Genomic DNA, 144,179 nt, shown 5'->3' with positions numbered 1-144,179 from the left:
TGTGTGTGAGAAAAATATGAAGCTCATCAGCACTGCTCTATAACAAAAGCAGTCTACATCAGGTTTAAACTAGACTGGTGTGCACTCATTGCTAGCACAGGTGTCAAAATGCTCCTGGTAACAAAACAAATACATGCAACTTCAACTTGAAAAGGAAAAATAGATGCCAAATATTTGAGTTTCATGGCATGCCTAGTCCAGATCACATGAACTTCTTTTTATTATTGTTATTATTTATTTTAGTTCATTGTTCACCTGCAATTTGGACAGCTTCAGCTTCCTTGTGCAGGTGTTGGTTGAGGGACACATCTGGGCCAGCCGAGCACGTGCACAGCCACGCCCTCGTGTGACTCTAGCAAAAATGCTGCTAGGGCAAAAATGATGGAAGCAAGAAGACAGTCCGGTCTCAGTTTAGATGCTGAGCTGGAAAATCAAATTAAAAATGAGTCTTCAGAAGTCAGGGCCATCACAGGAAAGTCCAGTGGAGCATCCCCTGACCCAGCTTTTGTGGCTGTGCAGGGAAGCGGAAGCCCATACCCGCATGGAGCACTGTGTGTGCCCATGAGATGGCTCTGCTCCACAGACTTTGTGAGCTGCCCCTCGCTGCTTGGGGCAAAGATCACGTTCTGGCATTTGTGCACTGGCTGACAAAATATGATAATATGAGTGATAAGAGGACAATGTGAGAGTTTTGTTGAGCCACGAGAGCTGGCGAATTTGAGTGGCATTGGTGGGTGCTGGGAAGATGCACTGAGGAACAGGGGTGATGCAGGCTGGTGCTGGACAATGGGAGAAGTGTTTCAGAAAGTGGGCAAGGCATTTGCAGTGATTCTCTTTCTGCTCTAGAAGGGCTGTGAATTTTTTATTTACTTCACAAAATAAGCCTATATGTATTTCATTTTGCTGTATAACAAATGCCACAAAAATGACCTACAAGTAGATAAGTATTGTAGCTCAGGTTAACGTGAACTTTTATGTTATTACACTTTTATTTGCTCCCATTTCTCTTCTTCAAACATGTAAGTGATATCAAGTTCTGTAAACCAAGCTGCTGGAATAAACTAGAAAATGGCATAGACCAAGCAGGAGAAGTAGGGTGGGAGGGACTTGGCTACAGGTTATCAACTATTAATTATTCATTTTGTAAACAATGAGGGTGTGTAAAAGCAGTCAGGGCAGGTAGGGAGACGATTATGTTGTAAGATAACAGAGATAGGGGAAAATAAGGAAAAAATCCTGAGCAAACAAAACTGAATGTTATTCATAACTGTCGCAAGCCTTCCTATACCATAAAAGAAAATACCGGTGAATTATTAATCGCTTCTATTAACGTAATTGTGCCAGTGTTTGAAGACAGGGTAGGATCTGATGGATATGACTTAAAAAGACAGTTTTAATGAAGTAGTTGGAAGCATTTTTTTTAATCTGAAGTTTGAGTAAAAACATGTCACAAATCTCAGAGGAGGTTAAGACAAAAAATGCTTTTTCTTTTCTCCTTTTTAATGTCTGAGTTTGGCAAAAGGAGGAAGCAGTGAGTTGAAAGACAGATGTGGTCTTATGAGTTTCTACTTGTATTTTCCCTCCAAGTGTGTTTGAGACTACTTACACATTGTCAGTAGCTTGTGTGCACAGCAGTCTTTTGTGGCATCCTATCATTGAGTACTCATGTAGAAATTATGATGTTGGAGTTTTCTTTAAAAAAAGGAATTAGAAAAGAAAGAAACACTATAAAGAAATTACATTATATCTGCACAAGCTGCTCTTAGCCTAAAACCTCTTATGTAAACTCTCCAAGCAAACATGCAATTACACCTTAATCCAGGTGCTCTTGGTGAAATTAATTGCTGTAAATACCATGGTGTAACGCTTGTTGCCTGTATGCACTACAAGTGAGGTGCTTTCCAGGAATCTGCTTTGTCGTGCACAATTTAGCACATTAGGGAGGTTACATTTGGGGGTGTCTTTCAGGGCTATGTGTTGCATGTGGTCTCCAGGCTTGGCTGAGGCAGTTCCAAGGGCTGTCCTGCCTGACAGTGCTGCTGCCTGCCTGGAAGGCAGGAGAATTCTCAGGCTCCAGCCCCAGCTGGGCACCCTCATTTGCTTCCCAGGAAAAAGATATAGGGCAAGGGAGTCAATACTGCTTGTCCTGCTGTGAAGTTGGGGTATGCTGCATGCGGCATGCCCAGGTTCTGTGTTTCATATAGTTTCTGAAATCCACTGATTGCTGTGTGCCCAGTCCTCTTTCCTGTGAATTCTCCTTCCTCCAGGCATCATGCAATTGCAAATGCTTTCTTCTGGGTCCCTCCTATCTGCTATGTCAGCCTCTGCAAGGAACTAGTGTGGAAAGAATGGTGGAAGTGTCCCTTCCACCCTGGCTCCCACCATCCCACAGAAAAGGCTCTGCTCAGCATCTGTACTGATGGCAAATGTGAGGTTTTGTCACAGCAGGAGCCAGCACATAAAATGCCTTGAAGACTTACCTTGCTCTCCAGGAGGGCTTGGCTTTCTGGGCTGCAAGCACACGCTGCTGGGTCATGTCCAGCCTCTCATCCAGCAGCATCCCAATTCCTTCTGGGCAGGGCTGCTCTTGAGCTGTTCATCCCTCAGCCTATGCTGATATCTGGGGTTGCCCTGACCCAGGTGCAGCACCTTGATCTTGGTCTTGTTAAACCTCATGATAGTCCCAGGGACCTACTTTGTGAGCTAGACCAGGTCCCTCTGGAAGTGTGGCAACTGCATCACCTGGCTTGGAGTCATCTGGAAATTAGCTGAGGGTGCACTGGATCCCTCTTTCTATGTCATTTATGAAGATATTAAATAACAGTGGTCCCAGTATGGACCCCTAAAAGACGCCACTTGTCCATTAGGGTCCTGAGCCATTGACCACTGCCCTCTGGATGAAACTGTCCAACCAACTTCTTACCCATCTAACAATGCACTCATTAACCCCATCACTCTCCAGTTTAGAGAAGGATGTTGTGGGGGACCCTGTCAAAGGCTTTACAGAATTCCAGATAAATGGCATCTTCACCTCTTCCCTTATCTGCTGATGCAGTCACTCTATCATAGAAGGCCATGGGGTTGGTCAGGCAAGACTTGCCCTCGCTGAAGCTGTGCTGGCTGTCCCAAATCACCTCCCTGTTTTCCACATGCCTCAGCGTACTTCTAGGAGGATCTCTTCCATGATATCCCCCAGGCACAGAAGTGAGGCTGGCAGGGTAGTAGCTCCCAGGCTCTCTCTATCTTTCTATCCTGCTTTAAGATGGGTACAATGTTTCTCTTTTCCCAGTTACCAGTGATTTCACCTGACTGTCACAACTTTCCACATATGAGGAGAGTGGGTTAGCAAGCCCACGAGCCAAACCCTCAGGGCTCTGGGATGTATCCCATCGAGTCCTGCAGATGTATGTACGTTCAGGTTCCTCAAAAGTGCTCATGAACCTGGTCTTTACATACACAGGGAGAGACTCTTTTCCCCATATCCCCATCCTTCTGTCCATCCACTCAAGAGGTGTGGGAAGAGAAGTTGTCATTGAGGGCAGGCAAAAAAGATTGTTGAATATCTCTGCCTTCCCCTCATCCATTGTTACCAGTTTTCCAGCATTGCATATCAGGGGGATTCTTTAATTTTCCTTTTCTGGTTAAATCTGGTTACATCCCTACACAGCCTCTCTCTGCTGGATCCACATCACTCTCATATATCCTTTTTCACACAAATCTTCAAGTACAGAGTGGAAGGCTGCTCCCCACTTCCCTGAGCCCACAGTCTCTTAATGAACTGAGCCATGCGCTGGTTTTTTATTGCTTCCATGGCCCTTCTCCAGGGTTTTGGGTGTTGGAAAGCAGGGACAAGCTTGCACACCGACCCTCAGTAACTGCTGTGAGTGTGTGTCCTCTCACACCTGAGGGGCAAAAGCATGTAGAGGAAGGTTGGGCCAAATGACAATGCTGATTTCTACCAGGCCATTCTGCTTTCCATCATTTTGCATGATCTCTTAAAGCAAATAACACATTTTTTTTTCTTTTAATTGGCATCAAATATACCTCTGAAATAGTTTTACAAGTAAAGTGGCATGCTACCACTCATAAATGACATCTAATGTGAGACTACAGGGATTTAACTACTGAGAAAGGCACAAATTACTTCCATGCCCCAATCTCTTTAGCAGCTCAGCAGTTTTCAGTGTCTGCTTTTGTTATGTTTGTCTATAAATCAATTTTCTGTGTTCTTTTATTACTCTTTAATTTTCACACAATATTAGTTTTACTACTAAAATTAAAGGTGGAAAGAGGACTGAGTTTAATGTTTCTTTTGCATCTGTATCCCTGCACAAGTTTGTTACAGGCATATTTTCTACCTCTCAGTGGTGGTAGCTCAGCACTAGCAAAAAGGGAGGGTGGATAATGTGACACGCATTTTACTTTCAGCAAGCTTGTTATACCAGCTCTGAATTTTTCATGAAGGCTTCAGTAACCTGTAGCTGAAGCTCGGGGGGTTTCCACCACAAAGAGGTGGATCGGCTTAGCTCTCACTTCCCATCTGGCACAGGGTGACAGGGACAGTCGGGGGCTGAAGGAAACCTGAAGAAGAAAAAAAGTTCATGTGGGACATCCATTGTGATGCATGAAAAGCTAAACATGTGCCTCTTGTAGGGACGCAGCTTTGAAACACTTACTTATCTCTGGCTTCAGATTATGTTTAGTCAGGGTGTTTTACTTCGGTCACCAGCACAGCTGTTCTGTCTGTAAATAATACTACAGATACATTCCCTCAAACCCTTATTTTGCCAAGGCTGCACTTCCAGCATCTCTCAACAGCTTGTGCCACAAATTCTGTGTTTGCTGCCTAGCTAAAGTGAGGTTTGAGTCAGTGACACAAAAGAATTGTTTGTCCATTTATTGTCTTGGATTTTTCTTAAATAATAAAATGTAAAACCTATTCCAGTGGATATGATCTGTTAGTTTTTATTTTTTTTTTTAAGTAAAAGCAACCCCGAAGGGGTCTCCTTAGATATAAACTGTAGTCTATAAACATTCAGAAAAAACCCCAAACAACTCTGCAGTTCTGCAGTCTTCTAGCAGTTGGCTCCAAGAAGCAATATAACTCCCATATGTATGGGAGCTGAGCTGGTGTGTCCCTCTGAAGGGCATGTACACTTATGTACAAAAAACTAACCATCTATGAAATATTTTATAAACCATGTAAAAGGTAAAAAGACAAAGATTTCAGAAGTTACAGGGTATCAGATCAACTTTTGTCATGAAAACACACTTCCTGAGATTTTACTGTTTTTAAATGCTTGAGGGTTTTTTGTTTGTTTTTTTTATTACATGACCATAGAGTACAATTCTTCTGCACAAAATGCTATTATTAGTTAATTAGTTCAATTTCTGTGTAACTGCAATGTATGTGGTTTATATTTTTACTCTGTACACAAAGCAGTTATTTAATTTGTGGGTTTTTTTCCTACAATGCAATTTTTTTTCCTCCCCCCACTATCTCAGGTGCTTCCCAGATACCAGTTCAGCTCCAAGACTGCTCTTTGTGATAAGGTAGTGGGCTATGTGTGGAATTGGTTTTTTTTGTTTTCTTTTTGTTTTGTTTTTTGAGGGGGGGAGGTGGAGGCTGTAAGCGAAATAATGAGGTATTCCTAAAGTCTGGACTGATTTGGAGTGTTCAGTCCAAGATATTTATGCTCCTGTAGCTGGCACATACAGGCATCTGCCACTACTTCAGCTCCAGCAGTTGGCACTGAGCTTTTCAGAAGCAGGATTTTCCAGGAGAGAAAGAAATGGCATCTCAACTTGTGAATAATTTGGCCATGTTTCTTGCCCATGAGTGTTAGGCACAGATTTAAAAGGGGATGAATTGTTTACGGTCCAGGAACAAAATTATGTGATGCATAACACTAAACCAGACACTAGGTGAAATCCTTATAATTTTTTTCATTTATAACACAAGGAGAAAGATCTATCCAAAGACATTAAATAGGTCAGTTTTTATTAGTTTCAGTCATGCAATTTATTTAACTGTTGACTGTCATTGCGGATACTTCAATTCTTTAGTGAAATTAGTTTGCTTAATGTTGGATTTACTTTCTGCTTGTGTTTTTGAGAGAGCAATAGCAAGTATATTGACCAGCCCTTCTGTCTGTCAGCTTCATGTGGTGATGTGCACAAACCTCTGGCAGGAATGTGGGTAAAGACATCTTTGGTCGGACCTGGAACAGCCTCACCTGTGGTAGATGTTGGGCAGCCAGGCCCTTCCCAGGAAGCATCCATCCTTCCTTCCAATGTTTGGGTTTGGTTAAACAGAGAGCTGCTCTCCTGCAGGTCTGATTCTTGCTGCATGGTGGGAGAGCAGCTTCCTGGGGAGCCTCTCTGAGCTGGGAGAGCAGGGGCAGCCCCAGGCACACTGGGGAGCTGATGGCATGGCCAGAGTGTGAGTACTGTGCTGGTTTTCCTGCAAGGCAAAGGTTCCCAGGGCCAGAAGACAGCCATGCTTCTAACACATTTATGGTGTGAGAGTGTATGTACACACCAACAAGGTGTTACTGAATATCAGGGGCAAACAACTCCCTGCCAGATAACAGCCCTTATTAAAATTATCAGTCAATCTTCAGATGTCAAGGCATGGGCTTCCCAAGACCCCTTACCTGGCAGATAAATGTGTTTGTACTCAGATTGCAAGCTGCTTGAGGCTGTTTAGGTGGAAGGTTTAAGATAGGTGCTTAATGTGGAAACTCAAAGTTGCTAGAGGGAAAGGGTCTTTTACCCCCAAATAGATTTTTCTACTTGCCTCACACTGTCTCCTCTTTCTTTTCCACTTGCCAAACTGTGCTGTCAAAGCCACGACAAGCATTACACTCATTTCATGTGACTGAAAGTTTTGTGAACCTTACATTTGTGATAAGGAAAATGCCTTTTTTTTTTTTTTCTTCTCCAGCATTGTGTGTATTTGTTCATGGGAACTAACACAACAGGCATCACAAAAAAAACCCAAAAAACAAAACGTCCACAGTTTTAAAGTCCAACCCAAACCTGAAAGCCCAGAGTTAAAAATGCCCAGAGTTAAATAATTTGGGTTATTTTCGTTTTGTTTTTGTTTTGAGCTGCTTTCGTCTAAGTAAGATATTAAATAATCAGTGTCAGGTTCAGCTTTTGTCTCCAGGGGTCAGTGGATGTAACCTGCTCCCCGTAAATTCACAGTTTATGAGGCAGCGGCGATCTCTGCACAAGTGGGAGATGACTTTTGAACTCACGCAGCCTCAGATGGGAGGAACATTACACTTTATGAGCATGTTTAGGGGCTGTTAAGGCTGTTTAGGGGATGAAAAGTCTTCCCTCATAAATAATGGAGATGTCTTAAGGGAGACAACTCTGTTTATCTTTATACAAACAAACCCACCTTGCAAACCCACCCCCTGTATCTATTACTTCTAGAGAAAAATAACAAGGGCCATCATAAATGTTATTTCCTTTGCCCTTTTCATTAGGGAATTCAGGCAGTACTGGTGAGGAAAATGACAGCAATCTGCACTAATGTTTTTCCCTTCTGTGTTGCTCTGTAGTCCTAAATGAGAAATAACCCATAAAGGGGACAGGAAATGCAAAGTGCTTGAGATCGGAGAGTTTGCAGTTCACCAATGCTGTGTGCGTTTCTTCCTGTAAGACGGGAGATTTCCTTCCCCCAAGGACTGTGAGGAGCTGGTGTGCACAGAGGATGCCCTGTGCTAAACTGCTTCTCTTGACCCTTTTCCAATCCAGCACAGGTCCAGGCAGCCCAAGACATCTCTTGCAAAAAAGCAAAGTATGGGGTTCTTGTTGGCTGGAGGAGAAGACAGCTTGGGTCAGTAAAATCAGTGCTGTTTTTCCCTTGCCATTCTACAACAGCAGCTCACCTGTCTTGTCTGCTCTGGTTCTTACCTGTATTTCATCTGCTGTTCAAGAGTCTCACAGCATGGGGAAGGCTATATCAGGTTAGATGAAAGCAGGAAAAGCAGACTCACGGCTTCTTTGTCTCCTTCCAAATGCAGAGAGGCGCAGAAGAGTAAAGATTCTGCATCTGTTTTGCATTATTTGGGGAGGTGAGGGGGAAGGTTGCAATATGTCCATTGGCGTTTTCCATGTAACAGTGACTGCTGCAGGAAAAGAGAGTTAAAAATCAGATTTCAATTCTGACTGACTTACAGCATCCTCCCTTCCCATTTTCTTGAGTCTGTGCTTGAGCCTGGCTGTCAGGAGTGGGCTCTGAGAGAGCAATTGTAACATCATTTAAGCCCAAATGTGTGCTATGTGGTAGCTCTCTGAACAGCTGGTTTTTTAACTTTGACCTTTCTTCCCTAATTATTTACAGACAGCCATGTTTATACTAAGGGTATTTTGGACTCTGTCTGTTAAAGCAAGCTGAGCTTTGAATCCTGTGGTTTGCATTTGCTGATTGGAAAATGAAATGACACAAAAATGAACGGTTCTTCCCTCGGCTCAAAACCAGCAGCTAGGTACAGGGTGAAGGAGTTCAAGTGGGATTACTACAACTACCACCACCACCAAAGCCAGCTGAACAGGCAGCCTTACATAACCATAGTTAAGTTACTCTTTCTCTACGCTGTTGTTAGCAGTCATATACATATTTAATGGGTTTTCATTATATCCTATAAATGCTGGCACTAGAATATTTTCCCCAGGGTATTCTCTGAATAAAAGAAAGGAGAAAATGACGAATGCATTTAGCACATGCACCCACAACTTCATGATAAAAGCCAGCATTTCCCCATACAACACCTGTTGTTGTAGCTGGGTTAATTACTTTTCATTGTAATCAACTGCCTGAAATATTTATCATGGTGCCTGTAATTTCCCAAATCTGAAAGCAACACCCATAAAAACAACACAACTTTGACTGTAATATTTCAGGTATGACATTCAGTAGGTTCATCTTTTTTTCCCCTTTGGATTCTTTGCAGTGTATAGTTCTTAATTCTCATCTTCCATTAATTCAGACTTTCACTAAATTTTTGTTTAGTAAAAGTGACTCTTCTCTGATGTTACGTCAAAATACTGCTGCTTACAGTAGTGTGTCTACAGCATTATAGTTACTGAATGTAGATTAACATAATGCTCTCTTCTTTCTCAATTCCATCTTCAGTGCCCTCTCTGTTCACTGCCTGCTCCTAAATAATTACAGGATCCATCAACCATGCGGACCTGTGATGTGGTCCTGATGAATAATGATCATGCGAACTCTATTTTGTCTGAGATATGAGGCTTTTGTTTTTTTTCTTTGAAAGAGTTTTGTAGACAGGGAAGAGGTGTACAGGTGTGACTAGAGGAGCCCTGTGGCTAAGCTTTTGGGGCAGGTATGTGAAAACCTGTCCTGCAAGCCACCTGGCTCTGTCTGATTCTGCTTCTGTTGTAGGTGATGGAACATGAGTTTTGTTGCCTTACACAGAAGCAGAAAGGTCTGGTAATGTCAAAGAGCACGCAGAACTTTTAGTACAGCAAAAGCTAAACTAACATAACAATTATTGTCCCCAAATCCAGTTTCTTAGCAGTTTCGAAAAGTCATCTCAAAGTGTGTATTGAGTCAAAACTTGAGAGAATACCCAATCATTGTCCTCCAGATTTTGTCCAAGGGCAGTGATGTCCTTGTACTCAGCAAGATCTGCAGTGCAGGGAGGTGGATGGTCTAACTTCAGCCTTTCCCTAAACCCAAATCCTTTATTCTTTGGAGAGCCCAAGGACATTTCAATACAAAGCTGAAGAATGTTGTCTTTGCCCTCTACCTAGAGAAGTCGCATTAACACAGAAATAACCACCTTTCCAAAGCTCTCAGAAGTGGGAGGAAAGCAAATCAGCAAGCCACGTTCTGCTATCCCAAGCTTTCCCTTTCCGTGGCTTTGAAGCACAGGCTGCAATTAGAGCTGAGGGAGTATGTGTGAGAGAGACAATGCAAGAACAGGAGGGAAAGCTACCCTGTGGCCTCTCAGGAGATAATCCACTTCCTATTCCCAGTGCACCTGAAGGAAATCCTCAGCGCTTCAAAGGAAGCTGTGAGGTTAAATGGCCTTGGCACACGTAAATTATATTGATGTGAGGGTCTGATAGGTCACTTTAATAAATGCTACTGCATCATTCAGCTTCTGACACATTAGGTCTTTTCCTCCATAGTGTGTCTTTTGAGAATTATTCTCCTTGGAATCCTGTTGGCCAGAGCATGAGTTAAACCGAGTGGGGCTAAAACCTCCTATAGGTGCCAGCAGCAAGGTGTTCTGCCCACCTCTGATGTTTAGTGCTCTTCCCCAAAGCCCTTTCAGTGCACTAAATGGCAGCAATAGCCTTCTCTCTGCTGCTACATTTGCCGGTCTAGTGCATGGGAGAGGGCAGGATCTTTTGGCTGGGCAGGAGCAGCCAGGAGCTGGGTGACTTTTGGGGAACTGTGCTGTGAACAGGTTCTGCTGCAGAGACTCCTGTCATTCTGCACTTCTACAAGGCTTTGCTTTTCTCGAGCTTCTAAAGGAAGCTGATAAGCCTGAATGATTGCTGGCTAGTTCTCTCAACCTTTTCTAGTTAGAATGAGCACATGAATGGTATAGACAGAAACAGGTAAGCTTTTTCAATGCCCTTCTGGTAGCAGAATGAACAAAATAGCACAAAATGTACTCTGTTTGAAAGCTAGGATGATTGCCTTGAACAAGCATATCCTCTCTAATTTATCCTGATGAACGAATCTTTCCCCCCACCTTCTATCATAGTAATTTCTGGTGTTCCTATTTGATAAAAGGTAGGAGTGGCAGAGTTGTTTGGAAGTCATACTCCACGGAAGTACTGTAGTACTTGAGATAATTTTCAACCAAAATGAGTAGGTTTTCAATACCTGATTGGATAAATAACCTGGTCTGATCTCCTAGCCAACCCTGATCTAATTAGGAGGTTGGATTAGACACCTTTTGCTCTCTCTTTCAACCCAAATTACCCTGCGACCTGAAGTCAACACGTTTGTCTGTAACCATGCACTCAGCTGTTGGGTAGTAAAAATGCAGTGTGAAACAATGGTGTTAGCTCCTTACTACCACTTTTGTGACAAAGAAAGTGTGATGTCTCCTACAGAGTCACTGCACCAAGCTGGTGGGAGTTGCAGTGGCTCCCAAATGACTCTGATTTTTGTCACTGACTCAATTGGTTTAGAAATGAGCTATTTTTTAATCTGTGTTTTACTGTTTGTTTCATCCCCCCAACTGGTAGCTGCTAAAAATCATGTGCTGAAAAATCTCCCAATTTAAATATCAGCCCCCTTAGGGAGGGGGAGGGGAAGCTCTACCAAATAATCTGCTGCTTTCTTGCATATTTTCTGTTTCCCCTACTTTTCAGGTGCAGCCTCAGACGTTTACAACTCTTTAACTTGCTTGTTTGCTTTGGGAAAATTAGAGTCTGTGTAGTTATTAATAGTATTTTTTTTTCAAGTATAGCCACCAGGTTAGAGGGAAGTGTGGTTGGTTGGCTGTTCAAGGCTTTAAACTCTGGGCAGTTTAAAGAGAGAGTCGTGGCAGATGAGCTGTCCATCAACGAGATTGTTATTCGCAGGTCTAATGTCATATCCATGTATAACAAGATAGTGATTGACAGGAAAGTTTGTTTTGGAAGGAGCAAAGGTCAAGGTTTTGCTGACAGCTTAACAATGGAAATATTGCATCACCAGGATGTTTTATGGAGTTATACATACATCTACATAAATGTAACATGTGATGGTGGAACACTGGTGCAAGATGAAGCTCTCAGCTAGGATGAAGTTTTAGAACACTTATAAAAATAAGTTATCTGTGCTTTACTCATCTTTTTGAGGAATAAACTCAAAGTATCTGTGGGCATGGATCATGCAACAAATTTCACCTACATCATGTGGAAGAGCCTTCGCTGCAGAGCACTGTGGTTGAGTGGGCAAGATGTTAATTGACTTTGTCAGTGACTTCCTTGGGGGACCCTGAACAAATGATTGCACCTGTGCATCACTTTCCCCTCCATTTAAAGGGGAGAAAGCACTTCCTCTGTCCTGAGTTTTAGGTATGAAAACTCCCAGAGCCATCTTGGCTGTAAAAGAATTTGTTTAAAAACCTTAAAGATAGATAAAAGAGAGCAAATGAAAAGACAGACGTTCAGAATAGTTATTCTTCTGGAAGACCTTTCCCAATTAATCTCTTCTGGTTTTTTCCCCTCTTTGATTTATTTTTTTTAATTTCTCTGCTCTACTTCGTTTAGTGAGCTCACTTCCTCTTGTACCAGCCTGATTCTCAAATAATCATCTTTTCTTGACTTTACCTATGAGAATTATTTCTGCATTTGATGGACATGAATATAAAGACTAAGAGAGGGGTGGGTTTTTTTGTTGTCATGGTTGAAATTTAAACTACTTTTTTCTGCTTTCTCCTTTTCCATAGTATTCAAGACTACCTTTCCCTAGTCTCTGCTCCAAAATAGGAATTTTTTTTACTTTCTCTTTCTGCACGGCACCCTGTCAGTAGTGATCTTCACTAGTGCCTGTGCTATAAACCCAAAGAGACAAAAACAAATAAACTGGCAAAATAAAGATTCAAAGCAGCACCCCAAATACCTTCCTCAAATACACAGCCTAAGTGTTTAGTTAACGTTTGAATTAGGCACTGAAGGCCAACAAATTCCAGGCCCTGCTGGAACAAGTGGGTCACTGGGAGCTGTGGCTGAGAGGTCTCCCTGCTGCTCCATCCCTTTGTTCCCAGGTAAGGATCTCACAAAAGGCGTTGTCTCCTCTGCATCAGGTTTCTTTTCCTGGCTTCTCCACCATGGTTACCCATGCTTTACAACCACTCGTATCCATAATCTTCATCCCCAGTGATAAGAGTCTCTTCCATGATGGATGGTAATCCTTGTCTTCTCCCATACCTGGAAAACTCCAGACCATGGATAACCAAAAGTGCCTCATTTCCTTAAGCCATAAAACGGCCGGAGAAGTCATGGTTATAAAAGAGAAACAATGATCATGCAATGAAGTAGCTTCCAGGCAGATTAGTCATCAAAGTAATTAATTACTTGAATAATGGATGAATTTTAATTTTTAAAACCTTAAACTCAGTACCAATACTTGTTTTTTAACCTTAAAAAATAACCTAATTTAGTTAAAATTAAAAAATTATTACATTGCTAGCAGGAATGACGATTTTTGTATGGAGCAATTCAGCATTGTAAGATATTAATCTTTTACTAGCAGCTCTTTATTTCTCACTGTACATGCAAGTACTAGCACTTTTGTTCCATGTAAGCAGAAAAAGAAGGAAAAAAGCAGACAAGTTGTGCCATTCATGCCTGATGGATACCAATGCAAGCAAAGTTGGGCACAAATCTTATTCTCTTCCTCTTGGAAAGAAATGCTAATGATTTAGTTTTTTTAAGGTCTCATGTCTTGATTAATACTTCCCATAATATTTTTTATGACATTCTGTGAAATTAAACTCTAAACCCACAATATCTGCCTCCAAACCAGAACATCCTGCTGCACTGTAGTGCCTGGGGTACTTCAGTTTGGGGTCCTGTTGGAAATTTCCCTTGTGGTGGAGCTACCCCATCCCAAGCATGCTGACCTGCAAATGCTGCCCAGCGAGGGCAGAGGGCTGCTCTGGGCTTTTGTGAGAACAGCTCTCTCTCTCTGCAGAAATGCGCTTGAGGAAGGAGAAGAAACACAAAACCTATCTCCATGTTAGGAGTGAGGACTCATATTGGAATTCTTAGCAAGTGCACCTCCCAGGAGGCTCTGCATGACTCAGTAAAGCATTCTTTGCCACCTTGAGCTAACCAACAGCATCTACCACATACAGCTCTTCCATCTCTACAAAGCAACGTATTTTGTTTGGATTGTATAAACCATATAAATAAGTAGTAGCAGGAATCTTATCTAATTCAAACCTTTTATGGGTGAACAAGGGGCAAACAAGGCCAATAAGGTTCCTTTCCACCTGATTCACCTGAACAGACCTTTGAGATGACTGCATTTACCCACTGTAATTTCGTGTTCTCCTCTGCCTGGCTTCATAAGGCAGCAGCACTTCCTGTCTGAGGAGGAGTATGATCTTTGTAGGCTGTGCTGTTCAGGGCACACTTGAGGACACAGACTGATTCTAGTGACCAGCTTGTTCCCAAAACCCCTCTGTTGCAGAGCTGTCACAGGTGCACTGTATGCCCACTGAGGTACTGGGCAGTGATGTCACATTCCAGCAGACTTCCAGCCTCCTGCACAACACTCAGGATTTGCCTGTTGGTTTGGCAGGCCAGCAACAGGCTGCCTTCTCAGCAGTTCTCTACAATTTAGGCAGTGTTTGTTGATTAATGTGTCCATCTCTGGCCTTTAATCCAAGAGGGTATGTGCTGGGGGAGTCTATTTTGACAGCAGAGATCCAGCAACTTTCAGGTGTGAGAGTGGTCAGCAGAGGGATTGTCTTGCAGCTTCCTTCAGTTGTCTCAGAGCATGCTGGGGCACAAATGCTTCCCTTTGCTTCCTTTATCCAAGTCCCAGCACTGTTCTTATAACCAGCATTCAGCTGAAGCTGGAGCTGCCATGGTGGGCTGGGGAGCAGCCAGGTGGGATGTTGGGTGCAGGCATTGTTATAACCAGGTTTTGAGCAACATAACTCTGTTGCTTTTAAAGATGTTTTTCTTAAACCCTGTAGAATTTGTTTTGATTTGTTCTGTTGTTTGGTTTTGGGTTTTTTTACGTTGTTCTACTCCAGTGCGGTTTTGCTATACAGTCCTTTGTATAGGTGCTGATTTATCCCTACAAATATTCTTTATTCACCCTCCACTGTAAGAGCAGGAAGAGCTGGGTGAGCACAGGGCGAGTGCCGTTGTTAGGCTGCTCAGCTGCACCGGGGAGAGGGCAGCCCCACATCTGTCGTGTGCCAGGGGGATGCGCTGCCAGAAACCAGAGTTCAGCTCTCTGCCAAGAGGAGCAGGGCCAGCACGCCGTGAGCCCAGGCTATTCTGTGAGCTCACACAGGCAGAGAAAGCTGACAGGCAGCTCTAATCCACTCTGCTGGTACCCGTAGATGACAGAGTGTCAGTGCAGGAAGGAAGAAAACCCTAATAACTGAAGTCACAGAGCACACGGTGGGGTTGGTTCCTGAGAAAATGACAGGAAGGGCTCAGTCAGGATCACCTGAGTGTGTTCCTGTCAGCTCAGTGGTAGAAGATGTTGCCTGTATTTATATTTGTGTTATCTTCCCTCTGCAGAGGGAGATGATATGCCCCAAAATGGTGAATGTTACAGACACACTGTAGGGAGACACAGAATCCACACCAGGGATGTAATATAAACATGTTTGGTGTGGGTTCTCTTTAATTTTGTCATATAGGAGTAGGAATGAGCCTCAGATCTATGTTTCTTAAGTGTTTATGTGGGATTCACTATCAGGAACTTTCTTAGATTAAATTTATAAGACAGTACTACATCACCATGACGCTGGTGTCACTGCAGACATTTTTTGGTGACAAGCGAGGGGACACAGTGGAAGGAATACAAAGGTCAAATGTAAGTGCTCTGGCTAAGTGACTGCTACTTACTACATGTCTGCATTATCCCAGGCACTGTAGGCCCTGACCCAGCTGGCTTCAGCTATTAAACCATAATATTTAATAAAAATCACTGCAGTCTGAGGCTTGCTATTGCAGTGCCCACTGTCTGCTGAGCTTTGAAGGATCGCAAGGGAAGGCTTTCTATCAAACACACTCACACCCAAGTTCAAATTTACCATTTTTATCTTCAAAGCCCAACCCAAAGTAGGCAAGGGACTGCCTCACGCCTGGGAGATCATGACCTCCCATGACAGCTACATGCTTCCAAAACAATGGATCTGTCAGCCACAACAGAGAGACTTGGAAGTATGGGAGACAAAGATCTCTAGGCAACTTGGCCCACGATTATGGAATGCCTGGAGGAGATCAAAACCACCACAAAACTTGCCACCTTCAAATCAAATTTAAAGACCATGGCTTTTTATTTGTGCTTGCCCCCAGCACACCATCCCCTCAGAGAAAAGAAGAAAGTCGGTGTAAAAACACGTGCTTGTAGGGGTGGGGAAGCAGGAGGTAAGATGGAAATGTGGATCTCTTTAGCTGTTTACTTGCACAGGAGATGCTTGGAGTCAGTGAGGAAGAGTCTGATATAAATATTCAGACACCTGAGCATAGCTGGAAGCATGATTGGGACTTATTGCAGTGATATTTATAGAGAGGTTTGCTTTACAATGTTCTTTACAGAGCCCTGTATCCAGATCCTTATGAAACTACCTTAGGGGACAGACTCTAAGTGTAAGTTGAGACTGAAAATGGAGTCAGTTCTGACATACATGCCTGGAAAAAGATGACAATCAGGAGCATACCCCTAACTCAGTTTCAAGTCTCTGCTTCTAAGGGTGTATGTGCTTAAATAGGAGCAGGCGTGGGCCTTGAATCTACATTTCTGAATGCTTCCCAGGAGGCCCACTCTCATGGACACTTGACATTTCTCCTACATAAATTAAATTGAAGTGATGTCTATGCAATTTAGGATTAGAGGCACCTCCCAGTGTCTCTCAATAAAAGGTCTGGCATTTTGTTGACATTAGTATTTCTGATATGACATAGTGAGAAGAGCAAAATTGTATATACAAGAAATAATATTTTATGCATAGATGTTCTAGGAAATTAATTGTTTTTTCCCCCTCTGTAGTAGAAGAATAAATAGAGAACTGTGATATACTTCAGCAATTGAATATCTTGCTGGTCCATCCAGTCCTCAACTTCTTATACAATCTCTCTCCATAGTTAAAATGTGTATCCTTCTTCAATATGTTTTGAGTGACTTATTTATGTTTCACAGGGCTTATTGGTTTTTCTTTGACATTACCCAGAGACTTTATTTTGCTTGCATATTTAATGTATTCTGAAAATAGGTCCTGAGAGCCATCAGAACTATTTCACTTTATTTTTGTTTGCACTTTTTGATTAAACATTTTACTCACAGAATCATAGAAAGGAGTCATAGGATTATTTAGTCTGGAGAAGACCCTTGCGATAACAGATTCCAAATGTAAACACATTAAACAGTAAACGGGCATTCAGAGACAGCTTATTGTTTGATTATGAACTACTTATTTACACTCATAGCAAGAATTAGCCATGTATATAACATCTGAGAGTAACACCAGTAGTTCACATTTTATCCCAAACATCAGCAGCCACCATGTCCACTTTCCTAGAAAATTCTTCGGTCTCAATCCTTTGTTTGACAGTGCATCTGTTATTTTGCTCTGAGCCCCAACCCCTTTAAGTAACCCTTTTCCCAAAAACTTGGTAGATGCATGAAAGTGGATGGGGGATGTGCTGAAGTCTGAGAATGAAGAGAGCATTTTGTAGGGGTGTGAATCAAAACACAGGCGTGTCTTTGAGTAAACGACATTGACTGAAGATGGGTGTTCTATACAGAACATCTATAGGGAACATCCTCCTCTGTTAGGAGGATGGTGTTGCAGGAATAGAGAAGATTAGTGGAGAGAAAGGAAATCACCTTGTCTAAGAGACCTTTGGATCCCTCCCCTGGACCATCAATATCCACCTCCTGACTGCTCCAGGCAACTTGTTCTGGCCCGTTCTCCAGTGCTGCTGAGATGTCTTGAGTCATCCAGCTTGACCTGAACCATCAGCTGCTTACATCTCCAAGTAAAAACATTTTCTCATCTCAGTACAGCAGTTTGTTTGCTCATAGGAAATAAAAGGTGCTCAAGACAGAGTACTAAACTAAAATACCAAACTAATACAGACCCACAGATGTATCAAGGGGACAGCTTCATTTGCTTACACATTTGCACGTTCTTGGAGTTCCTATAACACACTACCAGCTAGCAGCAATTTAATCTAATTTAACTCTTCTTCAGGACTCTGCCCTTTGGTGAGATCTGAAACAATCTTTTCTACTGCAAAGTGTAGTAACATCATTGTATACAGTTCCATTTCAGAGAACTTGGTAGTAAATGCAGGAAAGGCACTGCAGAATGGGAGTAGCTTTTCCCACAATTGCTTGAATTTCTAGCAAGACAATCATGCTTGAAGACACAGGAGGCAGAGGTGACTTGCTACATATCACTTCTACACTGATCCATGGAGATATCCCTTTCTATCTTTCTGATAATTATTTTCCTTTTTCTTAGACTGCAGCTAAATTAGTATTTTCCTCAAAAAGTATTCTTAGATATTGATAAAACTTTTTTTTTTTTTTAAGCTGTGAATAGAAAATAACAGTGAATGTCTGTCACACAGGTAAACTGTTCACAGTTTTCCTCGGCCACCACACTGTTTACCCCTCTCTTACCAGCAGTCTTCAGGGTGCTTTGCTGTACTACAGACAAATCTCAGGACTTTCAGCAATGTAGAAAGAGCTAAACCACAAAAATCTGCTTTTAGTCAGTGCTTCACCTGGCAGACCTCTTTAATTAAAGGTTTAACAGTGTGCAGATATCAAGCTTGTGAAACCTTTGCCTATAAAAAGACACCAGATGTTTCCAACCTGTTCCTGATCTTTGTATTCTTGTGGGTGATTCTGGATGGAGTTCACCAGCTGGGCTTTCATATTTCTATATCTGAATGATGGCATTTCTCTGTATAGGGGTGGCAGAAGCAGGTCTCCCTCTGCACACAAACAGCAATCCTTCCCTGTTAATCCTCTCCATGTGGCTAATCCCTCTCCAGGTGTAGGTGGTGACCAGGCACCACAGTTGGTAGAGCACTGGCAGATTATTTCTGCTTGTTTGCCTGTTTTTGCTGCCTGGTATTTTCTTCTTCCAGAGGCAAATAAATTCCTATCAGGTCTGGAATGCCTGCTTTATACGATGACAGCCTTCTTTCCTTTTTATCTCTGAACAGTCGAGAGCGAGGGAATTGTTTGGATGTACAAAGCATTTCTTTTACAGAAGAGAAATGCTTTTACTTGTAGACTGTGATGCAATTCAGTTTTCTGCAGTATTAGTTTCCACTCCTTTTGTTTTTCACTGTCAGCAAGTGTTACTGTGTATACTACACCACATTTTCCTGTCTGTGACTAAGGATTTCTGTATTGGCCAAGGATGGAAATAATAGTAAAAAGGTCGTGGTGGCCATGGGTCTTGTTCTTTTCAAAAAGCCCACTCCCATGGCAACAAGGCCTATTAGAAGGTAGCAGTCTTGTCACCACAACTTTAAGTCCTAATAATTCAACCAAAAAGATAAAACGAAATGTGGCAACTTTATCTTGCTCAATCTCTTACATAAAGTCATTTCTCAGAAACTTGATCAGTGGTAGAGACAGCAAGCATTTAAAGGGGAGAGGCATTGAGAGGAGAAAAATCCATTCACATCCGAGTTTTGAAAGATGAGTGAAAGATGGAAGAAAACATGATATTACAGCAATCTTTTTGCTTCTCTTGCACAGTGAACAATTGACCCAAAGTTTAGGATTTTGAGATTTTTATGATTAATAGGCCAGCTGGAGATTTGAAATTTTCCTCCTATGCGAAGTAACATTTGCTTTATAAAATAATTATTGATTGCAAACACTTCTGCCAACAAAGAAAGAAAGAAAATAGAGGAAAAAAAGTAGAAATACTTTTGATTAAAGCAGTTATCTTTTTCACGGATCATTATTAAAAGTGGCTTATACTTAAAACGTACATTGGTTCCTATGGACCAGCAACAGGATTTCCTGTGTCTGTTACCTGTCCTGGCTTCAGAATAATTGCATGAATGCAATCAACAGAGTGGGTTGGCTTCAGGAGTTGAGGAAAAATTTATCTATTAACTAAAAGTGGCTCTTGCCTAAATATTTGTATGTAGTTAAGAAATGCCAGTTTCTCCACCTGTCACAATGAAAGTCCGGGTGTTATCATGGTTCAAGGTGGCTTGAGCTGAATGAAAGTTGGAATGGGGCACTGCTTCCATACAAGATATAATGGAATTTAATTTTTGATGTGAAACCTGTCACAGACGGCCTATAAAGTTGTTAGGAGTCAAGTGTGGGGGGTTGAACTCAGGGTGTTTTGGGAATGAGGGCGGGACTTGCTTGTCCCAGAGAAGGTGGGGAACTGCACTGCCAGCAGGGACTCATCTGTGAGAGGCTGGCAGAGCCACTGGTACCCCAGAGCTGCCTGGTACCCAATTTAAATTGCCATGAATGGGAAGGCTGCAGATCTTGTAGGCTGCTCGGTGTACTGCAGTCACCCTGCAGAGCATAAGACAGGCTTGTGAAGCAAGAGTTGGGAGACCAAGCAGAATAAACCACACAGAGGAATGAAATGGCAAGCACAGAGGCAGAGGTGTTTCACAAGGCTCTGTGCTTTCCTCCCCAAGCAGGTTGCAATGCAGCATTGCTTTCAGTGCAGTCTGGAGCTCTCACACTCTCTCTTTTGGAGTTTGGTTGATAAAACAAGGGACAAACCCGAGTAGGAATCCCACAGGAGGGCTGCGGCTTATCTTTCAAAATGGCTGAGAGGTGCACACAAAATGAGCTATGTTTTGCACTGTCTTAAAAAAGGAAAGAAATTGTGATCACTGAGGTCAAAGAATGCTAACTGTGTGCCTGATATGGAAAAGAATGTAGCAAGTAATAGAAATAATCACAAAGCAAAAAAGTTTTCCCTTTTTACTCTGAAGCTCTTCTTTTTGGTACTGGGCACATCCTTGCATGAGGCCAAGTTATTCTAGGACTGGATCTCCTTTCAGAGATAAGGGCAGAGTAATTTGTTTCCCTTTGATGGGAACATGGGTTTAAAACATTCTTTGCAAGTACTTAGCTGTTCCTTTGTTCTTTTGTTGCTATAATCAGAAAAAGGACTAAAAGACCTTTTAGTCAATAATAAGAAACTGCCAGCTTCTGAAGTTCAGTTTCTTTTCATCTGTGAGGGTAATATCATGACAGTATTTTGTGCTTTACTAGGCACATATATATCAGTGCCCTCATGCAATGTGAGCCTAGATTAAGTCTTTTCCTAAATGAGCAGGTAACTTCAAACTTGGCTGTTCTAGTGACATGGATAAACTTTGTTTTCACCAGTTATTTCTGATCATTTATTCTGGGTATTAATTACTGTATACCAAACTTCCATAAACCTGTTAATATCTGATTTTCAGTAAATTTGTGTCAGGTACCAGATTTTATATCCACAACCTCTTACTCTAGTGACTCAGGTGAAAACCTCAGAGTAGCCTTTAGAAGAAAAATCAGATTAAATTTTGCACAGGGAATGAATTGCTTCAAACCTAAGCAATGTTGATGCTAGCATGACTTTAGAGGTTGTGTTCCTGAGTCAGCGACTTGTGTGCCTGCAGAGAAACTTCTAACACTTTTTGATATATGGCATAGGGCTGTTTTTTAACTTTTCATACTTTGCTGCTGTCAGTGGGTAGTGAACTGCTCATTTGGACTGAATGTCTTGTATGGAATGGTTAAAAATGTGTTTGCTAGTACAAAAAGCAGGAAGATAAATAAAGGGCACATGACTCTTCTTCCCAGTGGATTCTCTTTGAGCTGGATTGGTAAAAGTTGGGCTACCATATTTAGGCAAGAGCTCAAAAGAACACCTAGTTTGAGTTGCTGTATATATTTCAGTGAATAAAAAAACCTAAACTAGTTTAGAAAAAAAATTGTAGTACTTTAGAAAATTATTGGAAATAATGAAATTGAATTTGTAAAGGTGTAGGATTGTTTTAAGAGACAGCTAAGGCAATGATGGAAAGACAGAATCCTTGTTTTCCAGTAATTTCTAACATCAGAAGTTCTTTATGCCTGGACTACATCTTTCCAGTCATGGGGTTTTTCCTAGAGAGTTTACAGTGTTTTTGTAATGCCATTTATTGGAGCAGAGCAGTGGAAGAGTTACGGTGTGTGAAAAAGAAAGCAAGTTTAATAGATGCAAGGCTTTTATTGCTTTCTTGCCTTTCGTAGAGAGATAGAAAAAAAAAGGACAATTAGTGAGAACTGCTGTGCTTATAACAGCAAGGTAGGGCTGGTACCTGGTGAAATAATGCAGGTGGGGAAGAGCATTTTGGCCACCTCCTGACCTTCTGTATGCCCCCCAGCCCCAGGGACAGTGCTGCTGTGTGAGCTGACTTTGCGTGCACAGCGTCCCATGGCACAATCCAGGCGGCACCCTGTGGATATCACACCAGATAAACACTCACATGTGTCTGCTTGGGAAATCTCAGAAATCCAAAGAAAGAAAACCAAGTTGCCGTGTGGAGTAACGAGAGCTGCTCCTGGCTGGGGCACTTTTGTAAAACGGCATAGAAACCTGCATGTGAACTTTTGTGTAGCAGACATGAACAAGACTCCTTCATCACAGCACTGCATGTCACCTTCCACCAAGTTCTCTGGTATTTCCTTATACATTATTCTTTTGTAGGCTCTGTTGTTGTTTTTCCAAACTCAACAGGAGATCACACAAATACAAACGCCCATGCACAAGGTATGACTTGAGTTACTGTCACACCCTGGAGAGTAATACTCCTTGCTGGTTTTACATGTCCCTTCTCTGTGAGGATTTCCACGTGATACTGCTCAAACAGGGCAAGCAGGAGGCAGGAACAATGTCCCTCTATACGCTGCTGGGCCCACATTGTTCCGCGCAGAGCCCGCTGATGAACGTGAGATGGCAAAGTCATCGTCATTAGGAGGAATTTAATAGCGAATCAAAGTTCAAGGGGAGAATAGGCTGATCTCAGCTTTAGCCTCCCTTGGGTCCTGCTGAAAGATTAGAGGGAAAGAGTAGGGCCTTGCTAAGTTGAATGTATCAGATTGTTTTTCAGCAATAGTTACGCCTGTTGTAAACCCCTGAGAAACACCCAGTTTAACTCTTTGGAAAAAAGCATCCCACAAGGTCTGGGGAAGAGGGCATGTAACAGGGGAAAGGTGATGTTTGATTTTATCTCTCTGCTACTCATTACAGAAAGAATTGTTTCATGGTTCAGAAATTCCAGTTTGTATAAATAGAGCTACGATCTTCCTTTGGAGATGACATCTCTAAACTTTAGTGCACATATGCGACCCAAAGGAGCCAGGCTCCACGAAGACCAGGAGTACAATTTTCCTTGTTTTCAGTGTGCTTTTTCCATTCCAAATGCTTTACCACTGGAAAATTTTGTTTAAATTATTTGCCAGTTTTCCAGATAACTTCTCGAAGTGCTGCAGGTGGCGTGTCATCATAGGGCAGAGAAGGAGTTAATGCAGAGTGTGAAGAGGGGGAGTGACCCCAGTCAAACTCCCCTACCAGCACCTGTACATGGGGATCAGACAAAGCTAACAATAAGAAAGCAAAATGCGTTAGGTGATCTTCCTCCTGTGGTGCCTGAAATGTCACTGGGCACTGGCTCCTCGCCTCTTATTTCCAGCTTCCTTTCAGTCAAGGCTCTCAGTTAAAAGACAGATGATGGCACCTCTTCCTATCAGAGCCTGGTGATCAGTGGGTTGTCCCAGAAGTTTTATTCTTTTGTTAATGTCTTGGGATGTGTTATGTAGCAGTAGCGATAAAATCGTTACAAAGAAAGCTAAACATCAGCCAGAGAGATCTCTGCATAGATACAGATGTAAAAAAAACCCCATCAAAATAGGCAAAACTGGACGTGGGGCCCCTTTTTCTCCTGGCCTGTCCAGGAGCCTGACTTCCCTGGGCTCTGCTGGGAGTTGACTCCTTGCAGTTTTATCCTGTTTCTTGCAGTAATTTGGGCAGCTTCTCATGATCCAATAAGCATCCCCCTGAAGTCTCTCCAGAGCTGTTTCTGTGGTTTCTTTGGCCATGTCAGCAGGGACACTGGAACATGCCCTTTCTTCCTTTGCCTTCTTAGGGGAAGCAGAAGCTCTTGAAGATACAAGGATATTTTGGTTCTGGGTTTGTTTGTTTGTTTGGTTGGTTGGTTGGTTGGTTTTTTTTTTTGGCTAGTGGGTTGCTTTTTGTTCAGGAAATACTCAGGATTGGAACACATTTGGGGGTTTGTGGATGCTTATCTTAGTTGGGTTTGTTGAGGCTGTAGGTGTCAATTCTTTGCAGTGCTGCTCTGTGTCTTGCAATGTTGATCTTTTTTCTTTTTTTTTAATTTGATACCAGGTATTTTTCTCTGTTCACATTATTGCAGAACCTAGAATTCTTGAGAATTGCCTTGAGAATTCTGCTTTCAGACCTCTTCTCCAAATGTATAGCAATCTCTCTCTCTCTCTTAATCCTCCCTCCAAGACACCTTCAGTTTTATGAACTGAGTCAAGTCACCAAATGAGAAACTATATCCTCGAGATACTTTTGTTTTTAAATCCCTTGTTCTTGCTGGAATAGAATCCCAGTATTTTAAATGGACAAGTTACTGGTCTGAGTGAGGATAATATCCTCTTCTGTAACATCAGTGGCCCATAGTGCCAAACCAGACACCCTCTCTGCATTCAGCCTGGGAATTCCCTGCTCACTGGCTTCTCCATTTCCTGATGCCTGTCATTCTTCACTCTCCTACAGGTGTTCCCAGCAAGTCCAAAATCTAATTTTTTCAGCTCAGCATGTTAAAAAAAACAACAAAAAAACCCCAAAAACCAAACACAAAAAAAAACCCCAACAGAAACAACCAACAACATTTTATTGCATTCTAAATGTTTCAAGTGTCTCAATGAAATTCAGCTTGGTTCACCCCATGGTCTTTGGTACACTGCAGGTACACTGCTGGCCCAGCCAGCACTCCTGTACTGCATGGGGTTTCTGCTTGGATGTTGGGGTGGATTTTAGTCCAGAATGTCTTATAAAATGGTGGGAGATTGTGTTCTCTGAGTCAAAGCCACATCTCACAAAGGACCTTTAACTTAGAGAAAGCCAAAGCACACTCACCTGGGAAAAGGGTTTGAGCCAAACATTTTAGAATAAGAGACCCAGGATACAAAGAGCACCACAAATAATTGCAACATTAGTAGGCAGAAAACTGTAGCTAACCATCCTGTCCAGAGAGGCATGACTTTGAATGCTGATTAAGGCTGTTTTGTCCTGCTGACCGCTTATAGTTTGGAGAGGTAGACTCATGGGAGTCTTACTAAACCACTAACTCACCATGACTGACCCCAGTGTATCGGCCTCTCACACTACATGACTCTGAGCCAGCAAGCTTGAGTTTACTGATGTGTTTCAGACTAATTAAGATTGGTTTTCTTCAGCATTTCTAATGAAATCCTACCTCCCCAGAAGTATGTGTGCACACAAAAAAGAGACCCCAAACAAAAACCAAGATGAAACAAGATGAGCTACACAATAGTGACAAACTATTTTCTTTCTTTATTAACCAGCATAGATGTCAGTCTCTCTCTTAAATTGCCCTAGGCAGTACAGATATTTTTTTGCTACTACAGTGATGAGAAAAAAGAATGCTCCTGTTTTTCCTCAGAAGAAACACTTTCTCTGCAGTCTGAGTAACTTTCCAAATTAAACCAGAACATTAAAAAGCAGTCAAAGCATTTAGGGAAATATAAAGCTCTGGGAACAGTTGACGTTTAAATAAATCCATCTGTAAGCTGAGAATTGTCTATTTTTCTGTCTAGGAGGCTACTTGACAGAATGCAAAATAAAAATATTCTCATGCAAAAATATGCTTATTCTCTGAAAAAAAAATAAATCCCTGTCCTACATGCACTGTCATTACCAAATATTAAAAAATTAGTGAGAGAAAATTTGAAGTTGATTACTTCCTTTAAGAAATGTGATCTGCCTCAATGTTTTGCTTGGTTTTATTTAAACCTCTGTGAGGAAATTGGGTGGCAGGGGAGCCTTCCTTCCCCTAGCTGTGTGATGAACAAGAGCAAGCATCAGGATGGTGCCTCTGAAGTGGCATTGTCACACACACCTGCTTCAATGCAACCTCAAAGACTTCCACAAAAGTGGAAGGGCTACTCTAGAGCTACTCTACTTGCCCCAGACATTTCTTGGCAATCTGAGACAGGAGATAGGGAGTTGTTCTTGCTGGATGCATGCATGCAACCTGGGAAGGCACTCAAGACCTGTGCCAGAGACTTGTGCTCTCAGAGATATTTTGTGCCCATAGCATCAAGCAGGAAAGGCTTCATGACTTGTATTGTGTGACCTGACATCAAGCTTGCAAAATTTGACTCACCCATTTAGGAAGGGTTCTCCACTTGGGCAGGCATGAAAGTAAGCAAGTTTTCCACTGTGAGTTTGTGTATGCATTTGCATGCATAGATGCAGTATAGAAAAACACAGCTGTATATTGTACAGGGTACTGATGGGTGATTACCTGATTACTGATTGCTGATCATTAGTGTACTGATTACTAGGCTTTTGTGGTGTGTAGCTGGTTCTCATACCTATAGTACCATTATAAGGAATTAGGCTTGTGATATTATATGAAAATGTGTATGTTACATATATGTAAAGCAAGAGGTGCCATGATATGCTTAATAGCAGAACTAGAAGTTTGGGGTTTTTTCTACACTACTAGGAATACTACTATAGGATGTCAGGACTAACATGTGGTCTCTTTTGCCTTCTCTGTCCCTAAGAATATTGCAAATTGAGAAGGGGGAATAACCGCAGTCCCACCACGGCATTTGCGTTCTCAGTTCATGAAAAGTGCTCTAGACATTGCCTGTAAATATTACCCCTTAGAGTTTCAGAACAGAGAATAGAAATCTAAAAGAGTAAAAATGAAAATTTGTCCTGCTTGTTGCAGTGAAACCAGAGAGTTATAAAGGACCTCTGAACAATATTGAGTTTGGGGTAGCACAATCACATCACAAAAGATTTACCTCTACTCTGCAAACTCAATATAGGGCAATAACAATCTATTACAAGCAGAGCACTACAACATCAAAGGAATATTTAAAAGAACTAGACAGAACCTTTAAATCACAAAAATTGAGTTAAGTTGTCCCCGAGGAAACACCCTGGGGACAGTTCCTAGCAGGATTTTCAAGAGGTGTTGTTCAATTACCAAAAGTTGTATCCAATGTGTATCTTAAACATAGCCGGTAATCTGTCTGCTTCCGAAACCGAGGGGACAGCAAGCAAAAGGCACCAGTCATAAAGGAATGATTAGAGTGGCAATATTATAACAATTGCCATGTACATGCGTGTCTATATGTACCCTAGGTCAAAAATAAGGGATTCTGTCATAAGGCCTCCAGCTGCACCAGTTGTGGAAGTAAGACATGAGATATCTATCACAGACACCATTCCCTAGAGTGGGCAAGTCAGCCTGTACAAGGAAGAGGTGGAATACGTACCACATCTCTGAAAGTGTAATTAGAGCAGTGACAGTGAAACACGGAGGCAAGGAACATACCAGCTTTCCAGGCACAATTCCAGTCGATGCTCCTTTTTTCAGTTGCTATTTACTCTTGCCATAACTATGGATTTATGAAACAGTTATGACTTGGTAAACTGTTGAAAGTAACCATCACTGGTGTTGCATCAAGTGTCCCTTTTTTTTCCTGAAGCATTACTTCTTAGACCTTCCCCTAGCTGCCTGCTCTGCACAGCGCAACAGTTCATGGCTGCAGCTAAGGAGGCATTGCTGCAGAGGGATGGAGCCATCCGACCTGCAAGAGAAGCTGATCCTGGCTGCAGTGGCAGGGTTGACCTCACAGATGCTGTAGGACACTGCAGGAATCAAGACAGTGCAGTCACAACTGCCTGTGCTTTCTGTGGCCCGGCACAGGGACAGCATGGAGTAACCCAGGGTGGGATGATGAGCCTGGCTCACAGTGTCCCTAAAGCAGTAATCCTTTCAGAAAAATCCCTCAGATCCTCTCTTCCGGGCCCTAAACCCCAGCTATTAACTTAGCCACTGACTATGCCATTTAGTATAATTTGCTGTTAAGGTGGTGTTCCTCTATTACCTGCTAAGTTCATTTCAGCATCAATACAAGATCCTGCTGCAGCCCTTGGCTGAGGGCACGTATTAGATTTTATTTAGCCTGCAAGACAGTCGTGCCACCACTCTTTACGCTAGTTGGAAACCACTTTTTCAATCAGTAATGATGGGAAATGAGACAAAGCTAATGCCTATTGCCCTCCTTTTCCAGATGCTGCAAGATGAGCAAAAATGAGTCTGCTCATAATATTGGTAAAACAGAAACCAGTGATGAATAAACTGTCTGCTGATAAGAAAGCATTATTATCAAGGACGCACTAACCTCCATTTGCCAAGGAGGCAAATGCCAGATTAACTAGATGCTGATATTCTGCAAACATTCAGCAAAGAAAAGCAGATTCAAGAAGGTAAGCGCAACAAAACAACCTTCTCCACCTGTGTCTCACCAATACCTTTGCTCTAAGGTACAACCGAGTATGTATAGAGCCCTTAAGGAGGTAAAATAGGAATTATTGTGCACCCACATTTCAGGAGAATTTGATTCCAATTAATGGAAGGGGCAGTTGGGTACTTAACGAAACTGCCTTCAAATCAAAGGTAATTCTGAGCAGGTCACAGGATTGGGTTAACTGCAAAAAGCCTCTTACTTAAATCCCCAGGTGATACCTGACACACCCAAGCATTAACTTTTTAGATGGGAGTACAGAAGATAACCTCAGAGTCACACAGTAGTCTCTTTGCATTTGGCCCAAGAACCAAGATTAAAAACACAAACAGGCTGTCCAGCACAGAGCGTGAAATACTTAAATGTCAGAATAGTATTGTTAGAGCTCTATCTGTATGCATAGCAACTATTGTGTGTACAGCAGAGAATAGAGCTGCCTTCGTGAAGGCAGGCAGGAATAAAAGCCCTGTATCCTGTTTTAAACATCCCCAGGTGGCTTTGGAAAAAAAATTCTTTAGAATTAAAATGTTATTGACCTCAGTGACATGTGTATTATGTCTCTCAAGGCCAACAGTAAATATACAAAATGTTTAGGTAAATATATATCTGTTTCGTGAAAGTACAAGTCAACACAAGAAACATCTCCTTAATAGTTGCTGAAAAACTTTGTCTTTTCAGGAGGGTATTGAGAGAGTTTTATAACTTCTACTTTTTTCCCATGTTCTTCAAAGGGGCTATTGTAGGACATTGGGCCACATAATCCCATGTCTTTACACTGTAATGCATAGGAGAGGGGTGGGCAGTGCAAGAAGTCAGGTTGTTCCCAGATGTCTGTGACAGAGCCAGGTACTGCTGTAATACATATGTTTAGGTACTACAACAAGTGTTTTCTGTCCTGAAAGTGGCCTGGGTGCACCAGGAAAGGCTGCCTGTGATGCATATTCATCTCTCCTGACCTGGGTACTTTGAGTAAACAGAGTTGTCTCTCCCTTTGCATGGGTCTCTGCCTGTGCCCTGGCTCATGGTGCTGCAGGGAAAGCCCTGGTAGCTGCTGCAGGGGGTTGTTGTGTACAGGAACATAGGGAGTACCCATCATGGAGGGGCAAAATTAACTTGTAATTACCTCCCTGAGCTGGGCAGTCCCGTGCACACTGACAGTGCTTGTACACACCTTCAGCCTGAAGCACACATGGGGTGGATTTGTAGGTCGGTGGTCAAATTCTCTATTGCAGCAAAAGTGTCTTTCCCTCTTTGAACTGGCTTCTGGAGCATGCTTCTCCCTAGACGGTCACTGCCATTTGTGGGACCACGTGAAGGCAAGAGGAATTCCAGGAACAGGCTCTGGAGAAAGCTCAGCATATCTAAGGGAAGGTATTTAAAGGAATACCAAGTGGAAAAGGACACAGCATTGATGGTTGCATTCATTTTGTTGCTATGTATGGAAATTTTCAGAAAAGGATCTGGGGGAAATAAAAAAAAAAGATTTATTCATTCAGAAGTGCAGTTCCATTAAATTCCTAAAAGGAATGAGTTCAGTACTTACCTATTTATGGGAATGCATCTGCTGTGAGATGAGGAAGAACAAAGTGAACTGCTTCAGCAGCAAGAGGGAAACATGGGAATAGTCACAACGAAGTGCTTTTAGAGAAATCTGGAGCAGATCTGGCAGTACTCCCTCCCTTAGAGGTCTGGAGCCCTCTGGAAAGTAACTCAGGAAAGAGATGTATCAGGAGATGTTTCGGGAAAGATGATCTCCTCAGTCAGAACTGTGGTCAGAACTAGGAACAAAACTTCTGAGAGAAATTAATTTAGGAGAACAAGGTCTGCTCCAGACTCTGTTCCTTCTTACCTTCAGCCTTGATTTCTGCAGTGTTTTAAGCCAAGGATGTCTCTCCAGAATGTCTCTCAGATGTCTGTCTGATGCTAGCCATAAATCTCAGGGAACAAGTTAAAAATAAAGTGTTTGATAGCTGATTTTGTAAATATGAGATTAGTTTGTGTGAAGTATCTGGTGGTCTTATTCCAATTCTATGGGGTTTTTTGCCTATTTGCATATTTTCAGCAATAAGCTATTGCATAGAAGCAAGACAGTGAATCTGGATCTGTGTAAAACTAAAAACAGAAGAACTCAATCTCTTTGTCTTCCAAGAATGAAGTTTGAAAGTTATGCTGCTATAAGATTATGCAATCCTGCTGACTTCTGTTCTTAAAGTACTGTTTCTGTGGACTCAGATGCAGTTGATCAGACCAGTATAACCAAGACCGAAGGAGAGAACAACTAATGAGCTTTGTACTTTGTCCTGAATCAAGGATAGCAGTGGATACAGGGAAGTGGTGAGGATTTTCCAGTCCCCCAAAAGGAGCTGGCACCAAGTGAATTGACACAGGACAGTCCTAGGCTGCTGAGAAAGAAAGAAGGGTGTGACTTCACTGGCCAGACATGATGAGAAACATCCCCCCTTCCACTTTTTAAATCTGTCTGTAGCTTCTATCATCAGTAATTTTGAAGCACAACCTTTTTGTCCTCTAGAACTAGGCTCCATTTGAGACTACATCAAGTCAGAGACCCACCTGCAAGTAGACTATTGAAGGAAAAAGTGTTTCTCCACCAATATTAAAGGAATCCCTTCTTATCATGCCTGTTGGCAGGAACTGCCTTCCCCTGGAAAATAAAGGGTATGTTAACAAAACCCCTCCAGACCTTAGAGAGCAGTAGGTGGGGTAGGTCTTCTGCATCTATAAATTCTCATAGTGCTTTCATTTACACTTCTGTGATGCTAATAGTTTCCCTCTCTAATTTCTCAGCTAATTAGCTTATCTCTTCCCTGCAGGTTGGGGGAATAAAAACATAGCTCCTGCTGGAGTTTTCTGATGTTCAGGCAGACATCTTGAGAACACAGATTGAACTGATAGTAGGCTATTTTATAGGGCCTTAAAAGCCACTAAGAAACCAGTAAGGCCCATTAGACTTTCTGTCATGCATATGATGAGAAAAATATACCAGCATAAAATCCACTTTATTGTTCTTCCATGACAGCAGCAGCTATTGTGCTGGGAAGCTTTTTGGACAGCAGCTCTACCTTAGTGTTTCTGCTCTGCTGGCTGGTGAGGTTTCAGGGATGGCATCCAAACAGAGAGGCTTTGTGATAGGCTATCAGTGACCCGTGAGGAGTATAACACACAGCCCACTGGTCTGACATGAAGGAGAAGCTCAATAAAAGCAGAGTGACCTCTTTCAGTTTCCCATTTCAAGCCTTAACACTGACTTCCTTGCACGAAGATTGGCTCGAAGAGCTGGTACCACATTATATTCCAGGCTCTTTTCAATGTGAGCAGAGTTTATCTGGCTTCCTTAGGGGCATTGCTCCTTCACACTTTCCTCTCTGATATCTTTAAACAGACAAGAGAAAATGCTGAACTTTGACAGGGGACCATATTCACTTTGTACTGCAAATATTTTGCATCGACTGAGCTAGAAGTTCATGGCAAATCACGCCTTTTTGCCTAAATTACTATTTTGTAGTCTATAAGGAAAACAAACAATTACTTGTTCTTTGTCTTCAACAAATTGCTAAATAATTACTTGCCTTTTAAGAATAACTGCTCTGCAGTTGGAAGTTGTGTGCTAGAGAACCTGGGACACCTTATAGAGTGTCACAATCTGTGCCTGCAAGACTAACTCTTACAGATGTCTCCCAAAGTTCCCTGTAAAAGGAGCTGCTGTTACTGAGGTCCAGCTGACACTGGTGAGAAATTCAGAAGTCAGCGTGGAGTTACCTGCACCAGGTTTTGCCAGAGCAAAAAAACCCTCCATGGTTAGCCCTTTTCTTACTCCCCTAAAAGGAGAGTGTGTCCATGGAGCACAAATGCTCAGAATTACCACTCCTGTAATTCTTCCTGGTAACATTTTTCAAAACTCTCTTCTATCTTTGGTTTGCAAGAGGAAATCTCTGGAAAGTGCCCAGGTTGGTGAATCTGAATTGGTTGAGGGGTTTTTTTATTATTCAGGATGGACCATTGGTTTTGGTTTTGTACTTGAATTTCTGTCCTTGAAACTCTCTAACCAAGCAAAACACTTGGGGATACTACATATGACACATACATCTCTAAGGTCTGCTAAGAAAAGACCTGATAACATGGCCGGTGACTGACAGCTGCTTCTTATCCATAATTGCTTATTTTCCCAACAGATTTCCAGATTGTTGTGCCATTTCTCCTGCCCCTTCTCCTGTTTATACCACTATGGCAGAGGAGGCTTATATGAAGCTCCTTACTGAGCTATTTTAGTTTATTCCAGATGCTGTCTAAAGATGATAGCAAATAGGTGATGTGCTTTTTTCCCTTGCAACCTTGAGATATTATCTTAGCTCTGTTCAGATCTTACCAGCCTGGTAACCTAAGACCTGGGCAATGTGAGCCACACTCAAATCTACACTTCCATTATCTCTCTGAAATAGGCTTCAGTGTGTTTTTTATTCGGTATCATTAATGCTATTTCCCTATTGAGGGTGTTTTCTGTACTTAATGAAGAATTCACCACTTGATTGCATATATGAGCAAGGTGTGATATATGTTTTGGAAGTTGTTTTTCAAAGAATTTTCCATAAGTTTGTGTTTAAAAATAGTGGTTGTTTTGCTCCATGACAAACTGTTGGTTTGTTCTGTCTGTTCTTTGTAATACAAGTCCATTTTTTTAGTATGCTCTGACATTAAAACTTACTAAAATTTGTGCTGCTACTCTTTAAAGTCCTTATATAAGTCCTATATGTACTTCACTAGTCATCAGAGGCCAATTTATAGTAATACTCTTCAAGAGCATCTCTGAAAGATATTACGGTTTCAAATGACTGCCAACTCCCCCTATTCTCAGACCAAACCACAGAAAAACACCAGCCCTTACTTACTGTTTCATTACTGTAATTGTTATTTTAAAATGTTAGATCTGCATTGGCATTTTCCCCTAAAATCCAAAAACAAACCTAGGAAAAAAGGACAAAGGAACAGCACTCAGACTTCTCTGATCAAGGCTGGATTAACAAAGCTAGCTGCTCATCAGCCAGCAGGTGTCTGTGAGACAAATGTGGGAGTGTGTATCCTCTGTAGCCACTGCTCCCCAGCCTGCTCTGCCTGTGAGATCAGCCAGAGCAATGCAAAATCCTGGGAATCCAGGTCCTCCCGTCTGAAAGTTGCCACTGCCTTCACATTCATTGCCTGTTTTCTTTCCAGAGTGTGTATGGCTTGGTTAAACTGTTACCTGTGCACTGGCTTTTTTCTCACTTAAGCAGACATGAATTCTGCAAGTGATGAAGCTGGCTCCTAACAGAAACAAAACTGCTCTGACTTGAGTGATCAATCACACAAGTTAATCCACGCATAAAAGCTGAGCTTCAGCTCTTAACTCTACACTGGCCACAATCTCTGACTTTCATTTGCATTTCTTTGTTACAGAAATAGGGAACTTAACTTTGAAAATGTTCACGTTATTTCTTAGACTGCTCCTGAGGCTTTAAGAGGTGTTCTCGGTTATTTAACACCCATAGTGTTTCTGATTGCTACAGCATTGTTTTACTGCAAATTCTTAACAGTCTCCAGCCAGAGTTGCAAACAAATCAATAAAACACATAAGCAGTCAAGGCAGAAGGTGAACTTGGTATAAAAAAATCCTGGTTTGTGTGTAAGCAGTTTGAGGTAAATAGTTTTTGTTTCGATCAGAATTGTGTATTACTCTTAGTTCATTTCAAATGTAGCTTTATTGTAATTTGCATTATTTATGGTGGAGATTTTTTTTTTTAAACACCCTGCAACTTTCCTTATGATTTAAAAGCAAACTTTTCTTTTTGATTCGAGCTGCTGGTAGAAGGCTCTGTCTAAGGGCAAGAATTAATGCTGACTGCCCCATCCCCTGCCAGGCTGTGTTGACTCCCTCCGCCATCCCTGCAACCTCTCCCATGCTGCTAAGGTCCATGTCAGACAGGACCCCCTGACATGCTCCCCTTTCAGTCACTGCTTTCTTCTGAGAGCTGTCACCACCCCCTGGAAGCACATCCTCAGTGTAGACACAAGGCTCCTACCAGCCCCGGCGGCAGGCTGGAGATGTGAAAGTAAAATTTATGTCCAGTGGGACTTGGGTTGGTTGGATGTGTTGGGATTTGGGGTTATTGCAGAGCAGGCTGTCCTTGCCCTGAGTATGGGAATGGATCCTGCCTAAGGCAAGCACAGAAACTGCCACCAGCGAGTCCTTCCTCCCCCCCACTCAGACTGAGGCTCACAGGGAGGTGTTTAAAAAGCCTTTGGAAAAGGTTTCCCTGAATCCAAGAGGCAGCACTGTGACCTGCAGTTATCATTTTTAATTGCTTTGCCTCAATCTGTTATCAGTGGCAAATGTGTTAAGATATTCTTTTTAAAGTTATTAGGAGGAATATTGAGTGTAAGCCGTCAAGCATAGAAAAAGCAGGAGGTGCTGAAGGGAGATCACACACACATACATATATATATATATATGAGTTTCTGTCCTTTGGCATAAGCTAATCTTTCATTGTTGTTTGTTACATATCACATATGTATATATATATATGGGTTTCTGTCCCTTGGCATATGGGCATATGCTCTCTTTAACTGTTGCTGTTGGGCTGTTCTGTTGGTTTGGTTTTTTTTCTGTTTTGAGAGGTTTTTTATATTTTAATTATGGCCTTATCACTGAAATTTCATGAGTACTGGGCACAGGTGCCCAGGCACTGACAGTGGGGGGCTGCAAGGGCTCCACCCTCTGTGGGGTGAGGCCAGAGGCTGACCTGTGCACAGCCATTGCCAGGCAGCTCCCATGGACCTACTGCAGGGCACAGCTGTGCTTCTGGAAAAATGTATTTAAGAAAGGGCAAAATGAGGAGAAACAGTGTAAGAAGCAGCTGATAGCTCTGGTACCTGGTCACTAGGTAGAAGTCATGACAATAGTGTTCGCGAGCTATAGGAGTGCTGCAAAAAAATCAAAATCCAACAAAATCCCTACAGAAGCAGAATGAAAACAATTCCTCAGGTTGAGAAACTGTGTCCTGTGATTTTATTTCTTCCTCACCTCGACCAGCTGCATAGCTTTCCTCATCCCTTTCGTCCCCCCGGAACTTTCCTCCAGACAGAGTGTAATGGCTTTATTTTTGTTTTAAGATTGAACAACCTTTTCCAGTTGCTGTCATTGGAGTCTATTTAATTTCAAGCCTCAACACATGCTATAAACCCAGGACTGCTGCCAATCAACATGGAAGCACCTTGAATGAATTGACTGTTTCTTAACTTTACTAGAGTAATTCATATTTGGACCCTTTCCCTGCCCACACACCTCTCTGCCCACATTTCCATTTCCTTGCCAAGTCGTGTAAAGCTCTGATCTTTTTTCCCAAGTCAATTTATGGACTCCAGATAGAAAGCAATATAAAAGTTCTACCATTATCATGCATCATCCCTTCTCACCCCTCAATACTACAACTGAGTTTAGCCAAGTTAGATTCAGTGCAGAAGCTTTAATTTCCATTAATTTCTTTAATGAACCTTGCTTGTTTCCCTGAAATATTCTCTTTGTCAGCATCCACTTTTCCAACTGTGCCTTCCAATGTCAGCTCTCTGGCCATGATTCAAATCAGTTCTTGCAAACATCTGTATGTGAGGTGAGCTTTGAGATTCCTGTTGCTGTCTGGACTGTAACTTCATTATTTTATTGGTGCATTTCTATTCTTGAACAAGAGGTGCAACTGTTGTAGTTTCCCAATGTGCCAATAAGATAGGATGCACATGTGATGGATTCATACTTGTCCACTAGAATGTAAGGAAAATTTTCTTGTATAGCAGGTTAATTCCAATTTTAATCAACTATGTCAAATCATCCTACTGTGAGAAAAATGGATCAATTGTATTAACATCTTATTTATCTTTTTTTTTGTTTTGTTTTCCCTTAATTTCTGTTAGGGTCCTCTGAGGCTACAGACTCAGGAGTGCTGACGAAATGCATTTTCCTAAGTTAATTTGATAGTAATAGGATCTGTTCTGAGAAAATAATGTACAAGCTTCAGTGAGCTGAGCTAAACACTGGTGAAAAATGTGGGTGGAGTTTGCCTTCTCTTTCTGACTTACGTGAAAATCACTGTGATTTTATAGCTGTGCATAGTAAATCCTACTGAATTTTCTTTCCTCTTTCTTGAGAAAACAAAGCTTCAGTTTCCACTTGGTTCTAGTCTCCCTCTAAACTACACTCATTAATTAGACATCTAGAAAACTATCCCGTAGAGTTTTTCCTGCTGCCATTGCTTATTCATTATTCTCAATACAGAAGTACTCCTACCCATATCCATGTGCTACCTCAGTGCCTCACATCTATTGGTATTCAGTCCAAAACACCTTTTTGAATCTGATTCCTATCCCTGCACTGGGTTATGTGCATACTGAACTCTCTCCTGAGCATATCTGCTGCACCTGTGACCGATGGAGTTTTACTGCTAGCCAAGGCAGGTCAGTGAGTGCACAATCCTCCAACCTGTGCAGCTTGGCTTTAATGGCCAAGTATATTCTATTTGCTGAATCACATTCTTTTATGAAGGCAGAAAAATGCAAAGCCTCAATTTATGTAAAGACGATTTCCTTTGCCGCAATACAGTAATGGCAGTGGTCACACAGCTATCTCAAAGCACTTGAGCAATGCAAATCACACAAATCAGGCAATGCCCATATCACAGGGAGTGATAATTTTATTAGCATCTTGCCAAAAGGGTATTGGGATAAAAAGTCATATTCAGGTCCGTGTTCCTTTTGTCTCAAGTACCAGATTTTGTCTAGTCAAAATCTAGAATTAAATTTCACGTAGCTTAAAAATTAAAAATAAAAAACCCACAGGTGGTAAATGCTCCCTGTGAAAGCAGTGGCAACTGGATGGCAAATATCTATTGCTTAAAAGAGTGTTAAAATGATTGCCATAAACTATGGCTGTATTTAATGGTTATTGCACTAAGATGATTTTGAAGCACACTTATCTTGTAATTCTGATGGATCAATTTCCTACATGAAATGCTTAATTTTAATACAATGTAGAACAGATTCACTCATGTTTGAGGATACCAATTGTAAAGAGAGGGAAAGATTTCTGTTGTCTTTATCACCTGGATGCTAAGTATGACTAAGTGAAATACTGAAAATAGGACTGACTGTAAATTTAATAATGCAGCATAAGGAATAGCTTTTGAAGACTTCATTGTTAAAGAATAATTTTTTTTTGCAGGCCAGAATGAGAGAAATGAGACACTGTCTCACACTGCTAGCTCATAGTGGTTTTGTTTTGTTTTGGTTTTTTTTTTTGTTTTGTTTTTGGGGGTTTTGGGTTGGGTTTTTGGTTGTTGTTTTTCTTTTTTTTTTTTTTTGTGTCACAACAAGCAGGATATTGACACGTTAATTTTTAAAATCGGGCATCTTTAGGTAGGAAACAATCTGCTTGCCAGTAGAAATCCATGCCCAACATGGAGGACGATTTCCTTAACTGAGAAAACAACTTAGCACTATAAAATCGTCACAAAGAATGTATTTACTGGAAGAACAAAGACCATCTCTTGACACAAAGGAAAAGGTCAAGGGGGAGAAGAGTGTGTGAAATGTTGCCACTTGAACAGTGAATTTCTCTATGAAGCGCTGTCCCAGGATGTAACAGCTTTGTGCTTAAGATCTCAATTTTATTTAGCTTCACAATTTTTTGTTGAAATTCTAACAACGGAGCTGAATTGAGGCAAAGGGTATCTCATGTCATAGCACAGCCAGCCTATGATCAGCTTCAGATTTCCACAGCTATTTCTCTAACCTGTGGTACCTAATGCAGCCGTGGAAGGTGCACCTCACTGTGGTTTCACAACTAGGACAGAAATGTGGCCCAAGACTTTAAATCTACCAATATCTTCTTAATTTAATATATAAAAGCTCTTTCTTCTGTTATGAGATCAGAAACTTTTAGACACAAAACAGTCTGGCCACACCAGGAAGTGACACCAGTTGGGAGCTCTTTCCTTACCAAATATGTTATTTCAAGGCAGCTAAGAGTCCTGAAGTGCATCCTGGTGCAGTTAAGTGGCTGCTGTGGAGAGAGGCAAATTTTATGATGTGGAGCAGATTCTTATTTCTGTCACTGCCAAGAAAGTCCCACTGTTGATACTTCTAGTAGTGTTGCCCAAACACGCTCTGTAATGCAAATTGGTATAGAAACAACTGAGTCCTGTCTTGGATTTGCACATTCCACATTGAGGCCTTTCATAAAGATTTATAGAAAGCAACTCTCATCAGACTATTCTAAACAGCTTGAGGGGAAAAGAGTTTTTCTCCCACAATGGCAAAAGCCTATCAATTCTTTTGAGGAGCAGGAGCTTTTTCCACCTCCCATCTCCCCTACACACAGCCCAGTAAGCACCAGCATGGATACCAGATGCTGCTCTCTTAGCCTCATTTCTGTTGTTACTAATTACCCAGACTTGTTATTTTAAACTCCTAATGCAGTTTTAAATCTATCATTTTCTTCCCCAAGGATTTTAGCATGGGCATTCTTGGGAAATACCTACAAGTTGTTATTTTTCAGGCTGTTTGGAAAACAACACTCTTTTTCTTCCTGGTTCCCTAAAGAAACCATTTGCTTCATGTTCATTCCTTGAATTCCAGTTAATGATGCTAAATAAAGAACTTCTAACATCTTCACTTTTTTTTGAATAATAGACTTTTTCTAGCTTGGAACAGGAAACTGTGTTGAAAGAGAAAATAAGGTGGGTTTTGAGATAACACTGAATCTTCTTTCACAATAGAGATTCTGCCAAGAGTCTTTCTTCACCTTCTTACCTTTCCTTCATTCCTCCTTTTAAGACTGTATCTCAGAATTTCAAAATTTTTCCCTTAGCCTTTTTGTTTATGTTTAAAAGTAATCTTTAGCACTAGCAACTTCTCACAATTTATGGAACCACATGATATGCTAGTTTCAACATTTGGTTTCATGTGGCCTGAGGGAAATTTATATTTGGCTGATTAATTTAGACTACCCTATTCCATGTATTGGAAGTCTCCTATTCAGTAGGATTCCAGCATCATTTCTTTGTGCTTCAAACTTTTGAACTGGGATTTGGAACCACATTTTGGTACTGGTTCCTGAGAGTGAGCTGTTTCTAGGGCAAAGAACTACTAAGAACATTGCAGATTTTGTTGCACTCAACTTACAAGGAGAGATGGATTAGAGGATGGTCGTGACACAGCAAAGCTTGTAATTTGATAACTGAAAGTAAAATCCAAAAAAGGAACAAAGATACAGTAGGCTGAGGAAATCCTGTTCTTAAAATGTAGGAGTGGAGTGGGGTTCAAGGAGTGGCTTCTGTGTGAGGAATGGTCAAGCAGGCTTAGACTTTTCAGCTTTCAACAGAGGGGGTGTAGTGGGAGGACAGTAGAGATTAACAACATAAGGAGCAGTGTGGAGACAATAGACAGGGATGTGCTGTTTGTTGTTTCACCTAACATAAAATCTAGAGTGCTCAGATCACAGAAGAACCGGGGTAAAAATGAGTGCAGGGAAATTATTTCTTCACCCCAGCTTTGAAGTAGGTGCGTGGGTCTCCTTGGTAAAGGATGTTGTGCATTTTAAAACATTTGCATGGGTTCAAGAGGAGAATGAAAAATGTTCAAAAGACAGTACTGTGGTGGATTAGCAAATAAGACAAACCACATCACTCTCAAGAAATCTGAGCTGAAAGCAGCCTGAGACAGTAGCTGGGAGGGTCCTTTACTTTGCCTTTTTCTCAGTCAGGTGCCTCCTGGCCACTATCAGAGACATGGCCTGAAGGGCCCTTGGACTCAATCAGCACAGCCTTTTCTGTGCTACCCAATCCAACCTGATATTGCTCATTGTGAGACTCCACCAATTGTTCAAATTTTGCTTTGTACCATGATAGAGGACTTCTCTTTGTACTGTGACTGAAGCAAGATTCCTATTCCACCCACTGAGTCCCAGTGAAAGACAGAGGCCACTCTGATCCCCTTCAGGGACAGAGGCTCTTAGGGAAAAGTTTGTTATTTTCATCATCTATACTTACCCAATGTAGCACATGTATTAGCAAATGATTCGGTATCAATTACTGAAACATCACCTGTCAACAAATATTTTAATCATGTGAAATGCCTTAAAAGAGGAAATTATTTTATTTGCCACCCAGATGAATTTCCAAGAGACATGTAATGTTGAGTCTCAGAAAATTGCCTTCTTCATAAAAGGCAAAGCTAACAGATGAAGGTTCTGTGGCTTTAAATTACAAAACCTTGTAAAGATATATATATATAAAAGAGAATGCAATGCTCTAAACCAAAAGCAAATAAAAATTCAATGGGCCTTCATATACTGGTTTTTGTACTCAGAAAGCAAGGTTTAATAAAATTCTTTAATTTTACGGCAGAAGACATGTCAAGTGCAGTTTACATTTCTCAGCCAATAATCATATTTTCTTGCAAGGGGCTGATACATTTATTTTTTAGAGACAGACACAACAAATAATAAGGGTTTCTATTTGAGAGGAGAAACAAGCATTTTTATCAAGATGAAAGGGGTATAATAAATTTATGAGACCTCACATACAGCTATAATATAATAAATTAGGAGGATTAATGGAATTGTGGGCTACAGTAACCCTCACTAGTAGAATGCCTATTTTATGGAGCTTGATAATATAGTTTATCATTGACTCCATGGGAATTCCCACAATATATTAGCTGTGGTGTAACAATAAAGCACACACAGTAAGAGGCATGTCTCTTTTGACACACATTCTCTTCCCACACTTATTTTACCAGGGAAACAACTCCGGTGCAGTTTAATTAAACTGCACCGCAATGAATTAGTCCAGGTCTTAGCCCCCTGACAGTGAGGAGCCTGGCATTACCACAGGGGGCTGTCCCCCTGTGACACCAGAGACTGCAGAAAACCTGGGAAAAAAAGGGTAGGGTCTCTCAAGTGACACTGTCACTGTGCAAGGCCTTAGCTGTCAATCACAGCATCGGCCAAAAATCTCAGACCCCTTCACATTCAACTTTATCTGCCTACGTTTGTTCACTTTTATCTGACCTTTAGGGGGAGATCAGAAAGTGATGTGGAGAGACACTTAAAGACCTCCCCATTTATGAAAAAGGTGGACTTTTCTGGTAGATAAAACCCTCTGTCAGTGGACATTCAGCTGACAAGGCTTTTAGTTATTTCCATGATTTTTACACTTTTCAGGAACAGGAACTAATCAAAATCATGATTCTAGAGAAAAGCATTTTTTATAATGGGAGGTGGCTCAGACCAGTATCAAATTCTGAATCTAAGCGAGAATGTTTAGGTTCCACATGCAGACAGGAATCACACTGCTTGCACCCCATGGGATTCCTTGGTATCACACAGGCCATTGAACTGCCTGACTTTGGATGCAATTCTTTGAAAGAGAATATAGCTTCCTGGAAAATAAAAATTCACTCTGTATTTAGACATCAGCAGGAACACAAAGGTGATAATAGTCTTTGGGAACTGTGTGACTGGTTAGCCGCTCTCCCATTTTAAAAAGGGACTATTTTTTTTTTTGTGGATTTTGTGAATGAGTTTACCCAAGTTGCCCTCATTATATGACACCACAGGATGGTGTAATGGCCTGAGTGAAATCAACTGAAGCGCAATCTGTCACCAAATTTCTGTTCCTCCAGAGGTGCTCAAGGGTGCAACCAAATCAGCTTAACTTGAAAACTGGGAGGTCTTCAGTCTCCTAATAAATCATATTTTCCGCTCCTTTAATAGATACTTCATATCTTGTATCTCTCACTAGTACATTGAAACAATCATCAGGCAACCTACTCTTCAAAGAAAAGAAGTTGATAACGATTTTTAAACCAAAAAAATTGAATTGTATAATTCTCATGATCTTGGAGGGGCATTTAATACAGACAGTGGTATTTCCCTAGAGCCAAATGCTGGAATGTATAGAAAGGTAATTCCCAATAAAACAGCAAAATGGTCATCCATTATTTATAGATATGCCTGTATGGAACCTTTTATTAATTCATGAGACTATTTAGGAGTAGAAAGCCAGAATATAATAATTTTAAAATGTATTTTTGGTTGAGAGTACCTTGCTGGACTTAGCTTAACACTTTCTTTGAACATGCACACCACACCACAGAGGAATTCATTAGACAATGGCAATTAGATCTCCAATCATTTGGCACTGCTGGAATTGCTGCACTCTATTTAAATGCCAGACATGGTACCTTAGTGATTGGTTCATCCTGTCGCCGCATTTCCATCGGCTACCAAGCCTGAGAAATGACAGCCACATTAGATGTCATGTAAAGCATCTGACCTTGCTCTCCTAGCACTTGATCTTTGCACTTCAGGCGGACATTTATCATTGTCCTGCAGAGACAGGACTCAGGTGGTTTAGATTCACCCCTGGTTTTCATGTTGTAAAAGCATTATAACATTCCCTTAACTTTATCCTTCAGTCACAGGAGGAACAGATGTATACAATTTTGTTGCCACCTGGCCAGGTAAATTTACTTAGTGGAGGGAGAGAGAAGCAGGTTCCTGTGGGTCAGAAGAGTGGAAACTAGAGGTGTTGAGTCTTGGAGGACATACTCTTCAACTCAAACAAATTCCCAGTGCTTGTAACTGCTTTGCTGGTAGAGTCAAAGACTTTTATTAATCAATATTCACTGCTTTGTTCTTTTATGACAGGGAATGCAGAGGTCAGAGATTTTCAAGTGGCATAAACATAGCAGATAACAGCAGCCATAGCTGCTACACAATGGTCCCCCAGCTTCAAAAGAAACAGAAAATCCCATCTGTAACTGGTAAACTTTGCATTGCAGCTCTTTCCATACTGAACATAATTACTATGATTGCAGTTATCCTCTCAGATGTGCACATGGGGATTCAGGAGGACCTCGAGCCCCATGAGGAGTTTGATTCCCTGTGTGATTCCCCAGAAGGATCCAGTAGAAAGCTCCTTTTTTGTGCTTGTGAGGAAGCTGGTCAGGGATCTCTTAGATATTGGTGTTTCAGTTTGTAGGTTTCTCTGTGTAGCAGAGATGGGTTAAGGGTCTGAAAGTTGCAGTTAATGCCCATCTCTGTGGATAAGATGACTGGCTGTCTAAAATAGTGGGGTAATTTTGCAGCTAATTTTGACTGCAAGTTTGAGGCATTAAGAGTTTTTAACTCTTGAAAAGGATAAATCCACAACTGAAATAGCATTTAAAAATAAGGTCCACAGGATTATGCTGATTTCTGTTAGACATGGTATTTTTTAGAGGGACTCTTAATGCGATTGTCTTTCAATCGTTGCTACTCACAAGTGGTTACTTTCACAGGCGGACAAGGAAAATGGCATTTACAGATATTATCCTGTCTGAAATATACATTCCAATTTTAATATTTTCCTGATCCCATCCATTACCTTATTTTGCTCAGTAGTTAAGCAAATTTTCCTGTGATTACAGAAAAATGTAGATAAAAGAATGCAAAGTTGCTGGGAACATACTGCATAAACCAGACTATACAGAGTTTGTTTCTAACACCTATTTGCACCTGTCTTTCATTTAAAAAAATACTTATGTAGTGATTGATAAAGTTACTGTTCAGGAACGTGATAGATTTTACAGGGAAATCCTAAATCATTATTGTTACATTTTACTTAACTTTTTGGGGAAAGATATGAGTCTTTTTCCACTGAATTCAGTCTCTCTACCTCCCACACTGCTGACACTTCACCACTACAGTTTTTGGTTAAAACCAAGCTGCAGCTCCTTTATTGCTGTGACTAAGTTAAAAGAAGTACAAGACTTTTTTCCTATACTAAGCTGAATAAATGAAGCATGAAAATCCAACCAAGCTACAAAATGCACGGGTTTGGCCTAGGAGTTGTTAGGAAGGCCTATTTGATGCAAAACTTTTCTAAACACAACATTTCTTGCCTCTGTGGACATGCTGATGGTATGACTGGCTCTAGCAGGAGTTATGCACCCAGCGCCAAAGGTGGGGGTGAGAGTCCGGGCCAGTGGTGTGACTGTGGTGTCCAAGGCAAAGGGACTTTTGAGGCTCACTCTTCTTGTTGATGGCAGGAGCACCATGTTCTGTTGAAAACCCTTCTTCCTGTATTGATTCTGACTAGATCTAGTTTCTCCCTTGAAAACTTTACTGATAAATTTATGTAATTTGAAACTGTACATTAAATACACTGGTGCGTCTGATCACGTAGCTTTCATCTATAAAATACTATTTTAGCAACACAACAGTTGAGTAAATCTAGAATTCTTCATGGAAGGGTAAAATCATCTGTCTTTTATGCTGCAGCTTTCATAATGATACAGCTTAAACCAGAAAAGCAATCCATAAATTCCAGTGCAATGAAGGAATATTTGTCTCTTACTGCATTTTGTGTGGATGAAGTCTCACTGTGTCTGAAGCACCCCAAGGAATGGCTGAAATTCACTGCTTTTTTGGCTTCTTTTCTTAATTGCTGCTTTCCTGGATAGCAGGTATTTTAAGAGGACACAGAAATAAATCTATTTGCAGCAAGTTTTTTAGCTGTGCTAATATAATTCTTAATGCCTGAGGACTTTGCACGGCTGTAGTTGAATTAGAAGGCCATGTTGATTCCCTGTACCTGTGTTTGAGACTAAACCTAGTTGCTGCTCAGTAGCTGGGCCTCCTGCGGAGGACCTTGACATCAAAGAGACAAACTAGCTCAGTCATAATTAGCCCCAAGCTTGTTTGGTGTAAATTGTAAACAATATATCAAGTTGACTAATTGTAATGAGTCTAAGCAGCAGACACTGAGCCTTGGGGATTGGCGCGCCATGTCGCCACATTAGCTCACGGTGTGGCGTTGGAGAGGGGAGCGGAGCAGGTCGGTGCGCCGGGGATCCCGGCACTTGAACCCGGCGCTGCGTGGGGACATCCATCCATCACTGTCGGCCGCGGGCAGGATCAGGTGCCCCAGCTCCTCCGGGTGTGCGCACACAGAGCCGCTCGGCCGCGGGATTTCTCACATTAATCTCCGTGGTTTGGGACGCTCCTTCGGAGGTAAAAAGGTTGAAAGCCACCAGAAGGATCACCAGCGAAGTCATAGGCTCTGTGTTCACTGTTGTTGGTGATCCAAGCTGTCTTTTGAAACACATAACTTTACTAAGGAAAAAATGGAGCCCCTTCTTCCCTATTCTGTTTCAAAATGTTCAAACACCTAAATACCAAAGCAGCCAATCTGTGGGAGGTTCACTAAATATTTATTATTTACTGGGAAGAATTTCCCTGTCATCGTACAAAAGCATTAAGTTGGGTTGGGGACAGTCAATGCATTTTAACAAGGAACAAAACTCCTTGGACTAGCAATTTTGCCTGACTGACACAGATTCTCTGTACTCCCCATCAGCCCTGTTTTTCAAAGCTGCAAGTTCAAAGGCTGTGATAGGCAGAATATGAGAAATGCCACACTGTTTATTTACATGTGTGTGCTCTATCACACTATCAACACAATACAGGAATAGATCAAAGATTCCTAAAGGGTCAAATTTTCATTAGCTCACGGGAATATAGGAAAAAACAGACATATTTTTGATAATGTGCAGTGATACAAAGGAAGAAAAATGAATGCACTTGCAAACCAGCAAGCTATTAGAGGATAAGAAAAAAAACATCATTACAGTTTTTGATAAGTCCTTGGTGAGTTTTTAAGAGCCCATCTTTTTTAGAAAGATATTTTCCTGTATTTATCCTCAATATGAAAAAATTTCCATGTTGCTCAATGAAATTTACAGTAGTAAGTATATTAGAAATTAAAAAAGGAAACTCCCTTGTTTTTGGGAATGAGGAGTGTATGAGCATTCGATACTGAACTATGGTGTGTGGAAGCAGTTTAACAGCAAGAATTGTTTCAGAATTCAACAGACATACACACCGGGGCATAAAATGTCTGAAAGAATTAAGGAAGGGTTCTGTCATGACTCAGTCACAGCTCTGCCCTCTTACTTCACTGGAAAGTGCAAACGTTATTTCTGGCTTCCAGGAGCAGTGGGAATAGCTTTTCTGCCATCCAAGCAGGCAACCATCCTGAACAGGTTGTCTTAAGATGCAATTTTGAGTAGACTTTCTCCCAAGGCCAGAAAGAAGCACCCATGGAATACTTTCTTAGTTTCAAAGAAAATAATAAAGAAGCAGTGTTCAGTCTCAAAAGGACCTATAAAGAAAATTAAAGACTTTTTTCCCCTTCCCTGTGAAGTACATTTAGTGCAAGGTCAAGGAGGTTGGTGGTTGCAGCCAACTGCCTGGGGAAAAGTACATGTGAGAGTCTTAATTTGCCAGTGGTTACTCTCCTGAAGGACAATGGTGCTTGTATTTGGCAAGATAGGTTTTGTAAATTATTTGTTGTGTTTGTGGCATCTGTTCAAACTACATAAAGCAGAATTTCAAATGTATTAAATTATCCTTAGCCTGTAATATCCCTTCTAATCACTCTTCATTGCAAATACCTCTCCCCTTTGACCCTTCATAAATCTGATGGTGTTAACTGTTCATAACTCGTTCAGGTGTTCCTGGATTTCTCACAGATTCTTTTAATTCAGACACTGCAGCTAAAAATTCTTCATATCAAAGTGGCAAGCTTGGGGCTTTGGTACTTGATGAGATGGAGGAATTTGCACCTCCCATAAGCTCTGGAATGACTGGCTTGTGAAGTGAGCAGAGTTTGCAGGCCAGCTCACAAACACCAGGAAAACAAAACAGAATCATTGTGTCTCCAGTAGTGATACTGCTGTGTCCCTCAGTCTGTGAAATAAAAAAACAGTTTCTCCCAAGTGAGATTCACCGTCCCCTGGAATCTGAAACCTAACTGTGCCAACTTGGCTGGTTTATTTTAGCGCAATGGGAAGAACAGTGAGTCTTTGTCATAATGACAAAGGTGTAGAATATTTGCTTGTCACCAAATCCTGCCCAAGAAGATTGCTCCACAGACGTCACACTGCACGTTTCATTTTGTGACAACAATAATATCCCAGTACCCCGGGAGAGCAATTCCCCATTTTAAAGGAATATATGATATTAAACAGGGGCACACCTAGTGCCAGGTCAGAAGTGCTGTTAGCTCAGAAGGACATCCCTGGCATCAGATAGGTAGCTCATGCCCCAGGCTTAACATAGTTCTGACACTCCATAATATATATATATATATGTTATACTGATTTGCAGGAACATGTTTTAGAATTCTCTACAACTAACTTTGCTGTGCCACAGGATAATAAATAACCTTATTACCCCCGTGCTGAACTGATGAGTGATCAGCCAGGCTCTGCTGGGCACACACAAGTTGGTGCACTTTGGAATCAGCGTTTAATACCTGCGATACAGAACCTGCTGTTTGACAACAGGGCGTGCTCCCCTGGGGCCAGCCCGTGCAAGAGATGCGTAAAGCAATTAAGAAGATTGTTATTCCAAAGGGCTGTATCAGCTTACCCTTTTTATTATATTGCTCCCCCCTGGAGAGCTATCACAGGGATCCAGAAAATCAAACAGTAAAAAGCCACACCTTCATTAAGCCCACGTAGCCTCACTTCGTAACAGCATCTTTTTTTAGTTAGTACCTAACTAGCACTTTTAGTTACTTCAGAAAGGGAGTCAGGTGGCTTCCCTATGGTCAATGCAGAAAGTTGAAGGAAATGCTTTTCAGTTTGGCCAACTGCTACTTTAATCATACCCAGATAAACTTTCATGATAGAGTTTGCATCTAAAATACAGTAAGATAGCTCAGGGATGGGTATGTGTCTATGTTTTTTGCAACTGGTTTCGAGGAACTAGCATTTGAAGAAAAAAGGGCTAATTTGTGGCCCATTATCCACATAATCTGAAATCTGTATTATGCATAGCATGATTTTATCACAGCTACAATCCCTTAGCTCATGTTATCTGTCTTGATTCAAAAGACTTTTCCTGTTTGTTTGGGTTTTTTTGTTATCCATTGGTAAAGTTATTTAGTGACACAGCTCTTCTACCAAATCTTGAGATAATTAGTCTTCCCTCTGGTTTAAATGGCTCTAATGATGATGTGACTATTTTAAATTCTGTTGCAGTCCTTTGGAAGCAGTCACTGTGGGTACCTCTCATCTGCTTTTACCTCTTGAGAGCTCACATTTGCCAGTTTCAGTACTTATGGTATTTTATCGAAAACATTTTGTGCCTGTCATGTGAAAATGCAAGGAGTGAAGCTGATATACTGGGATTGAATACTTACACAGGCATGCACAAGTTCTAGAGCTTAAATATATGTACACTGATGTTCATTTCAGTCTTGGACCCATTCAAGACTTTGAAGTTAAAAGGTATGATCATAAACCCATCAGTGAAACAATTTTAAGAGTCAACTGAAGATAAGTGAACCATGTACACTATTTCTTGTAATCAGAGGAAATAGAATGTGCATGAAACATATGTTTATGTATCATGCTATAGCAGAATGAATCCCACTTTCCATACTTATAAGGTAGATTCAGTGTTTTCACAGCTTTATTCTTTAAATATCCCTTAAAGTTTGCATTTACTTGGGAAATACATATGTACAGCCTGGCAGGAGGATCTAACTGTGGAACCAGAAAGAAGGTGCAGGATGGCAGCATCACTGTTTCCCTCCATGCACAAAGGAAGCTGAACTCCGTGGTAATTTTTGCATTAATGCTAAGATCCTAACTTGGCTTTCAAGAGGAGGGGGAAGAACAAAATGTTCCTGATATTTCTCTTTTGGACTACTACTAATTTTTAGAAAAAGCTGAATATGGTAGCTTTCTTACTTCCTATTAGCAACTGCTGTAGGATTCTCAGACAAAATTCAAACTGAAATGACAACATGTGAAGTTTTGTCTCTGTGTTGAGCACAACATTTTGTCACAACTTGCTTTTCTACTCTCTCTTTCAGTAATTTTGTTCTTTTTGTGGTTGGCTGTTTGCCTGATCTTGGTGGTATATCCTTCATTTTAAAATTGCAATCAGTCCTATAAGTGTGTATTATCTTCAGTACTGCAGGGGGAAAAGTTTTTATGACAAAATGATGTATAGTTGTGACAACTGGGTATCAATTAGTGATCATCAGGCAGATAAGAGTGGTGCTTTGGCCATGAGCGACATGATCTGTCCAGACAAGAGAGAATAGTGTTTTTCTGATTAAATATTCCCATGATTATGCTATTTCCTTTTAGCACCTCTGTGGTGTGAGAGGTGGTGCTCACACCTTGCTGGCTGTTGGTGCACCCTCCTGTTGTCATCACTTCCTCGGAAGACTCTTGTTCCTCTCAACCTCTGTAATATCTGTACCCAAAGCAGTTCCTGCAGTTTCTGTGAGGAAACAACTTTTTATCATTTGGGTTCATCTAATAACACAGAGAGTAGGAGGAGTTATCACATCTAGGTGTCTCAGTTTGTAGATTTGCTATGTGGCTGGGTAAGAAATGTTTTGTTAATAGTAATTTATTTTGAACCCACCCTTTGATTATTCCAGTGGAAAATGCTAATTAAAATATTTCGTTAGAGAATAGTGACTAGCCTTCATATTTCCAAGTGTTCATAAAATACACAGATTAAGGAAAACACAACATCTGCTTAGATTGAGAGGAAATGTGAAATGAGTCTTTTTTTCCCAGGTCTCAGTCAGATCAGAAAACTGAGCTGACTCCCCTTACCCCCCCCCCAAGCTCTTAGTGAAACCCTGGTGCAAAACAGAGGTTGAAGGCTTGTGGCCAGTTTGGGGGGCGTAATAATTTTAAAAATACTAGCTCAGCCCTTTTTTACTGGCCTGTTTAATGTGCTACATACTAGTCAGGTATTGGCTACTGCTGAACTTAAAAGAAAGAACTGGCACTCATTTAAGTAGATTAAGTTTGGTTGTCACTGTTTTAGAGATGTATAAGTTGTTTGGCCAAAGCAGGTGTCATCTCTTCCATTTGACTGTACAGTTAACAAGTCTGACATATTGCAAGTCTGCTTCATATTGCTTCATATCTTAACATGTAGCTCATTATTAGGCCTTAATTAGACCAGACGTCACTTTCTGGTGTCAGTAGGCTTGGCATGATTATTCTCCTAAACCTTTTTTTTTTTTTCTGGCATTATCATATCAGTCATACAACCCGTAAGGCAAAGCTTTCGAAGCAGCAGGAAGAGGGGTAAGTTGGTTTTGCTGAGGGGAGGTTGAAGGAAAATTATAAGTAAAACAGAAAAATAAAATGGGATTGCTAGTCCTGTAGATGTTTTAAAACATACATTAAAGTCTGCATCAGTATTCATACAACAGGACCGAACATAGGATTAAAATGTAGATGAATCTAAACACAAAATCTGTACACAGGGCTGGGAAACCATCACCAAGAGCATCTGGGCAATGAGCAAAGAGGAACAGAGAATTCATGCAAGCTGAATTCATTTGTCTCTTCATCCTTGAAGGTACCTAAAAGTTTTGGGCAGGTTTTCCATTTCTATGTGGCATCTCCTGGATGGAAGCATGTGCTCCTCAGCCCATGTCCATGGGGAGCCTGAGACCTTCATGAGTGTGTTAAATTGGGGAAGAACTGGAACTGCTGCATACACGCTGTGTCATCAGCCTGTGCATGTGTCAAAGCCACTGGTGTGAAATTTGCATTCAGAGAGAGAGGCTTGCACTAGGTGGGGCAGCCTGTAAAGACCTAGACAAAGGGCCAGAGTCTTTGCATCCTACCTGGAGAAAATCTCCAAGTGGAGAAAGCAAGTGTGTCTGGGAAACATGGACAGTCCTGCTCTTGCTACTGTTTGGGCAAGATTTTCTGTCATCCCATAGTGACAGACTGCACCTAAAAATAAGCTGTTTTTTCCAACTATAATTACATGTCCAGTTCTACTGTTAGATTGTAGCTCGTGTGCTGCAGCTTCAGGGACTGAGGCTGAAGATGGCCTGGATCAAACTATGGAGCTTGATTCTTTAGCTGGGATGTGGACTGCACTGGCCCAAACAAGCTTTCTGTATTTTCTTTCCCCAATACAGAATGGATTTTATGATGTAAAAATAACAGTATGTAGTCTTTTCTGCATGCTTGATAAACATCTAACTCTTTAATGTTAAAACACCTAAACCAAATAAAATAAAGCTGGATGCTGGCTCTGGCCTGAACAAAGCAAAGAAAGGGCAAGAGAGGTTATTTTATTTTTCTTTCACAGGAGCAAATTATAATTATGAGAAGTATTTAGGCAGCAAGGTCACGAGTAGTGTATATGACTCTATAATAACCTAGAAAAATAAATAAAGGTGGCTGACATCCTGTTTCCTGTATGATGTAGTGTAATGTAGAAGAGAATGACTTTTTTTTTTAGTTTTCATTCCAATCATTTAAAGAGATGCAGTTTGTAAGAATGTGTCATGCAGAGAAAGTCACCTCTTATCAAGGGGTTTTTTTTGTTTTTTTTCTTTTAGTGTACATGGGGAAATGGTGAAATGTGCCCTCTCACTTACCAGTATTCCTTTATGAGTATGTGTGTGAGAGAAGGCACACCTTGCTAGGGATGCTTTCAAATTTGTGGTCCTGATGCTCTGAGAAAGTATTAAGAGTAGGCTTTGGTTTACTATGCTGGACAAACAGATAAGCACCATTAAGCTACCAAAAAAAAGTAAGAGAAAATAATAAATCACACAAATCTGTCAATTTTCTGATCACAGGGACTCTCCAAAGAAATGTAAATTGAGGGAAAGATTTTCTGTCAAATGTACTTAACTGTAGGCAGTTAAGCCAACAGTTAAGGCACCAGCTTTTCCTGTGGTACATTTACCTGCTGTGAAAATTTATCTTCAAATTAACAGTAAAAAAATATCCTTTCTCAAGTGGAAATAAAAGAAAACAAATGTTTTTCAAGGACTGCATTTTAAAATATCTTCTTCAAATCAATACTCAAAAGTATTTTATCACTTTTGACTTTTCACTAATGGCTTTTACTGCAGATTAAGCAAAGTTCCTGCACTAGTAAATATTAATTAATAAAAATCCCATTTTCACAGCTTTGTCAAAAAAACACAAGAACAGTTAATGAATTTTACCAAATGAGAATTCAAAGAATTTGTGCATTTCACTACTCTAGCTTGATTCTAAGCTCTCTTTCCTAAATATATGTTAGGTCATGTTTCCCAAATGTATTCAGCCATGTGATATGTAGTACCAGCTCATTCATATCAGATGAAGTGTGACTGGAAATAAAGCTGGATCTTTTTAAGAAGACACAGTCCTTTGCTCCATATTTCCAAACCAAAATAGCCAAGTTCATTGTATTTTTGCTACATTTCATTACTGCTCTTCTTCCTTCTAAGTGAAGACTAATGTAAAGACAATCACTAAAGAAGCAGCAATCATAATACCCTATACTAACTAAATTCAGACTTAGGGCTACCCACAGGAGAAATACATGACAGATCCATTGTTCTGTATTAGCAGGATATTGTCCCAGTATATGAACACATGCAAACTTTGAAGGCTTTGAATATTTAAGGCAAGACACTAGTGGCTCATCCCAGTGGGAACCACAGAAAAGGGGAACCTGATTAAATTTAATGTCATTGTCACTTTTTTTTCCATTGCTAAGAATTATATAGGTAGCCATAGCTACCACACTGTTCAGACACCATGACCACAATATTCTCCCTCAGAGGTTGGCGTCAAGGGCTGAATTATTCACTCCAAGAATGCGATTCATTACTAGATGTGATTCTCTCCGATTAAAAGATTTGTCAGTACATAAAATACATGTACGTATTCCAGCAGTTTATTTTAAAATCACTGTTATGCCCTTGCTAACCTCAAAAATCACCATTTTTTATTGGTATAACTTAAGTTTGGAGCACATCTGCCTCATTGAGAAAGCTCTGAAGTAACAGAGCAGCTTTTTACTGTTTACTGTACAACAAATTAGGAAGCTGAAAACTATGGAACGAATATGTAGGAGGCTACTTACAGACAATGCAATTAAAATAAGGATGTTTTTAGACCAGTTTCTTAGAAATGTTTGCCTGCTTGAACTGTCCCCTTATCTATTGTTTATTCTGACAGATGAAATCTCAAATAAATATTCTGCTTAACTGTGGAAAGCACATAACTCTGTTTCTCCACTGCTGACTCCCAAATTCCCCGGACTTGCTTCACAGTGCTATTCCTAAGTTGGATAGACTAATTAGACTCATTTCCATCCCAAATAACTTCTGTGAGCATGCCTCATTTACCACTCACTGAGTTACATGAATAAAGAAATGTCTCTATCTGCAAGGATCTACCCAGTGTAAAATGGCTGGTTCCTTTAACATGAGTAGGGAATAACATTTTCTCCTGCATGTGATGTGATACTAGCAGCCCATTTCATCATTTTTCCTTTATGATCACCAGGAAAAATGAGTTCTAAAATAAATCCCCAGCTCATGGTGCTGACAAAGTTTAACACCACAGCACTCCTTCCACATATGTCGATTGCTCTGACGGAAACCCAAAGATTTGGGGAGTTTAGGGATGCGACAGTGCTGAGCACAAGATGGGCAGGACCATTAACATTTATGAAACTTGATCTCAGTGGGGAAGCTGATGACAGGCAAAGTGGCAGAGCGCCCTATTCTATTCCCCTAATTGTATCCAGCAAGTAGTGTAGGGCAGGATTATCGTCAGGAGCTGGTAGGTGAGCAGAGAACTGTGGTTTTCTCAAACCCCTTGGTCTCTGCTCGGAGTCTGGAGGAGCTGCACAGGATTCTTGCTGCAGATTCTGCTACATAGCCCCACAGAGATAAAACTGGAGAGCAGAGAGAATAAACATGGATGCTGAATATTGAATGCTTATAAACAAGTCCCTTTGCCAAAGTTGTTTTTAATGAATAAATCAAAAAGTTTGTGATTTTGTTGTTGTTGTTTGTTTTTTTGTTGTTGTTGCAGAGAGGAGAGTATGTTATGCATTTATTATAATTTTCCAGTAATGTTTTTTAAAAATTAATTGGTCTGTTATGGTTTCCAGAAAGATATCATATCCATTATCCTATTTTGAATCCAAGAAAGGGATTTCTGAATAATATAGCTAGTAATTTTTCAGCAGTTAATACTCTAAGTTAACAACAGGTAATTTAACTAATGTAGCTTCTAACTTGCAGGAGGTCTTTACTCAAATCAGGTATTCTGTCCTGCAATCAACTCTTTAAAACTAAAGTGCTTACTCACAGCAAATAACTACTGACCTGAACTAAGATATCAGCAATTGTGTGGCCAGCAGGACTAGAGAAGGAATCATCCCTCTGTACTCAGTACTGCTGAGGCTGCACCTCAAATCCTGTGTTCAGTTCTGAGCCCCTCACTGCAAGAAGGACATTGAGGCACTGGAGTGTGTCCAGAGAAAGGCAACGGAGCTGGGGAAGGGTCTGGAGCACAAGTTCTATGAGGAGCAGCTGAGGGAGCTGGGGGTGTTCAGCCTGGAGAAAAGAAGGCTCAGGGCAGACCTCATCACTCTCTACAGCTGCCTGAGAAGAGGCTGGAACCAGGTGGGAGTTGGTTTCTTGTCCCAAGTAACAAGCAAAAGGACAAGAGGAAATGGCCTCAAGTTGTACCAGAGGAGGTTTAGATTGGATATTAGGAGAAAAAAAAAAAAAAACAAAAAAAACCCCAAACCACTTAACAGAAAGGGCTGTGAAGACTAGGAATAGGTTGCTTATATAATAGAAAGTTTTGGAGTCACCATCCCTGGAGCTATTTAAAAGCCATGTAGATGTGGCACTGTGGGCACGGTTTAGTGGTGGATATGGCTGTACTGAGTTAATGGTTGGACATAATGGTCTTGGAAGTCTTTTCCAACCTAAATGACTCTGTGATTCCAAAGACAAATTAGAATTTACTAAGACCATTCCACTTAGCAAGACCACAAGCATCACACAGCTATGGTGTCTTCAGAAACTGGAAGCAGTGCAGCTTCCAAGAGCCCTGCCATTTTCTTAGAGGTATCCCAAATCCCAACAGAAAAGCCTGAATTTGTGCCAGCGTGTGGGGGCAGCACTGCCAAAAGCTGTTGACCTCCTGGAGGAGTGTGCAGTCCTGCTGCTGCTCTGGCTGGTCCATCATGAGTGATGGAGCATGCCTGGTCCCAGGTACTGATGGAGAGCTACTGGCCCACCATCCCCCTCTCCCCCCATACAAAGGGATGCTTGCACTCTGTAAGCCTCCCTCAACTACAGAAGCAAGATAATCAAAAAGCAAATATTGCCCCAATGTAGTTTTAAGTCAATATTTTGAGCTGTTTGGCCTATTTGATGACAGCCAGAGGTTGGAGGTCACCTACCTGTTGATGATGGCAGCAGGAGCACAGGAGGCAGTCAGCATTCTTCCTTGCCACTCTTCAGCTAGCTTTGTTTGCAGATTGGGTATGTCAATCACAGAACTCATCCCATTCTTTTCACTGGGAGCTTTCTGCTTGTGCAAAAAGAGGGGACTTAGAAAACACCCAATTCTTCTTAGTGACAAGTCCTATTTTTAGTCCTTCTGGAAAGCCTTTTGTTTCTCTTGAAAATTTGTGAGGGATAGTAGTGATAAACCCGGAGGCAGCCAGAACGGGATCAGGATTTGGAGCTAAACATAAACGCTTCTCCCCACAGCACTGGAGAGAAAGGGAACCTCGGAGGCCATCGGGATAAAGCGTGAGGAAAGCCGGAGCCAGCACTCTGCTCCGCAAAGGAAGCCTGGCATCTAGTGGACACTAGCTGATGCATCACTTCTGCCTTTTTAGTTAGTTGGGCTGAAGGCTACCGATACACCACCTAAAAACTCATCCTGACCCTAAGTTTGTGTGCCTGACTGCAAGCTGTGGTCAGCTTTTGTCCTAATTGTGGTTAAAAATTCATGGCTACTCTTGAATCTGGTCATCTGACACATAAAAGTCAAGCTCTATTATGAACAGCTCCTTCATGGAACTTGCTTTTGTGACATAATCCCTATTTTCTGTGGGTTTTTCTGCCACAATGAATGTAAACATGTGAAAAAAAAAAACAGTATTGGAAGATATGTGAGGAAATCATGCTGAATACCTGCTCAGAAGAAGAGATGCACAATACAACATCCATAAAAGTAGCTCCATGAAGGACTTGTATTATCATTTAATCTCAAATATATTTTTATTAGTTGTTCCAACAAAATGCAAGCCCCCTAAACTTCTTTCCTTACATTCTGAAAGTAATTTGAATGCACGTTACTCTCCTCGAGTACCAAGTCAACATTTGAATGCATTATCATTCTTTTTCTTTACTTTTCTGTTCTTATCCAAGGAGTGATTATGTGTCAGCCTGTGCCACTCTGCTTTGAACAGATTTGTTCCTTTAACTTAGGGCAGCATTTTTCTGTACTTATGCTAAGTTGTATCTTACTATGCAGTCAGTCCTATTAGAAATAATAGAATTAGCTTTAAAATAAGGTAGCATGCAACATTAACAGAAGGAGACAACACAATCCATATAATAGCTATTTTACATTCGCTAATTAAGTACAATTGTATTACATTATGGTGTTCACAGTAGTTCAGAAAGACATAAAATTAATCATTTTCTCATAAATAATCCAGTAATTCAGTAATAAATAATTCCATAATGATGGACTTTAATTTCTGAAAAAGCCTTAGTAAGCAAAAAAGTTGCATATTTAAGTTCATTTTGAGCACTTTATAAATATCCGTGGCAGTTTTCTCCCCCTGGTGGCCAGGAGAATGAGCTTGCTTTGGTTCCTAAACCAGCAACATCCCTGTTATTGCTCTCACACCTTATGAGCCTGATGAGACTTCTGCCACAATGAAAATCGGTAGTGGGACATTATTTAGCACACAAGCCATTCTTGCGATTGAAAGAAGTGGTGAGAGAATTCTTCAGAGAGGTACTTAAGACATCAACGGAGCAGTAATTGAACTCGTGAACATGGAGGTGATGGAGCTGCCTTGCTCTGGTAAAACATTCTGTTAAAATTAGATTGTTTAACCAGATAGTCCCAGAAAAGAAAGAGGCCTATGGATATGTATTTTATCATTCTTGGTCTTATTAAAGGAGAGAATGCACTTTAAAATCATGTTTGTAAAGCTCAGATAGAAGAGGCAAAAGTGTTGACTTCATGACTATTTGTCAGCATACCAGAAAGTTAGAAAATAAGGCACCACAGTGCTTGCTAGGAAATACGTAGTAAATAGTTTATGCTATGCAGAAAATGTACATATTGTTTCTTTGTGCTTAATGTGCCATGCCAGTTAAGAGGCAGATTTGTTTTCATCCTGAAAGGTTTATTCTGTTTTAATTGAAAATGTCAACAAAGCCTTAAAAGGTGAAGTAAGTCTTCAGAAACCCTTATTAACCATTCCCCTTGCCCTGTCCTTCAACAAGAAACAAATATAATCAGCTAGAAATTGAAAAAAATTCAAGAGATTAATTTTGTGTGATGCCAAGCTCCTCTTGTGCTGGCTCTCACAGTGAAATAAGGGACCTTTTAAAAACATGTTGTATGGGAACAAACCTGGGACAACATGGTGTTTGTATGGGGTCGTTTCTATTGGTTGATAACTGTTTTTTGGAGGCTCTGCCACCAAAGTCCGCCACCAAGGTCTGAATCTGCAGACCTGTCAGGTATTTCCAAGGGACCCTAAAAAGAAATATGGTCAGGCTGCAGGAGCAAGACCAAATTAGCAAGTCTATTAGCAGGAGATCTAAACTGTCTGGGGCAGCCTGCTACTGGCTTCAGGGGCCCCAAAACTGGAAGGTGCCCCATGCACTGGAAATGTGGCCATGGATCAGATATTTATCCTGTCCATGTGACAGTGGTGTCCACAAAGAGGATGTCTGTGGCCTTCCTTCAGAAGCATGTCCTTGTAGACAAGTTGTCCCACTGTTTTTAAAGGGGATGGAAGAGCTAAAGAAGAGCAAATGAGAATAAAATCAGCTTGATTTCCCTGCCTCTGAGACCAGAGATGCATTGGCTGTGTGATCTCTGTATTCTTCTCTTGGCTTTGCTGGGATTGCAGGACGAGAAGGAAAGTTGCCCATTTCCATGCTGGCCATGGTTATCCGTCTGTCTTTTTGATGTTCATCATGAAGTGTGCTTGGCAGCAGGGATAAGAGAACCCCTGCCAGGCCCAGCCCTTGGCAGACCAATGGTTCCTTGAGCTCGGCAACAGCTGCAGTCACTACCAGAGGCTGGGAAGTCTGTCCGTGCAGCCATGGGCTGTCTTGCCTTTTGTCTCCGAGCTACAGAGGGGCAGAGACCATGAGGGCAGAAGCAGCACATAGCTAAAGGCAGTAGCATCTATCTCTAGAACCTGCAGGTTGGGTCATCATAGCTTGAGATCCAGTCTTTCATTCAGCATTTGCCTCTTCCCTCTTTTAGTGCTCACCTTAAAAGAAGGAGCTGGGAATTTGGGGGTTATTGCATCCCTGATAGTCTCATTACAATCCATATAGTAAATAGACTCAAACACAGTTTTTCTCATTTGACATACATAAATATTGACCAAAGAAAACTGTAATGTGTTAAAATCAACTTCATGACCTTGTTCATGTGATATTTCTATCTCATATATCAAAAAAATAATTAAAAGGGTTAACTAAGGAAAACTTCCATGAGGTCTGCATGACTTTCTGAGTCGTCCCACGTTATTCTTGTTAAAACTTCGTGCAAGAAAACAGATTAGGGAGCTGGGAAAAGCAGAGTAAGGAAACAGAGAAAAAGAGAGAAATAATAACTTTTAAAATATAATTGGAAGAGGCAGCAGGAGATCATCCAGTTCGTTCACTGCCTGAAGGCAGGATCAACTATAACTATCAGCTTTGACAGATGTTTGTCTAACTGGTTCTCAAAAGTTTCAAATGATGATGAATTCACAATCTCACCAGATGTTATACTCCAGTGTTTAATTATTGCTATGGTTTGAAAGAATTTTTTAAGCCTAATGGAATCTCTACATGTTCTGTTTCTCATGAAAATAGGGGACAGATGTTTGTCCTTGAAGTGCATTTATATGCACTTGTGGACATGTTCTCCTAGGTATTCTCTGCTTTATGTTTAGCAGGTCCCATTTATTAAACTTTTCCTTAAAGGTCATGATCTCGATAAATGAGAGTAAGTAGAGGTTGTTTTTGAACTATCTCCAACTCAGCACAATAGAACAAGCTGTATGTCCCAAACTGCGTCCCCAACTGGACACAATGCTCTTGCCTTACTGGGCATTGGGCATAACAGTCCTGGGCATAACAAAGAAAACAGCAGTCTTAGAGATGTAAAGTTTTAGTACAACCAAACATTGCATTACCATTTTTCATAGTGGTGTGACCTGTTATCACTCCCAATTCCACTTCTCCAGAAGAATGGTTATGTAGGCTACTTCTTCTTTTCATCTGTTTTATCTGTATTTATGCCAATCTTTATTTTTTCCCTTTTTCATCCTGTATGTGATTCTTGCTGTTGAGTAACACGTAATTATTTTCCAACAATTTCTTTTATTTGCAAGATCACTTTGAATTTTAATCTAAATTTCGATGCAGGACTTCCAGTATGCTTACAGTACTGTCTCAGTTTGCTGTCATCTGCAGGTTGCATCCTGTGATCTGGATTGTAAATACAAGGACTGGACAAAAGCCACAGGAACATCCCCCTCATACAATAAATTCTTCTATATTGACCACTCACTATTGGGCCATTAATCAGTTCTGCAATTTGATCTAGATTAAGTTTCTAAGGCTAAAAGGAATGCCATAGGATACCCAAGTAATGGATCTGTCATAATAACACACTGCCAAAAGCCTTACTGAAGTCAACATAGATAACATTTGTAGTTTTCTCCATATTCATGAACCTCCCTGGTCTGCTTCAAAACAAGTTGAATCCGTTTGACATTGCACATTTTCACAAATCCATGCTGTCTATTGCTCCCTAGGTGTGTGTGTGGAGTGAGGGTGTGGGTGTGCATTAAGTGATTATAGCTTCTTGGCATTTTATTGGCATAATAGTTCTCTCTCATTAAAAGTGTTTCAAGCTTGGTTGTGCCACAGCCCTGAAAATTGTCTTTCACTTTAGAGTAAATGTAAAATCTCTCTACAGAGATAGGACAGGAAATTGCCATCCTTTCCCCAAACGTGTGGAGCTTTTACTGTGTGCAAATAGTTAAATGCAGCCTAGTAACAGTAATTCTTTCTTGCAAAGTTGATAATAATATGACAGTGTTGAATTAAATAGCAGTGAAAAAATGTCATGTAAATCCCAGTTTACCTGCATGACCTTTCTAAGTCCCAAAGCTTTAAAGATAGCTTCTTAATGAGATTTTTAAGTCTGGAAACAAGAAGTTAAAAATATTTCTCTAATATCAAGATATGTTTTAGGAATGAGGCTTATTTTCCTTGAATGCAAAATAAAATAAAACAAAGTGTATTTGTTCCGATTACAGACACAGAAATGAATAAAGGAACTCTGATCCTAGCAGTGGAAGTGTACCTGTACTTAATCTTTTTCTGTGTGCATTCACAAAAACCATTGCTCCAGCTTTTAAATATCAAGATTTGAAGTAACAAATTATAGTAGGTTATGAAAGAACCCGAAGAAAATATAAAAACAGCTCAAAGGATTATTTGAGTTTTTCCTCTTAGAAAAATAACTATTTTCTCCTTATATTTTTAGGATCAGATTATTTTTTTAACCAGTGCACACATGGATTCTTTTGGCACTATTTGCAGTAAAATGAGGGTTTATAATTTAAAAGCATGAATTAAACAAAAAGCAGTATAATATAACACATAAATGTATGTAATGAAAGATTGTATATGCCTTGCTCTAGTTCCTTTGAGACTTGGAACAGTACATGACAGAACTCTGCTATTGCTTAGGCACTAATAACATGCTAGTGAACAAATTTTATTTGTTTAAGGCCAAATTCTGCTTTGAAAGATATTCTTTCAGAAGTCCAGTTCAGCCTTTCTCTCTCGCAAAAGTAGATGGAGAAAAATAGCCAGATCAGGTTTTATACAAACAATTTGAAAAAAAAAAACCAAAACCAAAACAAAACAAAAAAAAAACCACCTGCAAAAATGTTTGGTGCAAGTACGCATTTGTTCCTGTGTATTTATTTATTCAAGCTCCATGATATTGTTTTGGTGAATTATGGGGACAGTTATACAAATGCTGGGCCAAAGGACTTGAATTTCTGGTTCAATTTTACTCTATCCGTTTCTGTACTACACCACGTCAAAAATGGAACTGTATAGAAGTTACAGCAGTGCAGCCTGATAGAAGCAAGCCAAAAATTAAGTACGGAAGCACACACTGGAAATTTATTTCAATTGATTTCAGGAGAACTAAAATACCTATTGGCCTGCACTTTTGAGGTTATACTCCTCTCAAAATGGTTCCTTGAAGAAAAAGAAGTGATTTGTCTGTCATTTGCAAACAATATGGGAGGTCTCAGCAGCAGGTGACAAACCAAAATCATTGATAATGATGTATTTTCATTTAGTTCCATCACTTCTTTGTGTTCTAAAAGTCACATATTCAGCATTTCAGGAAAAACTGATTCTGATGAAGCTGTGTTTTTTCAAGTGTTTTTAACTCCTTATGTATTAAATAAATGGCAGCTACTACTTTCCTTTCTAGAATAATTTTCAGACTCAATATAGATTCTAAGTAGCTCAAGATATGTAGCATGCTATTAAATCAGGGGTGTTGAGGGATAACAAATTGGACAGTAAATAATGATCCACGTGCTATCATGAATGGATTAAAGGATCTAAAGATAGCCTGCAGTCATGTGGTGAACTCTGTATGAGTGATGTGCTCTGGGAGCAAAATGAAATGGGAAACTCCATGATTGTCCCAATGAAACTGGTGTTGCGGTCTTAGGCAGATTTATCCACAATTCAGCGGGTGCTCGTAAGTAATATTAACCTGAAATTTAAAACAAAAAAACTAGCAGAAGTATCGTGGATGCATGGTTTCTGACAAGTCACAGCCTTTTGAGAGCTAGCTAGACCTTTGATTATGGTTATCTTGATTTCTGAGAGCGCAGTTGCCCAAATGAACGAAATGGGTAGCAAGCACCATGTCTGAAATTCTACACTCAAGTTTTTCTCTCTCTTGTTTCTTAATCAAATATATATAAACTCAAAAAAGAGCAAATAACTATTTCAGAGAAATAGAGAAAAATAAATTAAAATATGTTTACATTTTAACAAATAAAACTGCATATATATATGTATGTATATATGTGTGTGTATATATATATATATATACATATATATACACCATAAGCTCATTATTGAAATAACAGTACTGGAATTTAATTACCTCAAATAATCTCAGGCAAGGGAAAAAAAAAGTAGAAATGCTCTAGAATGCTAATAGAGTAGTAGAATGGTTCATTCTACTGAATGGTTCCTAGAAAACATGAACCACAACAGACAGTTTTAAAGTATCTTCATACATGTCAAAAATGACACTTATATAAAGTAATACCAATATAAAACCTGTTATATTACAGAACCAGTCTTACATTCTTATTCTTTCCCCAGGAGTGTTCTTTTTTATTCTTTGCTGAGTAGAAAAAGAACCCCTGTCTATGCAATGGGCAAAAAAAAAGGAAAAAACCCTTGGGTAAGAAAGAAGAGACAGGTCTGACCTGACGCCTCACTCTGCCATCACTATGCCAGTCACACAACAAAATAGTTTGGTTATTCATATATTTAGGTATGGTGAAGTTGCTATGGCAACATCATGTGCTACATACAACTCTTGTCACTTTTTCAGTGGAAGCTGAATTAGTTTTAACATTTTAATAGATTTAAATTTTTTTGTTAGATTTTTAGAATTGTTATTATTTAGAATCAGGTACAAACCCGCCGACATTTGACAACTCGTCTTGCTGCTCACAATTTTTAGCAAAAGCAGAAACACTGTCCACCAATCCTGTACAATATTTGGGGGGTAGCCCCAGTAGAAGTGCTCTAAGGCTTTACCTGTCATAGACCCTGTTGATTTTACACTACAGTACAACTTCAGTGGGTTCTCATGAGGTAGCTGAAGTAGACCTTCCCTTAATACAAAGTTGCTTGATAGGGCATGAAAAGGGCATGAATCTAAGGAACAAGAGTTGAAACGACAGAGACTTGTCAGGAATTGATGTAGACACATTTTCTCTTGGCTGATTATTTACTAGTGAACACCAATTTTACTGCATTGCCAATTTGAGTCATAGAATGTGACTCTTTGTATCTCACCAGCTTTTAACTCCTATTATCGAACTCCTAAAACCAAATGTCCTTCTACTAAAGACAATGCAAATTCAATTTGCATCAATTTCAGAATGAGTAATTTTAAACTGATAGTTTTGTTTTCTTTTGCTTCTTTCAGTGTTCAGGCCATTATTATATATCACTGATCTATAAACCTTCACGAAGTTCTCTGAAGGCCTACATACCATCTGGTATGCTTCTCTATCACTGGCATAGCAACAAAACTGTGTCTTAAGTAAAAGCTAGTCAAATGTAACAGCTCTAATGTTGCATGTAAAGCAATTCTGTATATAAATAAATTCTTTTCAAATTTCTGCTGCCATTCTTAAAAAAAAGCCACAAAGAAACTCACAAATCAGCCTTCAAAACAACAGCAGACAGCAATCTGTCAGGTCTCCAGTAAGCATAAGCTGTCTAACCAGTGTCATTATCACCTCAAAAAAGACATTTTTCCTGCCTTGCTTGCCAGGAATTCACAATAGCTTGTTAACAATACTAATACCTACCAATTACCCAGTCTTTCCAAGTTCAAAGCACTGTAAAAACTGAAGTAATTTGCTGTAGCATTTTCTAGATTCATGCTAATTCCTCTAAATGAAATGATTTTAAAATCTGGCATGTTCTGGAGTGTTCTATTTAATCCCCTTCATTTTCACTGTTTTCTTACCTTGAACTTGCTTTTTCTCCCAAGTTCTGAAATTTATGGGGTTTTTTTCTTACTACTTTTCCCCCAAGACTAATGTTCCTGACTGCCTTATAGAGTCACAAACACAAACCAACCTGAGTATATACTCCCCTTCACACTTACTTTCTCCAGTTTCACCTACTTTTCTCAACTTTTCAAGCATTACTCATTCAAGTTTGCAGCCTCACAGCCCATTTGTCTCTGCACATTCAACAACATTGTTTGACTGTGTCGTCCAAGTCAGTCAAATAATGTGACTTGAAATCTATCACATGCACAGTTTGTCATCCTTTCCTCATGCAAAAAGTGGTCTGAGTTTTGTCAGAGTCCTTAACCTTTAGATGCTCAGTGTGTTGCAATAAGTCAGTGTGAAGCAAGCACATCAGAGGTGCCAACAGCAATACTAATGTTTGCAGAGAAGCTTATGAGCTCTGCCGTGGTTATCAGGTCCCAAGAAGGGCCCAAATTTTCTGAGCTAAAGTAAAAGTGTCCTCATGGACTGTACTTTTTTCCTCCTCTAATCCACACCCAGGACTGTACCTACAATGATATACCTATAAGTTTCTTTATTCCTACTTTTGGGGTAATTTGCCTTTTAAGTGGGTGGAATTTCGAGCTGGTAGGAGTCTGAGCTTGTGCTGACAGGCAAAACTCTCTTCCATTTTCATGCTGACCTGCTCTTTGCATGAAAGCCCTTGATCTCTTGCCTTTTTATATGCCAACAATGAGTCTAGCCCAGGCACTCCTTTTCCAGCACAATTTAGTCCTCCTCAGAGGGTAACCTCAGGGGATAACCTCAAATGATCTCTCAACTGCACCAGCCAGTCTGCAAATCCACCTGTGCCTTGGCATCCACCTCTGGGGGCAAAATCACTCTTCTGTTCCATTTGCGCTGCCACTTATTTGTATTTGGGATTAGCAGAACACAGTTTAAACTTATCTATTAACCAAATTGTAGATTAATATTTGATGTGAAGGCAAGACATTGTCAGTGAAGCTTGATTTCCTCCAAATCCTTTTGCTTCTCAGTTGCTTGGCTACTGCAATTTAAAAGTCAAGTAACTTTAAGAGTGAAGGAACATCCCGTGACCCCAGAACTACAGAGCTGGCATAATGGATGGGTAAGTGGCTTCTTTTTCTGGTTTTCTGATAGCTAGCATAATCTCTACAGAATTTCTTTATTAGCTGCTGCACCTGGCTCCCCGGTATAATGCTTATTCATTTCTGCCAGGCCTTTATTTCACAGCTGGTTGGTATGTGAAAGGGCAGATGTGTAAAGGCAGTTTCAGTACCTCTTTGCCATTTCACCATTTCGGCCCTGGCAAGGTTCTCTGTACAATACCAGGTAACCTCAGGTGCCTTTGCACACCTGGCTGCACGTGCTCTGCAACCACACATCCACTGAAACCCAGCATGGCAGCAGATCCTGATCCCAGAGAGCAAAAGGAGGTGTTTTCCCACCTATTCTGCCAAAGGAACACAATGATGGAAACACATCGAGGAACCTAAGCTGAAAACTGCCCTAAATCCACAGCTGAAGGATGGGGTACCATCCATAGGAACCTGGAAAAGCTGAGAAGTGAGTCTGTGGGAATCTCATGAAGTTTGACAAGGCCAAGTGAAAGATACTGCACCCAGATCAGGGCAAACCCCGGTATCAACACAGCCTGTGGATGAAGAGATCCAGAGCAGCCCTGCCCAGAAAGACTTGGGGGTGCTGCTGGATGAGAGGCTGGACACGAGCTGGCAATGGACACTCACAGCCCAGAAAGCCAAACGTGTCCTGGGCTGCATCCAGAGCAGAGTGGGCAGCAGGACAGGGAGGGGATTCTGCCCCTCTGCTCTGCTCAGGTGAGACCCCACCTGCAGTGCTGCATCAGCTCTGGGGTCCCAGCACAGGAAGGACATGAGCATGATAGATCGGGGTCCAGAGGAGGGACATGAAGATGATCAGAGGGATGGAGCATCTCTCCTATGAGGAAAGGCTCAGAGAATTGGGATTATTTGGCATGGAAAAGAAGGCGTAGGGGTGACCTAATTGTGGCTTCCTAGTACCTAAAGGGAGCCTACAAGAAAGACAAAGAGAGACTTTCTACAAGAGCATGTAAGTGGACAGGGCAAGCAGGAATGGCTCCAAACTTAAAGAGAGTAGGTTTAAATTAGACATTTAGAAGAAATTCATTACTGTGAGACACTGTAGCAGGTAGCCCAGAGGAGTTGTGAATGCCCCATGCTTGGAAGTGTTCAAAGCCAGGCTGGATGGGTTTGAGCAGTCTGGTCTAGTGGAAGGTGGCACTGCCCATGGCAGGGGCATTGAAACTAGGTGTCTTTAAGGACACTTCCAACCCAGACTGTTCTTCGATTGTATGACCCCGTATTTAGGGTTCCAGATCTCCCATGACGGTCTTCTCGCGGTTCTCCACCCAACTTTTCAACTCGGAAGTGGGAGGCCGAGTGTGAACTCGCGATGGTTTGGAATCAAAAACGTCACTCGTGCGGTGTTTACAGTTGGAACCCGCAGATCTGCCTGGTCACGACGGCAGCCGGGTGAAGCCCAAAGCCTGCAGAGCCACAGAGACCCCGCTCCCAGCCCGGCGTCACCCCCGCCCCTCAGGGCAGCGCCTCCCGCCGCTCTCCAGCGAAGAGGCGCGAAGGCGCACGCGCCCACGCGCTGCGGCCGGGCGAGGCGATTGGCGGGAGGGGCCGTGACGTCATCACCAGGCGCCGGCAGCCCCGCGCCCCGCTTCTGAGGGGAGCGCGTCCTGCTGCGCTGTCCGGGCTTTCATCCCGCCCTCCCGCCGGCCGCACTCCTGCCCTGGGACCCGGCCCGGCCCAGCCCCTGCCGGCCTCCGCCTCCCACCGCCCCGCCGGGGCCGTCCCGCTGCGCGACAGGTGCGTGTGGGGCCCGCTGCCCGTGCCCGCGTGTAATGATGAGGCCGCCGTAAGATGAGGAGGGAGGCAGGGGGAACGCGGGGAAGAGGGAGAGCGGGTGGATGGGCGGATGGATGGGCAGGCAGGAGCCTTCCAGCTGCCTGACAGCATCCCTGGCCTCGCGTTTCTGTTGGAGCGCCGGCCGGTTCCTTCGCCAGCATTTTCTTACCTGCATTGGACGGGTCCTGTCGGCTGTCTCCCCTTCCTGGCGTTTCCCACAGAAAGGTTAAGAACATGAGCCTGTACAATTTGGACCGGTTCCGCTTCGAGAGGAAGGGGAAGGGCGCGGAGCAAGAGGCCCCGTCCCCGCCGGCGGCCTGCGCGAAGGCACCTGGCGCTGCTGCCGCGGTCGGTGCCGCTGGAGGGGATGAGGAGGAAGGTGCGGATGACAGTAACAGGCCGGACACTCCGGCTTCCGACGTCTCTGAGAGAACTGGTGAGTCTGGAGTTCTGCATGCAGCATAAGGGCTGTGCAAGTACTTAACTTCTGGAAATAAAGTAATATTTTTTTGTTTTGATGTTTGTCGTTTTGGGTTTTGCCCCCTTTGCTCGTTTTAAAAAAATGTGTTTTTTCTGTGCACGCATTTCTCAACCGTTTCCACAAAAGTATCTTCATTTTTAGCAGTGTGAACCTGTGCATTTACAGGCAAGTCGGTAACCTTCTAAAATAACTTGGGTTTTTTTTCAGCTTCAAATTAATTGTTTAAAATGTGTTAAGTTTTCCTATTTATAAACTCTATTTACTGGTATGTTTACTGGTACGTATGTTGCACCATGTTTCAGGGTTTTTCAAGGAAGAAATTGCTTTTGTCTGGCATGCAACACTGTCTTAACACTAGACTTAACTTTCTGAGTAGAGTCGTTGGCTAATGCTTTGTGGTGCATCACAGATGGCTTTGAAAACAAAGAGAACAGTTTCTTTTCCCTTGGGCCTGGTTTTGTAGTAGTGCTTGTCCTCTTTTGGGGCAGAAGCTTGGGGTTTTCATGGAAATGTAAAAAACATTTTGTCCTAGTGTATACCACAGGGAAGTGCTGTTCCTGTTTGGATTTATTTGTTGATACTGATGACTGATATTGCCGATGGCTGTGCAATCCCATTCACCAGTAGGTTTTTCCTGAGGGAGTGTGATTTGGAGAACAGACAGTATCTCCTGATTATCTGGTACTTCTCAGACATGCCATATAACTTCTGGTGTTGTTGAGTTACAGGTATTACTGGAGAGATCAGACAGACTTTGACTATGCATTTATTCAATGTCTGTTGATGTTGTTTAACTGCGTTTTTTTAGCAGTGACTTTCTCTTGGTGCAAAACAGTTTTTCACAATACCTTATCTATGTGATAACAAGAGAACCTTTCATGCCCAAGGAGGAGTTCCTCTTTTAAAGCATAGCCAAATCAGAATTACAGGAGGTGGATGTTTACTCCTCCCTACATTTTGGTTTAGTGCAGGTTGCCTGTTTTCAGTTGGTTGGAGTGCTCTTATGTTTACATGAGTAAGCCGTGCTCTGTGTTAAAGTATATAAGGCATGTAAGTTGCTAGTCTCTAATTAAAGTAACCTGTCCACTTGCAAAGAATGTTTTGGTGACAGGGAGAACTTTACAGAAGAAGCAAGCAGCTGTTAATTCTGGTTAATTCTGCTCGTGTGTCTTTATAACGCATGTATGGAGAAATGGGCACTCTGAAGAAGTGCACTTTGGAACAGGTGTTCCCTTCCTGTTTGTGGTAAATCATTGTCTTGTGCTGTGGAGGGGTTACTGAGTGCAGGGGCCCTTCTTGAACTGTGAATGTAGTTGTGCACTAATAGATGGTGCTGCTTGTTTTGTGGCTTATTGTTTTTGGGATTTACTTTATTTTAATATTATCTTTCTGCCTTTAATCTGCCTGTGTGCTTTGTCAGTGTAAGCATGTAGCTGGGCCATAACTGCCAACAAATTTTAGTGCTTGTTTTTTACAGTGCTGGTTTCCCTTAACTTAAATTCTGCAGGGCTAGGACTGTGGAGAAGGGCTGTAATACCCATTTTAGAGGCATGAGTTTAGATACAAGATAATACAAAGAAAGGTGAAGGCCAGCCTAAAAGAAATGTAACACAAGGCTAAGTAGTTGTGAGGAAAGCTGGTGGGAGATGGTGGTAGCTGACAGTGAAACAGGGTGCAGTGCAAGAGCAGGCAAAGCTACAACAGGTGTCCGACTGAAAACAGTATCCATGGACACAGATGCTGGTGTAGAATGGGGGACTAATTAACATTTAAAATTGAGATGTAATTAGTATTGTTCTGCATATACATAATGCTTCATCTTTCACAAATATTGAGTGTTTGAAGAAGATCGAGTGGTTTAATGATTTTTTTCTCCCACTTATTTGCACATCAATGTTATATAATGTATTTAAAATATTAATAACCTTTTAAGAAATGAAATAACATTTTCTACATCTACAGAAGTTAACAAGAATAAAACACTTAGATTTTGTTTGCATGATATGATGCAGTTAAATGTAACAGAGAAGACTAGATTTGATTAGCAGGTGCCTGTTTCCTAATAAGTGTCAGGAAGACAGAATTTTTATTGGTTTGTGTCAAGTAAAACAGTCAGCTTGTTGTTTTTATTGCTGAACAGTCATGGAGAAAGCCCAAAGATGAATTTATGGCATTGTGTGATCTCTGATGCTAACTGTCAACAAGTCTGACTATGGAGCTGATCTGTACAGGAAACAGTTTACACCAACTTCTCCAAAAATAACTTGCCCTAATTCTCAGCCAGCCATGTGAGGACAACAATTACTCAAATTTGTTCTGAAGATGAACAAAGTGACTAGCAAAATACTGGTACAAGATGGTACAAGAAACTGGGGAAAGAAGAGAGTGATCTTTATTTTACTTATGCAAATAAAAATGCTATTAAACAGCTAACGGCTTGGGTTTTTGTACTGTTTCCTTTGGTATTGTGCAACCACAGTGTGTATCTAAAAAGAATTAAAAATTCTCACTTTTTCCCTTGGGAGCACAAATAGTACAGGATAATTCCCGAGAGATTTCTTTAGATTTTTGTTTTCTCAAGTGCCCTGAAATGCGCATCTAACAAAGTATAGGATTGTCTAAATGTAATCCATCTTCAAAAAACATAGTCAGATATTGTCTGTTGTATCATGAATCCCCATTGTCCTTTTAGGTATTTTATTTAATTTTGTTTTCCTAGAACAAACCATTATTGGTAGACTGTTCTGTACCGTGTTTTTCCCTGTAGGTCATGCTTCTTGTTCCTTTGTGTTGAACATGTGTCTCTTATGCTTTAATAACCAATTTGTGGTGTGATGGCCACAAGAACTGGTCATCTTTGTACACTTGTCTGTATTCAAAATTACACAGACCTGCAGTGACTTTGCAGCCAGGTTGGAGGGAATGATTCTGAACTGCATTTACTGAAGGATAGGAACCAACTCTGGGGACAGTTACCAAATTATATATGATAGATAATCTCTTAAGAGTTAGAAAAATACACTAGAGTGGCTTACTACAGTTTTTCATGCAAATTAGTATTATCTACTGAATAGTTCTGTATCTCTTAATCTTTAAGGAAACAGTGAAGCATCTTAATTTTAATTTAGTTGTTTTTAATTATGTAAATAGCTGGGTGTACTAAGATAATGAGATTATTCTACACAGTTGTAGAAATGGAACAGAACTGAACAAGTTAGAATAATTACCAAAATTAATTTCAAAATCAAGCTTGTATTCAGGTCTCAAAAAGCATGCTTACAAAGCTTCCGAAAAGTATTGAAATAAAAGTTGTAAAATAAATTAAACTACAGTATATGTCCCTGTTATTGTTGGCTGATCTTGTTGCTGTCCTCTCTGTACTGTTTGGATATGTTTATTAAATGACTACATTTGAGATTATAAAGCTCAGAGTCTCTTGCACTGGGACTGGTTGGTTTTTTTTGTTGTTGCTCTGTTGTCATTTTTTTTAGGATCTGAGGAAGTCCTGTCTTATGTCTCATTTCATACAGTGTAATTCTGCTTATAGTATTTCTGGAAAAGAAGTGATGACTGAAATACCTAGTGAAGTTTTCTAAGGGTTCATGGGAAGATATGTTGAAGTAATCATCATTTTTAAAGGGCTGCTTCAGGAAGCATCTTAGAGTAATTCTGACATTTAAGATTGTTTTAGCCAATGGAAAAACCTTTCCTTTGAAAAGGGAGTACTTATTACTGTGTAGACTTGAGCAGCACGTGCTTGATACTGCTTTCCAAAACTGGGTGGAACTCACCTTCTATTTGACACTGCTTGTTGGACAATGTTAGTAAATGTGCTAAGCCTCTTAAGTACTGCCTCAGTTTTTGCTTTGGTTTTACCTTTGTTCTCACTTGGGAGAGAAGAAGCTGGCTTTCTCAGAATGTGCTGTATCATTTGTGTAGGAAGTTGTGTTTAGAATTACAGGGCAGTGTATTCTCTTTTTATGATAGCAAAAGTTGGTGGTTGTTGTTGTTGGGTTTTGGTTTTGTTGTTAATGTGTGCATGTAGGGATACTTACGAGTTCCTAATTCTGGCCTCAGTGTCAAATACTGGTATTATGATTGCAGGCATTCCTTAATAGTTCTTTTGAATTGCCTGTAATCAAAAAATTCTGCCCCCAACAATTGCATCTTGTGGCAATAACTTTAATCTGTTACTACTCTACAATCCTACAGTTTGCTCTAAATATGAGGTCTCCTTATTATATGTGTGATTTCTGCTTCCCCCCACTTAAGTAGGGAACTCTGTTCGGTAGAATAGTTGGAGGAAGAGCAGAAGACTGGGCTTTTTTTTGAGAGGGAGAACGTTGGGGGTTTTTTTGTTGGTTTGTTTTTTTTTTTTTTTCTCCAGGTAATTCAGTATTTTATAAGTATGGGAGTTAGGAGCTGTCATGAGGACTGGACAGTAATTGCTAAATAAAATAAAAATAAAATGAGAAATCACTAAGGAAACTGTAAATACTCTTTATTTAAATATAAGCCTTGTCTAAAAAATAAAATTACTATTAAGACCATCGTATTTTTCTAAAATTTCCTCGTGTTTTGTTTTAATATTCAGTAAGGATGCCTCCTAGCAAGTTGTCATGAGTACCTGTCATTTCCATGTCACGCCACTTGCAAGGGGAATATGCTTGGAATTTAGTCTAACATACAAGGCAAAGATACATGAAAACTGCCTTGATCTCTTCTGTTAATTTGGTATAGGTGTGAAATTCTCTTATTTCTTACAGACCTGTTTTGATATCGAATCACAGTTTTTAATGTGTTTTGTATTTCTATCCTATTGTGATAGCCCTTGCTCTCATAACCCAACTTCATAATGTTCCCAAAGGTTTCTTTTGCGTCTCTCCTGTGTTCATCTAAAAATTTAATCAGCTTTCAGATGAAGCAACTGCATCAAGGACAACACATCCCTTTCCTAAAATGGACAGATAGAAGAAGGTACTGCTCAGGAAGCTTCCACAGCCAACATGTGTGTCTTGGATGCAGGGAGGTCTGTCTTGGAACAATGTACTACTGCTTGAGAACTAATAATTTTTAGGCATTCCGAAATTGGTGTGCGTATGGACTTTTCAAAATAAGATTAATTTGCAAAGTGAGACTTTTGCCCCTTCTAAAAATCATTACCATAAATCTGTATTGTATTTTGAAAGTGATAGAAAAGATTTAGATTTTGATAACTCAGCAAAAATTAGTTCTTTTATCACAGATGAAGGAATTAGATGCCATGTAGCTCCTTTCTGCATTTGACTCAGTTGAATTTATTCTAGCTTCATCTGTGTCTACTGTCTGCTGGTAAATCAGCTCTGCAAAGTTATGTTACACTCCAGTAATTTGACTCAGCAAGCTTCTGCATCAGTGAATGGAGGCAGAAGAAGCTACCTTTACTTCCAGCCAAAATTGTGGTTCAAGAATTAATTCGAGTTAGCAGCACTAGTGCTTGGTTCACAACACATGAGTTTTAAAACTGGATGGGTATGTTAGAGGAGAGAGGATTCCTGTGATGCTTTCTTTGTGTTATGAGAATTTAAGTTCTTTTTATATGAGGGCTTCTACTGACAGTAGAATCACTAAAACACAACTTTGCCAGAAGTCTGTGGCTGACTCTCCTGCCTCTTATCCTGGATTTTTCCTTTGTGTGGCTGAAGTCACGTTGTTGAGGGATCCATTCAGTAGGTGTGGAGCAGGTAGCTCAGTGTGTGGCTGCAGCTGGAGCTGTGGGTGGGGAGAGCCCCAGGCAAGAGGCAGGGAACTGCTGATCCCTTGCACAAAGGTTCCAGGTTCCCGAGGCCCAGCCAAGGGACTGGACACTGTGCTGATGACTCCAGACTTTCCTGCACTTGGACTGTGAAGGTGTAAAAGCCCAGGATTTTTTTGTTTGGGGTTGCTCCTCAGAGGCACCAGCACGAGCTGTGGTTGTATTGCATCATGATTAAATTATATTGGGGATCTGGACATCCGAGACTGCTCTGGGAGACCTGGTGTGACTCTGTGAGTGTGGGATCTGTAGCTGCAAAGGGATCTTGGTCCCAGCTGTCTCAGAGTGGCTCCTGGATTTGACAGGGAAGTTTCTTTAACAACTTGAAGGCTTAAGGCTGCAGTGATTGCTCTTTTGGACTGTCATTGAACCCTTGTTAATGTTTCCTCATAGACACTGAGTTACTTTCATCTCCATCTCTTTAACCACTATTAAGCTCCATTTTAAATTTTTGTTCTTTTTCTGTAGTGTACCCTGTAACATTTGGTACCATATTTCTTTAGTTTATTGGGTGTTTTTCCCTTTCAAAGCCTGTGCAGTTTCCTATTTAGGCAAATAGCTTCTACTTTTAGGATTTATCTTTTTTTTCCCATTCATTCAGTGCTGTCACAGTGAGTTATTTTAAATTTATTTTCCACAAGATTTCTTGGATACAGAAAATGCTCTCTGCAGCTGTCATGTTCTCTGCTCTGTCCATTAATTTTTCTCTCTTCATAGAGAAAAGAGAGAAATATGCCTATGTTTCTGTCTGTTCAGTCAGCCTGGAAGTAGTTCAGAGGACTTTCCTCCTTATTAATTTATCTAAAAAGAAGTTATTTATTTATTTGTAAGTTATTATTCACCTAAAATACATCTTCTCAAACTTCGTAGTATAAAAATTGTTTGTTTAATGTAAGTGGGCTAAAGATCCTTCGTCAGGTAAGTTCTCACTTTAGGAGTGCAGCTTACAGGAATTTTCTGTGCATGAGAACGTGAGTTCTGTTTAACTGGCTGTAGTGTCTCTGAAAGAAATCACAGCTACCTGATGCTCTAAGTACAAATAAGGATTTGAAGTCATAAGTCATTATGACTGAGTCTTTTTTTTTTTTCTCCTATTGAAATGGCTTGCAGAGTCTTCCACTGTCCCAGAAACTCCTGAAGCTCAGAGGACAGTGCAAGAGTCTTATTTCAAGCGCCAGCGAGGGGTTCAGTTCCTTGATGTGTCTGACAGCGAGGATGAGGAGCCAAGAAACGTCGGTGCTGCCAAAGAAGCCTGGGCTCCGAGGAGAGAGGTGGCCGTAATGTACGCTTTGAGCCAGCTTTCTGTCGTGTCTCTGCACCCTCACGGGGTGGTCTAGGTTGGAGCACTGAACTGAACAAACATCAGAGCCTAGGCGGGCTTCTGGTTTGCTCTTTTGGGGTTCAGCTGCTCCTAACTAAACTTCACTGGTTTTCCAGGGAAGAAGTATCCAGCTAAAACATTTTCTCAGAGGGAGGAGTTCTGTAATGTTGAAACATGTGATGTTGGTTCATTTATACATTTGTACCTTTGCCCTTCTGAAATCCTTTTAATGCAACTTGAAAACTTAAGTGTAAAACACTTGCTTTACTAATCTTAAACCATTGGAGTTGATTTTCTCTTGGTGTATACAGCTGTATTTGACAGGGAAGCAAATAGAGCTTCAGTGTGTAGTATGAGTCCTGAGGGAAACTTAAGTATGAGTTGCATGGTATGTTTCCTATGCATAGTACAAACTATTTCTTTCCTAAGTCATTTGAAAATTTGTATTTTTGAATGTGCTGGGAGGGAAGTCACTGTGCAGGAATCACACTTGTGTGTGTGCTGAAAAGGCAGCATTGGGAGCGCAGGTGAGACAAGATGTGGATAAACATCTGCAGCCATTTGGAGCAGTTTAAAGGACCCCCTGCTAGTTTTATGTCTGTGTGGTAATTGTGCCCTCTAGATATTCTTGTACTAAGCAAAACAAGGTGGCTTAACCTGCTTTTTTGATTGTCTAGTTGAACTAATGGGCAGAAAACTTTTGTGGGAATTGCAGCTTTAAAAGGTGTAGTCTCTTGTCATGTTTTCAGTCCTGCTCAGAGCATGGAGTTACTGGGGGTTTGCAGCAGAAGTGAAATAATGCGTTTCCCTGCTGCTATTACCTGAAATTCTGATGTTGTGTTGTTTGGGTTTGTTTTTTTAGTGTTTTGCCTCCAGTTTCAACTTAAGGCAGCTACTTGAAAAGGAGGAAAAAAAAATTGAGCAGTTACAAGTGAGCTCCTACTTCTGCCTGTGATTTAAGTTGTAGATTGTGCAAGGAGACAGAGGTGGCCAGATGGTTGCATGCATCAAGTTACCTTGTGTGAAGTGCTGTGTAAATGTAGTTGCTCTGCTTCTGGGATCAATCCCACCTGGAAGCTGTTCAGGTGGTTTTGTACCATGTGGAAGAGCTGATGCTGATAAGCCACACAGGATGCAACTTGCAGAGCCACTGTTTGCTATTTCTATACTGTGTTGTGATTGCTGGCAGTGAGAGATGGACAGCGAGGTGACTCCTAGAGAGATTGATGAACATGAGGCTGCATCCTCTTGTACTCCTCCGTGTTCCCGTGTAGCCACCAGGCACCTCAGTGCCCGATGCTTTGTCCCAGTGTGCTGGCTCAGGTGCTGATGGATGTGCACAGAACCCACAGAGCTGTCTCAAAAGTGGCTGTTCTGATTGAGCTAATGAACAAATGGAGAGTGTGGAAAGAGTTAGCTGGGATCTTTCCAGGCTTAGGAGCTCTGGCTTGTGCTGAATTCTGGCTTTGCACAGAATCAGTCAATTCAGTGTCTGCATTATGGATTTTAGTGCATGCGTTACCTAGTTTGGGGGGTTTGTGGGTGGGTTGTTGAGTTTTTACTTCCTTTTTGCAGAGTATCCTAGCTTCCTTTGTTCTAAACAAGGTACAGAACAGCAGAAAGTTTAGAGCAGGAAATGCATCTTCTCTAAAGGAAGTGTGCCTCAGGTTTTGCTACCAGAAAGTCACTGTCTGGACTCTGTTGGAAAAAGAAGCAGAATCTAACACAAGGTTTCTAGGTCAGGGTTGCTTAGCAGTTAAATCAGTGTTTCTTTATACTTGATATGAATGTGACTATACACAGAGGACAAGATTTATGAGGTATGCAACTCTGGCTTTGTTGGCATGTGTCTAGATGTTATTCCCTGACAGGAAAGGATAGGATAATTGCAGTTTCATTTTGGATTTTCTTTTTTTACATGCACTTGTTAAAAGAAGCCACTTTTGGTATCAAGGCAAAAAGATCAGAAATAAGTCAATGGATTTTAATATGTTTCATTACAGTTTTTTTAAAAGTGGAAATAGGATTCATGTTTTGAGGCTTACAACTCAATGCTTTGGTGGACTGAAGAATAATTTGGGTTCTCTCTTACTTCCTTACTCTTAAGAGGCGCAACCAAAGAATCCTGGTAGCTGTGTGTGCTTTTTCGAAAGGGAGAAAAGCATTCTTTGATAAACAGTTATCTTTGTATCTCTTTTATGTGACATGTACATATTTTTTTCAGAATTCTATTGTAATCTGCCTGTTGCGACTGCTAAAGAAAGCTATAGTGAGGAAAACCAGGTTTATTTTTAGTCTTTTACTTATATTTATGTAGAGAGAACTGCAGGCAAGCTTTTCTGATGGTGAAATCCCTATGAAATGGCAACCTCCATGCAGTTCAATTAATTTTGCATTCCTAAAAGGAGATTTTTATGTTTCTGTGGAAGGAAGGAAGATGGGAAACCTGTGCTTAGTTTCAGTCTTATAAGTGCAACTTAATATCCTGGAAGATACATTGGGGGTTGTTTTTCTGCAAATTAGCTCTAATAATCAATCTTGCAGTAAATTCAGAGCACTGTCTTTTTTCAGAAAGGCTCTTCCCATATTTATACATTTAAGAAACTGCACAAGGAGCTTTAAATTTTCTTTCTCAGTGAGCTGAGAAGTAAGACACAGAGTTGATACTGCACATGGAAAGCATTTACAAAGAACTTAATCCCAGTCTGTCCATATGTTTTGCAAATAAACAATAGCAGGGCTGTTTGAGATAAACTTGGGGTAGTCTGATGTAATTCAGGTAGCTGAAATGATGAAGTGTATTAAGGTGGTTGTTATTAGATTATCAATAACCTTTTATAGTATAATATGCAGGTAAGTCATGGCATTTCCATGGTCCATTCTTCCTTTCTTCTTTCCTTTGCTAAGTTGAAATTCTTTTGAAATTGTACAAAGAGGAGACTGTAATTGATACATGTCTGACTTTGTCCTGAATAGAGGTATCCCTTTGCATAGAAGTTGATCCAGTATTACTGAATGCATCTTAATGCATTTTATGCAATCCTGGTAGGGTTAGTTTACAGTAATATTCTGGTAGAGTAAAGCATTCATAAGCAAAAATAAATCTTAATTATTTTTTTATTCTTCCTTACATTGTAGATCTGAACTGTCTAATGATGATGACCAGTCTGAAGAGGAAATGCCCCAGCTGGGGCTTGTAAATGGTGGGGAGCAGCAACCAGCTGTGGAGGCGGATGTAGAGGAAGATACCAGAGACTCAAAATTGCAAACAATGAGGGAACATTTTCCCCAAAGAAGTGACCAAGAATTATTAAAAGTAATAATATTCAGTTCTTTGATTTATTTTGATGACTATTTTATGCGATTTTATAGTCAGTTTTTTCTAAACTGACTTCATTACAGGGTACAGTCTTGTGGTGAGTTAATGCTGTCTGGATGCCAGATGCCCACTGAAGCTGCTCTTGTCACTCTGCTTCTCAGCTGGTCAGGGAAGAGAATAGAATGAAAGACTGATGGATCATGGTAAAAACACAGAGAGATTGCTCACTAGTTACTGTCATGGGCAAAACAGACTCAACTTGTGAAAAAGATTTAATTTATTACCAATCAGATCAGAGTAGGGTAATGAGACATAAACCCAAATCTTAAAACACCTTCCCCCCACTCCTCCCTTATTTTGGGGCTTAACTTTTTTGTGATTTTTCTCTACCTCCTTTCCCCCACACCAGTGGTGTGGGAATATGGGGACTGCATTCAGTTCATCAGCTCTCCTTAGCAGGAGGACTCCTCACACCCTTCCCTTGCTCCAGAGCTGGATCCCTGTCCATGGTGTGCAGTCCTTCAGGTATAAGCTGCTCCATTGTGGGTCACTTCCACAGGGTCACCAGTCCTGCCAGCAAACCTTCTCCAGTGTGGGCCCTTCTCTCCATGGGTCCTACCAGGAGGGGCTTCCCACATGGTCACAGCGCATTTGGACATGCACCTGCTCTGCTGTGCTGCTCTCCACAGGCTGCAGGTGGATCTCTGTTCCACCTTGGACCTCCGTGGGCTGCAGGGGCACAGCTGCCTCACCATGGGCTTCACCACTGGCTGCAGGGGAATCTCTGCTCCAGCAGTTGGAGTGCTTCCTGCTCCTCCTTCAATGACCTTGGTGTCTGTAGGGCTGTTTTTCTCTCATGAATTCTTCTTCCTCTCTCCTGCTGCAGGTGTGTTGTTCCCCCCCATTTTCCTACTCCCCTTTCTTCTTAACTGTTATCTACTGGTGCTGCCACTGTCTCTGTTGGACTTGGCCTTGGCCAGCAGCAGGACTGTCTTGGAGCTGATTAGCACTGACTGTCTTGGATGTGAGGGAAGCTTCTGGTGGCTTCTCACAGAGGCCACCAGTGTAGGCCCTGCCACTGTCAAACCTGGCCATGTGAACACAGTGCAGCTCTTAATTGTTGTTTTGTTAATAGCAAAAGGGTAAAAGTAACATTTTAGGGAAAGTACAGCTGTGTTAACACTTCCTCATATGTGGGAACTTGGATATCTATAAAAATGAATAATATATAGACACACTTCAAATAAGCAACTTCAGGTAGGCTCAACAACAGTGAACTCCAGTGTATGGAAAATTTTTCATTTATTTCTCTGTTGCGACATTTAAGCTTAATTATGGCTGTCTCAGTTGATAACTATTGGTAACTGCTGTTGTTGGAATGAGCTAACTGATGAAATACAGAATGAGTGAAATCGCTGCCATCTTCCAGTAGATGAAACACTGTGCAAGCTGCATTTATGACATTTAACATGCAAAGACTTTAGTCCTTTCAGTGAGGCAAAGGGTAGGTTTGAACTTCCTGTAATGTATTCTGATTATGCTGACACCTGTGAACATGGGAACTCTTGGTCATTGTCCAGTGTACAATACATATTTACAGGTAACTCCTTGCAAGTGAGATGTGGTAGGTCATTACAGTATATTACTTTTCTTCTTTATGTGGTGTTTTTAGCAGGGTTACTTTTCAGTGCTAATATGTAACTAGGTTTTCACTAGCTTTAATTTATAAAGCTAAATGCGTTTAAATTAATCTGTAAAGTTTCCTGGTTGTTGAAATGGCATTGAAGAAATACAGACATTTTACTGGTGGTCTTTGCTGGGTGTTTTGTTTCCAGTTGGATTGAGCTTTATGCTTAGGCTCCCTTTATTTTAGGAAGGACAAAAGGGTTGCAAGTAGCAATTTTTGAATTTTTCTCCTTAACATTGTAATTTAAATTCTTTGTGTATGTCCAGATTGTATCTTTTTCAGTTTTTGGCTGCATAGAAATTATTTGATTCAAAGACTGATAAAAGTTCATTGTAGCTTAGTAAATTGCTAGAAATGCTATGTGTTGTGTCTAACTGCTGTTTTGTGACTTAGCTGCTGAGCAGCATGTGAGGCTGATGTCTGTTTTCTGGAGAGTGCAAGATAGCTCCTGTATCAGCAGAACTTTGTAGAAAATGGGGGCTGTGCAGAATTTTTTCTGCAGTTGCTGCATTGCTACAACATTTTTGAAGGAGGGCAGAGGAATATCAGGCAAATCGGTTGTTCCTTCATGAAGGACCTGAAGCAGGCTTTCCTGACAAACTTGACACAACTGATGAAGGCAATTAAGGAAAAAAATCATGAGCCTTTTGAAAAGGAAATTGTGCTAATGTAGCCAGATTGTAAGATGCTGTTTCCAAATGTGGACTGATACTTGGGAATCAGGATTCTTCATAACTTCGGTTTTTGTGTTGTTTTTTTCCCCCCCCCATATTTGTAACATTTAGGCCATAGGCTTTTGTTGCTGTTACCTCACTTGCAGAAAGCCTTCCAGAAGTCTCAGCATGAACTTTGAAAAACAGATCTGTGTTGAAATTACATGTGGATGGAGAAAAAGTCTAGGGCTGCAAGGATGTGTTCATAATCCTTGAGGCACATTATACATTTCTTGCATTTACTTGCAGGAAATGGACTAGTGCATCACAATAGTATTCAGACACTTTGAGTTAATAAATTAGGGAGATTTATTGTCTGGTTTTGTGATAGCAACATTGAATAGTCTATGAAGAAAAGCTTCTGAGTAAATCTGCAGGGTATGTTTGTGAAGTAGGGAAGAAAGCAATAATAAACAACATTGGATTCAAAATATTTTCAGTATGTGTTTTAAAGTGTTTCCAAATACAGATTATGTGATTAGTGTGGCTAATTTGATATATCTTGGTTTTGCTCTTGGATTTGATAATATGTATATATTTGGGGGATATTTTAAAAGTATTTTTCAGTTGCAGCTGATCCAGCATTGTCTTCCTCTGTTCAACTGGATTAAATTTCTCCACTTAGCAGTTGCCTTTTTTTTTTTTTTTTTTGTTTTGCAGCTGATAGAATCAGCATGCACAATGGATGAAGCAGTAGCTGCTGGTTTGAAGCTCAATTACAAAGGTATGTTTAACAAAAAACCCCCACAAATCAAAAACAAAACTCAAACTTTCAAAGCTGTAGCTAATTCAGTGAAATTGGTTAGGAGGTATTTATAAAGTGGCAAAGCTTTTGCTAAAAGTTACTGTACTGTTTGTTTATTGTAATAACACAACACTGATTTCACAGGCTTTGCAGGGAGAAGGATGAAAAGAGGATGTGGATCAAAATCTGTAAATAAAACCAGAAAGGGGAATTTTGTTCTGTGAAGCTCAGGATTGTTTTGCTTGTGGATTCTTAGGTCATTCTGTTCTTGCTGGTTCCTTCTTTGTCCAGAATTTGAGGCAAATAGTAAGGGGTTAGCAAAAGTAATTCTAAATGTTCTAGGTGAGCAGTCTGGTAGTATGGAAAAAATACACTGGGTATGTAGTGATTAATAAGTAGATATTGTTTGTATCAAAGCCCATCACAGTTTTTTGTTCAGTTTGTTTTCAAGACCTGCTTTTAATTCTGAATAAGAGCTGTTAGTCTTAAACATCAGACAGATCCCACTGTTTCTCTAGCAAAACATCACCCAAACCATGCTGTTGACCCCTCAGAGCTTATTTAGGAGTGTCTGTTCTGCACCTCAATGTATGCAGTCTCATACTGTTACCAAAACAAACAAAGCAGAACAAAAATCCAGCACATGTGGGAGGGTTGCAAGTGTTAGATGTGTAAAAGGGTCATAATTCTTGGGCTTTGGGTTTGTTTCTTGACATCACCCAAGTCCAGGGTTAAGTGTTGTCTTATATATTTGATTCATTGGAGTTGGTCAGGGAAGAGTGGAATGCTGACATTATAGAAAGCAGATCAACTGTCTGTTTACAGTTCAGTTGTCCAAGGTTTTCGTGAGGGATCATCATGGAAATGATGGAAAAGGCTATTTATGATCACTCTTGATTATTTAGTTGTTCTAAATAGTTCATGCATCTTTTCATGCAGGATCCTGTGGATTTGGAGCAATATGTCTAGGAGGAAGTATATGCTGAGGGAGTATTGTTCTACTCCTGTTTTTAAAGTACAACATTTTTTGCTAATTTAGTTCCCCCTCTTGCAGTTACTGTATATTTGTTTTCTTATTTTCATGTAAAAGTGCTGAGATTTCTAACAGTTTCCAAAAAGCTTTAAAAATGTTGAGGCTACTTTGACTGAAGGGATGCTTTTGTGTTTTGTGTTGTTTGATAGGGTTTTTTTTTAACCAACCAGACCATTTTGAGTTTATCACTGTGTGGATGGTCAGATTCCATAGCTGGAAATTCTTGGATACTGGCAATAGGAAACAAGGCTGGTATGTTTTGAGAAATACACTGAGTGCTGCTGTTCCTGGAAGGCTGATGATTTTTCAAGGGTTTGGATAAATCTTCATCCAATTTAAGCTACTATATATCCTTAAACTTTGTTGCAGTTCACAGTGTTTGAACTAAATCACTTTGATTTCTGGTATGAAGGCCCTGCCTTTTGGCCATTTTTGTGTTGATTTAAGAATGTTGTTCCACATCATTTTAATATTAGCAACAAGAAAGTTGTCTTGGCAGCAAAATTGTCACTAATCACAGCTGTTGTATAAAATATTTTGTTAGGAGTAAGAATGCCTGACAGTGATGGTATAAATCACCCATTTTGGACACTTATTTTTTTTTTTTAAAGTAGACATTACTGAACATCTGCTTTAACTGTGTCTATTTCAGATATGCTTTACTTGTTGTGAAATGTTGACTGTGTAAGAGGTCAAGGCAGTTTTGCAGAGCACAGCTTTGTGTAAAAAGTGTAATCAAGATATCCTTGAATTTTTCTGTCCTTTCAGAATGACAAAGAAGTTGTATTTATTGCTTGAATTCAATAACTGTACAGAGGTAAAACAAGAAGCAGTGCAGATTTTTTTAAAGGTATGAAGATTAGATTTGACACATTGAAAATATGTGTCTGACATGTAAAGTTGTAGTAATACCTGTTGCTTGTGATTTGTTTCTGGTGTTGTTTTCTGTATATCTTGAAAACCACCAGTGTTGGGTGTGCTTCTGAGCTGAAGCCTCATGTAAACGTGTCTGGTATTCACTGCTTTTGGAGCAGTCAGAAATTACTGTGTTATTTTATCATGGTGAGGGAAATCACAGTAAGGAAAGGGTTTCTTTTGTGGTTTTTTTTTTGCTAGTGGTAGCAGTAAGTAACAGGAGAAATAATCACAGATGCTCCTCTAAAGTCTGAAAACTTGGTGCTGCTTTTCTCATTTCTCATCAGTTATAAAATTTATGGGGAGAATAAATATTCCTCTGAAAGGCCTGGTGTGCCCTGCCTGCACTCCAAGGATGATTCCTATCTAACAGTACAAATTTCTTTATCCCTTCAGCCTTATACTTCCTTAGCACATGAAGGAAAAGTTAAGTGTACTTTGCAGAGTGGATGTCTTCAGGAACTTGGGAATTTTTTTTGTTATTTGCAAGTGTGGTGGGTTTCTAAAGACCACAGGTTGATTTTTTTAAATAGTTCTGTGTTTATAGGTTCCTGAGATCATGGTTTTCCAGATCCTTTGTTTCAGTTCAATTGCCTCTAAAATTGCCGGGGTTTCCTTCAAAGGCTGTTGAGTACTTAGCCCATGACCTAAAAACAGGAAAATCTTTGAAATACTCTTATATCCAGCCCACATATTTTTTTTAGGGCAAAGAGGTTTGCAGGGTCACTGTACACATTCAGAATTATCTATACTGAACACAATGTTAATTGAGCTTTAGGAATAATAGCACAAGACTTCCAATGACTTACAGCACTTGGTACAGCAGCAGCCTGACAGCTCCTAGTTGGTTATCAAGACAACCACGCATTTCTCAGACTTAAGCTAGTAGTAGTCATTTTCCTGGCAATATTGTTTAAATTAGGTCTTGGGCAGAAATGTCAAGGTCTGAATGGTGAAGGAGAGCCTCCACTGGCACATTCTCTGGATGCTTTGAACAGTGTCTCTTGTATTTATTGTGGAATTATTCCAGGCGTCACTTCCAGTACAAGAAAGATGGAAAGGGACTATTTGCAAGAGCATGTAGTGACAGAAAAAGGAGGAATGACTTCAAATTGAGAGGGTAGGTTTAGATTAGAAATCAGGAAGAAATTATTTACTGTGAGGGTGGGGAGGCACTGGAACAGGTTGCCCAGAGAAGTTGTAGATGCCCCATCTTTGGAAGTATTCAAGGCCAAGTTGGATGGGGCTCTGAGCAACCTGATCCAGTGGAAGGTGTCCCTGACTACAGCAGGGATTTGGAAGTAAGTGATCTTTAATGTCCCTTCCAACCCAAACAATTCTATGACTCTATGGTATTTTTACCTAAATTTATATAAATAAATAAATTTTGAAAAAAATCTTAATGTTTTCTAGTATCTTTTACTAGATCCTTAATTTAAGGAAGAGTTGCAAAGAAGAGTAGCAACTCTTCTTTGGGATGTTTTAATAGTTTTTTTTCAATATTTATATGCCACTTCTCTGATGTCAGAGTGAATGACTATAGTAGAAAATTTATTTGGAAGTATTTCCACACAAAGTGTCTCCTTGTCAAATCTTTGTGATTTGGCTACTTAATGTTCCTGAGTTAAAACTATTTTGATCATTCAGACAGTGTCCCGGATTGGAAAGCAAATGTCCTTTTTGTGCATGTGTGTGGGTGTGCTTACTTACTGGACTCCTAGGGCAGACTGGGAGGGAAGGTTGGGCAGAGATGCTGGTTGGTATCAGACACCAAAGCTGTGCAGGTACTTACTGTCCTAGAGAAGATTTAACTTCTAGTACCATTTCAGATCACGGACTAGGAATTTTCACAATAATTTGTTCTGGTATTGCTGCTTCAAGCCAAGCTGGTGTGTAGAAATACTGGTAATGTGTTCTTGCCTTCATGAGCTGTGCACAGCAGCAGTGTGGAGATGCACCTGGCTGGGCAAGCCTTAATGCTGAGATGATAATCTCTTGATAATCACCAGGGCCTAAACAAAGTCAGAAAGCTATGGCTCATGTGGACTATTTGTAAATGATGAGGTTATCACAAACTTCGTATGCATAGTTTTCTTTGAGATGTCTGGATTTAATGTTGCAAAGCATTTGGTAACTGTTCCAGTGTGCACTGGAGCCAAACATCAGTCATCAGCACTTCCAGATTTGCGGTGATGTACGTATTCCAGCACACAGATGGGCTTCAGCCTGGAAAAAAATACCAGCTTGAGTAAAACCACACATAGATACACCTTTATGCAACTTGTGTGTAATAACATATGGCGATTATAAAAAAAAATGCTATTTCAGTTGTTATATATGAGAGGTAATTACTTGATTAATTGCCAGACTGCTGAAGATAACTTAGAGGTAAATAAACATGTACCTTCAAGCAGCTGCTTTGCTTCAGGTTTCCATATATCTGCAGGTGCTTTGCTTCAAGTTTCAATATATCTGTGGTCTGTAGTAGGAAACTGTTATGGAGACTGGTAAACGTACTGGTAACAAGTAGCATTTTAAAATATGCTACTGTTTTGGGGTGAACTTAATGAAAGGAACTAATTCTTTTCTGTCTCAATTCTTTTTGAAGCTGCCTCTGGTAAAAGGAAACTAAGAGATTCTCCCACAAACTGCAAAACCAAAAATGAGCGAGTTGCAAAAAAGTCAAAAGTTAGTTATGTAAGTACTGTGCTTTTCTCTTTGTGCATTGTAAAATAAATGGAATTGCTCGACTTGGTAAGTGACAGTGGTGTGTTTTACCAGAAAATTAAGTCAAATGAGCTCTTGCCATCTGGATGAGTTTTTTGTACTTTTTTATTGCTGATGTTCTGAATGCAATTACCTGCTTTGTTCTTCAGTGCTTGTGGATTTGTATCACACCGGCCAGTTCACTGCTTTGGTGGAAGTAGTTGATGGCAGGTAGCAAGCAGTGTGTGAGGCTCTGAGTTCTCCTTTCAGTTTTGTTAACATCAGTGGGAATTACAGGCTCTGGATCACGTGTCCTCCTCATTTCTTGTATTTCCTCAAACACATGAAGTTGACATATTTTGCTATATCTACTGCTATTCTTGGTTGTAGATGTTGCTCAAATATTTGAAGCTATGATTTAGGTAAATCTTTGAAAATAATGAAGTGGTTACATTTAAAGGAATTACTACTTTGACTTCTTCTAATTAATGGGAACTATGTCATGATCCTGGTGCATTCAGGATGGTATTTGGCAGATTTGCACAGTCCTGCAGTGCTCCCAGGCATCCCAGTAGACATCATTGAAAGCCACTTATGTAGAGAAAGAGAATTCTACATAAATATTGAATGTTGGATGAAGGAGGATGACTGTGTTGAAACGTAGGCTAATATTGTCCTCAGAACCAAATAAAGAAAACAGTTTTCTATTAAAGGAAAAATATTACAACTCATTTGTAATTCCTTCTTCCTGAAAGAGAGATGTGAACTGGGTTTGTTCCTCCTCACCAAACCCCTGGATTGTGGAAGGAGGCTTTAGTTAATTATTGATCAGCCAGCCTGGCAAACAGTGCTCCACTGGACCTGGTTTTATACATCAACTTGATTTTTGTTATTAACAGTTTCATTACAATTAAAGGGGGAAGGAAAAAACTAACATGGAATATGGGTTTTTAGAACTCATTCTAGAGAACTACAGTGAGAACTTGAAGGGTTTTTTTTCTTAGTGTTGCTTTTCCTTGTGGTTGCTAAGACCAGAGCATACTTGGGCAGCTCTTCTGTGGACTGTAGCTGCTCTCTTGGTGACACTGTAGACTCACTGAGGAAAGGAATAATGTCTTGTTACTCAGAGTGCCTCTGTGTGGTTTGTGCTCCTTCAGCAAGGTAAATGTTCATCCTGCCTGTTTGTATCTCTGCTGTAGAGAAGTAACTCTGTAACCACTTCGTATTCAAATCTCTAGGGAGAAACTCTTGTAGTTCTTTGTGGTGAATACAAAGCACAGCAGCTTGTGTGTGGCCCGTGGAAGTTTTGGCACTTGTTAACTTCCATTTTGCAGGCTAGTAGTAGATATTAGTGAAGCTATTGTTGATGAAAAGTTTTGCCAGTTTTTGATGTAACTTCATGATGCCATGACATAATATTTGTGGATTTTTTTTATCCATAAATCTTAAAATAAACACACCATTTGACATGTGTGTAGGCTGTGGTGGGTTAAACACCGCATGCATAGTAAGCTAATCTGATCCCCAACCCTGACATCATCTGCCTTAAATATCATCTGGAATTGCTAATAATTTTTGATTTTAAAGCCAAATAAACTAGACAGTTCCAAATTATTTATATTTTGGTATATAACTTTGCATTGTGTATGCTTATCAAATAGAGTCCCAGTTTTTCATGACTGAAGAAGTTTTCTGTTTGTGAAAGTTTTGGTCTTTCTTAGATCATTGACTTTGTATGAGGAATCATTTCAGCTTGAATTTGTCCTAAGTGCTTCTGTCATTTAGAGTAGCTCTTTAAGGATTAGCAATACTGATGAGGTTTTCTTCTGTTTTTATAGTTGCAATTAATATTAAACCTAATGGGTACCTTTTTTAACATAGCTGGATGACTCAGAACCCAGAAGACAATGGGAGAGGGAAGAGATGCTTGTGAAAAAGTTGCAAACTACATTCCCTGGATTGGATAAGGAGGTGAGCTGATGTCTGCCTATGGCACATCAGGTTTTGAGTTCCTAAGAAAACTGCAGCTGTTGATAGTCCTGAAACAGTTCTATACTGACAGCACTTCTGGAAAGAGTCCAGGGTAGGAAGGCTTTTGCTATTCCTGCTTGTAGAATGTAGCTTGTCTTGAACTGAGAGCTGTGGGATGTGGTTAGGACTACATGGAACTGCTCTTCCCACATTTCTGGCCCTATGACAAGCCTAGCATAATCAAATTTGATGACTTACTGTAAAAATGCAAGGGAAAATGATCGCTCCCTCTGTCACGGTTCTCCTTCAGACTGCTAAATATATTTTGGACTTTGTTTTACTTTAGTACATGATTGTCCTCAGCGACTGCTCAAGTCCTTTCAGTACTGTGCTTGAAACTGTTGGAAGCAAAGCTCATTCATGTGTGTCCTTACACTTTTGAAAAGTGGAGTGCAGCTCTGCCTAAACTGAGTGTAGAAAGAAACTGAAAGGTTTTCTTGTTTTGAATTCCTTTTATTTTAACTCATCTGATTTACAGGGCTTTTCTTTACCTGTTGTTATTAGGCACAGAAATTTATCTTGTGCTTATCTCACCACAATGCAAAATGTCTTTTTTTACTAGGAGCTGAGAGAGGTACTTGAGGAACATAACTGGGTGTTTAATGATGCACTGGAGGCCCTGAAAATATTTGCAGACGACGAGGAGGGTAAAGACAGATTTATAATTAATTTTATCCAAAGACAAAACAGACTTGTGATGCAAATATTTTTGAATATCCAGCAGTGACAGTCCTGACAGGACCATGCCTAGAAACTCACACTTATTTTTGAAATTAGTATTACGGAGAGGACAAAAGAAGGATGCTCAGTTTTTCTGTATTTTGATTTTTGCTCTCTAACTCGGGATAAATACCTTTCCCCTGCTAATACAGATAGGCATGAAAAGTTGTAATTACCTATGGGTATCTCTTAAAATGTATTTTGGTAAATGTCAAAGCTGATACTTGCTGCCTTCCTGCTTGTTTAAAAAAAAGTTTGTTTTTTAACTGCACTATTTGTAAGCTAATGGTTTCTAAACAAGTAATTGCAAATAACTGCAATAATAAATAACAAGTGATATATGCTATTTTGTCCTTTTAAAATATCTTCTAGGAGAGAAACATACTAGAAACTGGCCTTGAATTATGCAACCTGTCTGTAAATACCAGTACTTTAAATGTGGCAGGGAGCAAACCCAGTGATTCCAAGTAAATCTGCAAGTTATAACTTAAGTCCTATTTAATGAGTTGATTACTTTTCAGTGTGTTACACAGCTGTCAGATATGTACATGTTTTGCTGTATCAGCTGTTTAAGGGTTCTTGGGATAGGGCAGTGCTCTTCATTGGATTCTTTACAAGTGGAGAGAGCTATCAGTGCTCAGGAAGTTGTGTCCTTACTGCTGCTTCTGAGAAGGCAGTTGTCAGGGTGGCACTCAATCAGAAGGAAGCTGGAATTGGGAAGAAGAGAAACTTCTGCACTGCAATTGCTCTCTTGCAATGAAGGAGTCAAAACCCTTATGAGGCAGTTCTGAAAGTTAATTGCTTGTGTTATGTTAAGTAACCTCTGTCTTATTTTAAGGCAGCTGAGTTATTTTGGTTGGAGATGCCTCCTTCTTTGAGTTTTTTAACAAGTGCATGTTTTCATTGTCCTACCCCAAACACTGTACTACAGTGCATTAAAATAGGAAAAATATATCATTTTCTTGGTGAAGGAAGGCTTGTTTTCTCAAGTCAGCAGAATTAATATCTCTGCAGTCAGGTGCAGTGGGACCAGTATCTCATCTTCAGGATACATCAGACTTCTTAACTGTTTGCTCTTACTTCAGAATTTCTACAGCTCACAAATACTACATTATATTGATCATCTGTGTTTTAAGGTACTTAAAACCTTCTGTTATTTGAGCATTATACAAATGAACTTGGCTTATCTTACACTCACAGTTGGAGCTATTTACATATTTTACATGGATTTGCTTTTAGGTATTGAGTCCTTGTGTATTAAGTACTAGATTTGTGTTTCACAGACCTGTAGGTTTTATATTGGAAGAACAACTAGTGTTTTCATCAGCCCCATACCACTATGCGTTGACTTGTTGCCTTCTGTGTTGCATGCATAGGTGTGGAATTTCCTCCAAAAAGGCAAGTTGCTGACTGGACTGAAGCCTCCTCTGAGAGCCAAAGTGAGGAGAGTAAAGATAAGACAAAGCAGAAATCTTCTGAAAAAGAGCAGAATGGCTTTCAGAAAAAGGACGAAAGCAAAAGGAGCATTTGGAGTGCTGAAAGAGAAACAGAGCACATGGAGGACGAGTCCGCTTCCGAAGATGGCGGAAGCTCCCTGGATGAAGACTACGGCAGCGGCGACGAAGTGATGGAGGATGGCTACAAAGCCAAAATCCTCAGCTTCCTGCAGGATGCTTCCCTGAGCGAACTGGCTCTGATTCCCCAGTGTTCTCAGAAAAAGGCTCAGAAGATAATAGCGCTCCGGCCCTTTAACAGCTGGGAGGCTCTGGTAGGTCTGCATTCTTCCCTTCCTATCCCCAGCCTGCCTAGAGTCAAGGTGGCTTCAGCCTAGGGAGGCTTAGATGGGTGGCCTTATCCTCATTAGGCTAAAATGCTATGTTCTTCCTAAGCCAATAGCGTTTCAAATAGTGTCATATGACCTGATTTTGAATGAATTAAGGGGTGATTTTTCTGGAAAACTCAAGCTGATTGGCTGACATTACTGTCACTCACTCTGTAGCACAGAAAGTTGGTTGATTTCACTGCAGAAGGAGAAATTAGAGCTTTCACTTGAGAAGGAGGTGTTTGCTAGCCTGTTCTGAGCTCTTGTAGCTGAAAACTCAGGCAGGAGGGAAGAAAGTGGCAGGACCTTTACTGCAGACACTTTTGTAGCAGCAGCAGTTTCCAGGGTAGCTCCAGGATTGAAGAAGCCAGCATGGATATTTTCAGTTTCAGGCAAGAAATGGTCGTTCTCTCTTTTTTTTTTTTTTTTTTTTTTTTATCCCTTTTTTGTGTGTTTATTCCACTGCAGCTTAGTGTCTAGCATGGTTTTGCTAGCTAAGCAATGCAGCCATTTTTAGTGGAGTGAGCTGCTGTGTTTTTTATTAAGGAAAGGTAAAGCATCAGAAGGCTAAGCCACAATGTACCATGGAAGGAAAAAGAGTAGCTGTTGGTAAGTACATTATCTACTGTCGCTTCATTGTTACTTTCAGATGTTTACCATGGCTTGTTTGTAGGATTCACATTTCATACAGTTTCAGTTAACTGCAAGACCTCAGACCTGCTAAGAGCAATGTCCTGGTAAGAAATTTGAAGTGAGTTACAGCAGATTGTCTTGGTTTAATCTATTAGTGCTTTGGTTTTTAAAGCAGTAACTGTGCGCAGGCCTTTTTACAGCATAATTGGTGTTTTTTTAAATCAGTGTCCATTCTGAACCCCTTTCCCCCACTTATGTATGCAATAACTTCTTCAATATGTATAAAACAATAACATTTATTATTCAGTGTGTGAAATATATTACCACTAAACATAATTTTAAGGAAAACTAAATTATCTTTGTATGTTGTTTTGTAAGGGGAGGGGGGAGACAAGAGGACGATACTTGAAAAAAATACAAGGTACTGGTATGCAGCAAAAGAAATCCGTTTTGCCCCAAGCCTTTGGCTTCTCACAGAGCATCTGTCACACAGCTATTTCTAAACTTGTTGGATTTTGTCTGAGCTTAATTCTTTGCAGAAGTATTTGCTACAGGGCTCTTCTCCTTTTCTCTGTCTAAAATATTTTACAGTAAAAAAAAAAAAGCTGCATGGGCCTGTTTGCATTCGAAATTTGTCTTTCATGAAGACTGCTGCTGTCAGCAGCTGCATATTTATGTAGTATTGTGAATACTTGCCTGGAGTAGAAGTGGTTTGCAGCAGATTTTAGCAGATGTTTTGTATCTGTATATGGATTTAATTGTTTATAAAGATCCAGTAGCTCAGTAACCCAGCGTTCTTCCTACCAATTAATAAGGGTGGTTAGAGTAATGGAGAGAGCTCATTCAGTTAGAGCATTAAAGAAGTTGGCTTAGTCTTAAGGTCTCTTTACTGTAGTGGTATCTTGTGTAACACAATGTCAAGTTGTTACCACTTGTTCATTATTAGAATTGAGGAAGATATTAAGACTCTCAGTCTGAGATTAAAACTCAAGCCTACTTATTTGTAAATTGAATGTTTTATTCCAGGAAGACATAAATGAGAATGTCTTTTTATTATTCTGGACAGTTTTGTTTGTTTTTTTTAAGTTGGACTAAGCTATTTTGTTTCCAAGAGGATTTAAATTAATTTCATAAGCTCATAGGGTTAATAAGAGCACTTGGAAATACTTACTCTTTGGAGTAGATATTTCAAGTGTTTTACTTAATCTAGTAATACTTAAAACACATAGAAAAATTGAGTAGACATGGTTCTCAAAAATAAATGTAGAGAGCTGAAATTGTCCTTATTCACAAAGATTAATTAATTTGGCAATTTAGAAATGCCTACTCTGTAGGTCAAGTATATTTTCCAGGAGGGCAGTTTTATCCAATCTCTAGTGCTGGACATTACAAGATGGGAGAGACTCCTCTCAAACACTAGCTTGCATAAAGAGCACTTAGGTATGTCCTTGAGGCTTTAGGTGTCTGTCTCCTTGGAGATGTGAGCAAGGTGTGCAAGGACTGGTGGCCCCTCTTCAGAATACGTTGTGTGCACAGGGAAAGTAGTAGGTAACAAAAGAGATTGAGATATGTTTTCTGAGAGCACTCTCTCTCTGTGCTCGTCACATTCACATCCAAAAAATGCACACTGTTTTCTGAGGCAGAAAGGTATGTCCAGGTGCTTCTGCAAAGCTCGACCATGGAGCTGAGATATGAGAGGAGGTGTGATGGGCAAATGGAGAAAATAGGGAACAGCTCTGCACAGCTGGGAATTATTGATTAGAATACAAGGGGAGCAGAATAGTAGTAGACAAACTGAAGAATGGTCAGAAGAAAGCATGGCTGTGAGAGCTACAAAGAGAGGCAGGGCCAAGCTCCAAGAGTGTCATCATCTGTGGAGGGTAAGGTGAAGCAAAGGATCAGACCAGGCTGCAGGACAGGGTGGAGAGAAAAGTTCACCTCCCTGTGTCTTGGTCTGATGTCATATGTTAGGTATATCTTGTCCAAGGGGCCAGTGTTCAGTGATGTTTCTCAATGCAGGCCTCTGCTCTGTGCTGGCCTCATGCTCTATGCCTCTTCCAGACAGACATGAGGTAGTAGACCAACAGCTATTAAGAGACCTTTTCTCCTGGTGGGTGTTGTCACAGAGTCATAGAAATCCTGATTTGGAAGGGCTGATACCAAATCCCAGCTCCTGGGCCAGCACAGGACAGCCCCCGGAGTCACACCTGTGCCTATGAGTATTGTCCAAACAGTTCCACAACTCTGTGAGGTTTGGTGCTGTGGCCATTTCCATGTTCCAGTGCCCAGCCACCCTCTGGGTGAAGACTTCCTTCCTAATATCCAACCTAAACTTCCTCTGACACAGCTTCAGGATGTTCCCTCATATCGTGTCCCTGGTCAGCACAGAGAAAAGATCTGCACCAGCATTCCTGGTTCCCCTTGTGAGGAAGTTGTAACTGCAGCGAGGTGTCCCCTCAGTATCCTGTGTTGGCTTCTCACCTCTCTCTCCTGTTTGCTTTGAGGTCCTGATGATATCCCACTGGTGCACAGTGGACCAGCCGACAGAATGGTTTCTTCCCTTGATGGAAGTACTTCTGGGCACCAGTTGCCCTTTCTCCCCATCCTAACTCCTCTAAAAACTCGTTGGTGCTTAATTATATTTTAATGGTGCTCATTTCCAAACTGTGATATTGCCCAGTGTTGGAAACTGCAGCACTCGGCGCTGTTTCTCAGCAGAGAGGCTGTGAGCACAGGCATGTAAGGACAGTGCTTCCCTGGGTTCACTATGCACAAAGAAACAAAAGCAGAGCCTAGACTGGCTCCCAGAGGCTCAGTTGATGTTTTGGGGTCTGGGTTGGTGGTCCTGCAATTTTCTGCTTCCTCTGGTAAATGTGGGAGAGGCACTGGAGAGGGTTTGGTGCTGTGCAGTTTCTTATTTTTGAAGTGTATAACTGTTACCTGCTTGGATTTCCTTTTAGTGTAAAATCATATGTATCTTTGTGAGACTTGGTGTATCCTCTCATTTTTGTCATTCACAGTATTACTCTATCACAAAATAAGATGTGTTATTTAGCATGTAAAGACTTTGTGGTCTACAGAATGCACATAGGTTAATCTCACAGCACAGCACTTTTAAGGGAGTGGGAGAACTGAGCTGTCAGAGGTGGATATACTTGTCCATCATATTCTGTACACTGCAGCAGTGTATGAGCTAGGATATACAGACTCAAGGGGGAATAGTTCTCTTGTAATCTCATTTTGTTTGCTGCACATGTACAAACTGCCACAAAAACCAAACTCCAGAACCACTCTGCACCAAAGCCAGCTGAAGGGAAGCAACAAATGCAACAGGTTAGCAATGGGAAACTGCTTACGGTGGAACTGAGTTTGTTGATCGAGGCCGAGGCTGACTTTCACCCTTAGGCATTAAGTGGAAACCCTTCATCCTGTTGCAAGTGGTTTAAAGTAAGCCCAGGCAGAGTGTGCTGGTGTGGCAATTCCAAGTGTGCTGGGAAAGCTCATGGGTTCTGTTTCCATTATGGTTTCACATTTTTGGGCCTCTTTTGAAAAAAAAATCTGAACTTGGGAGGGTGTCAGAACCTCTAGAAAGCAAAGGCCACCTGTGGATGTGCTTTGTATTCTAAGCAGGGTAACACGCTGTGTTTCACATGCGAACCAGTGGCTGAAGTATTTCTTGTTGCAACTTGGACGTGGATGTTAATGTGCTGATGTGAAACAATAAAATTTCTGTTAATAACAGATGGCTCAATTCTCCACACCTTTATTTATGGATTACAGGATTTCTATTCATGCCAACCAAAGCTTTAGTCATCAAAACAAATGTCGAAATTTTGTAGGCACCTATTCAAAACTGTGCTCTTTTTTATTTCTAAATAGAGGTGTCTATTTAGAAGACTTCTTTACAGGTGTTGGCATGTGCACCTTAGCCTGGTCTAAACTATAAGTGTTGGTAAAAACCACAAACAAAAACATCCCCCCAAACTGTAATTGCCTCACTCAATTTATTTTTAAAATATTTCTCTAATGAAAGCAGGTTTTTAAATTCTATTTTAATTTAATCTGGTTATACTCTTCGCCTTAACAGAACTTGCCTTTACTCTGCAATGTGGCAGTATTGGTGAGTTACTTAACACATAATAGCTGGATCATGCAACTCCTTTTTTATGGAAGGAATTCTTGGAGGATATATACATATGAAGTCTTGTGCTAAATTTTAACAGACCCCTGGTCTAAAACTCAGAAAGATCTGTATGAAAACTACTTCTGTTTTAATACAAGAATGATGAATCCAAAGCATCTGGTATTCTTCAATTCTTTAAATCCATTAATAAACAAAAAAGATGCCTGTTCTTTACAGTGAAATATGCATAACCACTCAAGAAAATACTATAATTACAAATATGACTCCAGTTTTTGCAGAAACATATTTAATGGTAGGTTTTGCACTTTCTGCAGATGGCTCTACATGGAATTTAGGAGAAATTGATGGGCCTGAAGTTTTGATACAGCCTCAGGCTGCTTGTCTGTGACATGTAAAATATTCATACTGTGATGAAGATCTGAAATTTAGAGGAAGGAAACACACCATAACTAGTGTGGACTTGAGGAAGCAAGTGGTGGAAGTAAGGCTTCTTTGTACTGACAGTACTTGGTGACCACAGAAAAGCTGGCAGAATGCCTAAGTCCAGTTTGACTACCTTTGTGGTAGAGTTAGAACTGGAACCAAGTAATGCTGAGCCCCAGACAGACCCATAACAAAATGTAGTAACCTTCATTTTAGGTTCATTTGTTTGCCTTGATGCCTATAGTATGCTTACATCTTTAATATCTAATAGGGTTTATTTAAAAGGGAATCTTAATGAGAATCAGTGGGGTTTTTTTTCTCTTCCTTTTGGGGTTTTGTTCTGTTAATGTGCCTGGCCTTCAAAGGTGACTTTGCGCTCTTGCCTCCTTTTGAGGATTTTGAGCTTAAAGCGCTTGTATTTTACCTTAGAAACTCTTTGGAGAATTTGTATCTCTTATGATTTCATGTTTCACAATGTGAGGAGCTGCAATGATGACCTTCAGTATGGATTCACACAGTTTGCAGTGGGCCAAGTGTAAGGAGTATTTGGAGTTTTGAGAGAAGATCAGGATGCTGTTGCTGTCTCCTACTTGAATTACTGCCTGCAGCAACTGGATTTTCACTGCAGCTGCTATTACTAGTGTTCATAGATTTTTTTTTATTATTATTATTATTTTGCAGTTTATGAAAATGACACAGACTTCTGGTTTGTCAGAAGATATAATGTGGAATTGCAGGATACTGCTGAAGGAGAGGGATGTGGTTCTAAAGCTCATGAATAAATGTGAAGACATTTCCAATAAACTGACAAAACAGGTAACCAGGATTACTAGAGACGGAGGATGTGGATGGAACATAGAGCAGCCCTCCATTTTAAATCGCAGGTATCTCTCATTTTTATACTTTAGAAGGGTGTTGGACAATAAGGTGTACCTGAAGACTGGGACTTTTAGAACTGTAGTCTCTGAAAGTAGAGTTGCAGATTTTTGATACTTAGCTCTCAGTGAGCTGCATAGTGATGTGCAACACTTGAGAAATCTAACAGATGTTTTAAGTGTGTCAGGAAAGCTGGTGGGCATGATAAGAGTATAAAAAATCATAACAGTGTCTTATTTCCCCCAATTTCTGTTGAATGTAACAGCCAACCTTAAGCAATTGGAAGCATGAGTTGTCAACTTATTTCAAATAAAGGCCCAGCAAACCTGCTTCTGTAACGGGAGACAGATTTCAAATAGGATTCAATTTCAAAAATGCTACATTAGAACAAATCTGAGCTAACTGGGCAGGTTTATCAGCTAGTTGCCAGAGTTTGGTCAGGAAGTTCAGATGTACAAAGTAATCTGAAACTGTATCTAGTCAGAGTGGCAGCAGGGATATGTTGTGGGGAAGGATTTCTTTCAGAGAGGTAAATTGGTAAGGATCTTCAAATGGGTATTAGGAGGAATGGAAATGGATATGGTGGAAGGCATTATCCTAAGGGTTAGGAATATAGGGTTGTAGTGGGAATGGCCAAAGTAGCAGATGGAATTCCAGCTGGATGCTGTTACAAGTAAATAGCAAAAGGATTCTCAGCTGTGTGAAAATAAAACCTGGGAGGAAGCAGGAAGTCTTTGAAGGAAGGATGTCAGTGGTATTTCTTCTTTGGAAAAAGTGCTGAACAGAGTGACTGCTGTTGAGTGTTTTTTGTGGGTTGTGTGTTTGGGTTTTTGTTTTTCTTTGGTGCTGACACTAACGGTAGTTGTTCAGCACACCAAAATTAGGGATGCAGATGCAAAATGCCACTTCATTCGTTGTGTATTTTTAAAATGAGTGGTTCTGTAGCTCCTTTTATCTGGTTGTGTGTCACTGATTGTAGAAGAGAAGTATTTTTTGGGTTGCTTGGATCATTTTAGATCTATGGAAATGCAAATAAGCAACTCAGTTTGTGTACAGGTGACCGATTAAGAAAGTTTGTTTTTCACTACAGAAAGAGGTCTGGAGTGCATTAAAATAAAGGCAGTGTTAAACCTGCCAGTCTGTGATTACTATAAGTGTAAAGTTGTGTTTCATGGAGAAACAATAAAAGGTGGTAATAAGCTTGATTGTTTCTCACAGTTTGAAACTGAAGCCATATCAGAAGATTGGTTTGAACTGGTTAGCACTGCTGTATAAGCACGGGTTGAATGGCATCTTGGCTGATGAAATGGTAAGTGTGAAACTGCTTATTTAAAAATTGTTACAAATTTGCAAAAAAGACTTTAAGTCTTTGCTTAGAAACGTCAAGCAGATTATAAGTAATCTTAAATTGCAAACAGTTCTCCAAGATCTTGGAAGCTGCTGAACTCCTTTCTATTTGAAAATCAAAGGTAGCCTAAGACTCATGGACACTGACAATTACAAGTCACATGGTGTTGTCTTCTGATGTAGTGGAACTGCTTTCTACTACAACGGGTTATTTTCAAACCACTGAGTTTAACATCTCCTTCCCCAAAAATATAATTCATTCTACTTGTCCAGCATTTAGTGTATGAGCCCCTGTTTTCTCCATTTCTTTATCAGTTTCAAAACAGATAAGATAATACATGGAAAAACCAAGTGGGTAGAAGCCTTCTCTTCTTCTCCAGAAGCAGCACTTCTACCATGTCTGTCATGACACTCCCCATCAGCTTTGAACTAAGAGAGACAAGCTTATGGGTTTGAGGTTTTTTTAAATGTTGACACCACCCATATTTGTACAACAGAAGAAACTTGCTGATGCAGCTGCTGAATTTGTGGTCTGTTGTTTCTAATCTTGACTGCTGTTCATCTTCTGATGAACCATGAATGTAAGCACTACTTTGCCTTGCTATGACTTACAGAAGTTGAGAAACACTGCCTATGTTTCATGTTAGTAAGAACGTGTGTGTTTTGTGGTAGATACATTAAATTTTTAAATTCATGATGCAGAAAACAGGAAAAGTGAGTGTTGGTGGAAATGTAGGCTTATCTCAAATCTGATTCCCATATAAAATTCCCCTTCAGAAATAGCTGAAATACCCTTTGTGCAACTGACTCAAATGTAAATAAACATGTAGTTTCCAAGTAATTTTTCTGTACCATTTTGATTTTTCTATACCATTGGTTCAGGAAAGTAAATTTTTGAAGATTGAGGGATGAACTTGAACTAAAATAAAAAACTTCATAAATTCGAAAGAGGAATCTTTTTTTCAAATATTGAGCTGAAATAATAATGAAGTTTGACTGAGGTTGTACTTAAGAAGGGATTGTCTTCTGTGAAATTGGTTAAACAGAACAAATTTTCTAATCAGATTTCTAGTCTTTTCTGGGCCATCACTACACTGTAATTGTCTTATGAGTTCAAAACACTTTTATGTCCCACAGATTGTAAATTTTGTTTAAATGGTTTTATTTTCTCTTAGGGCTTAGGAAAAACAATTCAAGCTATTGCATTTCTGGCTTATCTCTACCAAGAGGGCAATAGAGGTCCCCATTTGATAGTTGTCCCAGCTTCAACATTAGGTAAGTTACAAGCTTCAAAAATGTTTTTGCTAGGTGAAAAAAAATCCAAAACTAGTCATGGACATATGGTAAAGCAAAGATAATTTAATGAAAGAAATTTTGGTTTTATTATTTATCAACTTCTTAAGTAATTTGAATTGGAATGCAGACCATACTGCAGGCATACTTGTTCTGAATTAATTAGACTTAGCATGGAACTTTTTTAGGTAATCTGTCTGCCTCAAAAAAAATTGAAGCTGCTTGTTACAATCTGAACTTGTGTAGCAAAGTAGTCTTTTTACTTACTGAATATTGGCTGAACTTCTTAGTCTTCAGGCTGTGCTTTGGGTTAGGTTTCATGACATTTTAAACACGCACTGTCTTTTTTCTTCTTTACTGCACAGCATCTGTCAAAGCAAATGAAAATCCTAAAATGATGAAGCAAACTGTCTCTTACCTGTGTGTTCTGATTTTTTTTATGGCCTCAGTTGAAAGTGGAAAGAGTATGGTAGAATGAAATGTCAGCAAAACCAAAGAGGTTGAGCAGAAAATGGTTCTTGGTGGAGTTAAACTTGGATTTGTTGAATGATGGGGGAGGCAACAAGTTGAATTTAGAAAGTAAATGCTGCTTTTAATATAAAATACTTACTTGGGCTTCAAAAATTTCTCTTGACACATCAAAAAAGTTTTCACTTGTTCAACTTAAGTTTGAAATTGTCATTTTTAGTGTGCTTTCAAGATCTACTGGAACCCACTTTGTAAAACAACTCTTAATTAATGCATGTATTACTTAAAACTTGAGGTGTACATAAGTACATGAACAAAGGTGCTTTCATGAAGTCAGTCTCAGAGTCCATATTGTAGAGGCAGGTTGGCAATGCCTGGGCAGTGCAGTCTGCTGGCAGCTTTCCTGACACTTTTCCAGAGGTGTCTCCTCATCCCTACTCTGGGTCCAGCCCCTTCCCAAGTGGCATTGAGCAGAGTCTTCCCCTTCTGCTGTGGTTTGGGGTCAGCACTTGTGTTGGCTGTCAAGCAGCTGCCCCATGGGCACAGCAGTGTTGCTGCTGCACACCTGGAGCTGCACAGCCAGGATGTCAGCCCTCTGCCTGCTCCCAGAGGCACTGTCTCTCCTGGTGATATACTTCTGCAGGCAAGTACTGACAGATGAAGTGATTTGCTTTCTGGGGTTTTAACTGTCTAGGGAAGAAACCAAGCTGCAAAGGTACACATTGTATTTATTTCACACAGTGGTTATAGACCCTGTAGGGCCTGTTTCTGCAGGAGTTTAAATGCAAGCTGGTTGAGTTACTAAAAACCCAGTTGGGATTGGTTCAGTTTCTTATGTATCAGTTTTCCAGTTTTAAGACAGAATGTTTCTTAACCTTCTGGAGAATTTAAAGGGATTTGCATTAAAATCAGATGTTTGGTTTGATGCTGAGATGTGAAACAGTAAGGCATAATAAAGTATAAATGACTTGGGTTTTGTTTTAATATTGTCTTACAGATAACTGGATAAGAGAAGTTAATCTGTGGTGTCCTGAACTGAACGTCCTCTTTTACTATGGTGAGGAATCTAGTTAAGAAGTGAATCCAGTAATACAGTTCCTTGCGTGGCCAAAGTAAGGAAAGATGAATTGCTCATGGCAGTGTTGTTTTAAGACAGTTGTTTAAGTACACAGATTTATTGATGAGTGATTTCTCTGCCATGTCTTTAATTGTTACATTTATATTAATATATGTAATTGTGCTCATTTTATGTTTTGTCCTTCTTTAGGATCCCAGGAAGATAGGAAACATCTCAGGGTGGACATCCATAATAAAGTCGTTGATTTCAATGTGATTGTGACTACGTAAGTACAGTTAAAACACAACAAATGGAGCTTTAGTGAGGTCCTGCTGACCTCTAGTGGTACAAGAAACCAGACAATTCTAGACGTTGGGTTTCAGATAATAGTTAACTAGGGTTTTATGATGGTGTAAGGGATACTGTGTCGTAGGTGCTTTAGATATGTGTCTATCAGCATGCATGTTACAGATAATATTACCTTGTAATAGACTTCAGCAGATTTGTAGGAAGTGTTACTGAGAGCATTGGCTCATCAAGTAAACTGAAACCATTTGCCAGTAATAAATTTGTGTTGTTGGTTGGTTACTTCCAGAGAGTTTTACTGCCCCTCATGTACTTTCTCCATAACTTTTAACAATATTAGAGAATTTAATTAGATTGTGGTAACAGTACATTCATTTCCAGAGAGATACTAGGTGCAAGTGATACTTGTCTCTGACAGATACAACTCTGCAATCAGCAGCTCAGACGATCGAGGACTGTTCCGCAGGCTGAAGCTTAACTATGCAATTTTTGATGAAGGTCACATGCTCAAGAACATGAGCTCTATCCGCTATCAGCACCTCATGACAATTAATGTAAGAGGTTTAGTTATTGTTGGGTTTCAAGGGACAGCTCTTGGGTTTTCTGTTTTGTAGTTACAAGCAGGGGAAGAATGGAATATTAACTGTAAAGTTCAGATACACGTAACTTTACAGAAACTACAGTATGCAAGTGGATTTAGGTGTTGGTGTGGTGTAAGGAATGGATCCTACACTGTGATCTCTTACAGGGACCTAAGCTCCCAAAGAAATGTGGTAAATTTCCTGTACCACCATTACAATGATGGTAGTGCTTGAGTTTCAGCATTAAGCAAATTCCTAGTTATATCCCATAGTAGTAAAGATTTTAAAGATGCTATTCTGATTACTTGTGCTGAAACCTTGTAGTGCTTAAGGACCTGCTCTGATAGGGCTGTGTAAGAAGAGCCAGCTTGAAAATATTTTTTCCTGTGGCTTGCAGCCTGAATAAGCGGAGTTTTGAAAAAGATTTGAGTACAGCGCTTTCTCTGAATATTATGATCTAGCACTGTAGTATTTGTACAATAATAATAAACTTAAATAAGTTGCAGAAGCGATCTTTTCAAGATAATGTTGTCATCAATAGCCTTTTTAAAAAGCTGATCGTGAAGCAATAAAACTTGCTTGTACTTGCAGTTCAAAGCTTGTGCTTAAGTACTGTATGACATTAGAGAACTTGATATGGGAGCAGCAATTAACACAGTCATCAGGAGGAAAAAAAAGAATATCACCCAAAAAATACCCCTCCCACCCAAAAAAAAAAAAAGAACAGCACCAAAAAAAATCAACAAGCAAAGCCCAAACAGAACAATCAAGAAGTGGTTTAATAAATTCAGGAATGCTTTTTTAAATTGTCTTAAATTGGTGCACAGTTCCCCACAGATCTGTAAGCAGTTTTGTTGACTTAACAAGAAATCATCCTATAAGTTCCAAGTGTATAATAAGTTTAATTACTTATAATTTAAACCAAGGTCGTTTTCTCACTTCTCCGTAGCTGTGGTTTTTTTGCCAATAATATGTTTTTAGTCTGTTTTACAAATGTTTCTCATTGCTCTTTCCACTTGGGACAAACAGGCCAAGAATCGCTTGCTGCTAACAGGGACTCCGGTTCAAAATAATCTGTTGGAATTGATGTCCCTCTTGAATTTTGTCATGCCCCATATGTTCAGCAGTAGCACAAGTGAAATTCGAAGGATGTTCTCTTCAAAAACAGTGAGTACTATGAATTATCTTCTTGAAAATAACTTTTGTCTTTTTGCTAGAAGACTGCTATTGCCACATAACTCCTGCTTTATTGGTATCTTATGGAAATAGGTAATGTGATCATGAAAACCTAGAAAATGAAACGATTGAGCAAACATTTTAAATTAAAATATCCTGTAACAGGATATCTTGGAACACTAATGGTCAGGTCAAGTATGTCTGTTTTGACTGGGGTTTTCATCAGGTTAGAGAAGTTAAGGTGGTGGTGTTACAGCTGAAAGCTTCACACTGTAATTGAGTTCTTTCAATGTTTTCCTTAGAAGAGTGCTGAAGAACAAAGCATATATGAGAAGGAGAGAATTGCACATGCCAAGCAGATAATAAAACCATTCATCTTGAGAAGAGTAAAAGATGAGGTAATATTTTATCTTTGAAATGATGGGTTTGTATTATCAAAAAGCCTGATAATCTCTGAGACCAGCACTATAATATGAGGCAAAATTACTTCAGAATTATTTTAAAAAATGTTAATGGATGCTTGAAGACTTCAGTGGTCTGAAGGAGGTAACGCTGATTAGAAGGGGAGTAGATCCTAGGTATTGCATGTAATATTATTTCATGCAGTTCTGGAGTGTGCAGACCATGTTAATTGATGAGGGGGGGTTGATGTATAATCCAGGTAAAGACCTGAGTTGAATTGCTGCCCAAGTTAGTGAAGTTGCAAGCAGTGAAAGGAGCTGGGATGAGGAGAATGGATAGAGTATCATAACAGCTGTAAGACAGTGCGGAATTACTGATGGTTCACAACAGTACAGGTTTTATCTGGTATCATTTTATTTTGTCAGGTCCTTAAGCAACTACCTCCCAAAAAAGATCTCATTGAACTGTGTTCCATGTCCGAGAAACAGGAACAACTCTATGTGGCTCTCTTAAACAAGCTCAAGAAAACTATTAACAGTAATGGTATGTAAGAGTCTTCTTTCCTTTTGGTGAATTTTTTTCATGTTGAGACACGTGTTGAACTTGACTACAGTCTTTGCTTTGTAGAAATGTCTAATACTCATAAACTGTCTATGTCCCTTCTATGAATTTTTTTGAAGTTCAGGTAGTAGGTGGATTTTCAAACTGAGTTCTTGCAAACAAAACTTTTCTGAGAGATAAAGATGTTTCAGATGTTTATTTTCAGTTGTAGTACAAAGATGCTTTCTTTGTTTACAGAGAAAAACTCCGATATGGGAAATGCAATGATGCAACTTAGAAAAATGGCCAATCACCCTCTTCTGCATCGTCAGTACTACACGAATGACAAGCTCAAGACAATGTCCACCCTCATGCTCAAAGTAAGGAGATGAGACTCAGAAGCAATCCTTCATTTCTCAGAATTTCTAATACAAACTTGTTTCTTTGTTTATTTGTTTTGTTGTCAAACTTCTGGTCAAAAATGTGTCTTTGCCAACCTTAATTCATTATTGCTGCTTTTTATTTCTCTGCATCTATCCAGTGCTCTAACCAAGCTCTGTAGGTATTTAACACTAATTTTTGTATCATTAGAATGGAGAGAACAGTTGTGGGTCTGCAGTCATCTCCTTCTCATAAGCTTCCCCTCAGTACCTCTTCCCTCCACCCCAAAATTTAAAGTCATAGTGTTCATGGAAAAAAAATCTTAGGTGGGCATTGAATTTAGTGGCTTTCTGAGTAGCAAGAACTGAGGAGTACAAAACTAAAATAGGGAAGGCATAAGTATTGATCTGTTACAGATTTTTTTTTATTTGTATGGGGTTAATGCTTGAGGCGCTTGGGGAAAATTGTTGCTTATTTCTAAAAAATAGAAAAAATCTCAATGTGCAACAGAGGCTCTAAAAAAGTTGGAGCTGGCCTTGAATATTCTTCAGCTTTGTTTAAAAGGGAAGCCAGACAAGGTTGGGGGGAAGCAAGAAGTGACCATTGATATATGAAGGATTTTTGTTCCTTTTTATTTCCATACTATCGTACTCTCCAGATGAAGCTTTTCTTTCCTCTTTCTTCCAGGCATGACATAACCTCTACCTACCCTACATCTTGGGCTGAGTTTCTATGTCTTCTACCATCTGTCTGAGGATTGAACCTCCCTTTAGGGAATGTGTCTTGAGGGGAAGAGGTTTGATAGAGGGGTGAAAAGGTCATAGGGCTTGATGAGAAGTAGGTAATTGCTATGAAAGTTGAGCATATCCTTCTTAGGTTTTTGGCAGTACAAGTGCTTCTAAGAGCTAAACTGTTAAGAACTTATCCTCTCCTGTTATAAACCTGAAGTTGAGAATTCATCTCTTGTTGCTTGCATGAGCCACACACTAGCATTTGTCCATGTCTAGGAGTATTACTTTTTTGTTTCAGAGATCATGGATGTTACTGTGTAGTGGTTTTGGTGTTAGTTCTCTGTACAAGATTGTGTATTGCATTATTTCCCTTCATTTTTGCTAATAGGAACCCACACATTGTGATGCCAACCCTGACCTTATCTTTGAAGATATGACAGTAATGACAGATTTTGAGCTGAATGTGCTTTGTAAGCAATATTCTCACATCAATGACTTCACATTAGACATGGATCAGATCCTGGATTCTGGAAAGTTTAGAGCACTGGAACGCATTCTCTCCAACCTTAAAGAGAAGGTATTACAAATGGCTGAAGCTTTTTCCTGTCTAAAGAGTGGTTCTAAATAACTTGTTAAATTAATGTCTGCCAGCTCTGTATGCAAGCCAGTAGCTTTTCTGTGGAGTTTTACAGTGTAATTTAGTGCATGTGCAGAATTGCAGAGCAATATTTACAGCTTTTAATGTGCAGTCCTGAGTATGCACATCACTTTAGAGACAGCTGAAATAAATTTTCCCAGTTTTCCAACTTGGAGAGTATTCATCCCAAGTTAACTACTTTATTAATATATGGGGTCTTGTGTAATTTTCACACCTCATGGACTTGGACCTTCTCTTGGCAATTGAATAAGACTGTATTACATTAGAATAATCATGTGCACGTTAAGCCATTGGAAAGGTAAGAAGAGGTCCCTGCTTGAAGTCCTCCCTGAGATTCAAACAGGCTTATTTTGCAAATAAGCATCTGCCATAATGCTTCCGAGTATCCTGAATTTGCACGGGTGGGTGCTGTGGATCTGACTATTTCAGACAAAATAGGGCTACTCTCTATATTACATTAAATATTTAAATTTAAGTTTTGAATGAAAGTATTTTGATGTTATGTATTAAATGATCTGTCATTTATGCATTTGATATGTGATTTGTTTGAGCCACCTAAGTACAAAGTAGTTGAAATATTACTACAACAACAGACAGTGAGTTAATGCAGCAGAACTATTGGATATGGAATCTTCACTGAAAGTCAGCCCTGACTAGATGATTTCCATTTTAGTCTTTTATTTCAGAAAACAGGGTTTCTGTGAAAGTAAAATCATATATTTGCATCAATAAAGAATTTTTGTACTTCATAGTTGACATGTTTCAAAATTCTGCTTTGTCTTTTCCAGGGTGACAGAGTTGTGTTGTTTAGCCAGTTCACTATGATGCTGGACATCTTGGAAGTTTTCCTAAAACATTGGCAACATAGATACATTAGGCTGGATGGAAAAACGCAGATTTCTGAGAGGTAGGTGACTCTTGACAAAAATGAGAGAGAGAAAGTGAGTGTGTTGGAGAGGGGGAGGTGACTTCAGACCCTTACCTTTGTTTTCTAATGTATAGAAGTCTGTGCTCACTGGACATTGACCACAGAAGGTGGAAATGTTGAACTTCAGATCACCTTAGTACGGGTGAGGCTAAAAGATGAGGTTTAGATGGTGGGGTTGCAGTCTTAGCCATGGAAATGAAAAATGTATGTCTTTGGCAGTTCCTGGTGTGTTTGATTTGTGCATCAGCATGTCATAACACCTGTAGCTACTTCTTGGAAGTAGAGTGTGTCTCTTTTACAGTAGGCAGATACACCCCTTTGTTTCTCTAGGACAAACCAGTCTACCTGTCCCTGCAGCTGAAAATGTTGCAATGCTTTTCTTGTGTTTGAGCTGAGCTGGTATTCTGTCTCCAGAATTTTTGAAGATTGTTTGGGATACCTTTTCCTTAGTTTCAAGAAACTGTCATTCTTGCTTGGTGTTACTGAGGTCTCTTTTTCTGTCCTTGCATGAGCAGTTAGTACAGAAGATTTTCATGAAGAGAAATTCATCCTCTGCCTCCCCATTCATTTCATATATTTCAGTCTACCATTGTCCTCCAGCTGACTTTTTGTGTTCTGTGACCATCAAAAATCTTTCTCTAAGTCTGTTTTCACTCTTTGCTATCCCTCTGTCACTCAGTAAGTTTCTCTGGTCAATGCAGATGACTTGGTACCCTTTTTCCTGCTGTATAACATCTGTAATTTGGAGCTGCTGTGCACTGTCCTCCCTTCTGAAGGATGATCCTGTGTTCAGCTCTGGAGCCAGTGTGGAGTGTTTTCCAAAGCCTGATGCATGGTGTCTTGTGTTCTGCAGGATACATCTGATAGATGAGTTCAATACAGATATGGGTATATTTGTATTCCTTCTGTCCACCAAAGCTGGTGGCTTGGGCATTAATCTGACATCGGCCAATGTTGTTATCCTTCATGACATTGACTGCAACCCTTACAATGATAAGCAGGCAGAAGACCGGTGCCACAGAGTAGGTCAGACACGGTAAGCCTTTTTAAAATTGTAATCTCCTGGAGACAAGCTCTCAAAGGAGGCTCAAAGGACAGTATTTATGGTTTAAAGTTTTAAGCAGAGGCTTGTGTAGAACAGCTCTGGGTTGTGTGGGAGCTAGGAACTGTAATTTTCCATGTTGGTGGCAGAACAAACCTCTATTTACACTTTCCTCCTTTTCCTAGTTCACTATAACTCTCAAACTGTGTATAGTTCTCCAATTTCTGGTGCTGGGAACTATTCCAAGGTAGATCTGAAGTCTTTGGGACTGTCTAGCCAAGCTGTTTGTTCTCTTCAGAAGACATACAAGCTTTTAAGTGCCACCCGATCATAAAGAGTGAAACCATACAATGTGTGTAATTTCAACTGTATTCAATGGTAAAATGGAATTAGGGGGAATTTTACTTGTTTATATTAATGGAGATTTTTGTGACTGTCCAGACATTGGCAGTGGCTGGGTGTGCAGGAGAAAATGTGTTTTCTGGCAATACAGAGCACAATTGTTCCAGAGAAAAATCTAGAAGCTCTTTGTATTGCCCTCTCATTCATTTCCTCATCCTTGCTTTAACCCCTGCCAGCTGAGCAAAGAAATAGCATCCTTCCCTTTTGCACTAATCCCTACTACAAAAATGGAAATATTTTTTTTGTGGTTTTCAGAGAAGTACAAGTCATAAAGCTCATCAGTAAGGGGACTATTGAAGAAACCATGCTCAAAATCAGCCAACAGAAATTGAAGTTAGAACAAGATATGACTGCAGCAGAATCAGGTAGGTGTCTTGCACATAATGATGTCCACTTAAGGAAATTAGAGCTGCAGTATGTTACTCTGGAAAAAAAAAGAAGGTTCTTGATGCAGACAGGCCTTGTGTTGTTCAGGGCTTTTTATGTTAAACTAGATAGATGCATTTTTTCTGGTTGTTCTTTGATTTCACAGTAAGTGCCCTCTGAGTCTGACCCAGAAATCAGTGACTAAGTCCTAAAAGCAGAGGATTGTTTTTATGCTGTTTTGGGGACACAGGCTTTTATCTCTTTATGTGAAATATTTTAAGCTGTACTAATGCTTATCTTTATTCCTCAGGGGAAGAAGGAACCATTCCAGCAGATATAGCCACGCTATTAAAAGCTTCATTGGGTCTCTAAAATGTAAATATGTTGTGCAATTCAAGGAAGAAAGGTGATGATGTACCCCAAGGATGCCTACATTACTGTTGACCAGGAGTTTTATGAACGTTTATAACTTTTTATAGTTTCTTTATTGTATTGCTTATGGTATTGAAGATTTTTAACACCAGTAGCATTCTCTTGATGCTTAAAAGCATAAGTGGCCCAAATGTGCCAACCTCAGATGCTGAATAAAGGTTTTACAGATCACTTTTGAAAATGGGGACCTAAATAGTACTTAACAAATCTGCTACTGATTAAGATTTGTCAGTATTTTTGTAATTATTTCTACCTCTAAATATATATATATATAAACTGTCTGTTTCACTGGATTCTGCGTGTAGATTTTTTTATATGTGCCTTATTTGACAATGCTTGAGTCTGTTTCTGCTTGTTTTGGTTCATTTGATGTTCCATACTGGTTTTGTATCAACTTGTTCCAATAAAATTCCATAGATTGACAAAATGTCTCTGTGGTTGCGGTGGTTTGGGGCAGGTGTGGGGGTGATAATGTGCATGTTACAAATCAATTAGACAGCTCTCACACCAGCTGGAATGTTCCAATTGAACTGACTTGGCTTTGTTCAACAGTAGTTAATTACTAGTATGTCATTATACTCTAATTACAGTGGTGTGAGGATATTGATTGTAAAAACAACTCCTGTGAAATGGTTTGGTGAAGTCCGTGGGTATTCTGGTCAACTGTATGTGATTCCTGCAAATTCAGAATGGCTGGGAAATTAAAGCTTTTCCAAAACTTGTTTTCCAAGTGTGGACTAAACTGCTTGGCTTTTCCTAGAAATGTTCTGTGGCTCTGCTCTCTGTTCCAAAATGCACGACTGAAATAAGGTAAAGGTGTACTGTATTGTTTGAGAAGGGATATGGGTAAGAATCAGTTTTCTGTGCTTCTTTAATTTCACTGGTTCTGCTGGACTAAATAATGGGATTTAACAGAACCACAGGTGTTTATTGTACAGTTAATTAGGCTGTGTGTTTCTGTTGAGCATGACGCTAACCCAACTCTTAATCCCATAGTACCTTTATATTCTCACCTCCTTGGTTCAAATGTGAACTGAAACAAGATCCTTGCCCTTCAGGATTGTGTGGTTGTGTGGTGTTCTTGATGTGTATGGGATCAGTTAATGCAGTCTGGAGGAGTTGTGGTTACCCCTGGGGTCAGTATCTGTCTTTAGGTGCTGTGAAGCTCATGTGTGTTTCCACCTTTTTTCTTTGTAACTGTTTCTACTTTTTAGCTGGGGCTCTCAAGAGACTTTGGGGCCATCATCTCTAGAGATTACCAAAAACCAGCTGGATGCTGTCCTGGGCAGCTGGCTCTAGGTGGCCCTGTGTAAGCAGGGGCTTGAATCAGATGACTTCCAGAGGTCCCTTCAGCTGTTTCATGGTTCTGTTTTTCTGAAAGATGTACAGAGGGGAAAAAACACAAATCCACTCTCTATGAAGTCAGCTGCTAAAGAAGAGAGGAGATTTGGGAGCTAAAGAAGGAAAAATGTATGAAGAGCCAGAGCAAAGCATGGAAGGAGTTTCAAAGCAGGTGAAGATAAGAATGAGTAAAGGTTGTTACTTTCTGTTCTGACAGTATCTCACTTGCCTCTCTTAGGGGTTGTTTGGTGTCACTCATGATTCCATGAAGTAATACTTGAGGTTGGGAGGGAAAGTAAATGTGAAGTACTTTGCCCACAGTGGTGATTTCCAGCTCAGTGTGTTGCCCAAGTTAGTTGTGGTTTATCTGCTTACACCACACAATGGAGAACTCTCACAAGCACTTGTCTGCCCTTGAGTTTGTATAAACCACTTCCATCCACAGCTGTCCACATTGCCAGGATTTTCACCTGCCTTTTCTCCAGTCCTGGAAGAGGACTTCATTTGTTCTAAACCAGTTGCCACCACCACTGTCCCCCAGTCTGTGTCTCCTGCTTACTGGCATACATACTGAGCTGCTGAATGTTTTTGCAGCTGTGCATTTATGGAAAACGTGCTGGTGTGGGCACCAGCTCAGCTGTGCAACTGCTTTTTTGGCTTGTTTTGGAGGTTTTTGTTTGGTTTTTTTTCAGGGGCACAGCATAAACTTCAAACTTCTCAAGCACTTTTTTCAGGTCCTCAAATATTTTTGACTAAATAGGTCTTTTTTGGTTCTTTTTTAATTATTATTTTGAGGTTTGTTTTGTTTCGGTTTGGGTTTTTTTTGGGTTTGGTTTTGTTTTGCTTTTCTTTTGTGTTCCACATATTTGCCATCTCAATTTAACTTGCTTTCCTCCAGATTGAAAGACTGTAATAGGCAAAATGCTGTTGAGGTTGCACCGCTCCAGGAAGATGTATTCACCTTATCTCCCTTTGAGAGTGCACAAAACATTAATTGGTTTGATCGAGCATTATGTTAGTAGAGGGGGAATGTGATTGAAACCACACTTCTGTGAATCAGTATTTATTACTCTGCTAAATCAGTATTCTAGGTTCTCTTGCAAGTGAATATAAGTGGTAGATTTTGATTTGATACACCATAGCCAACTGAAGTTAATTTAAATGATTCAGAAGTTAATAACTTAGGATTTTTGTCGTATTGAAAACTAAACAAGCATTTTGTTTTTCTGAGCAGCTGATCTACATTGCGCTCTTTGGCCTTTTCTGGATCCAGGCTGCAATAGCTGGAAGTGTTTGCACTCTCTCCCTGAGAGCCAAAAGCCTGGGGTATTTGTCTGCCAGGTCAGGTTTACAGGACAGAAGTGTTGTACTGCACACATCCCAGTAGAAATCAGCCCACGTTACCTAGTGGAAATGGGACAGAAAGCAGTAAATTTTAGTTGATAATCTCAAAAACCAGGACTACTAATACTCTCAAAAAACTGTGAATTTATCTGTTTTAAGTTTTGATTTTGGGGTTGCAGGTTATTTTTGAGTCCATTATTACAGGGCTAGTAGTTAGGTTGCAATGCAGAGGTTGACTTCAATAAATATTGGTTAAAATAAAGATAAAATTTTAGTTGTGTTACAATATTAGTCTTTCCTGCTGAAACTGCTGCAGAAAACAGTTTGGGGTAAAAAGGGTACTATGTTTTTATAGAGGTTTTCTTCATTTAGCTTTAGAAAATGCAGACATAGTCTTGGTTTGCCTCATCTTTCTAATATTGCGAAAAACAATTTTCACTTTGCAATTGAGTGACCAATTTTGTATTGGTAAGAACAAAAGGGTCGAAGTGTGGGGAGAGTTGCTTCATGACCTAACATGAAATCCAGTAATTCAGCAGTAGTCCATTACTCAATTTTTCTGGCAACCTGATGGGAATGGGAGAAACAAAAATTATACTTACAGAATTCCCTACCAGCCACTTCTTATCCCCTAAGAAAGTATCCAAATCTTTCAGTAGCTCAGGTGCTTTGTTGGTGAGGATATCATCAAATGCTTTTTTCTGGTGGAAAAACAAAACACAGGGATGCACAGCAGTCAGCAAAACTGAATTTTTGAGGTTGTATTATTAATGCTGAAAATGCTGAAATAAGAAAAAGGTTTAGGGTTAGATACCAAAACATGGCATTCATACCTTGCTGAGCCATGACTTAAAGCTAATTCCTCCCTTAATGAACATCTGAGTGCTCCCTGATACTGACATGATGTCTGTGGTGATGCTGCTCCTGTATCTGTGCTAACAGAATAAGCACTCAGCCATGGCAAGACAGAAACTCAACCATAGATTTGGGAAGAATCCAGCTACAAGATGCATTTCTAATGTCTCATAGCAGTTTTTGGGGGACTCTTTTGAATGTCATCTTTTTTAGTGTGCAGAGTCTCCGATTTCCAGAATCCCTTGTGCTCAGTCTTTCCATGCTGTCTATGTGGTGCTGGTCAGTTATTTTTGCTTATCAGCCCTTCTTATGTGAGACATGGAACTTGGGTTTTGAGCCTACTTGGTGGGGTTGGTTTATTTTTGAGCTTTAATGTTCAAGTTATTTTGATTTTTGTCTCCACAGTAAGATTTGAGGTGGCTAAAACGTGCTTTTAGAGGGTGATAAAAAGGCTCAGGTGTTAGTGTTTGTATGTTAATGGCTGAAGCATGAAGTTATGGTGGTGGTTCTCCACTAGCTGTTCCCCATAGCAGAAAGTCTTAAGGCTGCTTTTAAAAGGGTTAAACAGTTTCCTTTGGCAAGGAAAACTGCTTCTGGTTTTCTCACCTGCATGGAAACAATTAAGACTGGAGACTGTTGTGATCATCGGGTCATCCCACGTGGCACAGTTTGTGCAGTTACTGTACTTGGCCTAATTTTGGAGGATCATGCTCAGGCTTGGGTAAACAAGCACTAATGTACAGGAACGGAATTATTTCTACAGCTTTAACTGGGGTTAATATGAAAAAAAATTAGAAGAGGCAGAAACCTAAATGCAAGGTGAAATCAAATCAGTGTTTCTACAGACCTGATTGAAGATTTGACATAATTTTCTGCTTTGTTTAGAGCTTAGTAACTGGATGAGGTGACTGCAACTATCAGCCAAGAGTTTGCAGTCCAGAAATCTCATATCTGTGCCCTGGGTTGGAGTATTTCCTTTCTTGTAGGTAAGTGATCCCCTGCCCACCGTTTTACCCTGCAAAGAAAACCCCAAACTATTGTGTGTGTGATCAAGATGGTAACAATGTTCCCCAAAGCACAGGAGTATGCAGCCAAGTTGTGAAGTTGGTGGGGACAGCCAGGATCCCTCTTCTGGAGTGGCACAAGCTGCTTGTCTCGACCCTGGAGCTCTGCAGCAAAGTTGTTGCAATGCCAGCTGTATTTTGGGGAACGTGGTGAAGCGGGGGGAGCTTCCATAGGCAGTTTCCAGCTCTGCTCCCCTACTTTGCTTTAATTTGTCTTTGCTGCTGGCTAGATGGCATGACATCTCCTCTCACTGTTCCCGGGCTGTGTGTTACTGTGAGCCCTGCTCAGGCCTGGGGAGGTGTTTTGGCTTCAGTGCGTGTGACCGATTTAAATCTGTCCGGGTGAGACCGTGAGACGCCACTTCGGCCACAAGGTGGTGGCAGCGCGCCCGGAGGGGAGAGGGAGGACAAGGCAGGGAGAGAGGCAAAGTGAGATTCCCGACCATCTTTGGCCCCAGCACATAATTTAGCCTGCATACGTGCGGATGAGCACATAGGGCTTGGCTGCCAGCTCTTCCCTTTTGAATTAATCACTGGTGACACCATATGGGTCCTTTTTTGGGGAAGTGCTTGGGTACGAGCTGGGGCACACACAGGAGCTTCCCCATGGAGGGGCAGCAGTGCTGCCTCTGCACCAGCACATCAGCAGAAGTGTGGCACTTCTGAAATTATTAAAACTCGTGAGCCAATTTACCCTCCCCAAAGTAGGACAATTCAGGAAATCGCTAGGAAATGTAAGTAATTCATACTTTAAAGTACTAAGCCTCCAAATTTCAGATTTCCCCAGCAATATTTCTTCATAGCACTTTCATATTGTTTTGTTATTTGTTATGGGTTTGGGACACCATTTTTTACTCTGGGGTCTCTGCAATAAGATACCCTAAATGATCTGAAATCTTGCCTTTGAATAAATGGAAGGTGGCTGCACTGGCCTTTTATGGTGAGAGCTGTTACACCTCCACTTCCCTGAATGTCAGGTTATCTGCTCGGATCAGAGCTGTGCAGAGCCTTTGTAATGCTGGAGTGATCTCGTCCATTGTCTTATTCCCCCAGCAACTCAGCGTGCTTGCTTTTGGGCTTCTGGTGAGAGGCACTGGCCTGATGCCAAAAGAAACCCCAAATGCTGTAGGACAAGCTGTTAAAGGACTGTGTGTTAAAGCAGCCATGGCACCATAGCCTGGTGCCAGAGGCACTGCAGAGGACCAAGGTGGGCTGTGACATCTGAAAAGCACCGTGAGGGCTGTGCTACCTGCCCTGATTAGTGGTGCCTGCTGTCCTACACCGCTCTGGTGACTGACAAGCAGTCGTCCCTGGCAGCTGGTGTGGTTGAACACTCATACTTATGGACCACCTAGAAGAAATCAAAATGCAGAAACACTAAAGGATGGGATGGGGCTGTTTATCTTATTGAGTTGGCAGAATGATTTGAGCACAGGCTCCTTGTGACCAGAGAGAGGAATTCTGCAAAGCCAGCTGAGGTGGAAGTGTCCTGTCTTTGCCCTTTTGAAGAGCAGTTTGGTGTAGGCACATCCTTAGTTCAAGCTGAACTAGTAAGGGGCAGCTCATGATGGCCCCAGAGTTTCTACCAAGGGTGAAAACAACCTGGTGAAGGAGGAGGTGGGATCAGACTCAAGGAAGATCCACAGAGCTCCACCAGTTCAGGTTTGCTGAGCTGAGGTGATGGATCCAGCGGCTGACACCCATCAGTGTCTCCAGAGCATATGTTCAGAAACAGTGTCATGGTTTACATGTTATCTTTGTTTAATCTAGTGATTGGCTTACTCTCACATCCTGGTTTTTCTCTGCCCAAGGGAAGAGCGTCATGAAATCATCGATGGTGTCTACAATGGCATCAGCTAAAGCCTGCTCCACAGGTGTCTGGCCTGCCACACCTGTGGGAAGCAAGCAAATGAAGGGACGTTAGAGACAGAATCAGCAGCAATTTTTGATGCCCCAAAGGTGAACTCTGAATATTTCCATAAAAATACATGTTTTCCAGGTCTTTGTGAGGCTAACAATGTGGATTTGACTCCTTGTATCCAGGTGCAATCTCATCTACCTTTGCTTTTTTCCTCTTCAGGCCTTGTACAGCCATCCAAGGTAATGAGTTATTCTATCCATTACCTGAGCCCCCAGTGTGAACATTGTTTCTTTTTCCTCTCTGCTTTCCACCAGACATTCAGCTAGGGTCAGCACAAATTCCTTTCCTTTAATCTTTGGCCATCATAATTTTCAGCGTCCTTCATTTCATGGCCTTTCCATTTTGGTCAACTCCAAAAGTGCATCTGTGAAAGTCTGCTCCTCTTTCCCTATATTCTGCTCACTCAGCCCCATTCAGAACATTTTCATTACATTCTACGTACTTTTTAATCTTTCATTGTAATCAGGGCCCTCAGCCAAACTTTGTCTTGTTTACAAATCTGCTTCTCTCCCCTGTAGCCCTTTGGATTTCTGGCAGTTCTCTTAATGCCTCTACTTTTTCTCCCTAACTGTTGCTTCACAGACCTGCATTTATACTTTCATGCAGGATCACAAACTGCATGCCCAACCTCTGCCAGATCATCTCCCTTACTGAAATGTTGTGCTTTTGAAGGTGAGCGCTGTGCCTCTCCTCTTGACCCTCAAGTTCTGCGATCCTTCAGCTATGAGTTGTTGGTGTCGGGCACCTAAAAATGCCATTTCTTAATTTTAAAGGATCAGTGATATGTATGCAGGTTTAATGGCAGAACTAGCAAGTTTTCATTATGAATTCTGGGAAAAGCACAGCGTGCTCTAAGTTTTCTCCAGATCCCAAGCTTTTGTCACTGGTGCAAGTCAATCGAAGAAAGTCTGAACTTCAGACTGCTAAAGGAGCATAGCTCCAGATCAGCCTCACACCAGGAGCCAGGGAGGGAGGAATCCTGGGTGGAAGGCAGGCTTTCCCACTGTTTTTCATCACCATGTGGACTCTCTTTGCAAGGAGTAGATTGTATCAAAGCTGGAGGAAATGGGCAGAAAGAGTATTGCAGACAAGCTTGAAAATGTGTTGTTAGTGCCTTGAAGAATAACGCTATGAACTTCTGCTTCCTTCCTCAGTTAGAAAATGGGAGATATTTTGAAAGGCAGGCTACATCTATTTGCTGACTGTGTAAAAAAAAAAAAAAAAAAAAAGTAGGATAGTACTTGCTTTCCAGCCCCCCTCTTCAATTTGCTGAAGCCCAGCAAGCCATGGGCATATTTGCCTTCAGCCAGACCAGTTTGGCAGATGGTGTTGAATGACAGCTCGTTGACCTAAGCAAAGCCCGGCCACTCTCTTTGATTGCTTGCATTACTAAGTCTCATATCATTTTATCTAGCTGGTTGTGTAGTTCCACAGCATGTAAGTATTTAAATATGCAAGTGATGTCAATATCTCCTCTAATCTCTCTGCTAGCCCAGAATTGTTGCCTAAATCTGCTTCAGAGTTCTCTGCCTGCTGTGATAATCTCTAATGCTTCCAAAACCTCCTCTTCCTGGTCATCTCTCTGGTTAGCCTGGCAGCTCAAAGTTGAGCTTTAGGGGAAACTGCCCTGGCAGCCTTAGGGAAACCACAGGTATGTGCTTTGTATCATACAGAGATAGGTGAATAAAGTGTACTGGCTGAAGAAGTCAGCCCAAACCCCAGGCACTGGTTTCATTTTTGCCATGCTGGTGTTGACTTCTGTGTGGTTAGGCTTGCCAAGCTGTTGGTTTGTTTCTGTTTTTACTGTGGATGTATTTTACCTGAGCATTGAAGGCGAGTTAAGAAGAGAAAAAGAAAATAGTCAAAGATACATTACCTGCTTCTCTGGCAAGGTATCTTGCCATTGCTAGGCTCTGGTGAATGATAACTCCATCTACTTCCAGAATGGGGAGTTTGCCAAATGGGATAGCTTGGAGGAGAAAGTAAAAAAGGAAAAACAAGTAGAAGTTAAATCATAGCCATTAACACTGGGAGTTTGTGAGAGTTGTAGTTTTACCACTCAGCGGATATGCATTGTTATAGCACCTAACGGTTTCACACTGTTTCTGTGGAGAAATGCATGGACTAAAAATAAAAAAGTAAGGGTAAGGATGTAATCAGATTGCACTTCATGAAGGCAACTATAGCACATAAACCAGGTGTTACATTTCCTGTTTCCTGGCGTTGTGCTGTAGAGGCTGAATATGCTCCTATACATCCAGAATTCTCTGTACAGGGAAACTTTACAGGGAAATGTTAGCTTTTCCTTCTCTCCCCTGCTTTTTCCTCCCCAGAAAAGTGACTGCCAAGGTTAAGTGAAGTACTACTGAAGATGTCATAATGCAGGATACAGCTGGGGCATGAAGCAAGGGATTGGGCAAAGATGGCCAGATCTTTTTCATTTAGGGTTGTTTGAAATTCAGAGACAGTGATTCAGAGAAGGGTATACATTTCAGAACTTACATCACGACAAGGCATTTCACTTGGCAGTCATCACTGAGACAAATCTGTCTTTCATACTGAACTACAAACCCTAAGAAGATATTCAAATTCACCTGATGTGGCTTGCATTAAAAAAATAAAAATAAAAAAAAAACCCAGCCAGTTATGGGGAAGAAGCCTCCAGACTTTAAGTACAGGGAAAAACAAACTAAGCAGGTGTTGTAGATATCTGTAATGCAGTTTGAGATAAGAAAACAGTCTTATTTTTCTGTTACTTATTTCACAGTTACGTGGAGACTTGGACTGGGAAACCTGTGTTTTGGAGAAGCTGCTGGCATGCTATGAAATGGAGCTGGAGCCTCGGAGCTTAATCTGGGGAAAATAGTTGTGTTTAGGGCAGTGAGAATCTGCTTGTGGGAACCTGGTGCTGTTCACTGAGGGAACTGTAAATCTCTGCATTTCCAAGGATCCTGTTTCCAAGTACCTGACTGCAAGTGCTGATCATAGCCAAATGTTTTGTATCCAATTTTCACCTGCATTGCACTTTATATAATGAAGATTTATTTCCATTTTAAGACTGCCTTGTGATGTAAAAAGGTGGTAGTGGAAAAGTGACATCATTGGCCATTGGAGGTACACAAAATGCTTTCAAACCCAAGAGAACTGTCTTTACAGGGCAGCTGGAATGACACCGCTATTCCATGAGGGTTTTTAGTTCTTAATGAAAGGAGAAAACAACAAAATCTTTTGCATTCATAACTGTTTAGTAAGGCAACTTCATAAATGATAAACACTGCTCTGTGGTTTAGCATCCAGTACGTGAATCATATTAGGTACCGGTCCTAGATGTTAAATCTTGATCTGCAACATGAATTTTGCAGTAGCACAAGACATCCAGGACTCCTCTGTGCCTTTTTTCTTTTTTTTTCTCCTCTGAACATCTGAACACAGTACTCATGATACCTTTTTTACCCTCAAGTTGAGGCTTGACTTATTGCACAAAAGACTTTCATGTTTATTATCCAGAGATCTGCAAGGTCCTGGCAAGTCCATGTTTTGTTTCATTGAGACTCACTGAGAGGTGACAAGCTGTATCCCCTGAATGTTTAACAGGAGAGCTCTCTGGCTATGGAAATGGGAAGAGCCTTGGTTCTGTGCTCTGGGTTAGTGGTGCAGAGGGTCCTTAGCATCACTGCTTCGAAGCAGCAGAGGTGTGTGACAATGTTTGCTTATGTAAAACACATCTTTCAGGCCAGCACAAGTAGAGAGGATGAGAGCAGGTTGGGCTCCTGGATGTGCCAGTGTGGTCAGCCTGAAGCCTGTTCCACGTCACCCCAGACCACACAGGGATGTACAGCAATGCCTGGCAACAGGAAACAGCAAAAGTGCAGCCAGCTCCCCCCATGAAGGAGTTAAGCAGCCTGGTTTGGAGGCCCCAGTAGGAATGCTGTGGGGTGATGCAGTTCTGGCAGGGTCAACATGACTAAGCCAGTCTGGAGCAATAGCTGTCAAAACACACAACACTCACTGCTGAGGTTGGGAAACTGAGACTGGGATTGCTTCATCTAGAAATCCACAGATACTTTTGCTGCTGTGTTTACATTTACATTTGTGGGTTACTACAAAAAAAAAAAAAAAGCCAGTTCATTATTACAGGCCTTTTTTTTTAAAAAAAAAAACAAACCCTTGATTACAACTAAAGGAAGAAGCATCTTTCAGAACAATGAAGGAACATGGTTTGCAGCGTCACAGTCAGCTGACTGGCAGAGTGGTAGTCAACTCATCTTCTGCTTCTCAGGAATCCAGCCATTTCTGAATTCAGGGGAATTGCTATTCCTTCCTTTGTCTACAAAGGTCATCTTCCTCTGTGCTGAACTGCTTTCTTGAAAACCTGGTTATTCTTTTCTGAAAGAGAAACTGAGTTTGCAATTGAAAATATACAAAGACAGCTTTGTGTACTTACAATTGCATGATTCATAATACAATTATAAAATTAATAAATGAGAGCAGACTTTTTGTTATCCCATCATGTTTAAAGATTTATGCTTTGATTTATGAGACTTGGGGTTTGTTTGTTAGGAGGCAGCAAATATATTGCTAACATTACTCAACAATTGACTCTTTAAAGGATAACACATGGTAAATGGTAGATGTTCCTTCCTTTCTTGTCTATTCAAAATCCTATATAACTTTTTCTTATCAAGAACAGGGAAAACTTGGGATTTAATGTAAACATAGATTTTTTTTTCCCAGCTGATAAGAGTGCATGTATATAATTATACACTGATTTTGTTGATTACTGAGTAAATAAGCTATAAATTAGTGCTTATAAATTCTAAGAGGTCTGAAGAAAGTACACATGTGCTGTGCAGATAATTTTAAAAATATGTTTTTTCTTCTTGGGTGCAGGGCAGACTATTCTTGAGCACCAGAAAGTGCAGCAGATCTTCAGGCTGCTTTACAGCAGAAGAAAATAACAAAGACTAGTCAAGAGGCAGAGAATATTTATGGTATATCTCCTCCATATGTGGGGAGAAGGTATGACTTACAAATTTGTGTTTTCAGTCTGGAAAAACTTAGGAAAAAATAATCTTTGCCCTTGAAATGTTGTCTAAAATTCATGTAATGACCAAAATTTTTTGGAACATGCTGTAAACTATCTTTTCACTTTTAAAATTTAGAATAACAATTTTCCCAGATGATTTTTTTTTTTTTATATCTGAGTTCAGCTGTTATGGCAAGGAATGCATTTTCTGTGAAACTTGGAGTTTCCCTTCTGTAGCTGGGGTAGAGGGGGGTGGATTTTTGTCACACAGCTCATCCTAAGGGAGGATATGGGGAGCCTTCATACTGGATGGACACTCTTTGATTGCTGGAGGAAAGGTTGGGGGTTGACAGATTACCTCTATGTGGCCTCTAGAAACGTAGCCAGTTTCACTACAGCAGAAACTTGTCTGCACATGGATTTAAGCAGTCTTTCCCTTAGACTCATGGATATGGGCTTCTGTGGATTGCTTTGACCTCCTGTGGTGCTTTTGGCCTAATTCTGCTCATTGATGTGTTCGAGGAGATGCCCAAATATGTGTACAGGCATGGTACCAAACCTGCAGAAGTTTTCTCAGTTTTGATGAAAGGTATGGTTTGTGTGACTGCAGATGAACAGAGCAGGTAAGGTGGCTCCTGCCAGGCTCCTACTTCAGATGAGCAAGTGAAAAGCTGCTGTGTGAAAGAGATGTTTGGGTAGAATCAAGGTCATGGGAGCAAGGCATGAAACACCATCCATTGGGAAGCAATTACAACTGAGCACTGGAGCCAGAGTAGCGCAGGCTGGAAGGATGTGAGTGTCACCCTGCTGGCTTTTCTCTCACCCTCGTTGTTTTGCGGACTGCTTCGTACTTACGTCAGTTTAAGCCCTTGTGTATCCATACGGATGTGCTTTCCATGTTTTTCAAAACAATGTTGTCTTACAATGTTTCCAACTCCCACTTGAGCAAATACATTTTGAGAAGGAAAAGGAGAAAAATCTATTTCTGCTGTCATGCAAGCAGCGTCATTTCTCAGGCATTCACAAAATATGACCTTTCCCCTTTTAGCTCCTGCTTGCTTTTCCACTCATCTGAAGTACAGAGTGCTGTGAATGCTTGTGTTCCAAATTTAGATTGAAAGAGGAAAAGGGTTTTTTAAAAGCTTCCTTTCCGAATACATAAACCCATAGTCTTCTTTAAATTGAACTTTTATCAGCAGGTTCTTGCTTTTCATATTATGTTGACTATTGGCTTTTTGCATCACATACTGGAATGAAATCTAAACAGTCTACACTTCCCATGGAGAAAACCTTGACAGAGGACAAGTCCTCAGTCTGACCTGCAGTCTCTCTTCTTGCTTTAGGAAGAACTCACTGAAGTATCTCTATAGTGTTTAAGAATTGGATTAATTCCTTTTCATACTACTTTAATTCTGGTTGGCTTTTGTGACAAGAACTGTGGTGTTTATGCAAGTCTCTGCTGGATGCTGAGTAGGGGAGATGATGTGTGTTAAAAGCAGGAACAGCCCTTTAATTAAATTTCCACCCCATCAAGCCCCTAAGGGCTGTGATGACTGCTGGCATCCAGCCATGCCTGTAGGCTCTCACTGGTGTTCAGGCCTTCCCCTTGAACACAAGATCCTCACTCACTCATCCTCCTGGCCACGACTCCGTGGAGGGTGCTCCTGTGGGACTGTTCTTCTGTCAGGAACAGGGAGGGGAAACACAACAGAGCTCAGCACAGTTTTGTCCTAGGCTGGTCAGCTGCTGGTGCTGTGCTTCTCACCGCTCTTCTCCCCTGTGCAAATACAGTTCTTAACTTTCTCCTTCTCTTACCTCTTTCTCCCATTTTTACTGATCTTAACTGCTCCATTATTCTTCTCCTCATTGTTCTGTCCTTCCAAAATGTTCCCCCTTTTCCCCGAGCTGGCCTGCCCATGACTCATCCTGCCCGTGTTGTAATTGTCTGTGGCTCTGATGCAATGCAGCCTGTATTTAAACACTTGATTATTTCTCAAAAGCTGAATAATTAATCATTTGGTAATCAAGCTTAGATTGGCTCCATAATAAAGCAGCTGGTTTAGTCAAATGTAGGGGCAAATACATGTCACAGACCTGTTTCTTACTACAGTATCTGTGGCAAAAGCTCTCCTTTGCCTTGAAAACTTTGCCTTCATAACTGCTTTTCCCATCCATTTATATTTAAATTGGATTATGAGAAGCAAATAGATACTTTGCATCTTCCAATAAGAAATATATAAAATATGTATTTTTTTAATGGTTGCAGAAGAGCAGGGCACTTGGGAAATGGTAGGCCCAGAGCTCGAGATACCTAGAATCTGAAGCTACTAGGAAGGGATGATGAGGAGATTGCTGTGATTTAATCTCAGCCCAGGGTCAGTTTTATTACAACTCATATACCATTTGGAAGTTCTTGCCAAGCCCTACTTTTTACCCAGATATAGCTACATACACATTTTAGTAGAGCTGCATAGCAGAAAGTCACTCAGGAAGCAGGGCAACTGCTCCCCTGAGGAATTTCTGTCTGCCCTCAGGTGCTTCTCAAGATTTTTCTGTTACCTTGGGAGTACTTTCAGGGCCAATAGTCCTTCAGGTTTCCTGAGGACTTTTCAAGTACTGTTCTACACATCCTAAATTGTTTATGGGGTGTTTATGGCCATCAGTGCAGGAGAAGCATCCTTTGCTATGATGATAAAGTCAGTAATTGCCATTGCTTCAAATTGCTTGAAGGAGTCACAGACCAAAAGCTGTTGCTGCCTGGCAGCCTAATATCTAAGGTGGTAGTAACTTAGGTCACCATTACAGTGGATTTTTTTGTTGTATCATGATGTATGTCATTGCAATGATGCTTTTTGTGAGGAGTACAGATCTTGCATGAGCCTGTTGTAGATCTTGAATTGATTGCCCTTTAAATCGGGGCATGGTCAAGCCCAGAGTGTGTTCAAAAAGAAGTGTAAATAATGAGTTCATTTATTTGTTTAAATAATTATTGACTTACATATAGTGAAGCATTACAGAAAGCTGCTGCTTGATATTTGTCTGATTTTTAAAATTCTGTGCTAGAGAAAGACAATTCTAATACTTATACACTGGCTTCTTTAAACTGCAGTCTACTTTAAACTATTTTGAACTTCTAAACTGCAGTCCTTGCCCAAAAACATGAACTAGAAAATTTGCCAAAGATGATCTGAAGGGATCAGAAGGGCAAAAAAACATAATGTTGAGTTACAGCAATTTAAATTTCAGAGTATATAAGCCAAATAACAGAAATTCTTATGTTATAATAGGCCATCCTGTCACACAGAACAAAAGGACCATGAGATACAAACAAAATCAAGTGGGATAGTATTTCCAGGTGGGAGGATTTATTTATTTGCCTGAAGGTACATTAGGATTGCAGCTTATTGGTGGCAGCTACATGAAAAATGTCAAAACAAACAACAAACCTCACCACACTCTTCAGGTCAAAAATTAAACTCCCCCACAGCTGCAAGTCTGCTTTCCAAGTAGGCTTTCTGCACATTGATCTTTATGCACGTTATTTTCTGTTTTCCTATCAGTTTTACAGAATTAAGTATTTTCTTCAGAATAATGCCAGTATTTCCTGGTTTATATGCTATGATGATTTGGCTGGCTTGGTATTTGTTGCAAAACCTTATTTCAATTTTGAGAAAACTGCTGAAGCAAACCTATCCTCTCAGATCTCATTCTGAGACCTGAGTCCTTGTGCTCATAGACAAACTTGAATTCTTTAATTTGTCCCTTATTAGCTCAAGAAACATGAAGTGTTCTCTTGTCCAAGCTTCTTCCCCAAGAATTTTTGTCTTTACCTTGCTTCATCATACTTGAAGTTTTTAAAAAGAGGGACATCACTTTGCATTTGCTGACTGCAGCCAAAACTGGTTCCAGATCTTTCAAAGGCAAGAGGGTAAAGGCAAACATGATATATGCAAGTGTGCAAAGCAATTTGCCTGGTACTTCTTAATCTCACCTCAATATATAATTATGTCATTAGTTCATTACTAATTAAATTGAATCAATTAATTGGACAAATTTTACTGATTTTTGAGGACTACAAAATATGCTGCTTACTAAATTGCATTACTTTTAACAGCTGTTACATCAAATGCAGTTGTAATCTCCTTTATAATTTCTATATGATTACCACCCTTTGGTTTTCACTAGGATGAGACTGACTGGAATCTGCTACTTTATTTCTCTTCTTTCTGAGGTAGACCCAGTTCAGGAAAAATAGGAGGAGACAAAAACCTTTATATAAAGGATCTGAATACAGATACAAATGAGAGTTGTGCAGAAGAATTCTCAGCAGAGTGAACTATGCCTTTGTATACACAGTGGCTTTGATGGACCTCCTCATTTCACATTTACTTTTGAACACCGCAATAGTTTAACTTTTTGGGTAAGAATCCTGTTACCTGGTGCTTTTTCTTCTTCAAACTGTGTCTCTGTGGAAGGAGCCGAGACACCTTTTGAAAGCTTGGGACAGGAGAGAATGCCAGGCTTTTTTTTCCATAGGGCAAATGCTAGATGCAACACTCACAGTGTGAAGGCACACAGAGCCTGTACAAACCTCCTCCCTCTCCAGAACACAACCATTTATTGTGTTGAGTCACAGCCTGCAAAGTAAGGGTTTAGGTGTCCTACAGCAGATTGGGGCACTATTGGTCTTGTTGAAAAGTTAAGACTGTTTGCTCCAACGCCTTGAACCTTTGGTTCAGTGTTTTTCTGAATTATTTGCCTGTGGGTGAACATTTTGTCTGGAAATACTGTGTGTAACCATGAGAAATGCCTCACAAAGGAAGAGGAGGTAGTCATCAGATGATCTCCAGAAAATTACCTTAAGCAGCATTACATTTTTATGCATGCAAGAAACCTTTACTCTCCTTTTAATTAGCAGACCTCTTAATTGCAAGTTGTCTGTGATGTGCATATCAGTGGTGGCAGATGGTACCATTACTTTGGCGCTAGAGCTAGGGCTCAGGGAGATTTGAAGAGCAAAGGTCTAGTCTGCTGCCATAAGATGTAACAGCACTTTCAGATATGCACCCAACTATTTCTGTGTAGGTGTATGTTTCTCTGGTCAATTAACAGGATACATTCCCATTACCATCCACTGACTGACGGACTGGGTGTCTACAGATGCCTGAAATTCAAAGAACTCTTAGACAAGCCTAAATTTTGCACAGATGACTTCACAAATCGTAGAGCAGCAGCTCCCACATTTTATTAAACTTATCTGCTATGGAATTTCATCTAGGGCTCAGTCATAGAGGCTGCTATGAAAGGCCATAATGGTGAGAAAATGAAAAATGCTAATTAACCCTTGGTAAGCCTGTCAGCAAACCTCTCAGAGACAGAAAGAGAAACAAAAGTGTCCGAAGATTAATGACTTAGCCAACATTTGTTAATGCAGCAGATAGAGTTACAAACTGTGTAGCTTTGGGTTTCTAGGGTGTCTCTGCTCCCAGTGTTTTTGTGGCAATGGCACTGCAGCTGCACGTTCACTGTAGTGAACAAGTCCTGTACACATAAAGCTCAACTGGGAGGTTTGTAGAGTGATGACAAACCTCCCAGTGAGTGAAGAAAAGTATATTAAGAACTTTCCTGCACTATTTCTTGCGCTGCACAGACAATGGGGTCAACAATATTCAAAGAGTGATGCAATGCTTCTACCTTGTCTGATATATCTGCTGTTAGAACCTCTTGTCTTAGAATGTGAATGCCTCTGTACCGTTTAAGTGTCTCATTATGCTTTGTCTTTTTAATTTGTCTTACTTAATCAGTATAGAAAACTCCACATAAAAATGTACTTTGCTTATAATCTCAACCTTATTTCAGGACAAAAGTGAGTGTGAATATGTGTATAATTAAGTATGAAAAGCCACTACAGAGCTTACCTCAGGTCTTCTAATTCTTAATCTCACCTTTAGTTTCTACCCTGCTTCCCTGAGAACTGCAGTGAAAGATAAATAAGCTATACCGTGTGGCCACGTGGCTTAAGCTCTTATAAGGAAAAGGTTTCCAAAGTCAGTCATCCCTAGCTGAAAATATCTCTGTTCCACTGCTTCTTATTCCTGTGGATTCCTCTGTGGATTTTTGCCAGTGTTTTCTAGGCTTGAGCACTGAAGGCTTCAGTTGCCACTTGGATTACAGCTGTGTTTGAGTGTTTATCATTCTACATTCTACTGCAAACATGAAAGACCAAACCAGCAAAATCTGCACCTTAGAAAAATTTGGTAGCTTGCTGGCTGGGCTTATTAAATGGTGTAAAAGCTTATCAAGAAACATAACTTCATTAATAGAAGTCACCATGTGAATCAGCTGTGTCTTTTCCCAAGCTAAAGGCATTATTCTTCATTCTGGATGTGAAAAGTCATAGCCCATGTAGCCAAACACAAGCCTAGTCCATGAAATGAAGACACAGATTTCATACCCTGACTCTTCAAATTCAAGATCTCTTTCATCTGAATGAAGGATAACTAAATGCACAGAAATAACAAATACCTTTAAAAGCTGAAAAGATGTTATTTAAACTAAAAATCATGAAATGAATGAGGTACAATAGCCTGAAGGGTACTTTTGGAAGGGTTGGTAGGGCTTATTCTTAGGAACAATTATTTTCTAGTACCTCTTTTGATGCTTTCGGGTTTTTTTTTCCTTTGTTATATCAACTGACTTTTTCTCATCCCTTTTCCTCTCTGAAGACCTTTCAGGTTGCAAGGGAGTGTCCTTCCTGACCCTTCTCTCCAATTTGGCTTTCTAAACCCAGGGTGAAGGCTGAGGTGTGGTCTTTGAGACCAAATTATCCAGGGAAGCTGAGATCAGCACTCATTTTGTTATCTTTAGGTACACAAAAGCTGTATTGAACTGATAAGGAGTAAAAGCCCAGCTGGATGACAGCAGGTAAAGCATTTTAGATTGTCTGAACGTTTGGATCCAGTCTCCTGTGAGAGCATCAGCAGTGACATTATTGGCTGTCTCACCTTAAAACTTGCACAGGCTTAATTAAAACCAGAAGTTAGGTGTATTTATGCTCACGAAACAGAGGTACCTCTTCAATTGCTTTTCTTTTTGCCAGCATTTCTATATGTGTAGGCTATAAGAACCCATGCTACTCACTTGGTTTGATTTTGGGCCAGTCTGCTGCTTCTATCCTGTAGTCTTCATACTTCTTGCCCGAATAGGCGAAGAGGTAGCGGCTGATCTCTGCTCGTCCCCGCAGGTTGAAGTAGGTGAGCTTGTACTGTGGCATCCTGGGCCCTGCTGGGAGGGGACACAGAGCTGCTTTAGAGAGGGTTAACTCAGCTCCGTTTTTACAAAACCACTGTGTGTGCTTGTTTTTGACAGACATGCTTGTACAATGCAGAGGAAATATTACGCCAAGCCCTGGTGCGTTGCACTTTGCAATCGCTGCATTGCTCGCACCTTTTTGTGCTGTATTTGTCAGCCACAGCACACAGAGATGTGGACAAAGACAGCTGAACCTGCAGTTCCTCCTTGTGTGTCTCTAGAAAGGTGGCTTTTTCTTTTTTTTTTTTTCCCAGATGTAATAGGGACTTTCAGCTTTCATTTATTTCTCTCGTGACTCCAAATCCAGGCCGTTTTTTAGGAAGTGAGGGGGGGTTTTTTTGTTTGTTTGTTTTTTTTTTTCCAGAGTGAAAATCTAAAATCATATTCTGCAGCAGAAGATAGCTGGTATCTTGAGCAGCAATTTTGTTCAGGCCTGCCCTGTGCAGCCCCTACTGTTTACAGAGACCTTCATCCAAGATCACATCATGCAAATTACCAAACTCTTCTGATCTTTTTTGCATCAATTATTACCCAAGATGTATAAGCAATCTAAAATTATTTTAGAAGAAAAATATGCTATGGAAACCAGGATACAGTAGTGTTTTGAGAAAATCATCATTGAATTTTCAGTTTGTGTACAGAAGCCAAAAGAATGCTTGAAATTGCTTTTTTAAGTTTTTAAGTTTAAGTGATTTAACTTTTTCCCTTCAGTTCTAGTTAGGAGTCACATAACAGGAAGGTTCTATTTGTTTCCCAGGGTAGCAGGCAGCAAAAGAAAGTATTTGAGAGTTTGATTGTATAGCAAGGATAGTACAGGAAAGGTGAGCAGATGAGGTTGCTTTAAACCAAAGGTAAGCATTTACATGTAACACTTTAATAAGAGAGCTCAGCTGGGATTTAAATGTCCTGGTGAAAGGATAGCAAAACAACCATCTGCCTCCTCACCCAAAGCAAAACTCTTTCTCATTTGTGCCTTGAAGTAGACATTGCATTTACCACTATATTGTATGCATCACATTCAGAGAGTTTGTAAGAAACCCTGGAACACAAATTATCTGCACTAGGACAGAAAGGGAACCCTTTCTTCCTTTTTTTTTAATGAGTAAGTGCTACCACATAACTTCATAACAAAGCAACCACCTGTTTAGTCATTGTGGAGGCCCATGGGCCTGCCCCGGCTCCACCCATGGCCTTGCCCTGGAGGGATGTCCTTTGAGTGGGCTGTGATTAGTTTATCTCAACCCTCCTGGAAGGATACTCCTTAGGTTGGCACACCTTTTCTTATCATGGTGAGCTATCCCATATGTCCATGCCATAGGACCCATGTTAATCCTTTGTAACCCATTGGTCTTCCCCCCTTGGTACCACCCTTGCTCTCCCCCATAAAAACCCCAGTATTTCCCCCAGTTCGGGAGGGAGCAGTTGTTCCTGGATCCCTTCACAGAGCTGCTGGCTAATAAAGGAATCTCTGTGGAATTTGCCATGAGACTGTTCCCATCTCTCTGTCCCTGAGTTGGCCTGGGATAGCCTTGCTCCATGGCCATCGCTTGCTGAGGTTTATCCTCTTGCTGAGGTTTATCTGGTGGCTAGGAGACCAGCCAGAAGACCCCCTAGAAGGCAGCTCCTTGTGGGACTCCCTCTCTCTCTGGGAAGGTTGGCAGCTTCCTGGGTCTGGAGCATTGGATCTCCATGGACTCCCTAGCAGCCAACAAGTCATCTTGCCTTGAAAACTTAAGCTTGAGGAGATATATCATCAGCTTTCACTTTAGATGGTGAAGCTTTTAACTGAGAAACAGAAAAGCTTACACTTAACTCACACTGAAAAGAGTAAAAGAGTACTTTTGTCACTTGCTCCTCTAAAGTCAAATCACCTATCTAGCTACCTTCTGTCTTCGAGTAGCAAAAGCAAAAGAAAACCCAAACAAAAAAACAGCAAATGAGCACACTAGAGGCTGCTTAATTAATTGTGAAAGTTATCTGCTGCCCTACAGTACACAGCAGGCTCAGAAGTTAATTAGTGAATGGAGACTTTTCATGCCAGATAGGCAGGAATAGAGCTGGAAAGCTACCAATGGAGATATCTATAGTCTGCAAGTGCTTCCAAATGGAGACTGCATTACAATTATTAAGTCAAGTGTGTTCCTTTGCACAGTGTAAAACAGAGAGGCTCCAGATGAAATGAGCTGCATCAGGATGTGATCAGTTTTTTTAGATGTGTTAATTACTGGAAAACATGTTTGTCTGCTGCTTGGCAAATGCAGCTCACAGATTACAGGTGCAACTACTTCTTTCTCTAAAGAGAGAAATTTTGACAATCCCAGCTTTTTCAAGCGTGTTTTAGGTAAGTGGAAGGGCTTGGCTACTCCATTTTCAAATTTATTACTTGGTACGCTCTGCTGTGTGTATGATAAAGCTATGTAGCATTATATACTATGAGTTTGGATTATATGTCTACAAAGTTAATGTAAGACAAGAGAATGAGATCATAACAGGATTTTCTTCCCTTTTGCCCATTTCTGATTTGGTGTGGTCATTTGAGAGTGAGGAATGGCATTTTTAAAAGAGCATGTGTTATCTGAGATTCGACAGCGATTCAGGAGCCAATGGGGAAAAAATCCCAAACCTTGAGTCTTACTTTTCAGTTTTTCAGAGAGAAACAAATGCAACTGATTTAGTCTGATCTGCTGATTTAATGACTGTTTCCATCCCTTAGGAGTGTCCATAGAGGTTTTTTCCATAAGCATTGACAGATGTTCCAGTGCCCTGGACCTGCTATACCACTAACACATGGCTCCTGTTTCCTGGCTGACTCTAGCCCACTCAGCCCTGTGTTAGCAAATACCTGCTGGCAGCTGGAAGGCATTTAAAGGCATAAGAATTGTAGACTTTTAAGGTGCTGTCATGAGGGAGTAGACAGCTACATAGAGAGAGAGCTGGAGATGGCTGAGATCTAAACATTCCAGTAGGTGAGTGTGTTGGAAGAGCCTAATTCTTACACTGGGAGCACTTGGTACACAAAAACATGTCCAGTCAAGAGTAGTGAAGTGATGCAAAGAACTGGGAATTTTGGCTGATGATCAGCAAGTCTCTCTGCCTGTTGTGGTAGAGAGTGGAACATTTTGGTCTGTCAAGGAAGCAGCGGAAACTATTTGAGTTGTCTAAAGCCAAGCTAAACAAATTTCTAATGAATATACCATAAAGAGTAATCAAGTATTTGTAGTGATGATGCACTTTTAAGTTTTTGATTTTTTTTCCATCCATAAACAAAACAAAACAAAAAACACCAAAAAACCCACCTAAATCAACTCCACAAGGAGTTTACCAAAAATACTTGACATTTTAAAAGCCTTTATAGGTTTACTATAAACATGTTTTGGTAAATATTTGTATGCTTTATTTTTTATTTATATTTACTGCGAAATGTCAGGAGTAGTGCTTCCTAAACAATTACAGATAAGTTTCAAAATGAAAGAAATGGTTGTGTTCAGAATAGCTTTTTGCCAAACATACAAAGCAAGCTGTTAGGGTTTTTTAGCTTGTCCTCCTTTACCTCGTTTTCCCAGTGTGTTTTATAAAGAAGGGGATCATGAGGAACAACTTAAAACCATTTAAACCATCCACTATTACTGAATTACTGGAAAAATGTAATTTCTAGGGGAAAAAAGATCTGTTTGCTGTCTTTGAATTGGTTTCTGGGGTGAAGATGTTGGGCACTTTTTTGGAGGAGAAGAGCAGGAAAAAGTCTTTAAAGCTATTTAAAATTATTTCTCTTGTTTTAGGTTAGTCGTGGCTTAAAAATACTGAAAGATGGTGGTGGTGGTGGGTGGACCTCAGTGCCCAGACTTGCAGGTATTTAGCCACCTCCTTAGTGCTAGTTCAGGTGACTTCATTGCAAAGTCAGGTGTGTATAAAAGCAGGAGGGGGTGATTTACCTTCCACCAATAAACCTGTCATCTAAGCAGTGTTTTTCCAATTCCTATTCTGATGAATACATGGCTGGGATGGTCCTGCACACCTGCCCTGTCCTAGACTGACTGCACTTCTGAGAGGAAAGCTCATGTCTTTACAAACAGTTTGATGGGTGAAGGTATGGGTGTTAACATCTTTGAAATGGATTTTAATGTCTCTACCACCTCTGGGCAGCAGGTTGGTTGCAGAGCTCAGAGAACTTGGCTCCTGAAGCAGCAAGGGTCTCAGACAAACCTGAGTTTCTGAACTTTGGGGTAAAATAGTAAGTTCAAGGGGGAATATGGGATAGGCACTACATTCCCTGGACCTCAGATGGGGAAAGGAAGAGGGCAACATGCAGCTGGGAGTTTAGGATAAAAGGAGGCTGCGCCCTCTGAAACCTCAGGAGAGAAAATCCTGTGGACATGTGACCCAGAGGACTCTCTCCATTTATTCAAATAAAGTTGTAGGACTCCTCTGTCTCCTTCTTGGACATAAACCTCTGGCATTTGTGGATTTTCCTGACACTTCAGTCCCAGTTTCATTGCAGACAGCTTTCAAAGCTATGAACTCAACAGCTTTAAATTTACTATTAAATTAGTGTTAATACTTTGAAGTTGTTGACCGGCTTAGCTGATTTTCCAGCTTTCCTCTGAAAGCCAGCTTAACTGGCTTTAACATACCTTTAAACAGAAGATTAATGGATCTCATGATTAAATTCAACTTGGAGCCATTCAGTGACAAAATCAAACAGGAAATCTGAGAGAATGTCAAATATGTGTAAAGTTGGCATTCACCATTATACTCATGAGTCAAAAAATCATGGTGGAGTTACAAGTGTCTAAAATTTTATGAGCGATTTCAAATAATTTAAAACTGTTTGTGGCTTTATGGAGATAGTGTATTTCCTGATGAACTTGGGATGCCTTTATTCCAGTTGAAGCAGGACTGAGCAATCAGTTTGAAAATTCAAGCAGGATTAGAGTTTAAAAACAGCCCAGGAAGGAACTAGCATTTTCTGAGAACCGAAATACTGACTTTCAGATAGCAGTAGTACAGAAGAGGAAAGGCACTGGCAGACGGGATGGTGCTCAGGCTGATTTTCGTGTGTGTTCCCAGAGCAGCCAGTGTTTGGTCCTGCGTGCCCAGCCTTAGCTAAATTACGCACCAAAACTCTGCCGGGCTCTCCAGTGGAACAGCGTTTCAGCTCTCTTTTGGAAAATCCAGCCCTCGAGGCAACACATGAAAATATTCTTCAGGCTGGTCACAGGTACCAAAACCTGCAAGCGTGAGGGGAACCAACTAACTTTTAATTATGCCTCAGCGGAGACTGCCACCGTTTCATGGTCTCTAAGGGACAACGCCTTCAGAAAACGGTGGGAAGCTCTGCTTCTGGGGGGACTTCCCCTGGCAGCATGCCTCGACATTGTCCAGGTTTTATTCTATACATCCATTTTCTGGCACGGGGTGGAAAATTACCAGAGAGGTTTGACGCCTGCCACGTGCAGGAGGCATCTGGCGCAGGTGAGGGCGGCGGAGCCACCGCCATTTCAGGGTCTCTAGGCAGGCAACGCCTTCAGAAAATGGCGGGAAGCTCTGGGTGTGGGGAAACCTCGCCCGGCAATCAGTCAGGGGAGGGAAAGCTTCCACCACTGGGCTGCAGGCAGTGAAACTCCTGTTGCCCGGAAAAAGTTCTCCCTGAGCAGCCAGTGCTGGCCGGGAGGACGGGAGGAGGCGCAGCGCCCCGAAGCAGTGAGTGCGGCACAGCCCGGGCCTGCTGGGGGAGGGACGCTCCGGGTCCGGAGCTTCGGCTCGTTCTGCCCCTGCTCGGCTTCTCCCCCCTCAGCCCTGCAGTCCACCCTGCCTCTCTGTTCCCTTTTCCATCCACCTTCTGTAGGAACACGTCTTTATTTATTGATAAACTGTTTTGAGATATAACATTCCCTGTGCTTGTGCTTTGTTTACACTGAGAAGTCTGTTAAAAAGAATCCCGTTGCGGTTCCTTCGCAGTGGAACGTGACAATGGCAGAACTCAGGATGTGAATTCACAGATAATACTTTAAAATAAGGCAGCACATAATTGCATTTTCCTGTATAAGGTTATTAGTATTTGAGATGACAGTCAGCAGAGAGCTATCATTGAGCTGGGTGTGAAGAGGGAGAAAAAACATCTAAGCTGAACTATGTGTTCATATGTATCCCAAGTCGCCTTTAACTGTACTTTGTGCTGCAAGAAATTAAGGGTTTTCTTGCCTTAAGGTTTCATCATTGTTAGAGGATGTTAAAAAGGCCCAGCTGCTCCCTCCAGGAAGCCAGACCAGTAGGGTTGAGGTAAGGTTCATCCAGGTGTTTCTAAAAGCTTGGACTTGAACTGTGTGCTTGGAAAAGATGATGCGTTGCACTGTATTTATATTTGTTCAGCATGAAGGTTCTTCATTAATTTAGGAGTCATTTATGGAAAGCACCACAATTAGTGCCTGACACACTGCTGCCCTGGCCATGGGCCTGCCATAAAAGGGGAAGCTGGAGGTCTTTGTCTGCCAGGTGTCATTGTCCCCTCTTGAGTTGCAACCAGAGCATGACAGTGATGTAGGAGTGATGATTTAATCGATGTGTACCTCTTTATTTTATTGTAAGATTAAGCTTTTATATTAATTCAGGGTGCTTGAGTTGCTGGAGCTGAATATATATTCCATTTTCATTTTTTTACAGAATGGAAGAATGACAACAAATCAGCTTCCACTCATGCAAGCCCACAGGTATCTCTCTGCCAAGAAGAATCTTGCTTTATGATGTGCGAATTGAAGTTTGTGTCCTCTCTAAGCGCTATTCTATCCAAAGGTGAGAAGTTTTGTGGACATTTTTTTGGCTTTTTTTCTGTTGGCCTTCTCCCCCCCCCCCCCCCCCCGGTGTCTAATATTTGATGTTTCTTTGTGAAATTTTTCTGCAAAGTTAACCTGAAAATCAAATAAGTTTTGAAGCAGATACAAATCCAACAACCTGATTTGGGTGTCCTACAGGAGTGGATGGGGCACAGCAATTTCACCTATTTCTTATATTTGCTCATGTATTTCTGCCACGTATGCAGTTTGAAGTCTTAAAATTAGTGTCAGCTGAATGTTTTGCATTAACGGTAACACTGGGATTTCAGAGGGAAGGCTCTTCCTTGTCTTCCTTACTCCCAGTGATGGGGCCAAGTTGTGCTAATGTCAGCTAGGATACTCAATTTAGAAAAGGAAAGTAGAGAAGCTGTCTGGGTCTCTGTTCAGACAAAAGCATCTTTGTTCATTAAAGGAGAAATTTTTCTTAGGCTGTCATCTCAGGAGTGACCTGATGTAGCCAAGTATGAAGCATGGATTTTTTGTTCTGGTCCTTAGGGTTTGGGGAGAGTTGTGTTGTTTATGGAGTACAAAAAAAAAAATCTTGAACCAGGAAAGTGACTTAGTCTGCCTTGTTTCACCTGAGAAACATTAGGAGTAGGAAGTTCAATTTTGCCCATCTTTGCTTGTTGTCCTTCTCATCCCTGTGACTGGAGAGCTGAGCATTAAAGCAGCTTTCTCCCTTCTCAATTTTAAAATTATGTTTTAACAGTCCAAGTGAGTCTTTCTGCCTTTATTTGTTTAAATTTTCACATTTCAGAGGAAGGAACTAGAGAGACAAGACTCAAACAGTTACTGTAGCTGGCAAGTAAAGAAAAACTTCCACAGCTGTAACTTTATAAACTGCACAAGGTAGGAAAAATAAAAAGTGTCCATGTGCAGTATTTCTTCCTTTTTACTTAACCAACATAACAGTCAGAAAGTTTTGGGAAAAGGTATAATTGTTTAAATTTTCCTGTTTGAACAGTGCTGAAAAGACAGAAACCATCTGAGAAGCAGCCTTGCTCTGCCTGCAGGTGTTGTGCTGCTCTCTTCCTGGTTATTGATCAAATTGGTTGCTGCAGGAATGTCTTCAATTATTTTACCTTGAGTGAAAAAACATTAGAGATTTAAGAGAGATTTTCAGCCTTTGAAAACCAAGAATAGTACTGATTTATGTTTTTGGTTGTTGCTTTTTTCCTGCCAAAAGAAAAGTTCTTATTAGTTTTTTTTTGTTGTTGTTGTTTGTTTGTTTTTGTTTTTTGTTTTTTTTAGGAACGAGAATAAGAAATTTTCTGCCCTTCTTTTTGGGGGAGAAGGATTAGGGAGTATTGGCAGATTGATGGAAGACCGCAAATCTTCCAATGGAGGATTTCCACAGCCGTCTTTTTGACAGAAAATAAAATTAAAAACTCTAAGTAATACTATTTCCTGTCAGTTCTCAGTATGACATAAGCTCTCTTTCTGAAAACTGATGGTCTCTTTTCCCATTCTGGTCCAGTTATAGAAAATAAATATTTGAATTTAATCTCTTACATTTCTAAGCCAGATAACAATCTGGATCTTGGAGAGAAAAGAGAAAAAAAATCTGTGCACCCTTTTCTCTTTAATACGCAAATAATCTGAAGTAAATGTTTATGAAATTTTATGTAGGGTCAAGTTTTGAAATAACAAATTCAAAATATAATGGATACTTCTTAGCATGATTTTCAAGGTCAGATATCTGGATCACTTAGAGCATAGTATAGATTTAAAATCTTTTTAGAGGGATTTTGCATGTGTATGCACCTGATGTGCTTCTTATTTGTTACCTGTGGGGAAAATCAGCATCCTAAAAGGAGAAGAGGTTTTAGGGCATTACTGTGAGAATATTGAGTAGTACTAATGGTTATAAGTATTTTAAGTGACCTGATGAGTAAAACTCTAAAGAAAAGGAGCTGTAGAAGACCTTAAAGCAATTATCTCTTTGAGGAAGCTTCAGGCTTGTCTTGATGATGTGGAAAATCAGAATTTAAAAAGTCCTTGAAGAAGACAGGACTAAAATCCACTTGTTTGCCTTTTTTTTTTTTTTTTTTTTTAGGAAAAATAACCACAATGTATCAGTGAAGAAGAAGATAGGAAAGATATGAAAGCGTTTTTTTTTTTTTAAAGTGGGAGTCCAGTGTGAATGGGCAGTGAATGGGTATCCACTGTCAAGACTTTTAGAAGGAGAATGCCAGAGCCCACTGGGTTCCCCTGAGCTGAATTTGTGATTGCCCCTCAGGCAACTGCAGTCAAACTGATCATAATTAAGTGAGATATCTGAAGCTCACCCCATTTGTTTGAACTGAAGTGAATGAGCCATCTCTCACATGTCAGCAGGATTAAGGAGGCAGGGAAGTGGTGATGGATGGGACTTTTCTCAGTCACCTCAGCAGCAAGTCCTCAGATGGCCTGGCTTGCCACACCCTTCCCTTTTAGGGCCTGAGCATCCGTGGTAACTTTATTTTCTGTCTCAAGCTTTGGCTTTGCATCTACTTGGTCCCAGTTTTATGTAGATAACTTGAAACTGTTTTGTGCAGTCTCTTTTAGATTAATAAATTGCACACCCAAGACCATGAAATACTGGTACATAAAATTGCAAGAGATCTCAGGAAAGATACAGACAAAGGAGTGGTTAGGATAATTTCTCAGGAAAAACCTCTTAAGTTTTATTTCCACATCAGATGTTTTAAGAATTCCCAGAAGCATTTTGTGGTAGAACAAAAGCCTAAATAATTTTAATGCTTGCCAACCCCATGTCATTCCTTTAAAATTCATGCCTTGCATTTCTCTCTGCACTCTTCAGATGAATCAACATGACCTCATAATATTCTTACAAAGCTCAGAGCTCAGCTGTGAGCAGTATTGCTCTGTACTCTTGCCCCAAAGCCAGCTGCTTTTGCCAGGATGAATCATGTCCATTTTCTGACCTCTCAAGCTTGTCCAGCACAATAATTTGTGTAACAACTGTCTTGGCCACCAAGTATCTTTCCTTGGATGTGAAATATGGTCTTTTTGTTTCTATCCCAGCAGTGTGTGCATGTGAGTGTTTGTATATCTGCAAGGGGGAGTAGAAACACCAAATCCTTCCTCCTGCTTGTCTAGACTACTTTGCTCTTGACCTGTTACATATTGTGAATCTACTGTATAATTTGCTAAGAACCTATGCCCAATATTATAGGCATGGAAGAATTAGTCCTTTAAGCACTGTATATCATCCCTGTAGCAGGTACAGGTTTGACTGGGAAAGGTTTTTATTCGCTTTGCAGAGTTCTCCAGTACCACCCACTCTACGTCCTGGTCACAAATTTTCGGTGTCCTTCTCTGCCTTGCAGTACCTGGCACAGACCACCGTGCCCAGAAGGCACAAGTACAGTGGGCTGGGGCACAGATCTCAAGTATTTTCAGATATTTTGAAATTATTTTCTTAGCCAGAGTGAGCCTGAGGAGACTCAGAACCTTGCTAAAGTGCTCTTCAGGCATTGCCAGTCTCCTTGAGAGGACCAGTGGTGCGAAATGGGGACCTACAGCTCTGAGCAGCAGCCAGCCAGAAGCCTGGGGACCACCTAGATTTGGCAACAAGTGAGAAATGTGCAGGACTCTTGAGTTACAGTCACAGACTGCTCGGTGTGTAAAACCCTAACCTGTGTGTTCCTACACTTAAGTAGGAAGTACTCTCTGAGAGGCAGTTTGCAGCCAGTTTCTCATGGAAACCCCAGCTAATCTGGCTCCAGGGCAGTCCCGATTGCTGTGTGCCTGGCACCTAGAAATGGTCCTTTGGCTGAGGCATACAGTTACTCATCACACATTCTTTTTTGTCACACATCAACTAAACTAAGCTTGTGAGACAGCTTAAACCTTTGTTTGCCTTCCCTCTTTGCATCTGCCACAAATACAAAGCCTAGTACACTTTGTCTGGTGTCGCTGAACATCCTTGTTTTCTCTCTTTTTCTGCCTCATGCTTATTCTTTACTAAGTCATTCCAGCAATATTTTTCATTACTTCTAAAGACATTCAAAAGTAGGCTCTTCAGTTTTTCTCAGTTCGTTGTTGTAGCTTGTTTTATGGGAGTTTTAGCAGATTGACTTGAGATTAGACAAGGTTCTTCAATGTGGTGGCTCGTTGAAATGTGTGCGTGAGATTTGGCTGTTCCCCCCCCCCCCCCCCCCCCCCCCTTCTTTTTTCTCTCATTTTCTTGGACTAACTGTCAAAAGGGTATAAAAAAAAGTCACCTGTTTGAGATTTGCAGTATATATGATAAGTCTCTAGCAGTGTGAATAAGCATAGTTTTCTGTGGTAGGGTGTGCCCCCTGCTAGCCCAATGCCAGTGTAATTACTTTCTGGTGAGATTTCAATTAAAGATGTTTTGAAAATGAGCACCAACTTCAACTGCTTCTGCTTTCCAGCTGCTCAGGAGAAGGTTGTGTGCGACAGACAGCAATGAGAACTATTATGAGCAAAGCCTTAGAGCAGCAGAGCGTGTTGGGCAGTGGCACAGGTGCGTGCTGCGCTGGCTAGCATGCTTGTTTGTGCACTCTTTTAAGAATTACTTTGTATATATTTTCAGCTTAAAATTTGGAGAGCTTCCTTCTTATTTCTATACAAATAGATTTAACTGTGTGCCTGGGCATGTGTGCCTCTGCAGCAGGGAGTAATTTACACAATGTGCACATTTTTAGGGAGAGGTAGATTCTATTTTGGATTAAAGAAAACAAAAGAATGAACAAAAGTAAACTTTAAAAAGATCTCTGCGTCTTTTTGTCTTTACAAACGTTGCAAGTTTTGAGTATAAAAGTACTAGTGTTTACAAACAGATGTAACGAATACAGAAGCCCAGGAAATATACTTTATAGCTACGGTTTGTTTGCTTAGATAGTCTGAAATGAACAGGGAACAAGAAAGGGCTTTTAGCAGAGAAGATGTGCGTGGGAGGATTATGTTTATAGGAAAATGACAGCAGTTAGAATTAAAGAAAAAAAGGTCCTCAATGGCTATTTAGAGTATAATTTTGAAGTAAAAGACAAATAACAAATAAACCTTTGATTTTTGATAAGGAGAAAAATGGAGTGAGTGGAAGCAGATGCAGGAGGCTTTTTCTCTACAGAATGACAGTGGGAATTAGGACCAGAGTATGCTAATCCATTGGTTTAGAACACAGGAATTTGAAAGATGAACAGTGCACAAAAATGACCTAGAATAATTAGTTGATGGTGCTTAAAATTCATCTAATTTCTCTGACGTTAGCCTAGATTTAGCTTGGTTATGTAAGTGAAGGCATTTTAGTCGGCATTTCATCTAATAGAATATTGGTTTGAAATGGGCTTTCACTTAGTGAAAACTCCCTGCAGAATGCCCAGAGCCTCCTCTCTCTGATTTCTTTGCCGATGAGGTTGTCTTTTCTTTGGCAAGTACCCTGACACGCAGCCTGGTTATCAAAGTAGCTCAGCGTTGACTTCGCAGGGCACTGATCAGGAACGGGCGCTTGCTTCTACAGCAGGCCAGTGATCTGCCTGTTTGCCTCTAGAAAAGCAGCTCACAGTTTTGAGCGAAGTCTGTTTTTAGCCGTGCATGTTAATCTACGGGTGTCCTAGGTGCAGCAGGCGCAGTTTAAGGATGCCTGGAAGGAGCAAAGAAGGTGCATAGATGGGGTAGTTGAGTTGCGCTTGCAGCTCCTCTCTGCCGAGCGCACCTCTCAGAGCCAGGCTGAATAAACGGAACAAATTTCTAAAAAAACTAAATACTCTCAGGACTTGCTCTACACGCAGCATAGCTTGACAGACTAACTAACCTCCCACACAGCCACTGTAGCGGCAGCCTAGGGAGGGCAGAGTAGGACCAGGAGAAGCAAGGGGAAAGAGAGGAGGCAGGCTGCAGCGGTAGCAAAGGTGAAACAGAACTCACTCCGGCGCGGTGACACGCGGTCCCTTCCTCGGTGCGCGGGAGTCCCTCCGAGTGCCGACCCCGAAAAGGCTGCCGCACTCCAGCACGGGTTGTTAATATGCAAACCGCTCCCTCCCCATGACCGCCTGCATGACTCTCCTCCTCCCCCGGCTCTCACACACACGGGATCTGCATCATTCCTGATAACGAGCTAGTTCGCTGACTTGGGCTAGCAGAGCATACCGGGTGCTGGAATTTCCTGGCTTACGTTCAAAGCAAATTTAAAGTGATAAAGTTCCATTTGAATCTATATAATAATAATTATAATAATAATGAAGACAGGCGCTGAGGAGTTAAGTCAGATGATAGATGTTTTTTTTTTCTAAATGTAGAACATGTGGGACAAGCCAAGTAATGTCTTTCATAGATTATTTCTAACTAAGGTGAAGCCCACACTATTTGATCTAGTTAGAGAGCAATGCCTCAAATAGATGCAAATGGAGAGTCAGATATAAAACCAACAAAAACACCCCAAAACCCTTCACCACCAGCACCCCAAAAAACCCCCAACTCCTAAGCCTTTCACATAAAGAACCAAGTGTGATTTAAGTTGGTGGTTTTGGGATTTTGCTTGGTTTTGGTGCATGTTTTTTTTTGCTATCAGTGAAGAAGGACTCGTGCAAACTGTGTCCATGAGTAATGCACATTAATAGTTACAGCTGTCTTGTTGCTGCTTCTTATCTGTAGTGGATGTTGTGCTTTTCTGTTTGTTTTTTCTTTCACCTTTTCATTGTACTTTTGCCTTGGCAAAGTCCATTCTGTGTTGCTCTGCTTTGCTCTCCTCTGAGCACGGGACCAGCATGCAGCAGAATTGGAGCAAAGTTTTCTGATGCTGTAGTCCTGTGTGTACCCCACAGATCTGCTCTGAGGGTTTCTTAACTTTGTATCAATAAACAATTGTGTGTGTTTTTCCTGCAGGTGCAGAAAGTGGTGCTAACCTGGCATGAGGAGGTGATAGTTCACACTCTTAATAATTTGCTGCAGGTCAATTCATTTTCATTTAATACATGTTTTTTCCCTGATGTCAACAGCTGAGTTTTCACAAACCAACAGCCTTTACACCTAAGAAAAAGTTTACAAAAAGAACCCCAAAGTGTCTTCTAATTCTGGGACTGATGTAGACTGAGCGATAAGCCAAATTGCTGAGCTTACCTTGGTGGTGGCACTTCCATGCTTTTAGATTTGACTTGGCTGCAGATTTATGCTTTAATACTCCTTTTCTCCAGAATGTCACCTTGGAGGTGGTGGTTTTGAATACATCCCAAAAAGTAAATTTTAAGTGCTCTAATACCATATTTCATCACTTTATAATTGTTGACTTATGATAAAACAGCCTGTATGGGGTGAAATTGTTCCTTCAGTTGTAGAGAAACAGTTTGAGAGTTTTTCCTCATTTCATTAGCAGAAAACTGAAGGAATATTTATGGTTCTAAAGCAAATGGAATTTGAAACAAACTTATTTTATAAAAGTTTGCAAATTTTGAGCAACTAGGAACTTATTCTGGTTTGGATCAGGGAGTGGAACACAGCAGCATATTGTGGGATCAGGTTCTCAACCTTCTCAAAGGGAAGAAGGAGGTATGATTCTTCAGGAACTGTTTTCAACAGACAGCAGTTTACTCCTACCCTGGCAAGGTTACCAGTAAAAATACACGCTAAACCATTAGCAAGCACACTGGTAATCTAACCTTTGCTTTCTCTGTGAGCCATTTAACGTGTTAAAACTGCACCTTTGCTCCAAGAGTTCCACTCATTGAGTTGGCATGAAACACTCCTTTGTGCTACAATTATACCTTCAATGACTGACAAGGTACTGAAACCCCCTTTTACCCTTTGCTGTAGGAAATCTTTAATGTAGATCAGGGAGAAAAGATTTCCAACCTGTGACAGGAGTGTGCAAGTTTTTCGCTTCCTGTTGTGCATGGGTCACTCAGTCCCTGTCCAGTGGAAGTTGCACTCAGACCATGCATCACAAACAGGCATTATTGCCTCCCCTCACTGCTGCTCTGAGCACCTTAGTGTCTGGTAGGAGCATGGGTGTGCAAACAGTGGGATTTACTGGGCCTGTGCTTAGGAGCACCTATTACTCAAGCTCTTTACATGATCAGGAAGTAGGCTCTCCTAGAGAAAAAGTAATTCTTCCTTTCTGCCAGATTTGGCTCAATGCGTGTGAGTTATCAAATAGATTCCTCTGTTTTATAAAATGAGAAGTGATTTCTGCATACAGTTTCAAAATAATGAAGTTGGTAATGCACTGAGCTGATCTAACCTTGGTTTCATTTGTTGGTGATTTCTTACAGATTAAGCTCTCCGTTTCTGTTGCCCTTTTGGCCTGCAACTGCTGATGATGGCATGAAAAATTGGCTGAACTGCTCGATGAAGCAGTCAGGCTGTGACTGTGTATCCACCTGTTACATGAGGCTTCTTGCCTAAAGTGTTTTTTACCTCTGTCCAACTTCTGGAAACTTCAGGGACAGGAGAGCATACCAGTCAAGATCATGATGTGTTAAATGAAGAATGTATAAAACCTGGGTGTGGAGACATCCATCCATGCCCAACACCATTCCTGGGAATAGCAGCAGGGACACTTTAATGGCAGGAGCTGCAATCAAGCGTTTCAGGACTCAGCAGCTGACCTCTTGCCCGTTTGTCTTTTGTTCATGGAGCAACATCCAGATTTCTCATGGTCAGCTGAGCCCCATGGACAACTCTGTGCATGTATACCTGGCAATCATGTGGAGTCACTAAGACAGTGAAAGAATGTTTTCTGTGTGTTTTATGTGGGGAAGAGAGCACATTAAGTCAGTTGCAGATTTCTTTTTTTGGTCAGCATGGGGGCTCTCCTCATGGTTTGAAAGCTCTAGTTAAATGCAGAGGAACTCACATGGATTAAATTTAAATCCAATATTTAGTTCAGCAGATGTTTCTTTCAGGGCATTCACAGGCTGTTAGGGGGTCAGTACACTCCAGGCAGATGTGACTGCCTGGACTTCTAAGTGTTGAGGGATCACTCTGCCTATTGACTCATGGTCAGACCTTCCCCACCTCTTCTGTCCCAGCTGCTGCTCCACCTTGTGCCTGGGAACCCACAGTTAAACAGAAGGTTTGAAACAAAACATAGCATCTCATGAAGTTGCCCGTGTTTTGTTGCAGGTCTCTGTGGTGAAATAACTTGCTCACTGCATGTGCCAGGAGAAACAGCCACGATTCCTGACATCTTGTGTTGGGAACAGTAAGAGGCCAGCTCCCCAGAGCTGAAATGAGAGTAAGTACATCACCACAGTGCAGCTTTTTCCCTGCTGGAAGGAAATTCCAACCATTTTTTATGGTGAGTTGACTTTTGCACTTCACAAAACATGGCCATCTTATCAAGACTAGTAACCTGCAGTAAGTGCACCTACTTGGGTGTTTAAGAGAATAAATCCACTTAAGTCAAAAGTTTCACTGTAAACTTAGATACAGTCATCATGTTCATTCTGTTAGTAATTTCCTCACCTACCACTGCCTTGTTTTATTTTTTTTTTAAATTACAGTACTATGCTGCTATTAGAGACTTGAGCAGACTAACATTTACTATAAGACACAGGAAGTGAATAATTACAAGTTTCATCATTTTTAAGCCACTTAAGGAGGGATATTAGGCCTGCAAAATGCTAGACCTGCAAATGAAGCAAAGGCCTTGGTCTTTTATGTTTATATGTAATAGAACTCAGCAATTTGCCTTCTCTTTTAGCAAGCAATAAATTCAGACAGAAAAATACACCTTCAGAAAGACCTATGTTGGACTTTTGCAGCTTAAGTTTAAAAACATTTTTGACCAAAGAA

At 40.6% G+C, this 144,179-nt stretch overlaps 2 protein-coding genes across 5 annotated transcripts; one reads left to right on the top strand and one right to left on the bottom strand.

Moving 5' to 3' along the window:
• Nucleotides 1-67,369: 67,369 nt before the first annotated feature.
• On the top strand, nucleotides 67,370-109,143 carry SMARCAD1 (SWI/SNF-related, matrix-associated actin-dependent regulator of chromatin, subfamily a, containing DEAD/H box 1). 3 transcript variants are annotated; one of them, XM_062493010.1, is made up of 23 exons: nucleotides 67,370-67,688; nucleotides 74,638-74,809; nucleotides 77,987-78,164; nucleotides 81,228-81,291; nucleotides 85,869-85,957; nucleotides 87,848-87,937; nucleotides 88,560-88,644; nucleotides 90,094-90,485; nucleotides 96,421-96,623; nucleotides 97,834-97,924; nucleotides 99,138-99,237; nucleotides 100,721-100,780; nucleotides 100,991-101,066; nucleotides 101,505-101,640; nucleotides 102,697-102,834; nucleotides 103,149-103,241; nucleotides 103,671-103,788; nucleotides 104,044-104,165; nucleotides 105,286-105,474; nucleotides 106,344-106,462; nucleotides 107,337-107,519; nucleotides 108,183-108,292; nucleotides 108,604-109,143. In XM_062493010.1, exons 1-23 carry the CDS (start codon nucleotides 67,487-67,489, stop codon nucleotides 108,663-108,665), a joined length of 3,072 nt encoding a protein of 1,023 aa, XP_062348994.1. In that variant the 5' UTR covers nucleotides 67,370-67,486; the 3' UTR covers nucleotides 108,666-109,143. The 3 variants fall into 3 exon arrangements, with proteins under 3 accessions (XP_062348994.1, XP_062348993.1, XP_062348995.1); XM_062493009.1 differs by having other exon boundaries at nucleotides 103,146-103,241; XM_062493011.1 differs by lacking the exons at nucleotides 108,183-108,292; nucleotides 108,604-109,143 and adding an exon at nucleotides 106,558-106,625 and having other exon boundaries at nucleotides 103,146-103,241; nucleotides 107,337-107,433.
• Nucleotides 109,144-110,187: 1,044 nt separating this feature from the next.
• Nucleotides 110,188-140,557, bottom strand: HPGDS (hematopoietic prostaglandin D synthase). Of its 2 annotated transcripts, XM_062493836.1 has the most exons (6): nucleotides 140,316-140,557; nucleotides 127,417-127,557; nucleotides 117,127-117,219; nucleotides 115,112-115,221; nucleotides 112,013-112,111; nucleotides 110,188-111,470 (listed from the first exon to the last, which is right to left on the bottom strand). In XM_062493836.1, the coding sequence occupies exons 2-6, from the start codon at nucleotides 127,547-127,549 to the stop codon at nucleotides 111,306-111,308; spliced, it is 600 nt and encodes a 199-aa protein (XP_062349820.1). In that variant the 5' UTR covers nucleotides 127,550-127,557; nucleotides 140,316-140,557; the 3' UTR covers nucleotides 110,188-111,305. The 2 variants fall into 2 exon arrangements, with proteins under 2 accessions (XP_062349820.1, XP_062349819.1); XM_062493835.1 differs by lacking the exon at nucleotides 140,316-140,557 and having other exon boundaries at nucleotides 127,417-128,432.
• Nucleotides 140,558-144,179: the final 3,622 nt, after the last annotated feature.

This window comes from Cinclus cinclus, chromosome 5 (genome assembly GCF_963662255.1).
Source record: "Cinclus cinclus chromosome 5, bCinCin1.1, whole genome shotgun sequence".
NCBI classification, from domain to species: domain Eukaryota; kingdom Metazoa; phylum Chordata; class Aves; order Passeriformes; family Cinclidae; genus Cinclus; species Cinclus cinclus.
Note: the sequence above shows the minus strand (reverse complement) of the source record. Positions and strands in the feature narration are given on the sequence as shown.

Coding starts and splice junctions, on each gene's coding strand:
- SMARCAD1 (XM_062493009.1), top strand. CDS start 67,487: ATGAGCCTGTACAATTTGGACCGGTTCCGCTTCGAGAGGAAGGGGAAG. Junction 87,938..88,559: donor TCCCTGGATTGGATAAGGAG/GTGAGCTGATGT, acceptor TTTTTTTACTAG/GAGCTGAGAGAGGTACTTGA. Junction 100,781..100,990: donor GAACGTCCTCTTTTACTATG/GTGAGGAATCTA, acceptor GTCCTTCTTTAG/GATCCCAGGAAGATAGGAAA.
- HPGDS (XM_062493835.1), bottom strand. CDS start 127,648: ATGTCTGTCAAAAACAAGCACACACAGTGGTTTTGTAAAAACGGAGCT. Junction 115,222..117,126: donor ATACCTTGCCAGAGAAGCAG/GTAATGTATCTT, acceptor TGCTTCCCACAG/GTGTGGCAGGCCAGACACCT. Junction 112,112..115,111: donor AGAAAAACCAGGATGTGAGA/GTAAGCCAATCA, acceptor TTTTTCCACCAG/AAAAAAGCATTTGATGATAT.